This window comes from Mizuhopecten yessoensis, unplaced genomic scaffold (assembly GCF_002113885.1).
Source record: "Mizuhopecten yessoensis strain PY_sf001 unplaced genomic scaffold, ASM211388v2 scaffold716361, whole genome shotgun sequence".
Lineage (NCBI taxonomy): Eukaryota > Metazoa > Mollusca > Bivalvia > Pectinida > Pectinidae > Mizuhopecten > Mizuhopecten yessoensis.
The window spans coordinates 182,122-326,300 of NW_018480078.1; the positions used below are offsets into that span (position 1 = coordinate 182,122).

Sequence of the window (144,179 nt, forward strand, 5' to 3'; positions counted from 1 at the left end):
ACAACAACAACAGAGACACCAACAACCACAACAACAACAGAGACACCAACAACTCTCACCACAATATCGACTGAAGACTTAACCGCTTCCGGTCCAACGGATTGCTTGTGTCCATGCGATAGCAGTCAGCCAGTACAGTTCTACTCTGTAGTTAACATGACGAAGGAGCTACAAGCCAGACTAGACAATCTAAAGGAGGAAACAAAGGTTGATGAAGAGATGTTATCGTCGACAATCAGGAAGAGGACTAGTGCCAGTGACCCTCGTCCCTCCTCAACCTATGTTGGGTTCGTAGGCGTAGTACTCTTATCCGCAATATTTGTTCCACTTCTCACTGCAGACCTGTCGAGAGTGATTATAGCGTTAAAAAGCTGGTTCTGAGACAGTTTTACGTAAGAGGAGTATTAGTTGTCACTGGGTTACTTTTATTTATTTATCTTATTTACTTTTATTTCATTTTGTCAAGTTGACATCTAATCAAATAATTCTCTTTAAAGATTGCTTTTTGTGACATTCCATTTTAGTTTCCATCGATGGTGATAAACATCTGCTTTAAATTTCTTTGAGCCTATCCATATAACGTGTTTTGTCTGTGATTACTTTCAGACCTGATATTCAAAGCCTCAATGAATGATTTCTCAGAACCATCTGTAATAAAACTTGTGTCATCGGCGAACTATGAGAGTTTGTGTTCTTTGTTATTTACATTTATACCTTTTATGTTTCTATTGTTTTTACCAGAATAGCCAATATTTCAGCCACAAGTAAGAAAAAATAAGATGGAACCGGATCCCCTTGACGACAGCCTCTTTTGATAGGGAGAAAGTTTGATAGGAAGCCATTTTGTATTACTGCAGATGAAGTTTGATTATTAAAAGTTTTGATCCAATTTATAATTCTGTCTCCAAAGTTAAAAAATCTAAGTACTTCATGTATGAAAGGCCACGAAACAGAGTCAAAAGCTTTATCGAAATCAACAAGGATCAAAAGTCCAGGAATATTGTTTTCCTCTGTAAAATGCATTAAGTCATATATTAGTCTGGTGTTTTCACCTATATATCTACCACTTAGAAACCTGTTTGAGTTTCTGATATTATTAAGTCAAGCACTTTTTTCAATCTGTTGGCTATACATGCAGATGCTATCATTGTTAGTATATAAAGGCAGGTTGACAACGTTAGATATATTTTTTGATTTTGTGCAAATTTTGCATATTTTTCTTATTGAAAGTATCACCACGCTTACTTCATGTATATAAATAAGACAAATTTGGCATCAAAATAACAGTTATTTTAAACACTATACACTAGCATAGTTCATTTTCAAATTATCTTTTCCTATGACATTTGTCCGTTATTTTGTAAGAATACCCCCGTCACACAACCTGATGTTATGCAAGGAAGTTCACTTTGGTTATCAGCAGTTATAAGGAATAAACATATATGCAGTTATTGTATCTACATATGATGAAACGGTATAAGAATATGGAGGGGGCCGAATGTTGACCCCACCTTTGACATGAATGAAAGTACTGTAAATATGTACAGTGTCATTATCCAAAAAGGTAACACTTGACAACTAATGGAACTGAATGAAAGACTGAGCTAGGTCCAATACTTTGATATCGCCGACATTTTTCGAGCACTTAGTATGTTTTATAGATTTATTTTCCACGTGAAAAGGATTAAGCGTGTAAACAAAAATTGCTTTTCTTTAGTTTGCTAGCCTGACCTCGGAGACATGATAAACAATGTAACTATATACGGGTTAAGTAAAAACATTACAAAATGTTAATGGTCATAATACCAGATTGATTTTATTGCTTTGAAACAACCGCGGTCATCATATTATCTATCACTCAGCTAACAAATGAAAGGCAAAAATAATTCCAATTCTATAGTTCAATCAATATCAAACTACTTAACGGCCTTCCGGAGAATCACTCCTGTGTCATATTATCAATAATGTAAATATGTATTTATTAATGGTTCGATACTCACTTATCATGTGTTAAGTTATGACGGTCACCTGATATTTATCTATGAGAGCGCGCGAGCTGCAATGAAATTTCGCACATTATCGTGTTAGCATGTTAGAGAACCAGTAACATAAAAAGTGCCCTACATATAATGTCATCAATAGAATATACTGTACACATTAAAGTAGCAAAAGCAAAAAGTTAAAAAAAAAAATAGAACTTTTTGCAACGCTTGATAAAATAACGCTTAATATAGCATTGTCATATTCCATTTAGCTTTTAGCCTGCAACGAAAGGAATATTAGAGATATTAATTATTTAACGTGTTGCTGATATTTACTGCAATACACTTTTTTTATACAATATTCGTTGCTGTTGCAACTTCTAACTTAGTGTTTATAGTAAGCGTTGAAACTGCTTTCGTAAATTTTTATTTTTTTTATATTACCAAGTCATTTTAATGTGAATTCTGTCGTTAATTGGGAATTTATGTCTTTTTGCGTAATAGCTCAGATTGGCGCAAACGAAAAACATCCGTACTGCAAATGCCGATAGGGATTTTTGCTGTATCACCTTTACGATGCAATATTCAGTATGCCTTTTCAGCGCCTTTGTACAGAGGGTAAAGGGCAAGGCATGGAAGGAAACTCATGAAAGATGAGAATGCGATGGAGTTTAGGAATCGTCACTAATAACTTAACTCCTGTAACAATAACTTAACGTATCACAGCAACGGCAACTTAAATACACACGGGAAAAAATCGTTGCAGAAACAGAAACTTCAAACCTGCATTCACTAGGAAATGATGCTTACATTAAGATCACACTGAAGTCTGAATTTGTATGTGAGTATGCGGTTTGTATGGAGATTGAACATGTAGTTGCGTTGTTTTTAATGAAGGTTGTCTCAATTTTTGAGCGTTAAACACACACATGTGACTACACCTATAAAATGTGGTAAATACAGTATACTTAGAATGAATGACGCTGCATTAAGCAGCTTGAACATGGAAATGAGAATATAATCTTAACTACCGTTGACATGAAAAGGGGGTGGCGTAAAACATCTTGTTTATATGATTATCAATTGAAGGATCACTGGCCAATTTCAATTCAATTATGAGTAATGTTTGATTATTATAAACCGGAACAGAATTCAAAAGAGATCATTGTGGCCGTTAAGATTACGGCAAATCTCGGAGACTACAGATGTAAGAAATTCTCCAGCAGAGTCAGCCACCTTGTATCTTGAAACATGAACGTAAGACACACATGCGATTGCACCTGTAAAATATGGAAACAAACCTTATAATAATAATAATAATAATAATCTACAACATTTGATAAAGCGCCTTATCTAGCTAGAATAAGCCACTCTAAAGCGTTTTACAGTACATAGATATACAATTATTACAATTAGCACATACATTAATCAAAACAATTTTGAGGAATTCGCAGGAGCTGCCTTATCAAGCGCTAACTTCTAGTCCTATGCCACCTGGCTAATATCTCCATATGTGTGTATGCCTGCGTGTGTGTTGGAGATCTACTGTGTCATAGTGTACAAAACGACTGTGTCGTCCTGCTAGCCATCTACTCCCATATATCTTGACAGATGAACGTAACGACACACACAAGATTAAATATTTGAGTCAATATTATTCACATTTACATGAGGCTTGATTTATTGAAAAACTGTAATTTCTATCAAATTCTTTTATGTTTGGTTGAAGCTTGGTTTGTATTTTGGTTAACGTCCTATCAACAGCTAAGTTTATTTAAGGTCGTACTTCAATGTGTGTTGTATATGCGTTCATGCGTGTATGTGTACCGGAGACAGGGTATTTTGGTTTATATGCCTCCTTGTGGTAGCGCGAATCGGATGCCGACTTTATAGTGCTATCTCATTAAAATAACAGACTGAAGGTACCCAGCATAGCATTCTGCACGGTCATATTACACTGACAACGGATTAACCAGTTTAGCCATTCACCTAGATGCTGAACGTTAAGCAGGGAAATAACAAGTACCATTTTTTGGAGTTTGGAACGTCCCGGCCTGAGGACACAACTCTTTGTCTTCCTCACCTGGGCGAATGTTCAACATTAAAGCCAAAATTGAGGTGTTGCCAAACAAGGCGTAAGTAAATAAAAGGTATTTAGAGATAGAAAGAAAGAAATAGATCCAAAATATTGCAATGGTTGCGGCAGATTGTTTTTGATCGCGTTGGTGTCCCAAAGTAGAAGGCAACACAAACAAATCCCCAATTATGCAGGGAATTCCCACATTAGTCGTCTCTTACGATACATGCAGTGGGTAACAGAGGGTGTATTCTTTTCTCGATCCCTGATCTGCAGGTATGATGTTGTTTTATAAATCAACGATGTACTTTCATAAAATAATGAAATATGTTTTGACCACGTCAACTGTTTATCCCTCCTGAAATAGATATCAACATCACAGACTCATCAACGTCAGAAGCTTTCCTTGATCTTTACTATAGCAAAGTCAACACATCAAGGTTGCTCAGCATACTGTTAAGCTGTATAATAAGCGAAACGATTTCAATTTTTGATCCTTTACTTTACTTTACTATTCTTGAAAGTAACATCCTTAATTCCCCATTCCTTTGTGTTTACATGACGCAGTTGATTCGGTGTTCAGGAGCTTTCTCCGAACATCGATATCCTGATGTCTGTTATAGATGTCGACTGCTGACAGATTAAGTTGAAACATCCGGTTTCAATCAACAGAAATATAAAAAGTAAAACTTAAGTTTGATAGGATATCATAAAACAATATTAGACATAAACAAAATTATCTCAATCATTCAACCCCTATCCCACTGGAAAAGTATAAACAAATTTCATCATAGAACATTCTTGTCCCACAACCACTATAGGTTTTCCCACTCCCAGCTCATTTGATAAACCTGCTAGGACGTCAAGCAACAAAGTCTTGCGACGTCGTCTTCCATTGTGGCGTCATACTTCATGTTAATTGAATTCCAGATGGGAAACACGAATAATTTTTTCCCAGGAGAAACATATGTTTGTCTTGATATAAAATACTGAACGTTGTGGGAGAAAAAGGTCCCCAAACTCGAGAAAGTTTATTATCATGTTTATCGAACTCTCGTTAGTATATCTTCAATCTGTATAAAGACACGTGATTTACCGAGTGTCTTTTAATTTGAAAATTAACTAACGAGATTAAGATAAAAATGATAACCAGCCACCACTCATTGAGAAAACTCTATATAGCTTTTCATCGTTTTTCTCATATTTTAAAAGTACCTAGTTCAAACAATTCCAACCAAAAGAAGTAAATCAAGTCAATCTCCCAGGAAACGAATTCATAGACTTGGTGTTTATCACTTTCGTTTAAGTTTATGCTGTATACCGGGATTTTTTTGCCGGAGTATAACTTTCACCTCTTTCGCCCGAAAGAAATAGCAATTAAAGGTGAAAGTCGAAATTAACATAAAGCGCATACGGATTTTACTATTGTAGTGCAAACGTTTGACTGGGCGAAAAGTTCATAGTTACAGCAAAACTTGTATCGTTTTAAAAAGTCATAAAATGTCTCATTGTTCAAGAACGGTCGTACTAAACGAGTGTTACAGAAACGTTTGTTCGTATAAATAATATCGATAACAAAGTAAATTCATATCACCTAAAATAGACACTGTATGTGTTTATTGTACGTTATTCACATCGCGATGTCAGCATTGTAGCCATACCCATTTAAATGTTTACATTTCAAACGACAGACTGTAATAGGTTTCATCGATGTGGGATCTTTATGTATACTTGTAACTAGTTGTAAAGTTTATGGTCTCCGACTAAGACATGGACAACGTTTTGCTGGCCATACATGCAGCATTGTGTGTTATACAGGGAGTCACGTACATTTCTGGAAATAATAATGGTAAATATAACTTGTTTTTAAATAGATTTCACATACAAAATAAATATTTGAACAAAAAGAATATTAGTAATTTCATTTCTTTTAAATTCCATATCTGTCAACATATTGATACTTCGATTGAAAAATGTGTTAACATATGTCGTTGTAATTTACCATATCTAAGTTCTTTTATGTATGAATAAGCTAACTGCATCTCTATTTTGTTGTCAACTATACACAGTTAGTACCGGTGTCATATAAAATTTTCATCCCCCATAAAATACTCATCCGGATGAGTATTTAATGCATTAAATACTCATCTCCCCCATTAAATATTCATCCCCCCTAAAATTTATCAAATCTTTTTACATAAATACAAAATTTATAGAATTATTACATCATGTTACCTGTAATACATGGTTCCTATATGTCTATCCAGGTAATTATAATACACAGGGTGTCACCTGTGGGAGCTTGGGCCCTAGGGGCTACTGTTGCCTGGTGACAACATACAGGTGTGTTCAAGATCAGCTGTCAATAAGTGGTATACTGACAAATCATTGAAACAGGGATATGTTTATATAATTAAAGTGTCCATCAGGTTTAAAAAAAAAAAAGAAGACTGTCATTTACATATCATAAAACTAATTTCTTTAACTATTCTTTCAATTTTTATGAATTATTTTTTACACAGCAATCCAAATATATAATGAAAAGCAGTATACTAATTGTTATGTTTATAGATATAGAAATTGTATTTTTCAATCAACAATAATATCCATGCATGTTTGGCAGCAAAACTGCTTTTACCTGTTAATATTTTTGTATTTTTACATTTTAGGAATATTTTCTTTCTTAAGTCAGCTTAGGTGGTGCATGGAATCTCAAGTAATTAAAGTGGTGCAAATGTTTATTTAATCAAGCAATATTGGTAAACAGTTGTTTTATGAGATGAAATCATATTTTATGACTACAGTAGAGAGTAGATAGGTACATTATAGGATAAAGGTATTGTTGGGAGTAAATAAACAATTGATGGGAGTGGACAGGTGTTTATGGACAAGTAGATGGGTATTAACAAGTAGGTATAGAAAAGTATTTTATGACTACAGTATAGGGTAAATGGGTATTTTATAGGGGTTGATGAGTATTTAATGACTACAGTATCGGGTAGATGGTTATTTTATGCAGGTAGATGAGTATTTTATGGCTACAGTATAGGGTAGATGGTTATATTATAGGGGGTAAATAGGTATTTAATGGCTCCGGTATATATATAGGGTAGTTGGTTATTTTATGGCTACAGTTTAGGGTAGATGGTTATTTTATGGGGAGTAGATATGTATTTAATGGCTACGCTATAGGGTAGATGGTTATTTTTATGGTGGTAGATAGGTATTTAATAGTTACAGTATATATATAGGGTAGATGGGTATTTTATGGGGGTAGATCGGTATTTTATGGCTACAGTATATAGGGTAGATGTTTATTTTATGGGGGGTAGATAGGTAGTTAATGGCTATGCTATAGGGTAGATGGTTATTTTATGGGGGTAGATGGGTAATTAATGGTTACAGTATAGGGTAGATGGTTATTTTATGGGGGGTAGATAGGTATTTTATGACTACGCTATAGGGTAGATGTTTATTGTATGGGAGTAGATGAGTATTTAATGGCTACAGTATAGGGTAGATGAGTATTTTATGGCTACAGTATAGGTTAAATGGGTATTTTATAGGGGGTAGATAGGTATCAAATGGCTACGCTATAGAGTAGATGGGTATTTGATGGCTACAGTATAGGGTAGGTGGGTATTTTATGGGGGTAGATGAGTATTTAATGGCTACAGTATATGGTAGATGAGTAAATTATAACTACAGTATAGGGTAGATGAGTATTTGATGGCTACAGTTTAGGGTAGATTGGTATTTGATGGGGGTAGATGAGTATTTAATGGCTACAGTATATGGTAGATGAGTATATTATGGCTTCAGTATAGGGTAGATGAGTATTTGATGGCTACAGTATAGGTTAAATGGGTATTTTATAGGGGGTAGATAGGTATTTAATGGCTACGCTATAGGGTAGATGGTAAATTTTATGGGAGTAGATGAGTATTTAATGGCTACAGTATATGGTAGATGAGTATTTTATGGCTATTATTATAGGGTAGATGTTTTTTATAGGGGGTAGATAGGTATTTAATGGCTACGCTATAGGGTAGATGGTTATTTTATGGAGGTAGATAAGTATTTTAAGGCTTCAGTATAGGGTAGATGGTTATTTTATGGGGGTAGATAGGTATTTAATTGCTTCAGTATAGGGTAGATGGTTATTTTATTTTATTGTATAACTACATTATAAGGTAGATTGGTGATTGGTGTTTGAATAGAGATAAGTATTTAGATGCATCAGTTGTTATGAAGAAATATTAAAACTGTACAATTATTCTACAGTTGATTCCTTTTGTGGATGGGGAGATTGACAGACCAAAAGATAAACAATCTGGTTCCAGCACACACTCTCATTTAATTGATGAGGTCATTGTAATCATGTATCAACACGATTTACCAATAACTGTTTTTGATAGTGTTATAATTTCAATCAATATGCTTCATGTAAACGACGTATAACTTTCAACATATTTCATGGATCCAAGTCATGTATCAACAGCTTTTATATATTTATATAACATAATAAAGAAATGCTCATCATTTTAACATTTATTTCACAACAATCAACATGGATGACAATCATGATTTAACAGAAACAAATCATCATAATGAATAATAAATATATCACCAGTTTTATCACCCTTTTCATCACCTATACCCTCATAAACCCTCCTCTTCCTCAAATCATCATCAAAATCATCCAAAACATAACATAATAAAATGAATAGGTTCAAGAAAGATGTTGCATTTTTTTTTTTTTAAATTAACACCAAATTGATACATTAATGTAATTATAAAAGGTTTCAAAATGGTCTGCTTTGTATTTGATTAAATATTTGATATTTATAAAGAATGTTTTAGTGAACAATAGTAATTGTATGTAATAATTTCACATTTCAGAGTCACGTTTACCCTTGTTGAACCTGTTCTTTCCAACTTAATTCATCATCAGGAGTGTCATAATAAATGTAATTTTTATCACTTTTTTTTTACTACATTTGTTGCATAATACTGAGAGTCATCAGCAATTAAATGTTGGTGGTCCTCAGTCATATCTAGACAATCTCATCACAGGACACAATTGATCGAAAGAATTAATGTCATTACATCATATATTAGTCCTTATCTGTATATCACACTTGATTTCTCAACAATAACAACATTCATTTTAGCAACAGTAGAATATGCATGTGTTTACTAACTGATCCTTATCCAGGCCCAGACAACAATTTATGACTCCATTTTTCACATGAAGGGCACTGGACCATCTGGTGCTTCCTTTTAGATTTGACGGGGTTGGAACAAAAGGGCAGGTCACATCTTTTCATCTTCACTTCAAGAGTTGTTGATGAAGAAATCAGACGCTGAAGTGCATGTTGTCTGTATGCATGCACATGGCACTGCCTCATCAGCCGTGGTGGAACATTCTTTGTCACAGCTTCTGCATTCTTTAATTATTATGTAAAATGAATTAGTTAACATTTATTATAGCAATAGAGGAAAGGGTCGTTAAGTATGAAAACAAGTTTTAATGGTGAAATATCAATAGTTCTGAAAATTGGATTATCAACCAAATGAGTTATGCTTTTATTTTCATGGCTGGTGTATCCAACATAGGTAGGATTATTTCCCACCTCTGTATGCGTGGCCCTTAATATTGGAGAATATGAAAAAAGGAAATGCTGCTTTTAGATGTGCCATCTATTTTGGCTACAAATAAATGGAATTGGCTATTTCGTATCTATATCACTGGCAACAAAAGACATTATATATATGACATTACATTCCTTCCATTATATAAATAAAGAAGTATATAATTTTGCTCTATTTGTTGAGATGTTAAAAATGCAACAGTTGCATTCTGCCCCTAATTCATGATGCCAAAGTATTTTACACATGCTATGTTATGGTGGTATAATAACATCTAAAATTCAAAAATAAATTGCCAATACTAGCCATTAAATATCTATCTACCCCCCATAAAATACTCATCTACCCTAAACTGTTGCCATTAAATACCTATCTACCCCCCATAAAATACCCATCTACCCTATACTGTAATCATTAAATACCCATCTTCCCCCATAAAATAACCATCTACCCTATAGCATAGCCATTAAATACCTATCTACTCCCATAAAATAACCATCTACCCTATACTGTAGCCATTTAATACCTATCTATCCCCATAAAATACCCATCCACCCTATACTGTAACTATTGAATACGCATCTACCCCCATAAAATACTCGTCTGCCCTAAAGCATAGCCATTACATACCTATCTACCCTCCCCTCCCCCATAAAATAACCATCTACCCTATACTGTAACCATTAATTACCCATCTCCCCCCATAAAATAACCATCTACACTAAAGCATAGCCATTACATCCCTATCTACCCTCCCCTCCCCCATAAAATAACCATCCACCCTATATACTGTAGCCATTAAATACCTATCTCCCCCCCATAAAATACCCATCTACCCTATATACTGTAGCCATTAAATACCTATCGACCCCCCATAAAATAACCATCTTCCCTATACTGTAACCATTAATTCCCCATCTACCCCCATAAAATACCCATCTACCCTATATACTGTAGCCATTAAATACCTATCTCCCCCCCATAAAATACCCATCTACCCTATATATATACTGTAACTATTAAATACCTATCTACCCCCCATAAAATAACCATCTACCCTATATACTGTAGCCATAAAATACCGATCTACCCGCATAAAATACCCATCTACCCTATATATATACTGTAACCATTAAATACCTATCTACCACCATAAAAATAACCATCTACGGTACCCAATACTGTAAAGCCATAAAATATATTTCTTACCCTATATTGCAGTCATAAAATGCCTATCTACCCCCCATAAAATGTTTAACTACCCCATCAGTATATCTTTCTAATTGATACTGTATACCTATCTATGCTTAATACTATCAATTGAAAATTGATCGCAGATTCCTAAAATGTTATGTACTTCTCTAATGTGAAAAGATTTTACTTACAATTATTTTGTGTGATAATTAATAAATGAGATGTGATTACAAAATCAATGAAATAATGAAGCTTATTGCATTGTACTGTGAAAAAGGCTTATATCTCTATATAAAGTTTTTTTAATATGTCAATTTAAATTGATTGACCATTTTGTAACAATCAAAAATAGTTTGACATTATCCTATCAATATTAGGTAAAAAATACTGGATTTTAAACATCAATTAAAACATAAAAGAGGTGTTTTTTTTAGTACAAATCAGCAGTTGGGTTAGGGTAAATTACATAACTAGTCCTTTAAAAATAAATATTACTCACCAGTACTCTTTTAGGCCATTGTCTTGTGTTTGGGTCACTCTGCAAGAAGGTTGCAATCTCACCATAAAAAATCAACTTCCATGTTGCACCGTTGCTGGATTAAGCATGTATGGTGACGTCCAAGTGACCAAGTATTATGTACATGTATACCTGACCAGCCACATTATAAACTTCTAATTACAAAAACAACATATCTGTCAAATTCTCCATCACTGCCCATTCAGTGACCATCATCCCATTCACTAGGTGTTATCCAGTCAACTGTATCAATAATTGTCAACCATAGTTCTGGCATGGTAAGTTTAATCTAGTACACAAGCTTTAATGAGCTCATTAATAGTGAAATATTTAGGGTGTTGTTTTTAGAATGTTATTGTATATTGTGAAAATATGAATATCAGAAAAGTTGCTTTAACAATTAAAAAATGACAAAGAGAATGTAACAATTTAAAAAAAAAATGACATTTATATGTACATATAAATATGTTAGCATATATTTCCATCAGTTACATTAAAAAGATGGGCATAGAAAATTGTACAACTGATTTTGTTCATAATTTTTTGCGGGGTTAGGGGTATTGTCAGAACTCAACTATATTATCAAGAAAAATACAAAATAACATTCTCTTTTCCAATAACACTTATAATACTGTACTGTATAAATCAAGTTCCTTAGCCAATTGTATAACTGAACTGTGTTTATTTACTTCTTTTTTGTTGGGGAAGAGGTCGATATATTAAAATGTCAGAAATCAACTGTGATATCAAGAAAATTTTAACATAACACTTCTTTTCTGAATTCACTTTACAAATTCAGCATTCAGAGTACCAATGCCAGTTGCATAGTTATAACCTTTTGTGAATTATCAAGACTTTAAATGGTTTTAAAACTTCAGTGTATTTCTTTGTTTTTACTATCATTCATTATAAGGCTGTTTATTTTCCTGTGTAAAGCTGAGCCACACCTGTGTGCTGGTCACCATGCAGTGTCACCTATCTCTCACCTGTATTGGTAAGCCCCCAGGGTCCCAGTCCCCACACAGGTGACACCCTGTGTATTATAATTACCTGGATAGACATATAGGAACCTTGTATTACAGGTAACATGATGTAATAATGCTTTAAAGTTTGTATTTATGTAAAAAGTTTTGATAAATTTTAGGGGGGATAAATATTTCATGGGGGGATGAGTATTTAATGCATTAAATATTCATCCGGATGAGTATTTTATGCATAAAATATCCATCCGGATGAGTATTTTATGGGGATGGATATTTTATAGGGCACCGGTATTGTTGTTCTGTCGACTACTGCCGGACAAACTTATAACTTTTATGCACGTTAGAGTGCATTGTGGTTTTGTTGTCACTATCCGAGTTCTCGCTCGATGTGAAGACGTAAAATTATTTGAATTCGGCTTAGATTTATATGGCGGATGATATTGATGACGCTGAAGACGCTTACCCTTCTGGGACGCCTGGTCTTATTCTCCTTGTAGTATTTCAATGGCGTCGATCTAATTCTTTCCTTTCTTCATTTATTGCCCTAGTTATATTGATTTTGAGTTCAAATTATAGTTTTGTTGACACTTCGATATTCTCTTATTTTGTTTTGTTTTTGTTTACTGTTGGAGTGTAATGTACATGCAATGTATATATTGACTGCTACTCTTCACTATGAGCGCATTACACTCATTGTTGATCATTCAACAGCAGAATGTCCAGACGGAGGAATGATCTACACCGATAGCTACAACACGATATGCTACTGGATCGTGCAGAGTAAACAAAAAGCTGACCCGAGTGAACAAAAGTGTGTTTTAGATGGAGGTCACCTAGCAATTGTTCCCTATGAATCTGCATCTAACACAATTTACTCCTTTATATCCAGTACAAATGTTGGGTATGTATTCACCCATGTTATTTGTGTTATACTATATTTACATTTGCGCTGCAATACACTATATGAACATTACCAGCAGAAATGTATACCATTTGAGTATATTTATATTTGCGTTGTAGCCCACTCTATAAACATTTCATTTGAGTATCAAAGCAAAACCTCTTGATACGTACCACGTGGTTTACTTATGACGTCATGGATTAACCTTGTTCAGTGAAAGTCTTGTCGCTTCGACTCGGATAGCATAGATAATGTCCCTGCGTCAAACGTTCAAATGACTACGGTTAATTTTGGCGCAAATTCTATTTAAATAGGGCTGTTCCGCCAATGTCGTTTAAAGGGCGACGCATAAACAAAACTCAGTAAATAAATAATTAATTTAAGAGCAAATAAATAAATTTAAAAATGTATTCTATATTAAGAATGTAAATATATGGATTAAACGGCGTTGTTGTGGGTTTATTTGACGGTATGAACGCAAATCGGTTACATCCATGTTAACATGGAGTCCTAGCGGGCTTCATGCAATATGGATGTAACCGATTTGCGTTCATACAGGCATGAAAATTAAAACAAAAACGCCGTTCAATCCTTATGTGAAAGCAAAAGCTTTCGTGACGTAACACGTGGTTTACTTATGACGTCATATATTACATGTAACCTTGCTCAATGAGAGTCATGCCGTGTCGCTTCGGATAACATGGAGAATGTCCCTGCGTCAAACGCTCAAATGACTACGGTTAATTATTGGCGCCAATTTTATTTAAATAGGGATGTTCTGTCAATGTCTTTTAAAGGACGACACATATACAAAACGCAGTAAATAAATAAATTATTTAAGAACAGGGAAATAAAACGCAACAATCATTCTATTGTAAAAATGTAAATATATGGATTGAACGCCGTTTTTTAAATTTTCATACCGGTAAGAAAAGATGGTGTTGCATCCAAGTATGTATATAGGTGTACTTTGAAAATGTTGATAGTTATAAAGTCATCAGATACAAAATGTGCAAGATTTATAAATTATATTCAGCCAGTACTACAAGGATATTCTTCTTTAAATTATTGACCGTAAATGCTCGCGTTTTAGCGCAAGGTAAATAAATATAATTGCAACCGGTAGGCGGTAGGAATTAGGTATTTCTCTTTGGTATGAGGTACGCCAATAGGTGGCGCTGTTGGTGGCATTTGCACGTGCAAATGGGCTGAGTTGTTACCTATAGGTGTCATTCACGATGCAGGTTACAAGAAACACACGTTTCTTTTTAGGGGTGTTTATTATTGAGATAAATAGGTTAGGAGTTATATAATTATGTGTCATATGTACATTATTGTGTTATTATGTTTATTAATCGTGGTGATTATAAATAAACATCAGTCAGTGTCAATGTCACTGGGAAATACAGCTTTTGTATTCGTGTTGTTTATCCTATTGGATGATATAGATGAGATGAGTGAAAATATTCACACATGATAAATATAGATACATACATACATGTAAAGCATATTTATATTGTAGTGATAGATTTCAGAACCATTACCAGTGTGAAATTTCCACGCATGCGAATTTTCACTTTAAGAGTAGGCCATTTAATTAATTAATATAATAAATGATAATTGGAGATTAAATTTCTTGTAATGATCACAATATTTTTAGCTCTTCTAGCTCTTTTTCGTAAAGGCAACGATTTTGCTCGTTTGATGTTTTGGGGTAAAATGAAACATGGACACTATGCAGAAGTGTATTTTTTTTAAAACGTTTTATGATCTGTTTTGCTTCTGCATGTTAATACTTCTTCAGAGTAAAATTGATGATTATTTTTAAAATGGTTTTAGTATTAGATACCAATCGAGTATTGTAGCAAACCCCGAATACTGATATTCTTTATTATTAGCTAATAATATTATGTTTTGATCATTTTCTATAAGAAATCGCATGCCATTTTGTAGATTTTATCATTTATGAAGTATGCTTGTCAATATCCTAATTCGCGGTTAACAATGAAAGCGTGTGATTTAAATGAATTTTGTTTGTTTTTATTAGGTCAGGTTGGTTGTTTGTAGGATACACAGAAACTAAAGGGAGTATCACAGTTAGACATACAGGGGAATCACAGATGTGGGCAAATTGGGACAATGGTGAACCGAACGACTTCAAAGGGACGTCTGAAAGATGTGTCGCCATTGGAGTGAAAAACGGAAAGTGGCATGATATTCCGTGCAGCTGGAGCAAAAATGCATTGTGCTCTAAATCGTTTATACCAGGTTTGTCAGATATTTTAAAATGCATATCATTTCAGTAACGAACTGACGCAAATACTTGCTTAGTACGAGGTAAACCATATATTCTTCATTGAGGATGATACGGTATACATTGTACGTTCCTTGTAGGTATGTGTGCGTGTGTGTGTGTGTGGGGGGGGGGGGGGGGTATATTTTTGCACAATCTAAGTACATAGAGCAACCTTGAGTGCATCACCGACCTGTGGTGATAACCGCCATTAAGATTGGTATATATAGTAGGTGATATATAATTTATATATATATGTATACTACTACTATTTCATGTACTATTAAACGTGTTATTATTATATCCATTTCGTGTAATATTTTATAGCATTGCTATTAAGCTAGTTAATAAATCTAAATCGCTGCAAGGTGTCGAGTACTGTTATTAAGCGTGGTATCTTAATAATTATTTAGTGTTAGACTCTCAAGTAGTGCTATAAAGTGTAATATTTATTTCATGCGATACTTTAGACTTCTGCTATTTATTGTGGTATCATACCAAATTCGTACTGACTTTGTATTGTACTGTTCCTGTTATTTTGTGCACAACTCAGTAGTGGGTTTACCTAAGTGTCGTATTAATTATATCTATTTCTTGTGAGACTGCATAGTATTGCTATTAAGCGTGGTATCATAATGTCTGTTTTGCGTGATATCGTAAACACTAATATAGAACTTAGCATTATGATAATTACTTCATGTGATACTGTGAAAAAATGGCTATTAAGCTTGTTATTATTATATCTACACGTGGTTCGTGTAAATTGCGTCCATCATCGATTGCGATTTCATACAGCCTGCGATTTATTTAAAAGAATAATGGAGTGAACCGCAAATAATGACCTCTGGAATAAGTAAATAAATTTTGCGGAGTTATGTAATTAAGCGTAAACGAAATACAAGTTATCTAAGCTTACTGACCACCAAAACGACTCAAAATGCATGGAGGCTTATGTATGGAAATGTTAGGTGGTGATGACATACTAAGTAGATTAATGACACAGAACTAACATTACGACTATTTGTGTTGCTAAACTAGTGAGATTAAATCACGTGAATTATAGTTGATTCTGCCATTTTAATCTTAGTTCGGTTTTTTCAATAACGGAATGTGTGCTGAACTGTGACAGAACAAGTAATATGAACGTTACATGTCAGTCGGGGAGATGATATTACCTTTCTATAAAAAATAAATGATGCTCTTGTTTTTATGAATAGTTTTAAAGAGTGTCCCTATCTCTATCAAGATAACTCTTGATACATGAGTTAAATATTGTTATTTCAATAATCGTTTGTATCCATGCATCTTTAGATTATATACGTGTTGGTAGTTCTACGTATTTTTTGTTGCTATAGATACAACGACTGAGGAACAAACAACAACAACTACAACAACGACCGAGAAACCAACAACCACCACAACAACGACCGAGAAACCAACAACCACCACAACATCGACAGAGACACCAACAACCACCACAACAACGACAGAGACACCAACAACCACCACAACAACGACAGAGAAACCAACAACTACCACAACAACGACAGAGAAACCGACAACTACCACAACAACGACAGAGACACCAACCACCACCACAACATCGATAGCAGACTTACCAGTGACCACATCCGGCCCAATAGATTGCGTGTGTCTATGTGATCAGAGCGAATCCATGGAGATCAGACTGGAGAAAATGAAAATTGATAAAGAAACGTTATCGTCGACGATAAGAAAAAGGATCAGTGTCAGCGACCCCCGGCCCTCTGCGGCTTACATGGGGTACGTAAGCATAGGAATTATGAGCCTGGTGTTCGGGGGGATCTTTCTGATGGATCTACTGAAGACAATGATGTGTTGAAAGACATTCGTTTAATTAGTTAGACATTAATCTAAAAGATGTAGTTACTATCGTAGATTTGTTTTTAATTTTAGATAGTGAAATAGTTGTTTTCAGTCTTACTATACAACAATACAGCATTTGATATAGCGTATGGAGACGTATTGTGTCAATCTTTTGTTATACAGATATACAATTATTATATTAATGAGACTATATAATCAACATCTCTATCGCAGGGAACAAAATCGGAACGTGAATATTTCCGCCCTATGTCAAAGAGAATCGGTAACCTATCCAAACCCACGACATCTAGACGGTTTATTTGTGTGTATGCAGACATTTTTGTCATTATTTTGCTGTATTCTAGTGAGTCGCTCGATAGAAATAATAGTTTTTAGAACTTTTATAATAAATCATAATTTTTTTATGTTCCTTAAAAGTATTATGCTATTATTTTTAAATTTTAAACGACATCTCGTTGTTTGAGTCACTTTTTCCTGATGATATTCAATCCAATTCAAATCTTTTATTATTTGAAATTTCGGCCTTACGGCCCATCAGTCAAACAAATAGTTAAGCTTCGATATTACAAAGCTATGACATGGTATGCACACATAGATAGATAAACAGGCTCTGTTGATAAACCTGAAACAGTTGTTTAAACATTATAATTTAATCTTTTTGTTGCAAATAAGACATAATCCTATATATAGAACCCACCCGATCATAAAAGAATAAATATCGTTTGCACATTTGTAACTACAAAGTAGTCTGCAGGCAAAATAGTTAAACACAGTGAAATACATACATAGACATGTATAATGATGTAGAAAAGTCGCAAAGGGATTGCTTATATTTCTAATATATATTAACATGAACAAAATTAACATAGCTTCAAATAGAAAATTTAATTTAAAAAATTTTGGCTGCAAAGTCCATATCTTATACTGTCAGCAAGCCCACTTTCCTCAGTTCTAGAGACTGTTTAATGAATAAGCAATAGTCTAGTATAAACTGCGAGTTGTTTGTAGATAATATTGTGGTCAAATAATTGGTATCATCATTGTGATTAGGAATTCATTTTTGGAAATATTCTTTTCTGGCAGATTCATAAAGGGAACAGTGAAAAAAGAAGTGTACTTCATTTTCCAACACACCACATTTTTTACAGAGTCTCTGGTCTCTTGGTATACTTTTTGAGACGCCCCATTGCTAGCTCCAGCTTGTGTTAACATAAACGAAATGAAGTAAACATTTTCCTTAAATTACTACTGTTAATGTTAAGGTATCTTTCAGGGACATACTCCATCTTTAAGACTTTATACATGAATAATTTATTACTCCCGTTTAAATTTTTTAGATTATTGAATAATTTGATCTCATATTTCTTTTTTGCTTGGTTTAAATAATTACTGTACAATGCGTCAGGATCCTGTATAATTTGATGTAGATCATTGTCTGATGTCATATCATTAACATAACTAAACCAGGTATATGCGCCATTTTCATGTAGAGTTTTATTTAGTAGATAAGCCTCCTTAAACAAAGGGTTTAAATTGTCTGAATCTTGAAGTATTCTACTTAAATAGCCACATGCTTGAGTGCTTATTAAAGGTCTCAATAGGATAATGACTCAGCTCTGCTCTGGAGCCAGATTTACTGCTCTTTTCCCAATCCCTAGCGTATGTTTACAGAATTTCAAATGTACTTGCTCAAAATGAGATTTATCAATAAAGGAGAACTAATCAAACTGCTTATTGCTATTACCTGATCTGATTTTTCTGCTTAACGTATTTTTGTATAAATCCATGTACCATATTTCTGCATTATAAGTCAGGACAAATTTTACAAGGGATTGAAAGAGTTTACACTGGACATAATTATACTGGAAAGTTTGTGACATTTTCTGCATATTTTGTTATTGGAAAAAAGAACTTTAAAGACCTTTGTTGAACAATTCCTACAGACGGTGTACATTTACCTGCTGTATTTATCAGGTTACCAAGATATTGAAATCCTTGGTTTTGTCTATATTATAGTTACCAATATTAAATTTGTAGTTTTTAATAACATGGTTTGTTGAATTGATTATCATTGCTTTTGTTTTCTTGGTATTTATTGAAAGTTTCCATCTATTGCAATATGTATATAAGCTATTTAATGATTTTGGTAATCCCTTGGCTGTTTCAGACAATATTACCAGATCATCTGCGAACATAAGGCAACCTATTTCCGAGTCGACAAGTTTTAAAGGGTCATTTTTGAACAGATCAGGAAGATCATTTACATATAAACTGAACAGAGAGGGACTATCCCCACGCTTGAGTCCTCTAAAACTATCAAAGTAATCGGAGAAGAACGAATTAAATTTTAAGGCAGACGAAGTTTTCTTGTACATATTACTAATGAAGGGCGGATAATTTACCTGCCATAAATTCAGTGAGTCTTTTGTTTAAAATAGAGTTAAACAATTTACTGAGACAACTAATAAGGGATATACCTCTATAATTAGTTGGCAGGCTTTTATCTCCAGCTTTAAATATAGGAACCAAGTGTGATCTTCCCCACCTTTTATGGATAGTAACCACAATTTAAAATTATATTGATTAGTTTTGATAGATTATTCAGCATAAATGGAGAAGAGTGCTTTATGACCTCGCTTGTAATATTATCTGAGCCACAACTCTTGCCACATTTGAGATCTCGAATTGCCTGTTTAATCTCTTTCATACAATGTTCTAATAGCTTGGTCAGTTATAAGTTTAGTATCAAGATTTGTAATAAGTGTGTCCGATTCTTAAGAAATATAATCATCAAATTCTGGATTGAGTTTGTTTGCGACACAGGTCCTTAAAGTGATCAACCAAAGCAGACCAGTTAACAGTGTCAACATGTTCTGGTTGCTTTTTATAAATAGATTTAAGAAAGGCCCAAAACTGTTGGAATCATGCGATGAAATATTATTGAGTTAACAAAGTAGATTTTCTTTATATATTTGTTTCTTTGCCTTTGTAATTGCCTTCAATTCCTTTACCATTTAAAAGAAACTGGCATGCAATTCTTTATTAAATGGCAGTTTTTTCATCTTCTGACCTAGATTATTTACTATGCTCCGTACACTGAAGAACTCACTATCAGTCCACTGTGACCGTTTCTTCCTTTTTCTCTCTTACATTTAAATTTAATATTCATACAGGATTCTTGCATTACACTGTAGACATAACATAATTTTTCATAAGCTTTATCAATACTTTCCTCATTATCCACAATATGCATCTCTTGAATGTAAAGGATTTCATTTTGTAGGCTTGGTAAAGTAAGACTATTTACCAGTTTATCTCTAGACATGTTGTTCCACACATATTTCTTTAAAGTGTGTAACCCAGGCTTTTCAAGTCCACCAAACATGACATTACAAGATAGTGTGAGGAGAGAAGGCTAGAATTGACAATAATATAATCCACAACACTACAACCCAAACTGTTATAGCATGTGCAGTTTTCAATGGAGTCGCCAACAAACCTTCCATTTAATATTCTCAGGCTTGAAGAAATACGCAAAGCCAGAAGTTGTCTCCCCTGATGGATAGTGACTGAATCTACAGAATTTCTGCATGCAGTGTTGTCAGCTTGATAATTGTTAGGGAGAAGATGAGAAGTTTGTTCTGATAATTCATCGTTTAGTGTGAAATCTGGACAGGAGCCAGTTCTGGAGTTAAAATCTCCCGCTAGCAAAATATTTCCTTCTGTGGCTAGTGATGCCATCTCAGCCTCAATATTATGGCAGTCATCTTCTTAGTAATTTGATGATACTGGTGTGATGTAAATTGCACAAATGAAAAAATCTTTTTCAAGACCAAAACATTGTTTGTCTAGTTTGATCCACAGTCTATTAGAAGATGCTGTGGCTTTACTTAAATGTGATACACCCTTAGCAATTTTTAACATAGATAATTATACCCCCACCATCTCTTTTAGCCCTCTTATTTTTTCTTTCTACATTTAGAGAAAGTAGTAAAATTAGATTGGGCTATGTCCGAGTGATCTCCTGTCCAGGTTTCTAGAAGTATGTTAATATCACAATTTAGATTAGATTGAAATGCATCATCATTATGTTTCCCACCAAGCCTGTTAATATTCCAACATGATATGGTAAGCTGATCTCTTGTTTTGACATCGATCATATCTAGCTATAACTATCTATCATGAATTGTGTGTTGTAGTGACCCAAACAGTTTCATTGTGAATTAGTATATTTATAATTGTATAAGCATATATTACATTAACAATGTAGTCTGCTCGGCTCTCTTCTTATTACCGTTTCAATATGTACATGTGTAAAACCTGGCATCCCACATTTCCTTGCATCATATACAGTACATGTGATATGAGTCCCTATACCATACATATTTTTAATACAAACTTGTTTTGATACATTCAAAGAAACTGGATTTGGGACTACCATGAATTCAAACAAAGATAACATGCACACAATTTGCAAATCTTAATTATATAAGATGCCAGAGCAGAAAAATACAATTGGCAATATAATTTGGAGTCAAAGACAATATTGATTAAAAATAATACATGTCTGAAGAAAAGAGGTGAACATATTGCTGCTAAAATGTGTAGAGCATTAGTCAACTATATACAATCTAGTAAATAATGTATTTCAATTCTAGAGTAAACAATACATTTTCACAAATCATCTGATTATCTGTCCTGTCATCCAACACATTCCTGTGACTGGTTTAAATATCAACATACATGTATTATACCCGGATCATCCAACATCAGTAAATATATGGTATTGGAAACTTCAATACCTCTCTCAAGTACTGCTTATACACTAAGTGCATGTACATAATTAGTCTCAACATGTCAGATATCCTATGGTATGAAAATATGCTATACAATGTATATACACTTCACAATTTATGCCCACTGCTTGACTTATTAAGAAAAGCCATTATGCTGATCTTATCATGTTACTAATTACATGACGTTGACCTTGTTCAAACTTGATATGCTATAATATATGTGATATGCATACAATACTACAGGTGTTCCCAAGTTAACTGACAATCAATTAACAATGAAAAGATACAACCACTTCAGTAAAAAGGTAAATACAGGCCTTGTCTGATCCTGACCCAACTAATACTACATGTACTTACATGTATTCCTGTATAAGTAGGCCAAGACTGACCTGAATCCTGTCAATGTCAGACACACTTAATACTGTACAAGGAATTATAGGTAAGTCAATACTGACCTTGACTTTGATCAAAACATAATTATTATTGTAAGACTAAGTAAATCAATACTGATCTTGATCATACTATAGTTAATACTGATAGTAAATTGATATAATTAATACACTGTACCACCAGTGATTATATCCTCAGTAAAGAAGTAAATTATATATATAAACCATTTCTGACTATGACCTCGAACATGACACAAATAATACATTAAGTAGGCCAAGGCTGACCTGAACCCTGGCTATGTCATACCCAATACTGTACATGTAAGTAATTCATTTTTGGCATACTGTATCTATAACCAAAGTTTAAAAGTGCACTCACCTCCGTATGTGTGCTACGTTCATATTGCAAGACACACGACGGATTGTTTAGTCCACGAGGTTTACTGTAATGCTCATAATATACACACTTAACAGATGTTTCAATATGAAATTATCCAGGGCCCGCATTCATGAAACTGTTCTCATAGTTATTCAAGAATACTTTTCTTGTAACTTGTTTTAATCATGTCAACCGATCAAAGAGTCAAATGTTAACATTGAAAACAGTACTAGGCTTTTAAGTCTCTTCAGTAATTTTCCATACCATTGGCAAAACACGTTTTTTTTTATTAATTTATTACGGAACAAGTATTCGGCTTGAGCACAAAATCCATAGTTGAGCATGAAACCGACTTCATGAATACGGCCCCAGTACTCTTTCAAATGATGAAATTCATAAATTTGGGATTTTCACGCACCTGACCCTCTGTTTTACACACCTGGCCCTCTGTTTTACATACCTGTCCCTCTGTTTTACGCACCTCACCCTCTGTTTTTCACATCTGACCCTCTGTTTTACACACCTGACCCTCTGTTTTACGCACCTCACTCTCTGTTTCAACGGTAGTTTGGACAAGTTGGAGTTCCAGCGTTTTGGCACATAGCATCACCGATGAGTTTAAGGACGAAGAAGCAGGGTAATGCAGTGTAGTTTATTTTTTGCTTACTGTGTCTATTACTAAAATTTAAAGGTGCAATTATTTATAAGGTGGTATGGTAAACCAGTGGCGGATCCAGAGACCTATTTCTGGGGGGGGGGGGGGGGGGGGGGGAGTATCTGGTGACGTTGAGTTAAATCCAATGTCTACTGATCCTAAACTTGACTGGCTATGCCGATTATCCATTTTTTTTGCTACTGTAGTCCTAAACGAATTGGTGGGAGCATATCTGTTAAAAGAAAAGCAAATTAAGAATTATCTATCATTGAATGTGTGTGATTAGAAATAGTCCTTAGATCTGAGAAAATCTTAAATTGCACCTTTTATAGACAACCAAACTCTCACGTTATTACGAGGTCTCATATTTCACAATCTATTGAACTTAATGCCGGTATCTCTAATAATGTAATAACCGGTGACTTCTGTGACTACTAGTTAATACTCATTGTTGTCACTTAAGCGACATATTTATAACCTTTAATTTATCCAAACTTGTAGAAACCCCTATTTTTCATACTGAAGCTTCCATGTCATTATTGGACATAGTTTGTACCAGTGATATCAACATTATCGGGAAATGTGTTTTTGGAGAAGGATTTCTTAACCAACCAATCAGATATCACTGTTCTACCTACTGCTCTTTTAGTATTACAAGGCCAGTGCAGCATACGTTCAGTCGTAGCGTTTGGCTCTTTGATCGTGGACATTATGAGCTATTAAGAGAAAATTTACGCTGAACACCGCAAACTGGAACATGGTGATTGAAGTTGAAGATATAATTTATACCCCTGTTAAAAATGTGATAAAAATTCTCCGAGATATTGCTAAAACTTGTATTTTAACAAACTTGTAACTATCGGATCAAAAGAACGGCCCTAATTGATGTCTAACGAAAAACGGAGATTAATTCGGAAGCGTAAACGTGCACATCATGGAACCAAAGGGTACACTCAGCGATACTCACTGGTCCAAATTCCGTCAGTTCCGTAATATATGTGTGAGCACCATAAAACAGGCTAAAACCAAACATATAACAAAGATGTGAAAAAACTTGAAAAACATTTTAAAAAAATGCAAAATATTGATGGAGAACAGTACAATTATAACTACCAAACTCGGGAACATTTTGCATACCACCACTTCTTCACAATGGTACTGTTGTCTCTATTGACTTTGATAAAGCTTGCTTATTTAGTTATTTCTTCTGTGCTCAATCAACTATTGATGGTACTCAACGCTGTCCTCCTAAATATTGTGGATGAATGTAACCATATTTTATCTAATATTAACATATCTACTGCCGACGTAAACGGTGCTACATGTATATTAAACCTTGATTGTTCTAAAGCTGTTGGTCCTGATCTTGTGAATCCTCGACTACTTAAAGAAGCGGCAGACATTCTATGTTACCCCTTTTGTGTCCTTGTTATCAAGTCTCTTAACTTGGGGGTGTTTCCGTCTGAATAGAAAAATGCAATCGTCACACATGTGAACAAAAAAAAAAGAAAGAAGAAAAGTCCGTCTTAACTAACTAGCATGATATCCCTATAGTCGGTAAATTAATGGAAAAGTGCGTCTATAAATTTCTGCATGACCACTCCCTTTTTTCCTCTTACCAGTCAGCTTTTCAACATGGCGATTCATCCGTCAATCAGCTTATTTCAGATTCAGATTCTTTATTTCCTTATGTTTACAACACATCGGAGAGTAGACATACACATGTACAAGATATCACAAAAAGACCAATCGTATTTGTGAAATAGTCAGAATAACCCCCATTATGCTTTACACATGATTTCACTGAGTTATATAAAGATTGTATGATTCGTAACATTTTCCCGCGTATACCCTGATTTATCAATTTACACCACAAATGAGATCTTTCAATTAGGTCGAAGGCCTTCTTATAATCTACAAAGCAACAATATAGTCTGCCACCTCTTTTGCTTAAATACTTATTAATTAATGTCTGAAGGACAAATATTGCATCAACAGTCGAGTATCCAGGCCTAAAACCAAATTGGGCATCCGTTATAATATTATTTTCGGTGTCCCATTTCACTAATCGCCAATTCAATATTGATGTAAACAACTTTCCCATACAACTAACTAAAGTAATACCTCTATAATTATTCGTGTTTTCAATATCACCTTTTTTATATACTGGCGTGATACACCCAGTTGACCAAGATTCTGGGAAAAGTCCTGCTTGAAAAACTGAGTTAAAAAATTTAGTTATGTATGGTACTAGTATCTCTTTGCAATCAATGAATAATTCGTTTAATATTTTATCCTCACCACAACTTTTATTTCTTTTCAACTTATGTATTGCAGAAGTCACTTCATGTTCGGTAATTTCTTCATCCAATTCATCAAATATACAAGATTCATTACTTTCAATATCTACATCAGCATTTGAGTTATTTGTGTCATCTATTATATTTACTTGATTACTTAGGTGTTTAAAATGGTTAAAAAATTTGTCAAGAGAAATTCTGTTGGATACTTTAGATTTTCGTCTTGCAAAGTATTTATGGAAATGTTTCGGATTGTGTCTACGCAGATAATCCATCATATCACCTTCCTGTCTCCGATATTCCCTCTTGAGTCTCGATTCAATTTTTTTGTAATTAGTTTTTTTCTCTGTTAATATTTGATGATTTTCGACAGTTTTATTAATATTGAATGAGTGTAAAGCAGCTTTGTAAGCATTGTACCTATGTCTACATGTGAGATTAAACCAAGGTTTATCCTCATCCGCAATAGCTTTGCTGTTATGACGTTTTGTATCATGAGATTGTTTAGAACTATGTACATCGCACATTGGCAAAATCATTTCATTCATAAATGAACTGAGTTTGTGAATGCATACCTCTACATCTGAATTAGTCAATAAAGGCGAGCAGAATATTTCACTCAGTACTTCGTTATTATCATTCAAATTCTGTTTGATAGAATTTACATTACCATCATTCCATTTTACATTTTCACATGCACACCTAACATGACATTCATTTTCACACAAATCATCATCCAAGCTTAAAGAAAGCTTACATTTAAAAATTACAGGCGAGTGATCAGACATAGTTTCAAATGTACCTGTATTAAATTGTATTATGTTACGAAAGTTCTCACCCTCCACTAAAAGATAGTCAATAAGACTGGTACCATTAGCACTGAAAAATGTAAAACTTCCATCGGGATCATCAGAGTGACGTCCATTCATGATTCTAAATCCAGTTGATTTACAGAGTGATAACAATTTTCTACCGAAAGAATTTACATATTTGTCCATATTTGTGCGTTCTTTTATATCATATACATCATCGTATTGGTAATCAAAAGCATCAAATAAATCGTTAACTTCGTTACTTAAAGCGTCATTAATTACCGTGTCAGATCTGGTACCAGTTCTAGCATTGAGGTCTCCTGTTATGTACACTTTTCCATTTGATTTATATTTTATAATTGAATCTTGCAACGACTGGAATAAATCTATTTCATCTAAATTGTTTTCATAAAAAACACTATTTTCTGGAGGAAAATAACAGAAAACAATATATGTATCAGAATCTCTGGAGCTATTTTCCAATTTTAACCATATTATACTATCATACATATTTTCAACAACAGATATCTTGTCTTTAAAACAGTTCTTGAAGAAGATAACTATTCCGCCACCTATCCCAGTTTTCCTAGGAAATACATGCTTACAATACCCGTCAAGCTCAATTTCATCGTTGACAGTTATCCAGCATTCGCATAAACATACAATGTCATACTTTTGGATAATGGACAAAAATTCTCTATCACTAAGCTTGTTAACCAGGCCTTTGCCAATGTTCCACGAAAGTACAGAGAGTTCAAACGTACTACTGAAAGTGTCTCTCTCCGCGCGTTCCTATGTACGAGTACCATTGCCTACGGTCGCTTTACCGCCGGCAGCAGTACTGGCATACGTCGGGGCTGCTGGAGCCTCCTGTTGGTCCATACCTAGCACAGTCTCATCCGTGTACAGCTTGCCGTCAACGTAAAGCTTGTCTCTAACAAGTCTAATAGTTGGTTTGTTCGGTGATCTTTTGAGGCGCTTAATAACCGGATATAGTTTTTTTCGACGTTCCTCGATTACCGCATTGTAGGTCCAACACTGTTTCAGACAGGTTGTCCCGTACGTCCATGGATCTAGCCTCCATAACTTCAGATATTTTTACATTTGCGGCTTTTATTTGTTTTTGCTGATCATTCATATGCCGAGAAAGTTTGTCAATGTCACTGCACTTTTTGTTGAGTTCGTCACATTTGCTTGTAAGTTTATCTAGGTCACTACACTTTTTGCTGAATTCGTCACATTTGCTTGATACAAACCCTACAGACTTTTCAAACTCAACTATTTTTTTTTCAAATTCATTGACTCGTCTGATGGTGTGCGATAGTGAGACCTCAATATTTTTCATCTGGTGTTCAATAAGATCTAGCTTTTGGACTTTTGTAATTAAAAAATCAAGTTTTCTATGTACTGCACTAAGATCTGTGACACCGGGCATTACGGCTGCTGGCGTGGATGCACAGGGTCCCGCAGACTTGCCGGAACTTTCCTCCTCGATGGTTCTGAAAGCTGTAGATTCAGCAGTATTGTTGACACTACTGGTACTACTGTCATAATGAGTAGATTTACTCTTACGCTTCTTGGACCTGTTCCCCATAACGAATGTTGTCTATTATCACTGTGTGTACAGTCCGCCAATGATTATTCGATAGAGCGTGACGAATCATCGACCGTGAGTTCGATTAGTTCAGATCTCACAGGTAAATATGTGAGGTGCGTATATATATATATATAATATACGGTAAGAGACAAAATCAAATATCAAAACATGATGTCAAATACAGCACAATCCCATCACAATTTTCACCTTTTGTAACCCCTTCCTTTCCTGCTCGAATCCGTCTTAATATTCCATTTCTGATAGTTTGTCCAAAGAAGGATAACACACGATATTTAATCACTGATCACGACACACTAAATGTACCGTGTGTCGATAACGACGCCATCTTAGACTTGTTCTTGTTATTTCGATCATTCATGATGTGTATTCTGCACTAGATAACGATAAAGAAATAAGAATGGTTTTCTGTGACATTAGCAAAGCTTTCGGCTGTGTTTGGTTCTTCTTTGTTAACTATCTGGTTTTGGAATTTGGGGTTCACTAGTATATTAGTTTGAAAAATAATCTTAGAAATCGTAAACACAGAGTTGTAATTAATGGTAAAAGTTAGAATTGGTCAAACATCAAGGCTGGGGTTCCCCAAGGTTCCATATTAGGCCCTCTTCTCTTTCTTAATTGTAAAATGTATACATACTACCTTTAAGTTATTTGCAGATGACACTTCCTAGTGCGCCATCATCGCGTCTTCATGAATCAGTGCCGTGAGTCTAAATAATGACTTAAGAAAATCCATGAATAGTCCAAGAGATGGTTGATTAAGTTTAATTCTGCTTAAACAGAAACCGTACTAATATATATAGGAAAACTATCACCCCTTCTTCATCCTCATCTTGCCATGAATAATAGAGTAATTACTGAAGTTTCATCACATAAACATTTCGGTTACGATCACATCAGTAATAATCTGCAAAACTTGGCCGTCGTTGCCTATAACTTATCAACACAGTTATAGGTTTAAGCCAATGTGATGCCATTGGTTCCTCTCCTTTTAAACTTGTAAGAGCATAAATGGGTACGCACATTCTTTTCAATGTATCATTCAATTTGCGATTTGCGACTACATGGACACTAGGAATTTTTAATTTCTTATTAATTTTATTTTTTTTCCGCCAATAGGTTCCAGGTTGTTTCTCTCTTAGAAACCGGATACTTATGAAACTTCACACGAGTGTTAGTATATGTACTATATGTAGATGTGCGTAACGCGTTCCATTTTCTGATCGGTCATCAAATATGACCGAAACATTTATGGGTGTGCGCCAAGGTGTCCCTGTGTCTATTACATTACCTATTACATGCTTAATTTGCCCTAAAGCACATAAAAATAGAATAATCATTAATTAAAAAAATCCGAAATCCTAACTCTATGTATTGTGAGTCAGATATCAATCGACGATATTTTAAACATTTTTCTTTGGTCGACAGAACGAATCGTAATCTCCGGATTTAATATGACCTTTTTAAGTTATTAGAAACTTATGTACTTCCGGTTTGCAGATGGCGGATTTTTCAACTTCCAAACAGGCCTATTTCTGTCATCATGATGTATGGAAGTTCAAATATGTCTCTTTTACTTGCGCATGTTAATGTCATACATATTTGCCTTTTGCCATTTTAAACTATGTTATAACCGACCAGAATTTATATTCAACTGTTTTGTTGCTGTGAGTCCGAGTCGTAACTTGACGTAAGTTTGAATGTCGAAATGTGTTTCAGCCTGTCATCGTTGATGTTTTATGCACATGTGTTTGGATCACTTTACTCTCAGATGATGATGCTGTTACAAAAAAACCCACACCAATTCAACTTGATAAAACTTAGCTTGGATTACGTATATTTGTGTGACCCACTAGTACTAGAAACTTATAATTATTGGGTGGGGTTTGCTTGTCAGTGCCATTTTAACATGTACTGGGGCAGATGTACTGTCACTGGCGCATATCTGGCCAAATATAGCTATATATATATATATATATATAGCCAGATGTGCCGGTGCTCCAGTAGCTGTTAAGTTACATACATATATATATATATATACACCGTATATGTAAATGTATTATATATATCTCTTTCTATGAAAGCCATCTTCCTTTTCTAAGAATGTACTCTTCCGTAGAATGTAATCACTACAATTTGATCACTACAATTCACTACATAATGATGACACATATTTTAATCAATGGCAAGAATAGTCCAAAATGTCTTTGACTACATAATTATAATGTATCTCGATCATGATCATTGTAAAATGTTTCTGATAGGGCAATAATAAACTTTTCATTCATTTTAATGCATTCTTCATTATTGTAGATATACCAATGATTGCTGTTTGAAAAAAAGGAACTCGTCAAAGAAGAAATGAACAATTCTATTGGCTTCTATATTCATTGAAAGAGAAAATTTGATATCATGACTTCAAACCGACGTGATGATGTTGATTTGGCTGTGATGTTACACAAATGGGCCATGGAAGAGATGCGTTACCGCCCACAGGGTGTTGGTGTACGACAGCCTAATGTAGATGAATTCAAGGAGTAAGAAAGTTGTATACTGTACAGTAGTTCCCTTATTATACAATTTACTTCTTCAAATGAATGTGAACAAGCTAAGCTTAAGGAACAAACTAATGATCACTCGATGAAATGTTGGGTAATTATTATAAGACATTGGCAGATACAGTAGAATATGAGACATGGCTCATTAATATATACAGGCAATGAAAAGTGCTGAAATTGTGAAAAGTGCTTCAAAAGGCCTAGAAACTTGCTGGAATTTGTTTAATATTTTTTAAAATAATATTTGGATCCTTTCTATTTTAGACTGTTCCAAAGTATTGTGTTGATTAAAATTCTAATTTGAATTTGTTCTGATTCATTTTAGTTTGGGAAAAATAATTATATCCAAAGTGAAACAAACAGAAAATCTCTGACTCATTCTTCTGAAAATTGTACCCAGAAACATGTTTGAAGTTTATCCTGCCGGAAAACCTGTACCATGTCTGACTAATTTAACATTGGGTCTGTTGGGCCCCTAAAAAGCCCTGCATATGTTGTTTTTTTAATCTTTTTTTCAAAATTCATATTCTTAGATTTAGATCATTCTTTCTAGTATTGTTACAGTTAATAAAAAATCTATTCATTGTAGTACCATTATTGCATTATATTTTTCATGTAGGTTTCGTGGTTAGGATTGATAAAACAAATAGCTGGTATTACTACATATCAAATATATAATGATTTGTTTAATTTTCTTTCAGCATATGTCGTGGTCAGATGAAAGATATATGGAAGTTTGTTACATCTCATGTCTACAGTGCACAGTAAGTCTCTAAGTTGTTCAAATTAGCTGCACATGCATATCTAATGGGATAATTACAGTCCTAAAAAAAGTAAAAGTTATCTCCCTTCACCAGTCTTGTAAATTGACTAAGTGACGTGTCATTCTGTGACAGCACAGTTTAAAGCACTAGTATACAAACCTGATGTAAATTTATGTTTTTGTACATGTAAGTTAGTTAAGCATTGACTGAGACAGAATTTCGAAAAGAAAACACTTATTTCTTTTGTTTTAGTTTAATCTGATAAATCTGTCATCTCAAATACATTTAATTTCTAAGCATGGTTGATTTGAGGAAATAGGACCCATACTTGGGTATTATATACTTGGGGATCTAAGTTCAACACGTTCCTGGTTTGATGTTATCATTATCTGCAGGCAGCCTGGTGGTAATTTTGAATCTATCAAACTTGAAATTATTACATGTGCCATAATATAATTGATGCATTTGATATATACAATTCAGTATGTACCAGGTGTCCAAGACAAAACTCAACATACATGATGAGGTACTTTCAGTAAGGAAAATGTTATGAAATATTTGTACCGTAAAACAGTCATACCTCATAACAATTTGGCGTAAATACTAATTTTATTGTAAGACGGAATTTTACATTGGGCATTGCGAATGTAATATATAATTATAAAGGTAAACTTTCCATTATCTGAAGGAAAATTAGATTTAAACAGTGTTAGCTATTGACTATTTGACTACAGTATGTTTGATCACAAACATTTATACTGGTTATTTGCATTAATGCTGCATTTGGGCATCTTATATAATAAAACTTGCATTCCTCATTTCCTTTTTTTTCAGAACTGTTAAAGAAGTACAAGGCAATTTAACTTTGTATCCTTGGAAATGCAAACACAGGCTAGTATTTACTGTAGTACATTTTTAGTTCGATTTTTTTAGCATCAAGTAACATTTTACATTTATAAAAGATAATTTTCAAGTAAACAGTGAAGAAAATGTAAAAGTGAGAATATACATCATAGAAATAAAACTATACAGTCATCAGTGTACATTATAGGAGAGATATTTAAGTTCAAATATTAAACTATTACATGATTTGATATAAAAATTAATTATTAGTACTAATTATAAGCCAGACTGTTCATTGGTAACGTTTCCAAAGAGATTTCCCTATATTTGCAGGAATTCCATTAATTTGTACAATCGCAAAGAACGTATTGCAGTGTAATACTCGTTCGTATATTGTTGAGTTACAAACAGAAATGATGTGTGTATCTGGAACACAGAATTCAGCTTTTCAGAAATCAATAAAAATGCTGTCAAGTTATAGCTAGATAATACAATTTCAGTGTGGTTATAGAATTTTAAGAAAAAAAACTTGTTTGTGTTACCTAGACTACATGTTTGTATAATAAAATTTGTAAAATTGGTGACATTATTCGCCATGGGAATAGTAAAGATGCAGTAAGCGTTGAAATTACTGGGTTTCCTTTACTGAACATCAGAAAAGGAAGAAAAAAGAGGACATATAAAGTCCGTTTCAAATCTGATGAGAAATATGATAGCCAGAGGCAGACCTTATTGGATAGAAGGGCTCGACTAGCAGGGGAGGCCACTAACATCATCACAGATCTAAGTCACTTAGAGAATGACTTAAGAAGACAACAACAAGAACTCGCAGACACACGTAAGTGTACTGTTATATACCTAATAACAATTTCGTGTCTATTCTGCTTATTCTTATGGGATTTGGAAATGTACTCTATGACAAATATAGGGAAATCACATTGTGGCATATGGCGGGGCATATGATGTCACAATCAGATTACAGGATTATATTATAACATCACGATCAGAAGCCTGCGTAGCTGGGAAAACATTGACATCGTCCGATAATACCTGAGTGGGTTGCAAGCATCTGATCATTTCAAGAAACTGTCTTATAGTCAAACGTAAATGGGGATCGAGATCAAGTCCGTTTGGACTGGTTGGAACATGGCGATCGCTGAAATCTGCATCCGCACCTTTATCTGTGATAGCCAGCTGATGCGGTACGTGACAGTCAGGTGACAAAACAATGCAGAGCACAACGGTGGTGTCCTGTCGGTATCATCTAATCTATTTCGATTTGTTAGTCCAATTATCATCCACAGTCCGACATTTAATTGTAAAATGAATTGAATATCTTCACAACCTGTTTCCTTTTTTTGAGAAGCCATGTAAGAAGCCATAATTATGATATGAATGAATGAATAAATAACCGACAGAGGTGATAAATGGTAAATTGTATTCAGATGTTAATTAATAAATTGATTAGACACACATACTATACGTAATTACAACATCTAAGACTGACCCCCAGGGCTGAGTCAACTGTGAAATCAACGATATATAGGTAACTTTCTTCGATGGAGCGAGGTGGTGTTGTTGGGGGCAAACAAAGGGGTATTTGAACGACTGTTCTCAAAACATTGTGGCATATGGCGGTTGCATTTAAATGTGTGGAAATCGGTTCTGACAAAATTGATGACGGTATGCAAGTTTGGCGGTACAATGGGTGGCGATACATCAAGGTTATACTGTACATGTATATATATACCTTTTAACAGTGGAGATCCAGGGTTTCTGGTGCAGTCTGCCAAGCTGGAAATTATATATTTATTTTAGATGCTGAATCTACTGTTGATTTGATCACGTCTTTATGTTAATTTCCAAAACAGAGAGAACCTATGTCCTGGCTTGTTCAGCATTAACTGGTCTACAAAGGAAGTCGGCTCTCCTTCAGACCTTCAACCAACAGGGCCAGAATACCAGTCACATGTACGAGGAGTATTGTCGCAGAATCAACAGCCGCATACAGCACGTCACCAGCAGAGCAAAGTAGGAAATCATTTTCTCTCATTTCCGCGTGTGTAAGATAGAGCTGTCCATGGTAAGAAAGGGGTGTAGGAAATTTCTGTCTCACCACATTTCTTGTGACATGAGGTCAGAATGACGTGACGTCTCGAATTTAGAAAACACTGATGCCGCAATGCGTTAAAGGCAACGTGGTGAAATTAAAAACTTTTCTGCACAAATTCTGTTTGCAAATATAGGGTATGCTAAATCTCGTTTTTGTTAAAAAAGCTGAGGGGAAAAATTGAAATTTTCAAAATGGTAGCCAGTCAAAATGCATTTTCATGGTTTCTTAGCTGATTCTGGTGGTTAAAATGAGAGAAAAATGCTCTTCTATGCCCAAGGGTATAAGATAGGTAGATTCCTCACTTCTAATGTCAGCATTTATCACAGTACAAATGATGCTCAACGACTACCAACTGATTACAAAAAAAAAGAAGGCTGCCTTTCACGACGCAATCCATTCCCTTCATCACAACAACAACAACTGTACAGACAAAGAGATAGAGTTAGTTCTCAAAACGTGTGCAAGTCTGACAGGAAAAGCTTTAGTCAAGAACTCCAATTTCTGTGTCCCAAAATTCACTGCTAAATGTTTTCATTGACAGAAAAGCTTCAGAGTCAGATGAATACTATAGCCGAAAGCATAGCTCTACTGATGAGGACCACTACAGCAACATGCCAGCATTGGAGACAAGATGCAGTGTAAGTCAGTTAAGCTTTTACAGGTGATCTATATGATTTAAGTTATATTGTTTTCTATGGTCTTGTTGATAAAAAGATTGCTCTATTTGAAGTTTCTGTCTTACTGTAGATGGCATCAGCTAGACCACAATTAATCCTACTATATGTCGTCACTACCAAAAAAAATAAAAATAAAAATATTTAGAACTTTGGGCAGGGTCTGGCTCCTATTTCCTATTGTATATCTATTCGATCTGAACCTACAGTGAGCTGGAAAGTATCTCATGACTGGCATTTAAGAGAGATAATTTCATTTAAATGATACGACCCTGTATGTATAGGTGAAAATACCAAAATTCACAAAACATCAATGTGCAAGCCTCATCACTCATTGTGTCCTGCTGCGAATACAAACTTGAAAACTGTGTCAAAACCTTTAATCACTCGAATAGATATTGTTGAACAATTCTATGTAAAAAAAAAAAATATCTTTCATAGATCAGACAGGAAAAAATATTTAGTAACTGACATGAAATGCCTTTATGCACTACATTCATGTACAACGACCTGGAAGTGTATTTGTTGTCTGAGGCCTAGATATGCTTTTACCCTGTTAAATTACTGAAAACACAGGAATCGACACATTTAAGTGAACGAGGTGGCATGGGGTGGCTGGGGTTCATCAAGGTTCTTTTTAGGTCTGTTGATAGGACCCATTCCTAATTGCCCAATTAGCGTCTTTAAAATTCACAATTTGGAAATCTAAACAAATAATATAAATGCATATATATAGGATCTTAAATGTGTTTTCATTTCATATGAGATTTTATGAAACGAGTCTGAGGAGTTTTTATTTTTGCGATCCTTGGCGAGCAAAAATTATAACTTCGAGACACGTTTCATGAAAGCTCATATGAAATGAAAACAAATTTAAGATACTTTTTATCACACAACTCAGAAAACTTACATTTTGACAGGTTTTAAAGCCAAAACGTAGAGGGCATAATCAAACGGAGACAGCCATTTTGTTGCGCCATTCACAATTTATGACGTCACGTTATTGTCCATATTATGGCATCACAATCAATTTCTGACCGGCACAGTCAATGAAAAGCGCTCCAGGCTATATTACACTAGTGACATATGTAAAAATATTACAGGGGCAAATTCACTGGATAACAGGCCGATTATGTGATAAATTTAAATAAATTCCTACAGATTGACTGAGTTCTCAAAATGCCGCTTACCAGGTATGTACGTGTAGGAAAGACAGAATGATCACTTTGTCATAAAGACAGGCTTTGATAAAAGTTAAGACAATCTAATTCCATGTATTCAGAGTTGTTATAATGTTAATACAAAATTTCCAAAATGGCTATTAATTATCTAAATGATGTTTTCCCAATTTCATCCCAGGGTCCGTTTCCCAAAATCACTGATAATAAACCCTGAAGTGGGGGCAACATTTGACAAAAAGGCAAGGTTTTCTCATTTTATCCATCTAAAAATATCAAGAAATACTGTCCTTTTTTGTTGTTGTTGTTTTTTGTTATACTGAAAAATTTCTGTTTGTATAATCAATTTAAAGTTCAAGACAAGTAAATAAAGATTATCAGACTGGTTCGTGATGACCACCATGTTAATTATTGTTTTCCAGAAAAAGGTGCGGGAAACGTGTGATTCCGTAGGATTGTTTCTGAACACACTTCTGCAGGGTGCTTTTGATACAGAAAAAACGGCCATGTAAGTTATTTTATATATCTATTCCGTCTTTGCGTATTGCATAGTTATCTTCTCTTGTGAGCAGGTGACAGTAACGTCGCCAATTTTTGAGAAAACAACGTAATTTTCTGACACACAAACCAATGACGTAACAATCAATACCTGCTCACAAGAGAAGATAACTCTGCAATACGCAAAGACGGAATAGAGCATATCAACTTTTATTTCAGAGCTGCAATACATGTCAAACATATCCAAAATGTAGATATAATTGCCTCTTAGTAAGTCTTAAAGAAAATTCCGTTATATTTAAGAGCATTCTATTGCATATATATTGATATTTTTTTTTCTTTTTTCTTCTATTTTTTAGAAAGATTTTGACATGTTGAGCACATCCCAGTGTCAAAAAAAGTCGTCTTTTTGAAAGAAAAACACAAACAATAAAAAAATCCTTTTAACCAAAAGAAAAATCTTAAGCTAAAACGTTTTAAAGGCATTTGTATCACTCTGAAATCTTTTATAAAATATGTTGATTGTTTAATTTCTAGACAGCGCAAGAAGGAATTGTTATGGAGCGAAGTGGAGACCGTTCTACGGGAGTTCTCTGTACAACAGACCTTCTCCTCCTTACTGGTGAACACACAGGAGTCTAGCTTCTCTCTCCGTGACAAGACCAGCTCTATTGATCTCCGTAAGGATGCAGAGCGCTTACGGTAAGACTTCTCAGGAAAGGAATTTAAACCAATGGGATTTATTGCACAGGTTTGGCATAGAGCCTTTTATTTTTTCTAGTCTACATGTATGAATGCCAACTGAAATTTATTTTGTATATTATATCTACACTGTATTTTCATTGATATAACATAGACTTAGTCATCAAATATTAAAAAGAAATGTTCAAAATACATTAGTAGCAATGTTTTGAACTGTGTATGGGAAATAGAATATTAATCACGTATAGCCCTTCGGATTGATTTTCATTATTGCAAGTTTTTAGTATAGAACCTTGTTGATGTCAGAAATATTTGCATATTTGTTCTCAAAAAAAGTCTATGAAAATAACAATCTGAACAATTTTTCAGTTTCAAATATGAGAAGCCAGGAGAAATGACCAACCTTTCCTCTCCACCATCCTTGTTACAAAGTGTCCACCAACTGTTAGAGGTAAGTGATCACCGTTGTTACAGAGCGTCCACCAAGTGTTAGAGGTAAGTGATCAACCCTGTTACAGAGCGTCCACCATCTGTTAGAGGTAAGTGATCAACCCTGTTACAGAGCGTCCACCGACTGTTAGAGGTAAGTGATCAACCCTGTTACAGAGCGTCCAACTGTTAGTCGGAAGTGATCACCCCTGTTACAGAGCATACACCAGCTGTTAGAGGTAAGTGATCTCCCCTGTTACAAAGCGTCCACCAACTTTTAGAGGTAAGTGATCATCCCTGTTACAGAGCGTCCAACTGTTAGAGGTAATTTATCAGCCCTGTTACAGAGCGTCCCCCAACTGTTAGAGGTAAGTTACAGAGCGTCCAACTGTTAGTCGGAAGTGATCACCCCTGTTACAGATCGTCCACCGACTGTTAGAGGTAAGTGATTTCCCCTGTAACAGAGCGTCCGCCAACTGTTAGAGGTAAGTTACAGAGCGTCCAACTGTTAGAGGTAATTTATCAGCCCTGTTACAGAGCGTCCCCCAACTGTTAGAGGTAAGTTACAGAGCGTCCAACTGTTAGTCGGAAGTGATCACCCCTGTTACAGAGCGTCAACCAACTGTTAGAGGTAAGTCATCACCCTTGTTACAGAGCATACACCAGCTGTTAGAGGTAAGTGATCTCCCCTGTTACAAAGCGTCCACCAACTTTTAGAGGTAAGTGATCATCCCTGTTATAGATAGTTCACCAACTGTTAGAGATAAGTGATCACCCCTGTTACAAAGCAAACACCAACTGTTAGAGGTAATTTATCAGCCCTGTTACAGAGCGTCTACCAACTGTTAGAGGTAAGTCATCACCCATGTTACAAAGCGTCCACCAACTGTTAGGGGTAAGTGATCACCCCTGTAACAGAGCGTCCACCAACTATTAGAGGCAAGTGATCACCCCTGTAACAGATCGTCCACCAACTGCTAGAGGTAAGTGATCACCCATGTTACAGAGCGTCCACCACCTGTTAGAGGTAAGTGATCCCCCTTGTTACAGAGCGGCCCCCAACTGGTAGAGGTAAGTGATCACCCATGTTACAGAGCGTCCACCACCTGTTAGAGGTAAGTGATCCCCCCTGTTAGAGCGTCCACCAACTGTTTGAGGTAAGTGATCACCCCTGGTACAGATCGTCCACCAACTGTTAGAGTTAAGTGATCACCCCTGTTACGTAGCGTCCACCAACTGTTAGGGGTAAGTGATCACCCCTGTCACAAAGCGTCCACCAACTGTTAGAAGTAAGTGATCACCCCTGTTGCAGAGCGTCCACTAACTGTTAGAGGTAAGTGATCGCCCCTGTTACAGAGCGTCCACCGACTGTTAGAGGTAAGTGATCCCCCTTGTTACAGAGCGGCCACCAACTGTTAGAGGTAAGCGATCACCCCTGTTACAGAGCATACACCAACTGTTAGAGGCAAGTGATCACCCCTGTAACAGAGCGTCCGCCAACTGTTAGAGGTAAGTAATCACCCCTCTTACAAAGCACCCACCAACTGCTAGAGGTAAGTGATCACCCATGTTACAGAGCGTCCACCAAGTGTTAGAGGTAAGTGATCACGCCTGTAACAGAGCGTCCCCCAACTGTTAGAGGTAAGTTATCCCCCTTGTTACAGAGCGTCCCCCAACTGTTAGAGGTAAGTTATCCCCCTTGTTACAGAGCGGCCCCCAACTGGTAGAGGTAAGTGATCACCCCTTCATTATTGCAAGTTTTTAGTATAGAACCTTGTTGATGTCAGAAATATTTGCATATTTGTTCTCAAAAAAAGTCTATGAAAATAACAATCTGAACAATTTTTCAGTTTCAAATACGAGAAGCCAGGAGAAATGACCAGCCTTTCCTCTCCACCATCCTTGTTACAAAGTGTCCAACAAATGTTAGAGGTAAGTGATCATCCCTGTTATAGATAGTTCACCAACTGTTAGAGGTAAATGATCACCCCTGTTACAAAGCGCCCACCAACTGTTAGAGGTAAATGATCACCCCTGTTACAAAACACCCACCAACTGTTAGAGGTAAATGATCACCCCTGTTACAAAGCGCCCACCAACTGTTAGAGGTAATTTATCAGCCCTGTTACAGAGCGTCCACCAACTGTTAGAGGTAAGTGATCATCCCTGTTACAGATAGTTCACCAACTGTTAGAGGTAAGTGATCACCCCTGTTACAAAGCGTCCACCAACTGTTAGAGGTAAGTGATCACCCCTGTTACAGAGCGTCCACCAACTGTTAGAGATAAGTGATCACCCCTGCTACAAATTGTTACTATACATCAAGGAATTATATACAACAAAATGCTCAATTCAGTATTATATAGACTTTTACAGAATATGCTTCTATCATGATAGGATGCATATATATGTATGTGGTTGGTAGCACTAAAGTATCTTACCAGTCTTTAAAAAAATGCAATTATTCAGATGTCTAAATTGATGTCTTAAGCAAATAAATATGATTACATTGTTATGTACTTGATATTTATGTCTTGGTTTTGCCCCTGTTCTAGTGATTTTCTTATGTTGAACCTAAATCCTAGGCAGGTTCAGGGAATACGATAGACCTGCTGTATCACACTGCATAACCCCCTAATGGGGTTTTATGAGGGCCCGCGACCCTGTAGAATAGGGGATACATTTTTTCTTCATCCTTTGTACATTGAAGAAACTAAGAACAAACCTGCTTTATCCCATTGCATGCAAATCGTTGGCGGCAACTAATGTAGGTTTCTGTGTAGAATCTGAGGGTTTTCTTTATGTGTCTTTAGATTTACTAATTAGGGGACATCGAAAAGACCAAAATTGACCGGTTGTCCCCACTGCAATACTTTGGATCTTTTTCTTTTCCTACCTTTTTGCACTTTTTCTTTATTTTTCATCTAGTGTTTTTCTGGTGGAGTAGCAACCAGCCTTCATAGGATCGTGGCTGTTGCCAGGTTGTTAAACCCTGATCAAAAGCAAAAAAAGAAAATATGTTCATTTGTAAATGACTGTTTATGAAAAAGAAATGAGTCTATATGTGTTCAAAGACTGATTTAATGGCTTTCATAACAAGAAATTAACACAAGATTTTATAATCATGCACTTTCACAAAAATATTGCAATTGATACCTAAAATGTAGAAGAAGTCAGGATCAGGGGTATATGATTTCAAATCTAAAAAACAAGCCCACAGGCAGATTTTGAAAAGTTCTAGTTCTCCAAGCGACATTTTCCTACAAAATATTAAAAACTTTCAGAAGTCCCAGCGTAAAATTTGTTTTGCCCAAGGCATTGGGGTAGTAGAATTTGACCTAGGGTGACTCTCTGAAGACATAGATGATAAAGGCAAAAAAAATATGAATTTCAAAAATTGATTGAACTTTTTGAAAATTTTTGTTAATGACACACTAAGCTTATTAATTAGAATATGAACATCTGAGGTATTATAAACATTTAAATGTTAAATGTCATTGTATGTCTTTTATAGGAAAGTCAGCTGAAACAAATCCAGAGGTTCATAGAAACTCAGAAACATGAAAATGAGACTTGGAGTTTGGACGACCAGCTAAATAATGTGAGACAGAAGATTGAAAATCAGCTACAGAAAAACTTCAAACAAACAGAAAGTCTGAAGAAGGCTAGGTAATGATAGAAATGCTTTTGCCCGACAATCAGAGTTCAGACTTAAGCTTGCTGTAATACCATCTACTGATAATACACTTTGGGAACACACAGAATATGAAACCTTCGGGAACATTTGCAGAAAAATGTATTAGTAACCCTTGACTTATATGGGTCTTGGTGCAGAGCGCTGTTGGCAACCAAAAAACTGTACCAAAACATTTTTCATTCTGAATGTATCCCTGCTGGCTCTTGCAAAACAGTGCATTGCAAATTACTTCCCTTAACCCATCCTCAAAATGGTCAATATCTGAACAAAATAAACAATGTGGACATTTGGGAACATTTATACAGACTAATAGTAAAATATCCACCCATTTTAGATGAGGGCAGATTCAACACCAAAGCAACAATTGTGATATGTAAGATATGTAAGAATTAAACAAAATGGTAGAGCAAAATTTAGCACCAGACTAATTGAAGGGTGACAATGTTAAAGGTCACTGTCGTCTGCTGTAGTGACAATGTTAAAGGTCACTGTTGTCTGCTGTAGTGACAATGTTAAAGGTCACTGTCGTCTGCTGTAGTGACCATGTTTTAGGGTCACTGTCGTCTGCTGTAGTGACAATGTTAAAGGTCACAGTCGTCTGCTGTTGTGACAATGTTAAAGGTCACAGTCGTCTGCTGTAGTGACAATGTTAACGGTCACTGTTGTCTGCTGTAGTGACAATGTTAAAGGTCACTGTTGTCTGCTGTAGTGACAATGTTAAAGGTCACAGTCGTCTGCTGTAGTGACAATGTTAAAGGTCACAGTCGTCTGCTGTAGTGACAATGTTAAAGGTCACTGTCGTCTGCTGTTGTGACAATGTTAAAGGTCACAGTGGTCTGCTGTAGTGACAATGTTAACGGTCACTGTCGTTTGCTGTAGTGACAATGTTTTAGGGTCACTGTCGTCTGCTGTAGTGACAATGTTAAAGGTCACAGTCGTCTGCTGTAGTGACAATGTTAACGGTCACTGTCGTCTTCTGTAGTGACAATGTTTAAGGGTCACTGTCGTCTGCCGTAGTGACAATGTTTAAGGTCACTGTCGTCTGCTTTAGTGACAATGTTAACGGTCACTGTTGTCTGCTGTAGTGACAATGCTTTAGGTCACTGTCGTCTGCTTTAGTGACAATGTTTTAGGGTCCCTGTCGTCTGCTGTACTGACAATGTTTTAGGTCCCTGTCGTCTGCTGTAGTGGCAATGTTTTAGGGTCACTGTCGTCTGCTGTAGTGACAATGTTAAAGGTCACTGTCGTCTGCTGTATTATTATTTTTTATATCAAAATATTGATGTGAAAGATTATAAATCAGAAACAAGTTATAATGATTAAAGTTGAAAGTGAAAAAATATTTTTACAACTTATATGTTATAAGGTTTAGTGAGATTTTCTTGTATTTTGTACTGATTAGGTTGCTGGTTGAGTACGAGTTAGAGCTGTCAGGTAAGCGAGCTGCCCTGACCTGTTGTATAGACGAGGACGAGACACTCAAGGAGAGGATTGTCAAGTCACTACGAGACAAGGACATGCTGGTAGCTAAATACCAGAAAATACAGGACTTCAGGCAGATTGCTGTGAGTCTGGGTGGTGTTGACTGAAGTTTGGGATGCAATGGCGCTTCAAAATGTGGAAAAAACCCGATTTGAATCCATTCAACCTCAAGGTTTTTTACAAGTAGGAGTAAGGGAGGGGGGGGGGGGGGGTTACTATAAACTATTAAGTTTAATGTATTTTTGACTATAATTTTCGGCTGGACCTCTGATCCTCATGCGGCACTAGTTTCAATGCTTCATGTTTGATGTGTGTACATTTGTCCCAGAAGTTTTGCTTTATAAATTATTGTCTGTGAACGTGTACCAAATTGCTACCAATACTAATTAGCATATCTCTATATTTAATCCAAAATAAACAGCCATGAGATTATATGAAATTTGTATTTTTAGGACAAGAAACAGAATTTAATCCGTGTCCTCATTAAACAGAATGCCAATGCTAAATCCAGATTGGATGAGCAACAAAGGGAGGTAAGTCTACTAGCATGCAGGATTTTTCTGCAAATTAAACAAAATCTTGAGTGACAGTCGGAGCGAAAACAGCTGTCTTATAAATATGTCTATTGTTGGATTGTAAATATTACAAAAAATTAACTACATGTATAGCTATTACCAGTCTAAGAACAGATATTTAATGCATGAAACCTTTTCATTTGAATAAGGTAGGATTTCTGCTGAGAGATATATATAGGGACACACATTCCATAACTCAACTGTATCATTTCATGCTTGAGATATTGAGTGTATTTCTATGTGTATGTGATTTGACAAACATTGTATAACAACACACAAAAACACTTACTCCCTGTATAGTAAAACGTATCTGTAATCAATATATGCCTATTAAAAGTTTTGATGAGACATGATGGTGGTAAGTGTCCTTAGATCCACACTATGATTTCTGCTTCGTAACTTGTTTTTTTATCTTGTGATTTTGATGAAAATTGGTAAAAGCATGTACAATATACAAAGTTCAAGGTTAAGATCAAAGTTGAGCAGACGTTGAATAATTGACATTTACTGCACTTTGATTGGTTGACAGCTGTTTGGCAGGGAGGGATGTATAATTAGCATTTACTGCCCTGTGATTGGTTGACAGCTGTTTGGCAGGGAGCGATGAATAATTAACATTTACTGCCCTTTGATTGGTTGACAGCTTGATTGGTTGACAGCTGCTTGGCAGGGAGGGATGTATAATTACCATTACTGCCCTGTGATTGGTTGACAGCTGTTTGGCAGGGGGGGATGTATAATTGACATTTACTGCCCTGTGATTGGTTGACAGCTGTTTGGGAGGGAGGGATGAATAATTAGCATTTACTGCCCTTTGATTGGTTGGCAGCTTGATTGGTTGACAGCTGTTTGGGAGGGAGGGATGAATAATTAGCATTTACTGCCCTTTGATTGGTTGGCAGCTTGATTGGTTGACAGCTGTTTGGTAGGGAGGGATGAATAATTAGCATTTACTGCCCTTTGATTGGTTGACAGCTGTTTGACAGGGAGGGATGTATAATTAGCATTTACTCCCCTGTGATTGGTTGACAGCTGTTTGGCAGGGGGGGATGTATAATTAGCATTTACTGCCCTGTTATTGGTTGACAGCTGTTTGGCAGGGAGCGATGAATAATTAACATTTACTGCCCATTGATTGGTTGACAGCTGTTTGGGAGGGAGGGATGAATAATTAACATTTACGGCCCTGTGATTGGTTGACAGCTGTTTGGCAGGGAGCGATGAATAATTAACATTTACTGCCCATTGATTGGTTGACAGCTGTTTGGTAGGGAGGGATGAATAATTAGCATTTACTGCCCTTTGATTGGTTGACAGCTTGATTGGTTAACAGCTGTTTGGCAGGGAGGGATGTATCATTAACATTTACTGCCCTGTGATTGATTGACAGCTGTTTGGCAGGGAGGTATGAATAATTAACATTTACTGCCCATTGATTGGTTGACAGCTGTTTGGCAGGGAGGTATGAATAATTAACATTTACTGCCCATTGATTGGTTGACAGCTGTTTGGCAGGGGGGGATGTATAATTGACATTTACTGCCCTGTGATTGGTTGACAGCTGTTTGGGAGGGAGGGATGAATAATTAGCATTTACTGCCCTTTGATTGGTTGACGGCTTGATTGGTTGACAGCTGTTTGGCAGGGGGGGATGTATAATTAGCATTTACTGCCCTGTGATTGGTTGCCAGCTGTTTGGGAGGGAGGGATGAATAATTAGCATTTACTGCCCTTTGATTGGTTGACAGCTGTTTGACAGGGAGGGATGTATAATTAGCATTTACTTCCCTGTGATTGGTTGACAGCTGTTTGGGAGGGAGGGATGAATAATTAACATTTACGGCCCTGTGATTGGTTGACAGCTGTTTGGCAGGGAGCGATGAATAATTAACATTTACTGCCCTGTGATTGGTTGACAGCTGTTTGGCAGGGAGGGATGTATATTGTTGCACCTCTGTACTCTTGTTGAATTTATTGCTACAGATTCAGCAGTACATTCAAAGATCACTTCTCTCACATCAAATTGAAACAAAGTCCTTAACTAACGGCCTTCATGGATGTATGATCAGTGAAATGGACAAGTTTGTTGGACTGACCCTTCCTTGTTTGCTCTTCTCCAAGCAGACTGACAGGTAAGTGTCTGTTTCAAATCTGTTTGTTACTGTACAATAATAGCGGTGTCACGATTCACCGTGATTGATGCACTTGTACTGCGATTATTTATGTTCGATTCGATTCACGGTATATTTTTCAAGATTTTCGATGCATCACGATCTGAATATTAGTGTATGCGGCTTCAGCCGAAACATCTGTGAGACGTTCAATTTCATTGGCTGATCTCTAAACCCTCAACCAATTGGCTGCGAGGATGCAATTTTCACTAAGCATTCATAACAAAATGGCGGACCGTCATAAGGAAATGAAAAATTGTGATGCTCCGGCAAGCGTCAAATCAAAAGTGTGGAAACACTGCAGGTTTCCGTGTATTGACTGGTTTTATATCTCATTTTGTTTATATTTTAAAATAAAGGTGTATTGAATCGAAATAATCGAATTGTGGAACAAATATCGAGATACGTATCGAATCGTAGGTAAAGTGTATCGTGACAGCTCTACTGTACATTATTTAAATTGTAGAAATAAATAAAGGTATTCGTACACCAATACAATTATTGGGTGAGGAGATCCAACGCCTGTGGGTTTGGGTCAGTCAATGTACCAGTGGGGTAATCCAAGGTGGTTCTGATGACAGTTTGCCTGAGCTAGCCACCTAAAACATGTAAACTATAACATAAGTTACATTTATGGAATCCTTGGTGTTGACACTCCATCCCTTACCTACTTGTATTATACATTGTTCTTCTTCACAGTTCTTTACAATGATTTTAATTTGTTAACATTGATAAGTGGCACTTAAAATGATTCCAAATCATTTGCATGGTCAGACTTCAATCTTTTGCATCACAGCTTTTGACATGTTAAAAACATATTAGAAATTTTAGAATTTTCACAAATGTTGAATTTTTGACTGTGCAAGCAAGATTTTTTTCTCTCCATAATTTGTGATGATTTCCTGAAAACCCACACTTTTGAAATTAATGTTTCAACAGTAGTTTAAGCACATTTGATATTCCTTAATGTGTTCAGGATGCAAATGTAGTGTGTTCCATACTCCACTAAACAAAGCTTGTGTAAACTCCACAGAGATGTACGTTCACCAAGGGATGAACATTTCTTGTTCATACTTGGAATAGAGCCCTCGTGCTACCAATATCAACGGCTGTAAGATTAACGCCGGAATCAACATGTCTAGCCCAATCAGCTTGTAAAATGATATCTCTGTGCAGTTATGTTTTGTCTTTTAATGCTTCAGTCCTTTCAAAGTTGCTGTGATGGACATGTCAATAAATCAGACAACAAACCTTGTTGCCATAGCATCCCGCCAGGCATTACACGATGTCTTCAGCTGTCTACAGTTTCCTGCCTATCTGGTACGTAATTAATGTTCGTGACTGTTTGTTTGAAAACTGTTGCACTTTTTATAGTCAAAATGTTTTCCCATTCACCTACGTATATGGGTAAATTAAGAAAACAGATAAGTTAACTTTCTGGTAGTGAAAACCATGAACTATCAGTCCAGTTCTCAAAGAAGGTCAATTTTGTTTGTAGTCAAGAGATTATTTTCATGTTTGTGTCCAGTTTGGTGGGATGTCGTGTTAGACAAGGGTTTGTTAATACTGTTGAGTAGATTGGTACACAACTGCCTTCATACTTTGATAAGAATTGTAGAACTTGTCTATCATTATTCCGTCTTTTCGTATTGCAGAGCTATTTGCTCTTGTGAGCAGGTTAACTAGATTGTTACGTCATTTGCTTGTGAGAGTAACATCACACATTTTTGAGAAAATGACGTAATTTACTCACACAAACTAATGACGTAACAATCAATACCTGCTCACAAGAGCAGATAACTCTGCAATACGAAAAGACGGAATACGTCTGTCAAAATGTTTTGATAAGACATTACGGTATGGGGAGCATCACTCACTTCATCCACTCTGGTTTCTGCAATTAACAAACTAAACAGGTAAATATCATTTAATTTTGATGAAATTTGGTACGCATGTACAATCTACTATAGTATTAGAGTTGATATAAACTCTTCGTTGTATAGCTAGGCAGTGGAGTTGCTAATATTAATGTTAGTTACTTTTTGTTGTAGGCACCAGAGTTGATAATGTCGCACTGTCTGGAGGAAAAGTTAAAATCAAAGAATATCTCGGCACAGTTGGATCACCATGACAAAATGCTCCACCATTTTGGAAGGAGGACAGGAGACAAAGATGTTGTAGAAGTCATTATAGGTAGGTGATTTTTGTCCTGCAGCACTTGTACAATCATCGAAATGTAATAAAATTAGAAAACTCTTGGTTGTGTCAAATTAACCCTTTGACAAAATGATGTATACCAGGTACATTGTTTGTTATCTGTGGTAAAATTACTGGAGAAGTAGAAATATCCAAAAGAACGCAAAGGAACCATAGCATAGACTACAAATATAACTGTAATAATATATCGATACTAAGATCAACATCTTGTTAGAGCGTGTTTATCCGGCAATAAGCCTACCAATATTTATTACAGTTAGGAAGAAATGCCAACAAAATCTTTTTCATCGTCCTGTAATAAGCCCATCCGCCTAGATGTTATTGTTGCAGATTTTAATCCTACATTGGATTATGGTCGCCTTCTAGCTTTGTGCTAGTGGGAATTTCCCTCTTGCTCAGTGGTAGATTGTCCAACTAGGAAGTACGGGATCGCGGGTTCGATCCACAGTGGAAGCACACTATTCTCTTTCCTGTTTTAATACATTACTATATACTATAATATTTTTAAAGTTTGTATAAGTAATAAGTAAACATTTTTTTTCTGTACAAGTATATAAATACCATGAGATACATACTGTATGTAAATAAAAAACCAGAGTCATTATGACATAACAAAGTTGATACATACCGGTATGTGTATTTCAATTCTTTATTATTCTTCAGTTCATTCTTGTATGTCTTGCACATGCTTACCATTTAATCTGGATATATATGAGATGTTTGTGTGTGTAGAAGAATTGCCGTGATATTTTTTTTTCTTTGAACTTAGACCTCTGTAAAGATATCAGTGAGCATGACAGGAAGCAGCTGGATAAGTTACTTCCTGTTCTTCAAGACCGAATAGAAAAATCACAGAAGTGCCTAGCTGGGGCAAGTTCTACCAAACAGACTGTTCAGGACTGGTGAGTAAATAGCTTCTTGATTTGAGCTGCATACATTGTATGCATAGCTTTTAAACTTCCCTTATTAGGAGGGAGACTCCCTCAATTTGACAAAAAATTAACCATCTCCCTCGAAACTTCCTCAAAGTCCAAACTCACACAAACTCAAAATCTACATCCTATGGTCTAATGATCTCCTTATTACTGCAGGGTGTGTGTAATGATTGTAACAGGTGTGTCTGAATCAAATGAACGCTTTTTGGAGTTATTTTGATACTTAAAAAGGGAAAGATAAAATAAATAAACCGTTTCAGTCGCATTTCACAGATTTTCTCCCTCATTCGAATTGTGGAATGAGGGAGATATCCCTCATTGGAGGTTACAGAGGTTGACACCTATGTTTATGAAAACTGCAATTATTCATTTACCATAAGTTACCATTTTATATTGTTTTAGACAGCAGTTTGTGGGTTGATATAGAATACCTTTTCTTCTGTTGGCATTGTCATGTGTGTGGTGATGTCATGGTGTAAGACAAGCTAATGACATTCAAGCAGTGGGGTTGGTAATAATAAAGGGCAATGTTTTATCACTTGCCAAAAAAAATTGTCATTTTCAGACAACATATGGGAGAAATAATTTCAAAATCATGTAGTTGTTGATTAGGAGTTCTTTAACTGGTCAAGGCTATAGAATGAAGTGTTCTAATGATAATTTTAGCAACCTTTGGATCTTGCCCCTAATTCTGCAAACTTGTAAAGAATTTATGCCCACATCTACAAATGATGAATGTGTTGGTATATAGCTTCTTCATGACAGAAAAACCTTAAAACAATCATCTGACATGTGTCTCTTCTCTAATTATGTTCCACGAAAATTTTCAGGGGAGCATATAGTTGCTGCTTTGTCCATCCATCCGTCCGTCTTTCCATCTTTCCTTTCCTGTCCGCAGCATAACTTTACCCACATTTAGGCTAGGATCACGAAACCTGGTTTGTACATCTGTCATACTAGGGCAATGTGCACGTTACTAAATTCAGGGCCAAAAGCCACTTAATTACAGAGTTATTGCCCTTTCCTAAAATGTTGTGTCCTGAGCACAACTTAAGCTAGGATCATGAATCTTGGTGTGTACATCAGTCACACTAAGTTGATGTGCACTATACCCTATTTAGGGTCTGCAGCCCCTGAATAATAGAGTTATTGCCCTTTGCTAAAATATTGTATCCAGAGCATAACTTTGCCTGCATTTAAACTAGGATCATGATCATGTTAAAATATTATTTTTCTGCTTCCAAACTCCCCATATCTTCCAAACTCCGCATTTCGTCCAAACTCCCCATTTCTTCATATGTTTACCAATACGTGTCAAATCTAACCAAATGCATACATAAGTTCTACTGATACTCTTGTTTTTTTCAGCCTCCATCCTATAAAATGGAGGTGGTTGGGGGGAATATAGTGTATATATATCTGTCCTATCTCATCGCATTTCCACGACTCTACTGACTTTATTTCTTAAAAACGTTTATACAGATGTCAAGCACAAAAATACCTCGGATGAGTTCCTATTTCAGGGTCTGAAGGTCAATACCAAGGTCACTGTTGCTATTTATGGGTCAACCATTGCTATGTGGTCAACAGATTCGTTGTCACCAGTTTACTGACTTCAGGGGGAAGGGGCATCATGTCTGACCGACATTTTATACATTTTGTAGTTTTATATGAGAACACAGATATCAGCTTGTGGCTTACAGTTTTAAGTAGCAACATGTCTTGCAAATATTCTGTGGTAATTTTAAAACTTTTTAAGCAATAACTTTCTTAATTGTATGTTTTTTCAGCTTTTAAAGTCTTAACTGGAGACATCTGTTTGAACTGATCAATCAAGAATAAATTTTAACTGAAATGATTGAGATCCATCTGCATTTTGTCAAAACTGATGCATTTAATTTGTAATTCCTTGAACTTTGTTTGAACTGCTCAACTTTAAAAGGATTGTTTCATTCTGGCTAATGATGTTTGATTCTTCTGTATGAAAGGTGGGAGCAGCCAGCCCAGTCTACTGTACCCTGGGTACTTGTGGACCAACACAACCTGCAACAGTGGCGGAATCGCTGGAATGTAGTCGTCACCAAGCTGCGACAAGCCATGCTGCAGAATATGGACCAAAGTAAAAAGTGACAAAAGTGTTCACTGTTAACGTGTTCACCCCTGAAATTTTATGATGGACTATTCAAACCTTTGAATTGGAAGAGTTCAAATGTGTCCTCGGTGAATGAGGTAATAGTGGTGCTGTTTCTGTTGGGAGACCTCTCTAACATTTTTATCATACTATCAGCTAATAGTACCCTGTTCAAATTGCTGTTTGTCCATACTCTGTCTATCCATCAGTTGTCATTAAACAATACCTGCTAATGTTATTTGTCAAGAAATACAAAACAGACATTTTTAAAATTTTGTATGTAAGTTTCTCTGATTAAAAGAACAAGATGGCCACCAGATCACCATCTTGAATTTTAAAAGGATGACATGTATCAAAACGAAGCATTCGTAACTTCACTGTAGAATGACATGTATCAAAACGAAGCATTCGTAACTTCACTGTAAATAGACATGTATCAAAACGAAGCATTCGTAACCTCACTGTAAATAGACATGTATCAAAACGAAGCATTCTAAACTTCACTGTAGAATGACGGGTATCAAAAGCAAGCATTCGTAACTTCACTGTAGAATATCATTGGGGCAAACCTTTACAAATATAATTCTTTCATAGTGTTAAATTGGTGACAGCAGGTTGATGCTGTACTACCAGCCAGAAAGGAGCATATATATTCAGTTATCAAATGTAACAATATGCCTATCGCTAAAGCTAAAATGAACATATAAATATATGAGAGCTTTGATTTCTATTTTGTTTTTACTTTTAAGATTCTTATTATGTCAAGTGCCAGTGTTACGCATGTAACTAGCACTGGGAATTGTGCTTGTTTAGCTGTCACATGTGATTACAAAAGAGAAAAAAAAAATGATGTGTGTGCTTTGGTTGTCAATGTTATCCTCATTTCTGATGTCATTTGTTATGGATCGAAACATTAAATGAATAGATAAAGGTCATTGCGTGTTGGGCTATTTATTCTGCCTGGATTTTCCGATCGTAGGGAGATGAAGAGAAATAAGTAAAATTTACATGTATCATATTGCTGTATAGGTTATCTTGGCTGAAAGATAGAGTGAAATTTCACCGCAGTGAAATAGCCACACTTCTTGATCAAACCTGCTGCATTTTTAAGAGAATTTAAATGAATAAACAAGAGGCCCAGAGGGCCTGTATCGCTCACCTGAATATGTTTAAAATAATTGATATGAAGTAAAGATATAGCACTCCGTGGTAGGTGCTGTAAGTACATATGAAATTTCAGAAAGATCCATCCAGCACTTGAGATAGAGCGAGAACAAACTTCAAACAGAGTCCAATCCCTATGGCCCTAGGGGGTCATACCCACCAATTATACAAAATTGAGTCCCCTTGACCCAAGGATGCTACAGACTAAATAAGGATAAAATCCCTTAATCCTGATGGTCGGAGAAGAATTTTAAAGGTTTTACCTCTATTTCTTCTATAATGCCCCGCTCTTCTGCCCCCTGGGAGACCACACCCACTGCTTATACGAAATTGAGTCCCTTTTGCCTAAGGATGCTCCGGACTAAATTAGGATAATATCCCTTAATCCCTATGGTAGCAGAAGGGTTATAAAGGTTTTACCTATTTTTTCACCTATTAGGCCCGCCCCTCAGGTCCCGGGGGGGGGGGGGGGGGGGGCACACCCACCGTTTATACAAAATTATATTTCCCCTGTTGGGCCCCGCCCCTCAGCCCACAGGGGGACTAGACCCACGGTTTATACACAATTGGTTCCCTTTCACCCAAGAATGCTTCAGACTAAAATCATCTATGCCCAAAATAACCATCAAATCATTGAGAACATTACTCGTCAATTTTCAAAGTATTAGATCCAAACGCAACGATATCTCACTCTTTATTGAATCAGCTAAACGTGACGTCTTCATAGGTACAGAACCTGGTTAAAACCAGAGGTCAGTGATAGCGAAGTGTTTACCTCTGATTTCGAATTGTTCAGAAATGATAGGATAGGACCTCGTCACGTAGCGGCGTAGTCCTCGATCGTTGCTACTAAGTCAAATCTCAATGCCACATTAGCCTACAAAAATGACAAAGTAGAACTTGTAGACGCTAGAATCCATCTTGCAAAGCAAAACCCCATAATAATAGCCTCATACTACAGGCCACCAAATAAAACTCAGTAATGGAAATCACCAACCTATACAACACTTTCCCAAACCATACCCTTTGGCTCGGGGGTGATTTCAACTTGAGTGACATCAGCTGGCCCGATAGTGTCATCACAAGTAGCAACAATCCAAACATTCTGAGTGAACAGTTCATTGCTCTCTTCCATGATCTCGGCTTGAATCAAGTACTGGACTTCCCCACTCGTTATAACAACACACTTGGTCTCTTTCTAACCAACATGCCGTCAGTTGTCAATAAGTGCAAGGCTATCCCAGGTGTGTCAGACCATGACATCGTCCTAATTGACAATGAAATCTCAACTCCTCCCATAAAACAGCCAAGAGGAACCATATTCTTATGGAGCAAGGCTAAAATCACCCTTTTGAAAGAGGAGGGGAAAGAAAAGCTGAAATGTATAATAGACCAAACTATGTCTGATGACCAGGCCTGGTCACATTTCAAAAATGTCCTTAATTCAGTTGTTAAAATCCACGTACCCCAAAAACTAACAAGGTCAAAATTCACCAATCCCTGAGCTAATAACAACATAAATAGGCTAGCCCGACAAAAACGAAGATCCTATAACAAAGCCAAGAAAACATACAAGACAAAAGACTGGGACAGGTACAAGAAAATAAAATCCAAAATGCAAAAAGAGACCAGAAGAGCCTATAGTAGTTATTAGTCATCATTAGACATCATTAGTCCTCAGCTCATAGAGAAACCAAAACGATTTTGGAGTTTTATTAAAAGTAAAAAAAATGGATACAAACAACATCCCACCAATAAGGAATCCTGAAGACGGCCTTACATATTCTGATGCAAAAAGCAAAGCATACATAATAAACCAACAATTTCAGTCCGTCTTCACCAAAGAAAAACTCTGAACTACCCGACTTAGGTCCGTCACCATTCAGACCAATGTCACGCATCACCATCAGCGAACCAGGTGTATATAAGCTCCTTCAGAATATCAAAATCCATAAAGTCACTGGTCCCGATTCCATTCCAGCCAGAATCCTCCATGAATTGCCAACAGAAATCACCCGAGCACTTTCAAAATTCTCTCGACTCTGGCACCGTACCACACGATTGGCGTGAAGCACACATCGTGCCAGTCGTCAAAAAAGGGGATAAACAAGCTGCTGAAAATTATAGACCTGTCTCAATTACCTGTATCACATGCAAATTATTAGAACATATCATCCATATTAACGTAATGTCCCACCTTGAGCAAAATAACATCCTAACAAATGTACAACATGGTTTCCGTGCAAAATTCTCTACTGAAACTCAACTAATTCTGACAATTGACGACATAGCAAGGAACCTTGATGAAAATAAACAAATTGATGTCGCCCTTGTGGATTTCTCGAAAGCATTCGACAAAGTCCCTCATGCAAGATTATTTTCCAAACTAGAATATGATGGGGTAGATCCAGATACTGTTGGTTGGTTTTCCTCTTTTCTGAACAACAGACAAAAGAAAGTAATAATTAACAGTACCAGCTCTGATAGCACCCCCTATCCGGGGTACCTCAGGGAACGGTTGTTGGCCCACTCCTCTTTTTGGTCTACATTAATGACATCATCGACTTAGTTTCCTGCGACATCAAACTCTTTGCTGACGACTGCTTATTATATTCAGAAATTAATTCATTAGAAGACTGTCAGAAACGACCTCAAATTCTTGGAAATCTGGGAGGGTAAATGGCAAATGAATTTTAACGCCAAAAAATGTTCTATCATCAACATATCTAAAAAGAAAAATCTAATTAAGTTTAGCTACTCCCTGCACAATCAAGTTTTGGAAAATTTAGACTCTACCAAATACCTAGGGGTCACTTTCACCTCAGACCTTAATTGGGATAAACACGTACAATCCATCACCAACAAGGCAAATAGGACACTGGGATTTCTGCGTCGCAACATGTCATCATGCACCAGAAAAGTCAAAACCCAGACATTCACCACACTAGTAAGACCATCACCAGAATATGCAGCCACTTGCTGGGACCATTTTATTTCAGATCAGGTCCTAGCAATTGAAAATGTACAGCGTAGGGCTGCCATATACGTATTTATTGATCATAGATCTAGAGAGCCTGGATGTGTCATCAACATGATAAATATACTTAACTGGGAGCCCCTATCCCAGCGAGGAACAAAAGCCAGGCTCATGATGTTATATAAAATAATAAACGGACATGTGGCTATTGATCCATCCCAATTCATAACATCAGGCGACAGGAGAACCAGAGGGGCCCACAGAATTCATCAAATATCAACCCACACAAAGGGCCTGTTTCCAGTAATGTTAATTCTCCATAGGAGCCTGCCCCCGTATAATTTCTTATCTAGCTCAACTACTGTTTTTTTCTTTTCCGAAGAATAATTTTACACCTTTCCGACACCCAGATTTCATAATTTCAGTGAAAATGTATTTTTATAAAGTTGTCAATTTCAGCATCAAAGACATAAGTTCGTAAATAAAAGAAGGTTATCTCGAAATTGTAATTCGCAACATAGTATAAATTTCTTTTGATAAATATTTCCAAAACATCGTGTTTATTCATAAAACATNTCCAAAGATCAGTTCCTCGAAATCCACTCGCACTGTTCCCCATATCTTTCATCTGGTATATATACCAAGACTACACACGATGCTCTATTACTGTTCTGGGTAAAACTGAAAACCGACATTTCCTGGAGTCAGTGTTCTTCTCTTTTTGGAATTTCCAAGTCAAGTGTGTCCAAAACTTTCCACTCCATAGTACAGGCATTAGACACATCGATAGTCCCACAATTTCTAGGTCCGGATCACTTGACAAGAGAACAGTTGCTCGGGCACAATACTGTCTTTTCAGAAGCATTTTTTGGAGATAAAGCCACTGCCATATTAGATGGCACCTATATTTATATCCAGAAAAGCTCCGACCACAAGCTCCAGAGAATGTCCTACTGTGGCCAGAAGAAGAGAAACTATCTCAAATTCATGAGCATCGCCTTACCAGATGGCTACATTCTGGACACAGTAGGACCATTCACTGGCAGCGAAAATGATGCTACAATTACAAAAAAAGTCATGGACAAGCTAGTTACTTGGCTACAACCAGACGACAACGTTGTCGTTGACCGAGGTTTTAGAGATGTCCTACCAGTTCTCGAAGCCTCTGGCCTCAATGCTAGCATGCCGTCATACCTGAAACCCGGTCAAAGTCAACATTCTGACGTCCAAGCAAATCTTGACAGAACTATCACCAAATCGAGGTGGATTGTGGAATCCTATCATGGTCGTCTGAAACACTGGACGTTCTTCCGAACGCAATTGGTGTCTAACAGCTTTATCAATGTCATCGAGGCTTTGCTTCGAACCGTCACAGCCTGTCTGAATGGTATTAGAGGACCGATCTACCAGAGATCTCCAGAGAGAGATGCCAAAGATAGGCTAATGGCTGAACGTATGAAGGACCGTTTGACAACACCGAATGGTTTAGCTCAGAGAGTCAAGACAGATCCGGATCTATCTAGACGGGCAAGGTCCGAGTTTGTCAAGATGGATGCATCTTCCGTACTGTTTCCCCGTCTCGATCTTGATTACTTGAGAACCATTACGTGTGGAACGTATCAGATATCTCTGGCTCCTGGTTACATCGCCGAACATTTAAGTGATGACGGAGACTATGAGGTGTGGCTTTACCAGCACTCCCCAGACCTTCTCCGATGTCAAATACATTCTCGACACAAAAGCCAAACGAAATATAACGTTTGGATACGGTTCACCGTTTCACCCGATGTTGAGGCCCCAATAAAGGACTACTACTGCCAGTGCCCAGTTGGAGAGAGAACGATGGGAATGTGCAAATGTATCTCCAGTATCTTGTACTACCTTGGGTATTACAGGACGCTGGAAAACCCTCGACCATTACAACCACAGGTAAAGAAATTCCGACAAAACTTGAAATAGTTTTCCATGCGGCAACGGAGTGCATATGTCGAAAGTATGTTTGGGGCTCGATATGAAAGATCCCCGTTACCATGTGACTAACCAAACTTATAAATATAGGTATTATACAATCGCCCGTAGCTATGAACACTCCCGTAAATGCGAAAACCAACCAAAATCATAAGGAACACGTTTTGTTTGTTGTTCTGTCTATTTGTCAGCCAATGTCTTCAACCACGGGGACTTGTGAAGTAGCCATCTTGGATTTTTTTTATGAAAAAGTGTTTCTCTCACTTTTTTTCATATCTGTGTACATATTCTCAACATACCGAGCAAATACTCTCGTTTTTTTGTTAATTATCTAAAGAAAGTCGAAAATCGGCAATTCAACCATAGGCTAATTCAACCCAACATTTGAAAATGTTCCACCACTTACATTTTGATGATTTTTCCTCTCATCAATAGCATATTACGTACTGTTTAATAGGATAAAAATTGGTTTGCATCCAACGCCCATAAAAGGGTGTATTCTCTAAAAAACACAGTTTTTGTGTCTAAAATGTTATCATCGAAAATGGCATTTTTGAGATTGTTTCTTCCATAAAACAGCCAAATGGCGCGATGGAAACATGATTTTTTGTCACAATCATGCCATGAATGTATTCTTTACGGTGACCATCATTTGATTAGATTTTCATTAATATTTTACATAACATGCACATTTTATCAACACTTAGACAGCTTCTGAAAGGTACAACTTTGAGGAGCCATAAAAAACAAACCAAGTGACCTAAATCTTTATACTTTATAGATTTGTGCCCACAACGGCATGGACAATCACCACCAACAGGAAATTTGAATCAGAGAAGAGGCCGTTTTGGAAACCGGCCCTTTGTAAAAATATTCATTCTTCCCTCGAACTATTGTTAACCATCATCCCTAGCACAGGAGCCAAACCTGAACTCGTTCAGGTCTGCCCTGGCTAGTTTCAACCTTCCGTAAAGTGTTTTCTGCTGTTATCTTATAGTACAAATCAACAAAAATAATTGTTTATAACATTTTTAATGCCACCTCCCAGGATCAAGTGCACTCAAACCTTTGAGTCTGATCCTTGTAAAGGAAGAAGAAGAAGAGGAAGAAGAAGAAGAAGAAGAAGAAGAAGAAGAAGAAGAAGAAGAAGAAGAAGAAGAAGAAGAAGAAGAAGAAGGATGCTTCTGACAAAATTTGGTCAAAATGTGCTCAGTCGTTCAGGACTAGAAGCGTTTTAAAGGAAAAATTGACGGACGGACGACGGACGGGCGGACGACGGACGCTGCGGTATGGCATAAGCTCACCGTGGTCCTTCGGACCAGGTGAGCTAAACAATGGACTATATAAAGATTTAAGCTCATTCAACCTTTTGGTCTTTGAATAAAAGTAAATTCTTTCGAAGATTCAAACATATTTGACATCTGTGACATGGAAATAGAGGATTTTTTTTCTCCTACTATACAAGTGAAGGGATTTAAACCAAATGCAGTCTGAAGCATGATTAGGGACAAGAGTATCAATTCTGTATAAACTGAGGTGTGTGGGCCCCCTTCTTTGGGGCAGATGGGTGGGGCCCTTTAGGGGAAATAGAGGAAAACATCAATGATCCTTCTTTTGTACCGATGAAGGGATTTTGACCAAATATGATCTAGAGCATCATGGCCAAAGGGTTCTCAGTTTTATATAAACGGAGGGTATGGTCCCCCTGGGGGCATAGGGGCGGGGCCAAATAGGGGGAAAATAGGTAAATCTTAAAAAAAATCTTCTTCTTATCAACCAATAGAAGGATTTTGACCAAATTTGTTCTAGCGCATCTTTGGGCAAAGGAGCCTCAAGTTTGTATACACGGAGGGTGTGGCCCCTCTGGAGGCATAGGGGCGTGGCCCAATAGGGGATATAGAGGATTTTTCCTCTCTTACTATGCAAGTGAAGGGATTTAAACCAAATGCAGTCTGAAGCATACTTACGGACAAAAGAATCAATTTTGTTCAAACTGAGGTGTGTGAACCCCCTTCTGTGGGGCAGATGAGTGGGGCCCATAAGGGGAAATAGAGGAAAATATTAAAGATCCTCTCCTTCTGTACCGTTCAAGGGATTTTAACCAAACTTGTTCTAGAGAATCTTTGGGCAAAGGGTATTGCTACAAACCGGACTGCACAGAGATATTTAAGTCAAACCGCGATGTAGTTTGATTAATTTTCTTCAGCGCTGTCCGGGATTTGATGATTATTTATCCATGGAGACGCCGCGTGACCAAGTGATTTGTTTACGAAGCTATTTTTTGCATTTCTTCATAAAACGTATCTGGTTTAAGGAAATGTATTGTATGTATCTCATCTAATCAAGAGTGATGGATTCATATGTTATTTTCACCATAATATCACCGGAAGGTTCATTTACTTTTAGTTATACAAAGCGGAAAAGAATGCTTATCTAGACCAAAATTATTCACGAAACAGGACTCATGTATATAAGCATAACTACCATTGATTCGGAAACAATTTACAAGTTACTTTCTGTACCTGAATCAAGTTGCAACCTGCTTCAGAAGCTAAAGGGGCCATGTTTTTATGTGCTCGTATCATTATTTCAATCAATGGGCCATGGTTGTTTTCATCATCTAAATAAATGGGCCATGGGGTATTCCCCCCTTGTATCATTAGCTAAATCAATGGCCCCTGGAATTTATTTCACGTTCGTATCTTTAGCTTTATCAATGGGACATTGACTTTTTATCCGCCCGTCATCCGACGATTCGTATTATTTTATGGGCTGCGTTGTCCGATGTCCGTTGTCCGTCCGTCCATTAACTTTTCCTTGTCATTGCTCTCCTGCCTTCATTCATGAACATAATATTATCTTGATGAAACTTGGTTCACATATAGCATACCTATATAGCTCGAACGAGTTCGCATTTCAGAAGAAGTTTACGTGCATTTTTGGTGGAGTTATGCTCCTTTTATTGCCAAACAAGGGCACTGTGTAGTAAATGCAAGATTTTTGTTATTTTTTCAATAAATTCCTTTCAAATCTTGTACGATAACGCTAGAAGCAATAATGTTCGGTGGCGTCAACATTAAGTTTTTGTGTTTAAGTTGGTTTTCTGAAAGTATAAGTGCTACACCAACCAAACTTGGACCATTGATGCATCTTAGGTAGTACAACTCTGCCCATTCATCAAAAGCTGGATGCTGTCTTCCTTTTATGGTCCATTGGCTTTGTCAGCATCTCCATCAACTTTAAGTTTTGCGTTTAAGTTAGTTTCTCTGAAAGTATAAGTGCTACACCAACCAAACTTGGACCATATATGCATCATAGGTAGTACATCTCAGTCAACCTTTTATGGTCCATTGACTATGTCAGCATCTCTATCAACATGAAGTTTTTGCATTTAAGTTAGTTTCTTTGATATGTGCATTGCTGGTCAAAGCGGGGCATGGGCGAGACATATCAATCCGAATGGCTTGTTTTTCAAACTTGGTAGGATGTTTCATTACTTGAATGCATTTGATGTGTTCTTAAATCGTGATATTTAAATGCTACTCAGCAGAGTTTTGTCCCATTTTCATTGCTGGGCGCTATTCTCCTTTCATTGCCAAATAAGGGCATTATGTAGTAAATGCAAGAAAATTTAAGCTCACCTGGCCAAGTGAGCTTATGCTATGGTGCGACGTCCGTCGTCATTAGTTTTAGCCCTCCATCATCTGATGGTGGGCTATTCAAATCACCCTGCGTCCGTCGTCGTCCGCCCTTAAACAATTCTTGTTACCGCTATTTCTCAAGGAGTACCAGAGGGATCATTCTCAAATTTTATATGTAGGTTCCCCTTGGTCCTTAGTTGTGCAGTGCAACTTTTAAGATTGATCGGATAAACAAAATGGCCGATAGGCAGCCATCTTGGATTTTGATAGTGTATGTTTGTTATCGCTATTGCTCATGCAGTACCAGAGGACTCTTTCTCAACTTTATATGTAGGTTTCCATTGGTCCCTAGTTGTGCAGGGCAACTTTTGAGACTGATCGGATAATTAGCTTGGCCGACAGACAGCCATCTTGAATTTTGATAGTGAAGGATTGTTATCACTATTTCTTAGGAAGGACTGGGGAGGTCCATCTTAAATTATACATGTAGGTTCCCCTTTGTTCTGAAGTTGTGCATGTTAAATTTTTTGACTGATCGGATAAACAAAATGGCCGACAGGCAGTCATCTTCGATTTTGAAAGTGAATGTTTGTTATTGATGTTTCTCAATAAGTATTGGAGAGATCTTTCTCAAAGTTGCATATTGAGATAAAGGGCTTTAAAATTTGTTCAACGTAATGACCTGTTCCACTTTCAAGGTCACAGGGGCGCAATGTTTTTAAATCTTTTAACAGGTTCTTTTGAATGACTTATTGTCATAAATACGGATATTTTGCCTGTAGCTTTATTTTAGATCGTTTTTTAGGTTATGCGTGTGAGATTTATACCAGGTGAGCGATGCAGGCCAATTGGACTCTTGTTTTACTTTTTATTAATTCCTTTTTTATTAATTCCTTTCAAATTTAGAATGGTCATGCTAGAAGCAATAATGTCTAACATATATTACAGGTATTTCTGTCGAGTTTCAACTTTCCGCGTTTTGGCATATCACACTTGACATAGCAACACTGTATTTCATTATTGCAGTTAACTTTTGCTTGGTTACAAGATAACTCAAACAATTGTTCTCTGATTTTTATTAAACTACTTAGATGTTTCATTATCTGAATGCTTTGAATGAGTTCCTAAATCGTGACATTTTAAATGCTATTAGGCAGAGTTATGTCCCTTTTTCTTTGCCAAATAAGGGAATTTTGTCGAAAATGCAAGATTTTTTTTTATTGAATGGCAAGGTCAAAGTCACCAACAAAATAAAGGCATTAAACACATTTATATCATATGTCACTACCTGCTTCGAATATATCAATACCCTTCCGAGGGTCTGACGGGCGTATCATGCTTCTGCTCGCGGTGCTCTTGCTCATGTACTAAAGTGTTTGCAAAATTCTTGAAGGCATAAACTAAAGGAAAGTCTATCTCTGAGGGGGATAGGATACTTGCAACAACATGAGAATGGGGTATTAGGGCATATATTCACCACAATATGGGTTTCCCAACAGAGGAGGCTCCTGCCACTGTGGCCCGGAACTGCAAGCAAATCCTGATGGTAGAAATAACGGTAGCAAGAGAGGCCATGATAGAGGAGGCACATTATAAGGAAGAGGTACAGGCAACTGGTGGACGACTGCTGATAGCGAGGTTGGGGCTAATCTATTACTGTGGATGATTTAGGGGTTGCTGGACCTGGTAGTAATCTCCAACAATGTTTTACACGGCGAGAAACTTTTAACAGGCGCCGCGTAACCTCTAACTGTCCATAGCTGATTTTCCCGACGCTGACGATCAAATTTTCAAAGTTCAGATTTAGAAAAAGTATAGCGTGTATCCATACATTTAAATGTTCAATAGGGTGTAATAAATATTCCTTTCCATAAATCTATGATTAAGTAAGAAGATGTTCGTGTCCAAGACATAAAAAAAATTCAAGCCGATTTTGTTCCGCTCGGATTTCGGGCGGAATATGCATCAAAGAATTAGTGCTTCGGAAATAAGAGGTCGCAGTCGGCAAAATCATATCCGATAGAAAAAAGGCCGACCAGCGGCCTCTTATGTTATAGGAGTAGACCTGGTAGGAGCAGAACGAAATAGGCTGATAGGGTCAGGAAGCGAACAACTGAATTAGGAAAAATAGGGAAGAGGCATTGGGAGGTCATCTGCAACATTGCTAGATACAAACGTATGTATTATTCCTGACAAAAATCGTTTCTTTTCAATTTTACGTTTTTAGAGATACAGTTACCCGCCTTGCCTGATTTATACAGTATCTATCTATTAAAGGGTATATAATGTTTCAATCTCAGGAAAACAGTCATTATGGAATTAAATACTTTTTCATAATCAAATAACATCATGATGCAGCTATGAGACATGCTTACATGCTTCATAATCAACATGTACGTATCGAGTTACTCTATACAAGATTTAAGCTGTGTATCGGTTGAATTCGTGTCTGTTTGACGAGAAGTGTTAATATGTGCTCCGTATCCCAAAACAAGTTGCCTGACCTAGCGAACTAACCATATAGATCATTTTAAATCTTAATGAGGCTCAAAACGCTCAAATCTGTATTGAGACCAATATATCAATACACGTTGTAATTATTGACTCATGTAGAGATTTATCTTGCAGTTATGACAGAAATAACGCATTGAAGTCCATTTGTATTAACTTGCAAAATTTTGATGTGATTAAAAGACGTTATTTCAAGATACCGCTGTATAAAGCAATACTCTCTATGATGAAAAATACTTTCTCAGAAAAAATATGTCATCATTTATGGGAATAAAGAAGCAGATTTTTACATGTTTTATCCTGATGCTACTGATTTATGTTATGTTTTAAGTGAACTACATCCATGTACTTTACCCTTTTCTTTTTCAAAACCGTCTTTTCATATGTGATTTAACTTTGTCAAGAAAGCCATCGATTTCTATTTTTAAGGACTTTTTCCCTACATTGGTTCCTCTCGGTGGCTTAGGTGATGAAGGGGTTCCTTCCATCTCTTCTTTATTTCCTTGTTTTCCACGTTTATCTACTTTTTCCTCAGGCGCGTCGTCACTCGGCGATGGACTGGTTCCTCGAGGTGGCTTAGGTGAAGTAGATTTACCTTCTATCTCTCCCTTCTTCCCTCCTTTCTTCCACGTATTTTTGCTACCACGGAGAACATTTAAAATGCGTAATAACATACCTCTTTCTTCATCGTCCTCATCTTCTATGTCACTCTGCGATGGACTGCTTCCTCGAGGTGGCTTAGGTGAAGTAAATTTACCTTCCATCTCTCCTTTCCTCCCTCCTTTTTTCCACGCATTTTTGCTTCCACGTTTGTTTAATTTTTCTTCAGGCGCTTCCCCGCTTGCTCTTGTAACTTCATCGTTCTCATCTTCTATGTCACTCTTCGATGGACTGCTTCCTCGAGGTGGCTTAGGTGAAGTAAATTTACCTTCCATCTCTCCCTCCCTCCCTCCTTTCTTCCACGCATTTTTGCTTCCACGTTTGTTTAATTTTTCCTCAGGCGCTTCCCCACTTGCTCTTGTAACTTCATCGTTCTCATCTTCTATGTCACTCTGCGATGGACTGCTTCCTCGAGGTGGCTTAGGTGAAGTAAATTTACCTTCCATCTCTCCTTTCCTCCCTCCTTTTTTCCACGCATTTTTGCTTCCACGTTTGTTTAATTTTTCCTCAGGCGCTTCCCCACTTGCTCTTGTAACTTCATCGTTCTAATCTTCTATGTCACTCGGCGATGGACTGCTTCCTCCACGTGGCTTAGATGAAGTAAATTTACCTTCCATCTCTCCTTTCCTCCCTCCTTTTTTCCACGCATTTTTGCTTCCACGTTTGTTTATTTTTTTCTCAGGCGCTTCCCCGCTTGCTCTTGTAACTTTATCGTTCTCATCTTCAATGTCACTCGGCGATGGACTGCTTCCTCCACGTGGCTTAGGCGAGGTAGGTTTACCTTCCCCTCTTCCTTTCTTTACAACTGAGCCATTAGGTGGGTTTGATGGGGATTGTGACGGAGCTGGCCCGAGTCCTATCAAACCATGTACCAATTCGTTGTGAGTACTTGTGCCGTAGTCTGAAGATACAGCAAAATAAAAGAAAATCCAGAAATGAGTATGTATTTCATAGGAGACATTATGAGAACCAATTATCAACAATCACCTTTCACAATTTGGGAAGTTGTCAGAATTATTCCCGTATGGATCTGTTACTGTACGGAAGCAATGCCATTTGAAAAGTATTATGACAAATATTAACGCAGAATCACCTTAAATTCGAGGAAAAGTGAGTTTGAACATTATAATCAGTTAAAAGACCTAACTGTACGCGAATAAAATGAAAAAAACTACAGACATGAATTATATAAAGGTATACGTATGACGGATGTGTATGAGAATATTAAAAAAAAACTACTTTCTAAAATCAGTTTAGACCGTATTCTATAAGCTTCTAAAAGTATAAATATGCCGACAGTTATTGTGGAGTCGATATACCAATAGGAAACATTGGGCTAAGAAATTGGGAAGATTTGAAAATGTTGACGTTTGAACGAATATTTTTCCTTTTATATTATGTTTCAAACCTTTTTGAATTTTTCTTGATGAAAGTATGCATCTTAATGACTGATTCCACTTCATTTACGGCTCTAATAAATTGTTTGATTGAGATATTCAATACTAAAATTCAAAAATATCCGACATACCTTTTAAAACACCGACCACAAAATTGTCTTGAAATTTAAGAAGATGAGCCATCTCGACTACGGCGGCTTCCAGGAAAACCAGCGTCTGTCCAGCCAATTGCTTCGTCACTTTTTCATCTGCAATGGACAATTGTAAAATTTGATCGTAATCATCTTTTGGCTTAGTGAGCTAGAAAATTTGTGGAATTGCTACAGATTATTGCAGAGTAGAAAACTATTTGTAAACATATTTTTTATGGTACAGTGAATAAATTAATATTGTTTTTAAAATCAACATTAACATAAACCTGTGCGAGTAATATTATTACATGACATGGACATACCGGGAAGGCTCTTAAAGTCGGTGAGGTCGACGGCAAACTGCAGTCCGGATACTTGGCAAACGTAGATCTGGCGGAAAACCTCGTTAAGAAACTCCCTTGTGTCTGTGATCTCGTTGAAGTCTGTTTTATAGGCATCTGTGTCGAAGATAATATTCACATTTCTAAGAAACATATTTACATTCATAAACATCTCCTGATATTTTAGTATATGCCGGTTTTGACCACAGGCACTAGAGTTTAGCCATTGGAAACATGAAGATATTTAAAATTTAATGAATAATTAAAAAAGGGCTAATTCAAACGGACTGGTCAGGGGGAAAAAGCAGATTGGATTTCGCACCGGCTAGTCCTTTTTCCCTAAAAGCTTGTGCCTTCTAATGCGTCATCAATATTTGTGTACATGTCTTTTTCAAACGTGTCATTGATACTTGTGTGTTTATTTTTCCAATGCGACATCAAAGTAAATCCTAACAGTATTGTGAATAACGAAATTAAAAATCGTTTAACGAAATTTCCGAATACGATCACGCTCAATTGAAGCTCAGATTGTTCATAAGAATTACCTTGATATTGAATGAAAAAATTACTTTGTCGACATATTCGCTTGGATATGACGCGGATGTGTTATCCTTGCGCGCTTCAAGCTGAGAGTTGCACCATGTGGTATTTTGAGAGCAAGCAGTATCATTTGGTAAAACGAAGTAGATATAACAGATAATAGACAATACCGAACTGAATTGGTTTCATTCCCATTTATATTCATAATTTGCTGATAATGTACTGATTTTATACTTATACTGTTCTGATTATAAACTGATAATGTACTGATTTTATACTTATACTATTCATATTATATACTGATAATGTACTGATTATGTACTGATAATTCACATGAATATAACGGTAATATACTAGTGTAATGGAATGTGTTGATAATGCATTAATAATGCAAGTATATTATTCTGATAATGATACTGAAATGCAAGTAATATACTGATAATGTACTGATAATTAACTGGTTATATACTAATAATATACTGGTAATATACTGATAATATACTGGTATGTACTGATAATATACTAGTACATTTACTGATAATATACTAGTAATGTAGTGATAATATAATGATAATGTATTGATAGTATACTCATAATGTACTGATGATATACTGAAAGTGTACTGATGATATACTGGTAATGTACTGAGAATATACTGATAATGATAATATACTGATGATATACTGGTAATGTACTGATAATATACTGGTTATGTGCTGATAATATACTGGTAATGAACTGATAATTTACTAGTTATGTACTGATAATATACTGGTTATGTACTGATAATATCATGTTAATGTCTTGACGATAAACTGGTAGTATGCGGGTACTGTACTGCTAATATACTGTTAATGTACTTAAAATAATTAACCTTAATATACTTATTACATACTGATACCATACTGATTTCATATTGATATTGTACTGATTATCTGTTTTGATAATATACTGATTGTATACTGATGATGTACTGATTTTGTACTAATACTGGTCAGATTATATACTTATAATGTACTGATGATATACTGATAATCCACTTCCATATGATAATAATGTACTTGTGCGCTGGAATGTATTGATAATGCATAAATAATGCAAGTTTGTTATACTGATATTTTACCGAAATGTAAGTAGTCCTGATAATGTGCTGATAATCTATTGATGAGATGCCAGTAATGTACTGATAATATACTGGTACAATACTGGTAATGTACTGATAATATACTGTTAATGTACTAATATTATGCTGGTACTGTACTGATAATATACAGGTGATATACTGATAAGTTACAGGTTTTGTACTGATGATAAACTGATAATGAACTGATGATATACTGGTTATGTACTGATTATATAATGTTAACATACTGATAATATACTGACAATATGCTGGTACTGTACTGATAATGTACTATTAATGTACTGATAATATACTGTTATATACTGATAACCTACTGATAACCTACTGCTTTTATATTGATATTGTACTGATTATCTGTTTTGATAATATACTGATTATCTGTTTTGATATTGTACTGATTATATACTGATGATGTACTGATTATGTACTTATATTGGTAGATTATATACTGAAAATGAACTGATGACATACTGATAACGCACTTTCACGTAATTATAATATACTTGTGTACTAGAATGTATTGATAATGCATCAATATTGCAAGTTTGTTATACTGATAATTTACCGAAATGTAAGTAGTCCTGATAATGTGCCGATAATGCATTAATAAGATGACAGTAATGTTCTGATATTATCATATCATATCTTATCATAAGGTACTGATAATATGCTCCTAATATCCTGGTTATATACTGATATTATTCTGGTACTGATAATATACTGGTTATGTACTGAGAATGTACTGATAATATACTGGTAATGTACTGATTATATACTGCTTATGTACTTATATTGTAATAAACTGGTAATGTACTGATACTGTAATATACTGGTTATGTACTGACAAGAAACTGGTAATGTACTGAAAATATACTGATAATGATAATATACTGATGATATACTGGTTAAGTACTGATATTATACTGGTACTGTACTGATGATATACTGGTAATGTACTGATTATATACTGGTAATATACCGGTAATGTACTGATAATATACTGGTTATGTTCTGATAATATACTGGTTATGTACTGATACTGTAATAAACTGGTTATGTACTTAAACTGTAATATACTGGTTATGTACTGATAATATACTGGTTGTGTACTGATAATATACTGGTTAAATACTGATAATATACGGGTTATGTACTGATAATATACTGGTTATATACTGATAATATACTGGTTATGTTCTGATACTGTAATAAACTGATTATGTACTGATAATATACTGGTTATGTACGGTTAATATACTGGTTATGTACTGATAATATACTGGTTATGTACTGATAATATACCTATTATGTACTGATACTATACAGGTTATGTACTGATACTGTAATACACTGGTTATGTACTGATAATATACTGGTTATTTACTAATAATATACTGGTTATGTACTGATAATATACTGATACATATGTTGTAGAAATCGCACGACATAACGACACATAAGATTAAGTGAATGAACAAACCTTCTACACACTGATCAAGGATTTCCAGTCATCTATGTCGTCGGCGATATCTAAAATATAAAAACGTTAATAAATTAATGACGTGATAATCTGATCGTTGTTCTTTTCCCTTATACCTATTATTCTAAATTAAAATGCACTTTGCACATCGATTCCTTGTTGCCTCTATTTACCTTTGCATGAATGAACATGATTATGCAAACGGCCTTGAACAATTTGATAAATACAATGCTGAGATAGGTCTAACTGTTTAAATAAACTGTTTCAACAGATGTTCAAGTTGAAATATTACCATTAATATTCAGATTGAAAACCAATCTGTAGAACGATCGTCAGAAAATATCCTGAGAGCACTTAACTTATATTTTATGTTTTTTAAAAACATTTTTTTAGTTTGCGTGGCCTTGGAAAACGTATATTTAAGTTTTAGTGATATCACAGGTACACGAATTTCAATTTCATATAAAGTTATTTTTTCAGGATATTTTAACATGCTTCTTACGAACTACGACTAAACATCGTGACGACTTTCAATATCTTATGTGTCATGAAAACGGATTGTTGATTTCATCATATAACCATTATATTTCAAACCTTCATGCTGGTTTGAAATCTAAAAATACGTTTTGACTCCAAACGCTCTTTTATGCATCTTCAGAGTCCCGGATTCTCCGCTATCGATATTTAGAATTCTTTCCACCCTTGCTCGCGGTAAGCGATTTGATAGGTAGCAGATATGATGAAAACATACCTATTGTTAGGCTGATTCCTGTTCATTAAAGATTGCAAAAAGGAGCGACACCAGACTGCAAGGCCGTTCCATTTTACCGTTACGCGTCCTCGAGATTCTTTTAGTGTACATTAAAGGATCAGACAAGTCTACTTGTATCATCTTCATGATGGCGTGTACAATTTCTTTTTTGTTATCATGTCATATTCTAAGAGTGTTAGAGAAGATATGTATATCAAGAACAATGATGTTTTTTGACGACGTCACAATGCAACTTGAAGTTTATAAAACCATTAAGTATTAGCGTACTTATGAATGTGTCGACAGTTATTGATGTGTCAATATAGAAATCGGGATACATTGCAACTCACTTATTGTAGAGTAAATGCAATCGATAAGGAGGCACGGTAGTCTAGTGGTAGGACGCCAGGATCGTGACCGAAGGGTTGCGGGTTCGAGTCACGGCACGGCGCTGTGTTGTATCTTTGAGCAAGACACTTTACTCCACTTATTCCAGTCTACTCAGCTGTTAATGAGTACGTGGTTAAGACGTGCTAAAATTGTTGAATGCTAGCTGTTAGCGCCGAAATGGCAGCTCCGGCTGTATGCTCCCCAGAGAGTTGAGAAAGTAACCACGGATAATAATTTGTGAACCGCTTTGAGACGACCTACGAACAAGGTTGTGATAAAACGGTATATAAGAACCTCGAATTATTATTATTATCATTATCATATTCCTGGAACCGCATTGAGTCGCCTAAATGGTTGATTCATACGAAGGTCACATGCTATTTGAGACGGGAGAAACGCGTCAAATTGATGCTTTTTCAATTGCGTTCATAGTATTTTGAACTCAATTTCATCTAGAAGTGTTCGTTTACGGATTTGCAGCGGAAATGTAGATATTGCGACATCAGGATGTACTTGAGTGTACATGTCTAACATTAACATGGTATGCATCTTACCTGGCAGTTTGTTAACATCCATCTCGACATCAAAAAATATTGATTCGATTTGTGCTGATAATGATTCAAACTCTGGTTTGAGATTCATCAATTCATCCAGGATACCTGTAAAAAAAAATACGTAAACCTTTAAATTTTCCTTTAACAAACTTTATCGTTATACGTGTTAGTTATTGACTTAAGGTAATAGGATTGTGGCACCATTTCTCAGTAGAATTTCTTCCAATTTTGTAGTTATATAGCGTTGAAGTAAAGAAAATGTTCTGCCACAAAAAAATATAGGTTGTCATAATTTAAAGGATTTGAAATGAAAATTTATGTAAAAAGGAGTGAGTTTTGAAAAAAAAATGAAAGACACAATTTTAGGCAAAATAATGTCAATAAAAATGATACTGACATAGATTAGTATTGAATTAATGTATATCAATTTAATAAGTGCTGAAATTGTGTAAAATTAGTTATCTATAAACGTTTAAAAATTGACATTTTATAATAAAACCATGTACATATAGTAATTGCATGTAAAGAGTTATCTTTCTTGAAAAACTTCACAGTAGTGAAATAGGTAGCCGGGTTCCTGAAGTACATAAAAATGGACACATGTGACTCATTGATAAAAAAAAAATAAAAAAAAATAATGCCTGGATTGCTTTGAAATACTTTAATATTGAGAGAACACACTGTTCTGTCAATAATAAACATGCAATATTTATCAGTTTAATATCAAACATCAGAATATGCGGAAATTGTGATACTGTCTCCCTACATTGGATTTTCAACTAGGGATGCACTTCCTATTTCCGTTTATCAATACACTCCTATGACCTTAAGAAGCAGCATGATCTTTTGTTTCAGAATCATGATCTGTTTGAAATCTGTCAATGTTGCAGTGTTGCAAGTATAATTATGATGTATATATAAATTAAAAAATGAACAATATGCATTTTAGAAACATTACTTATATATGTAAGACCTTATACTATGCTAAAAGAATGTTTAAGAATATATACACTAACACTTACCGTTAAGTTCCGCAATTTGTTTGGCCAGACCCAAAGCATCGGTAAAGTCATCATTCAGTCGCTCAGTTTTGTCACGGATTTCCTGCACTGTTACACCTTGCAGCTCTGCAATGTGGAGAGTATATGAAAACGGTATCGGGTATACATATATTCTAGGGTAATCAGTGAAAATACGGGCACCCTGTAAGCTAGTTTACTATTTATGTATAACGGGATATCAAGGAATGACCAAGACAACTTAACATTTGTTTGCAATTTAACTTGATGAGTGTATGACAACTCACCACTAGCATGCTATTTAACTTGATGAGAGTAAAACAACTCACCACTAGCATGCTATTTAACTTGATGAGAGTATGACAACTCACCACTAGCTTGCTATTTTACTTAATGAGAGTAAAACAACTCACCACTCGCTTGCAATTTAACTTGTTGAAGGAATGACAACTCACCACTAGCTTGCTATTTTACTTAATGAGAGTATAACAACTCACCACTCGCTTGCAATTTAACTTGTTGAGAGTATGACAACTCACCACTAGCTTGCTATTTAACTCGATGAGAGTAAAACAACTCACCACTAGCTTGCAATTTAACTTGATGAGAGTATGACAACTGACCACTAACATGCTATTTAACTTGATGAGAGTATGACAACTCACCACTAGCTTGCTATTTTACTTAATGAGAGTAAAACAACTCACCACTCGCTTGCAATTTAACTTGTTGAAGGAATGACAAATCACCACTAGCTTGCAATTTAACTTGATGAGAGTATGACAACTCACCATTAGCTTGCTATTTAACTTGATGAGAGTATGACAACTAAACACTAGCTTGCTGTTTAACCTGATCAGAGAATGACAACTAAACACTAGCTTGTTGTTTAACGTGATGAGAGAATGACAACTTAACACTAGCTTGTTGTTTAACGTGATGAGAGAATGACAAATAAACACTAGCTTGTTGTTTAACGCGATGAGAGAAAGACAACTTAACACTAGCTAGTTGTTTAACTTGATCAGAGAATGACAACTAAACACTAGCTAGTTGTTTAACTTGATCAGAGAATGACAACTAAACACTAGCTTGTTGTTTAACTTGATGAGAGTATGACAACTTAACACTAGCTAGTTGTTTAACTTGATCAGAGAATAACAACTAAACACTAGCTTGTTTTTTAACTTCATGAGAGAATGAAAACTAAACACTAGCTTTTTGTTTAACTTGATGAGAGAATGACAACTAAACAGCTTGATATTTAACTTGATGAGAGAATGGCAACTTAACACTAGCTTGTTGTTTAACGTGATGAGAGTATGACAACTCACCACTAGCTTGTTGTTTAACGTGATGAGAGTATGACAACTGACCACTAGCTTGCTATTTTACTTAATGAGAGTAAAACAACTCACCACTCGCTTGCAATTTAACTTGTTGAAGGAATGACAACTCACCACTAGCTTGCAATTTAACTTGATGAGAGTATGACAACTCACCATTAGCTTGCTATTTAACTTGATAAGAGTATGACAACTAAACACTAGCTTGCTGTTTAACGTGATGAGAGAATGACAAATAAACACTAGCTTGTTGTTTAACGCGATGAGAGAAAGACAACTTAACACTAGCTAGTTGTTTAACTTGATCAGAGAATGACAACTAAACACTAGCTTGTTGTTTCACTTGATAAGAGAATGACAACTAAACACTAGCTTGTTGTTTAACTTCATGAGAGAATGAAAGCTAAACACTAGCTTGTTGTTTAACTTGATGAGAGTATGACAACTTAACACTAGCTTGTTGTTTAACTTGATGAGATAATGACAACTAAACAGCTTGATATTTAACTTGATGAGGAAATGACAACTTAACACTAGCCTACTGTTTAACTTGATGAGAGAATGACAACTAAACACTAGCTTGTTGTTTAACGTGATGAGAGAATGACAACTTAACACTAGCTTGTTTTTTAACTTCATGAGAGAATGAGAACTAAACACTAGCTTTTTGTTTAACTTGATGAGAGAATGACAACTAAACAGCTTGATATTTAACTTGATGAGAGAATGGCAACTTAACACTAGCTTGATATTTAACGTGGTGAGAGAATGACAGCTTAACACTAGCTTGTTGTTTAACTTGATGAGAGAATGACAACTAAACAGCTTGATATTTAACGTGATGAGAGAATGACAGGTTAACACTAGCTTGCTAATTAATAGTTACAGTTTTTGGCAGTGGTACGGGTATCCTTAAAACATGTTTAATAACCGGAAGACACAAAAATTGAATATTACCTTTTTCTAATCTAGCTTTATCTGCAACTAGTTCCAAAGCGTGTTTCAGTTGCTGGAATAGAAAAAAAAGACGTCTATCGTTGCTGCGATATAATGAAAACCAATTATTATAGAAATAGAGGTTTCCCAAAGAGCATTGTTTGATTATCACATTTATCTCTCTCTCGAGTTAGTTAATATTCAAATTGTATAAAGACACGAGGTTTACACCATGGAAGATGACGTCACAAAGCAATGATACTTACACGTCATAATTAGAATACTGACTAACGAAATCACGTCGAGACTATTACCCACTAGAGGGTAACCAAAAATGCTTTTTTAACTCCTAGCAGGTTTATCAAATGAGGAACACCTTTAAATTGTTGTGGACGGCTACTCTAACATGTAGGTAGACATGTACCTAAGGTATGCTGTCCATTGTAATTTAAAAGCTGTTCGTTCCTCGTCAAAAGTAGAAATGTTCCATGGCGGAATCGACATTTTCCGGTACTGTAGTGCCTGATGGTATAGGAGCTTAAACATGATAATAGCTATCATAACTACAATCCTCCTTCTTGTGTTATTTACAATCCGAACATGAATTTGAAAGTCACATTTTAGCGCTACTAATTCTATCACCGAAAGATTCTTGGGCTTTAAGAAGGGTTAAACTAATTTAATATAGCTTGCAGGTAACCGTTGAATACTTTAATTTATGCTATTCTGACATTGCTGACGTCATAAAACCGCAATGTTTCCGACTGTATTTGTAATTCTAATTTCTGAATAGTTTGCGTTGCTCAGCGATGAAATTACGGCGCAAAGTTATTTTGCTTTTATCAGAAACTAATAAAAAATCTTTAGATCAATGTTTAGTCTTTCTTTCGGATTAAATCATGAGGAAAGATCATGTTTTTGTTTTTTTAGCGTTATACGGTACATACCGAAAACTGTGTGCACTTTGCACACTGTGTGCAGTACACATTTGTTTTTGTGCAAACCGTTTTTTGAGGTCACAAACGTGCAGGTTTGTTTCGGTCTCAATAGAGCACACAGTTCTTCCGGTATATGCCGTTAACCCCTAAAATAATACTGCTTATTCCTGAAATATATGAGTTTCTGACGACACGCTTTGAATAACAGTCACATGGGGCAGCTTAATCTTCACTGCACCTCGTTGCAGAATACTTTAATATATATGGCTTCTATGGTTTCCAAATCATGTTGGAAATCGAAGAAGCGATTTGGTCGACAAAGCTGCAAAAAACAGCACTTAACCTGCAAATAAACAATATTTTATCCTGATTCTAAACCTGATGTTACCAGTTGAATCAAACGTAACTGGCAGTGAAGACTGTCGGATAATATTAGCAATATTTCTATTGCATTTCAACCCCTATCAGAGAAGACCGTAGGAAGGGGGTTGTCCTTTTACGCATGTGTACTTAATTCAGCGAGAGGATCAGCCCTTATGCCATTCGTGCAACGAACATATGACTGTTGATAGAATATGCCAATTATAGCCAAATTCGAGACAAAGCATTCGACGTTCCTGTATAGTGTTGCATACAATTAATTTGACAAAGAGTTTCGAATATCTGTGTGAAATTGGCCTATACCATCAAATTTAAAATTTGGAAAACACTTGTTATAATAAAATCTGACCTTTTTGCAGTGTACTAATGTATAAAAAAAATAAGTTTTTACCATTCAAGTCCCTTTATTAGTGTATCAAATTTTGTAACCATCGGGAACCGTCGGCATTTCCGCTCGTTCACGGAAAATGCCGATGGTTCCCGATTGGATTAGAGTTGCCCCTAATTATGAACTACCAGGCCCGCTATGACTTCGGCATTGCTGGACCGTTTAACAATTAAAATGCTAACTGACGTCATGCGTTTTCATTTTAGTGTCAGTTTTTCATTGAAATAAGATCTCGGAATATAACATATTTTTGTATAATCAATTGAATACAATTATGAACATAGTAAAAGACATTTAACACATTAAAAAGTCTATCGTAAACTTGAACAGTGTTTGTTCATCGATGATAAATTTTAGGCAGCTATATCGATATTTGTGAAAAATGGAGGCTGATTTTTTTTTCAAATTTTGAAAAAGAAAATCTTATACTCCAAATTTCGACTCCCGTTATTATGAAAGTATGTGTGAACATAAGTATTACATAATACATTGTAGTACATGACTAGTTACACATGAAATAACTTGTGTACACGGAATGGTTAGATTGCAGACGTCATGAAGACAAAATTCAAATCATGAATATTTTAATAACTATTGATATCAAAAAGTAAAACGTACATGTCACAAAATTAAAAAAAAAATCCCTGTAAGCTAAAAGCAATGAAAATATTTGACTGGGTTTATTAAAATAAATTAAATAATTAATTAGATACTGCACTGAATGAAATATACCCGATAAAAACGTGTCCAGCGCATTTTCCTTTCTTCAATTCAAAACATTTTATTTAAAAGGGACATGTTTTTTCTCATACATTTCCGAAAAAAAGTTTTAAAACAGCATTGGCTGCGCAGCTTTGCAACTAAAATCGATGGCATTTGATAACTGAATATCACGTTGTGCACAATTATTCAAACCATGTGTCCGAAAGTCAAATATGATATACATTTGTGTACTTACACTTTTACTATCGGCCAGACTCCCGATGACCAGCCCGAAAAGGAGAAGAGATGTACACACACCCTTCATGATGATAGAATAGGATCCGATGGTCAGTTTTGGACGATGGTCAAGCTTTTATACCGGCCACTGCGACCAGCGTGACTCTAAACATCTTTATTTAGATATATCTCAAAATGTTTTTGTGTACTGGATAGTTAGACTACGTAACACATTGCTAAGACGGATTTCTATAAGACGACTTTTATTATTGGACTATTGGTCACGACAATGGTAGCCATGACAATACACTGTGACTTTTAACACAGCCTGCCGGTCAAGGTTGGTAGCCACACGTAATTTGCAAAAGAATGGTCAACTGTTACTTTCACCTGTGCACATATAAAAGTTGTGTCCACACATAAAATTGAACGATATTCTAAGTTACTCTTGTGCCGTTTAAATAGAAATCGTGTTTTTGAAATATTGTTGATCACAACAGAAACGTTTACGTATTCAAGGTGTCTTTTAATTTATTGGTTTGTAAACTGTTGTTATTTTCTCACCGATTTGCCCAGCGTCAACGCGCTAGTATCGTTTAGATTCAATATTAGTTTAACCTGACACAACATTCACCGTTTTCTATGTCTTTATAGGCGTTAAGGTACTACCTTATTTAGAAATACTTAATAATAGCATTCTCTTTCTATTGAATCCGTTAAACGAACAAACCGTATTACGCTGGTGTCACGTCGACCGGGCGTGATGTTTGGGCTGCAACGATACATTAACATACAATACGTATCACGGTACTGTGGTCACGATACAATACGTACAACGATACTGTGGTCACGATACAATATGTACAGCGATACATTAACATACGATACGTACCACGATGCTGTGGTCACGGTACAATACGTACCACGATAATGTGGTCACGATAAAATACGTACAACCATACTGTGGTTACGATATAATACGTATCACGCTAATGTGGTTACGATACAATACGTATCACGATAATGTGGTCACGATACAATACGTATCACGATACTGTGGTCACGATACAATAAGTACCACGATACTGTGGTCACGATACAATACGTACTACGATACTGTGGTCACGATACAATACGTACCACGATACTGTGGTCACGATACAATACGTACCACGATACTGTGGTCACGATACAATACGTATCACGATAATGTGGTCACGATGAAATACGTATCACGATAATGTGGTCACGATACAATATGTATCACGATACATATACTAATAGTAGAAGCAAAGCAAAAAAATATTTTGCAAACTTTTAATGGCAATATGACAACAGGATAAAGATTTGGTCCAACATGAGCATGAGTTGAAAGTTTCACACAATTCACATTTTTCGACATGCATGCCGATTTGGAGCTTTCAATCGTCATGTGGGAACGTATATGAGAAGACAAAATTAAAAAACAAGAAAATCTGGAAAATATCGTAGGTATATCATGATCTCCCCAACGCTATTGTGCATCGTACCGTATTCAAAATATCGCGATATATCGTCACACGAAATATCAATGCAACCCTAATATATCTATATATTGTATGATGTACATTTAAGTTAAAGCTAGTTTAACTTTTCCTCGTGTTCGTGCATAAAATAACATAAAAGTGAAGTTCGAAAATGTTCGAACTTCTGACTTTTGATATTTCACAAACAAGCGCACAAACTTATAAAGGCCATACACAGAAAATTACAAAACAACAAAGACAAAAGAATACGATATTTTCGGGCAGGTCCTGAGGGCTTTCACCGTCGAATTACGTCTGTGGATGCAAATTCCGCAGGTAATATTTAACTGTGACTTGTATCATGTATATATTTAGTTGAACTTAAACGGTATTTTCTTTCAAAAATTTTCCCGTCTACGAAATCGATGTGGAGTATCGTAATACCTAAAGAGGAGCTTGTATGCTTTTTCTGTATTGTATGGGATTAATGAATAAAGATTTTTTATGGCGAGCTAAAATTTAAAAAAAACCTTCTTCCATAAATATCATATAAATTGAAACGAGTGTATAGTGCTGTTCACTTCGTATACATAACCAGGATTTACAACAAATATTCGTGAAAATATTTCCTTGGGCTGACTGAAAATATATTAAATCCACATTTGTACATGCGCTTCCAAGTTAGTATTAATTATTTATTTGGAAACCCATGCGAAAGCATTATACTGACAAAACTGATTTCAAATCACAGAAACTCAAAAATATCGATATCTATATAGCTACCTTTCAGTGAAGTGTACAAAGTTCACGTGTTCGAAAGTTACAGCCGGACCGGCAATCTTGGGAGAACCTATTTAAAAAAAGGAGGACACTCACTGTTTTGCAAATGACCGCTTGTTAGATATTAAATATAAGTTCAATATCAGTGAACAGTTATTAAAATAAGAATAAATACTAGAGAGAATAAAAAAATAATTCCAAAGTTAAAACCATTTGAGTAAAAACTTTTGAAACCATAACTCGTCATTAACTTGATAAGATGGACGTGTATCGCTTCTTTACAACATAGAAAAGCCCCAAAAGAGTTAGTTTCACAATTCTGTACCATTGGAATGAACACTTTTGAAATCCCTTACTCGCCTTTAACAGAGTATCGCGTTATTATGTACTTCCCGGTACGTTGTTCATACCGATTCGCACTAAAGACCTTGTCGATGCAATAGAACTGGGACGGACACGTCAAGTCATATAGGTACATTCAGCTTAATCCGATTTATAAAAACTTTATAAACTTTATCTATTTTACAACAATTAGGAAACAAGCTAATTCAACTTGTATTTATCACTCTTGTGTGCCATGAGTGTTGGCCTGGATGTTAGCGATTCGTGTGAGAGGAAACTGGAGTACCAGGAAAACATTCACGTGGTCGGGCAGGTGACTTAATACCTTTGCACGTCCAATCAGGGAATCGAACCCCGGTCGACTTAATGAAAGGCAAGTGCGCTATTCAATGTGCCACGCGAACACCCTACGTACACTTCGTACTTAGTATCGTTCTAAAGTCTTGTATCGTTTAACATTTTAGAAACTTTAATATAGACAACTTTATAACAAAGCTAATTGCATCCTTTTACTTATAAACCCTGATGGTTAAAACATCAGGGGTCCTGTCATTTGTACTATTGAATTTTGTTTGATACATGTCAGTATTCAGTTTAAGTGGATTTTGAATAAAACTGTTTTGAAACACAAACGTTTCCCTTGAACTCTATTTGAGTGTCAGCTGATTTGGTTTACCTATGGTCATCGGGGATAATAGAACATGGTCTCGTTGTTCACTGTTCATAAGTAAGTTCATACGTTTATTGGCCTTTAGCCTTTCGGCTAATCAGCATAAACATTACAACACATTTTATAAAATTGAGTGAGTGATACACAGCAAAACAGATATATTATGGAGGATGGACAATATACATGTAATTATTCATTTGATCTCAGTTGTGAAGCAGCAATAAAAAATTTGAAAAAGATTTTTTTTCAATTTCTTCTTATTTCTAACAGAAAGTAAGCTAATTAATTTAAACATAGACGGTCTAATTCTGTAATATCTATCAATGTGTTGTGTTCTTACTTCGTTGTAAAACGGACAAACATGAATAAAATGCAATTCGTCTTCTATATTGCCTAAATTACACTTTAAACATAGTCTTTCATTTCGAGGTATTCTCTCATATCTGCCCCTTTCTATACGAAGGTCGTGTGAAGATAATCTTAATTTCGTAATGGTTAAAATACAAGATTTACAAAGATAATACTGACGACAATTAACCTCGGGCAGATATCTATATAAAAAACATTTCGTAGAGTTTTCAAAAAAAATGTTCATATTTTGTATGAAAACATCACGTAGACGTAGTTTAACGTCCATTAATTACATTTGCGTGGCATTGTCACTATATAGCCTCTTTGAAAGCTGTGTCGTTGATGGGACTTTAATAACCATGCAGCACGAGACACAATTCTTAGCGTATTTATACACCACTGACCGGAACTACAATATCCAATGTAAATAAACATGACGGCTGCTGAAATATCGATGGGCATTGTAAGACATGTCATTGTAAATTTATGTGCAAAATAAAAAAAAATAAAAAAATACTTTTATTACAACAAAAACAAGACCAAGCTCTGCAATATAGTACAAAATGCACATCGGTTGAAATCACCAACGCCGACAATGGAAACAACATTAACACTCATGCAATTTATCAGAAATATCGTCTGTTACACTGCACTGATCAACAGGGGTTCGTTACAAATGTCTGAAATACACATATTCTATAGACATACTGACACATAATGATACACATACACATTTTAGACATTTATAACGAACCCCTGTGTTCCGCCGCAATATCACTCACTTTGTGTGTCATTCAAATAGATCATAAATATCATACAAAAACAGTTCAATGCTTAAGTATAAGTTGATTCTTACATACAACTTTCTGATCATACCAAACATATCCAAAACCTATAGACATTAACATTGATTTAACATTACTAAGCCAGTTAGCCTTTGTATTTACTTCAGACAATATATCATTATACAAGGCTTTCAAAATACAGTTCTCTGTTTCAAGTAATTTCAACCAATACTTAATTATTCTCATTTTCCGTATTATACAAAGTGTTAATCTACCAAGTTCAGAGTACAACATATTGTTTGGAGTACACCTTCTAACAAAAATCTATGTGCACTTTCTCTACGTCAGTGGCAGCATCCCATGGAATCCCCACACTTCCCAGCCGTAGTTTAATACACTTGAAACATAAATATCGAATACGTATATTTTAGTTTCAATGTAAAAAAAAATGTTATTACAAATATTCATTATGCGTTATACACATTTTCGACCTTGCTGACTAATAATATTCTGAGTTTGGGTAAACTTTCCATTATAAAACAATGTAACACCCAGCTAATTGAAGGATTCAGAAAAAAAAGACAGTATCCTCCGCATACATAATCAAAATCAGCGATGTATCTCTTAATTCCACACATTCAGTGGTTTTCATGATCAACTCATTTTCCAAATCATTGATGTAAAGAGAAAAAGGAAAGGGAGATAACCCTTCCCCTTGCCCGTTTTTGACATTGAAAAGGGTAGATAACTCCGACTCATATTTTACACAAGATCTAACCATTTCATAAAAGGATTAAACGATAGTGTATATTTTTCCAGTGACCATATTCCTGGCTAACTTATAAAACTATTTCTTACGATAAATAGTGTCAAACGCTTTTTCATAGTCTATGAAACAGCAATGAAGTTTTTTTCTTTTAGGAATTGTAACAAAAATCTATTAATTACGCCGTGAAGTGTAAAAAGAGCGGCAGTTGTCCCAAAAATAGGGCGAAAACCAAACTGAGCGTATGATATAATTTTATTACTATCTGACCACTATAACAATATGTTATTAAGAATACAAGTAAACGGTTTCGACAGACAACTTACTAAAGTTATGCCTCTATAGTTATCGGTATCACTAACATTACCTTTTTTTATGTAGTGGAATAATAATACCACGTGATCAATACTCTGGAAATATACCTCCGGTGAAAATCAAATTAGATAATTGTTTTAACAATGGCACAAAAATGTCTTTAAAATTCACAAAATATTCATTTAGTAGGTTGTCTAACCCTGGAGACTTATTCGGTTTGGATTTGTTTATGACATTTAAAATTGCAGTCTCTGTGATTTCATTGTTTAATTCATGAAATATACATTCATCAGAATTGTATTCTATATCATCAGAATTATTCTCATCAGCATCAAAAAATCTTTTTGAAATGATCATAAAATTCTTTTATAGTTTAAACGATAAAACTGTTTCGGGTTTGCTTTACGCAAGTAATTCATTCTATTACCTTCATGCGTCTTAAATCTTTTTTTCGTCTTGCACTCACCAAAACACTTCTATTTTAGGGAGTACGCGAAAATTTAAAGTCAGCAAGCGCTTTCATATATCTTTTGTATACAAACTTAAAATGATTGTCAAATCAAGGTTTGTCATTAGAGACACATCTACCAGTTCTGTCGGTCCTGGATTTGTACGAAAAAGTCTTGCCACAAAATGGCGTGCATACATCACACAACAAGGAAGACAAGTTTACTACACACTGGTTTACATGTACAGAATTGTTCTCTAGTGACGTAACCATTTCGTTTAACTCATTTTGTTTGGTAACTAATTCATCATGCATTCTTTCTATATCAGCGTCGTTCCATCTATACACAGTATGCGTTTCGATCCCGAAATGCTACTTACCCCGTGGAGTCTAACTTACACGTACGTTTGTATTATAGAGGTAACGAGGTTCAGGTGGGGAGGCTGTGTGAAAATCGTGAGAATGTCATTAAAGAATAAATCCTTCATGATCTGATCGATTGCCTTAACTCATTCACCCCTGAAGACACATTTGAATTCTCCCAATTTAGAGGATGGAATAGTTCATTATGAAACGTCAGGGGTGATTGAGTTAATATTCAGTTGGTCTATACGTTTGTTTTGTTGTGATACATTCGCAACCAATTTTATTCTTACTTTGTAAGTTGTTACGTATCAACTTGGATTCATACGGCAAGGAGGAGACAATAAAAGTCAGCAATGCTTTATTTTAGAACTGCTTGAACACATGTGTGCAAATGCACGAGTGAAAACAACATCAAGACTTGTTTCCTTACATTATCGCACTTGTCACCAACCAGTGCAGACGTGTACTGAAAGGGAGATCTTCGTTTTCAGTTTAACAAATACGGTTTAAAGAATTTTGTTAATAAAAAATCGTTTTTATCTTTGTTACAATCGTTCACCTATGAAGTATTATATTCATTTTATGTATCACTAGCTCCAATGCTATCGACATTTCAAAGTACACAACGGCTATTAAATTGGTGTATCTCATCTTTCAAAATCAGTTTCATTTTACATCCTAAAAAACACTAAGTATTGTTAGTTTTCATCTCACAAGTAAAACTTCACGTAACGTTGATCCTGAATCTGTTTGGTATCAGTTATAAGTATAAAACATGACGTATAGTTGTTTCGATAGGTTCAGTGTTGTTTAAATGGGTTAAGCGTTATTTACAGCCAGGATCATTTAAGGACGTACCCCCATGAGTGTAAATCATGCTGGAGGCGGTACGTTGGTGCATTTGTTTCCCTGCGAAACACGGATCTGATGCCGACATAAGAGTGCTATCTCACTGCAATGCAATGCCGAAGGCACCAAGCACAATATTCAACACGGCCACAATATTCTGACAAAATGTGAATCGTTTTTAGCAATTTTCCTAAATGCTGAACGTTTAGCACGGAATAACAACTTCCATTTTCAAGGTCTTTGGTATGGCCTGGCTTGGTGACCGTGAGAACCAATTTCCTTCCTCACTTGGGCGAATTTTAAACACTGATATCAAAAGTGAGGCATTCTCGTGCAAGGTGCGAGGAAACATAAAGGATATCATGGAATATCAAAATATATAAATATCTCAAATGCTGCAATGAGTAGAACAAATGTAAATCTCTACATGGGTTGGATGGTTTGTTAATAGGGTTTAACGTCCTATCAACAGCTAAAGTCAATAAAAAGGACGTACCTCCATGTGTGTTGTGTATGCGTACGCGTGTGTATGTGTGCTGGAGACAGAGTATGTTGATGTATTTGCCTCCTTGTGATAATGCGGACCTGATGACGACTTTATAGGGCTATCTCACTGACATACCATGCCGAAGACACCCAGCATAGCAATCCGCCCGGTCTGGAGCTTTACAGGGGTTCATACATCGGTAGACTCTTACCACATGCAGTTTGTGACATCAACTATATTTCATACCTATGACACAATATACCATCTGGTATATCATCAGCATAAGAAACACACAAAGCTAAACTAAACATTTTAATACGTTAACGCCGTCAAACGCTTTTGAAGTGGTTGATTCTTTGTTAATTATATACTTGCTTTAGTTATTTTCTTTGGGGTTAGGAAGTTGGAGTAGTTTTGATTGGTCAAATATTAATGTGCTCTGGGGGGGGNGGGGGGTGTTACTTATATTTCTTAAAATATTTACTATATCTTTACTTTTCAAGGCAAAACACTGCTGATTCGATATACATAATACAAACAAACAAAGTCTACCATTTTGCGAACAATAAATTTTAAAAAGAACGAGCACAATGAAATATGGATCCCCATTACACATGTGTACAATTTCATAGACCAACTATTTAATTGCAGGTCGTGGAGATTTGCAGTTTTGCGCCTATTGACTTTTAGCATCAACGATGAACATTAAGTACCATTATTTTACAAATCAGCTCTAGAAAGACTCAATTGATTAATACCAAATTATTTGAGGTATTATCAAACTAACATGTTGGTATAGAGCTGTAAATAAAGCTGTTCGATTTTCGCATATCAGTTGTTTAATACATCTCAAACAATATTTTACGCGGCTTACTTAGGCCTGTCGTTTGTGAATCAGGATGTGGATCACTCGACCGTGTCTTTAAATTTTTTGGAAGAAAAATGTACAAAAACATTGGTTATTGCATTTGAATTGATCATATTTTTTAAATGTTACAGGGATATCTCATATTATCAAGATCACACGGAAAATTTCTATTGATTATATTTATGAACTTAATGTGCAGGCATTATGGTAAAATATCCCGAGGTGAGAACATTAAAAAAAGGTAACAATGGCCGCTTCGGCTTGGGTTGATTATTTACCCAACATATTCGAATCCCGAGTTCATCATTCTAAACATGACATACAGACACTTGTTGATTATATTGAATAGATACCATCTACCTGCAATGTAATGAAAATGTGTTTGTCTCAGTAACCATACGCCTTGATTTTATGTATGAAATGGGCTCTTCTTAAGCGCTTGCAGACAAGCTGTGCGATTTTGATAATTCAAACGTTGTGGTAAGTTGTCGTATTTTACATGTTTAACCTAGACACATTTCGAAAGGATTATATATGTGTATCTTAAATATACGAAACATGCTCAGAACTAAAGAATATGTATCGCTTCCGCTACCTGAGGGTGACCCGCCACTATCAGCAAGTTTTAATCAATTGTATGGGTATTGAAAGTCAACTCACCCCATTTAAAGATCTCCAATATAGGAGTCTGAAAACAACCTTTATTTACAGTCAACATTTGGTGTCTCTTTTCGGCAGACGATACAGAATTAACAATGACGTCAGGCCTAGTACAAGGTGTTTATTTCATATGAAATCAACATACAAATGAAATCAACATACAAATGAAATAATGAAATCAACATACAAATGAAATCAACATACAAATGAAATAATGAAATCAACATACAAATGAAATCAACATACAAATGAAATTAACATACAAATGAAATCAACATACAAATGAAATTAACATTCAAATGAAATCAACATACAAATGAAATCAACATACAAATGAAATCAACATAATACAAATGAAATCAGCATACAAATGAAATCAACATACACATGAAATCAACATACAAATGAAATCAGCATACAAATAAAATCAACATACAAATGAAATCAACATTTGACAGAGTTGCAAGCACCTTTTTTCAAGTCACAGTCACCGTAAGTTCAGCGGAACATTTTGATCGTGAGCTTCATACATGTAGGTTTAAGTAGAACAAGAGGTTAAATAAAAACATCCTTTTTGCTTGTTATCTATGTAATAAAACCTTCTGTTAATTCCTTATATCTATACATCTGTAATCAAGTGTATGAAATATTTTTTATTTACATGTACAATAGCATCGTGAACACCCTTTCAGGCAGGGATTATATTGTATTCATATATCTGAATGTCTTTGTTCGGAACTTATCGAATCTATATTTATGTTACATATCACGATTTTTGTAAAGTAAACGCGCAGTAAATACTTTGCCCTCTAAGTCTAAAAGTACCACCCCCGCTGTTTAAACTGGTTCAACGGGGTTTAAAGAGATCGTGTGTTTTATATAGGAATTGAACGCATTTGTAAACATATGTAATCCCTTGTGGAAACTAAGGTTTAAATTCATGAGTTGGTATATTCCGTGACGGTATTACGTATCACGGACAATGCTGTCGTAACACTCTGTAACAACGTCTGTCTGTCACATTAATGTCCATCTCTCTAGCACGAAAAACAGCAAACTAGAATACTTAAACTAAGTCTCTATAGCAGTTAAGATGTACTCTATAGCAGTTAAGATGTACTCTTCTGAGGTTCAAATTACCTTCAGGTCTGGTTTTTATCTTGCGTAACAGGTTTTTGTAACATTTAGAAAATCATAATCAACTGTTACAAACTTTATCAAGCGTTAGATCTGCAAAAGTTGGTAAACAAAAATGAAAAATTTTCATAAAAAAAATATGGGATAGGGGTAAATTAAATCGCTTTACAGCGTCATAAGAATAAGTTTAGGAAAGTTTACTTCCAGAATTTAAAAGAAACCACTATTTTTATCACTTCTGCAAACATTCATACATATCTGGTAACAGACTTTGCAGATGTTGTATGATTTCGTTCTGCAAATGGTCAAAACCAAACATGATAATATGTTTTTAATTTTGAAAATGTAATTACACAAAGTTAAGAACTAAAGAGTCGGGAAATGCTACATAACATATTGTAATAAGCTCGTTACTATTTAAGCTGTAGTTAGTATTCATATGCAACATATATACCCTTTACAAAATATGGCAAAGACTAATGCATTTTTATTTGATCGCCAATTGAAAGTAATGACATTTCAACGTATCAAAATGATGTCAAATATATTTTTTATCTACGATTTAACTGTGACGTCAATTATTAATCCGTTATGATCTTGTCACTCAAAATGATCTCAACTTGTCTATTTTACTGGCCAGCGTCCTTTAATTGAACGGTAGTGATAAGTAGTAGTTATTGCATTGAAAATTGTTACTAAATTACTTAAACCATTGAGTTAGTTTGTGAACAAGTAACAAAGTGGGCGTGGCTCCTTTATTTTAATCTATACACTGTATAATAAAAATTAATGTGTTTGCGCTTGCGTGCGTACGTGCATATGAAAATAGGATAATAAATATGAACCAAAATGTTCTGACAGGAACCGCGTCACATTCTCCTAATTAAGATTCCAAACTGTCAACTGTATTGTGGCCATTAGCTGCATAAAATAGACATAACAATCGAATTGCATACCGTCATAAGTAACAACTGAACATTTGATGGAACAGAACTAGAAAATAATATAATGTGTTGTCAAGTTAGCAACGCGGTCCACTTAAGTACAGAAAAACACAGCAAGTTTCATAAGACTTTCACAGTGACATACAAATGCATTTCCTAAATATCCAACTAGCGGTCCTTTTTGATAATTAATTTCCCTGGAAGATAAAATCTGTTGTTTTTTAAATCGTTATTATATATTTATTTCCGTCTTGGAGCAATTGTATTGGAGGCAATCCTATATTGATGGGATTGTATTTCTGTATCGTCGGCGAAAGATGTACATTGTGAATTTTAAAAAGTGACGGCCAAAGAGCACTACCCTGAGGGCTTCCACTGGTTACCGCCAAATTTAAACAGTCGAAAACCATTGTTCAAAAGAAATACCAATGGATTGACTTTTCGTCAGGATCTTGGATAATCATATATCAATACAAAAGAAATTTCAAAAGCTGAACCGGAAACCATTTAAAGGTACCGTAAAATATATTTATAAATTGACCGAGACTGTTTTTGTAAAGTCGAGTGTAACGGAAAATGAAACCAAACAATTCGAATTGACTAGTCGTGAAAAATCTGATTCGCTATGTAAATAGAAAATATGCATTAAGGTACTGAACAGCCCTGGGATATAATGGGACCACTATGTTCTGATTGCTCTAATTGTTCCACCAAATGCGCAGATGTTTATGATAACAAAAGATAATGTTGGCCTTTTATAAACGAAAGTGTTCATTGAAGAAGCGTTTATTGATTTTTGTTCTATCTATTTTTTAAATGTAAATGAAGCTTATGAATACCGTTAATTATCCGAATATTGGATTGTATTAATAAACTAATGCGTCAAGTTGTAATTTTTATACGCGACTAATTCCAACCGAACGTAAATCAACGATTCGTGATTGAAGTCCTAGTTTAAATGTCAGAAACTAACTCTTGTTTAAACTAAAAACTTTGCTGTCTTTTTATTGTACTAAAATGTCAGTGGTAGCATTTGAGTCGGCATTCATAAGTAGAATTAATTTGTCGTCCTTACCCAGGTTCTATTCACGTTGCCAATGCATGCTGACTTAACCATTACAGTGCGGTCGATGAAATTTACAATTTTGTTAAAGCACATTTCATGAAGACCATTTCCATCCACGAAGAGGATCTGATTCGAACATATTTGGAAGATTTTTGGATGTTAAACCATTTGACCCTTTGGCTCCACCACCCAGGTCCTAATGGAGAGCCCTATCTGTTAAACTCTATCCCCATCTAAGGTAAGTGATTACAACAAAGTTTCATCAAAATCTGACATATAATTTTTGAAGTAAAGTCAAAAATATGATTGCAAAGATTTTGCATTAAGTGGCCCCTATGAGCTCCAACACCCACACAAACCCCTGACATGGTCAGCCCTTCCTGGGTTATAAATTCTGATTCTCTCATATAGGCATCATGTTATGAAAAATTGGTTAAAATCCGCTTGTGAGTTTCAGGGGAGACATTTTTTGAAGGTTTTGCCCTCTGTGCCTCCATATGGCCCCGCCTCTCAGCTTCCTCAGGGGTCAGACCTATCTTGAGTATAGATTATGATTTCTGATATGGGCTTATAGTAACCACAAAGCTTCGTGCAAATCTGACGAACGGGTTTTGAGAAGAATCGACAGAGTTTTTGTTTACGCACGACGATAACTGATCGCAATACGACTACTATTGGGTCATCTGAGTGACTCGGGTAACCTATTAAAACTACTGGTCTGAAGGCTAAGAACACTTTAACTCGAACGAGTTGTTCGTCTCTTTAAGATGTAACCGGGACCTATATTAGGTAAATAGTACCACTCAGACCTTATCTATTTGATGATTGCCTACAGATGATGGTAATTCTGCATCTTGTGACATCCTTGACTTGTAGTCCATCACTGCTGTCATTCTTGTCGCGAAGCCTCATTTGACGTCATCAGGTGATGGCCATCCCTCTTCAGATGTTTCGACTCTTAATAACTACATACTCCGGCTGGTGTGTCAGTAGTGGTGGTCAAACCACTACTCGTCTATGTCGGCTTCCACATAGGCTCTTCTCGTTTGTGCCATAGCCAGCACGATGCTCTCTCTGCAGCTTGTCACAATCGTCTGATGGCGGTAGCTCTTGCCCTCCCAGTGAGTCCTGTCGACTGTAGTGTCCTCCACACTGACTGTGCGGGGAAACCTCTACAGCCAACCTCCACTGGAAAGAGCCATACTGTCCATCCTCTGCTCCTGTACTTTTCCATCAGCTCATCATACTTGGCTTTCTTCCTCTCATGAGCTTCCTCGCAGCCTTCCTCCCATGGTTCGGTGAGCTCTATGGCGATGAGGTTTCTGGATTGCTCTGTCCATATTACCATGCCAGGCCTCAGTGTTGTTTCCACTACTCCTGGAAACACAAGCTTCCTTTCAAGGTAACCTTCATCTCCCATGTTGGCGCCCGTTCCAAGATGGATGAGGTGCTTCGAGGCTTCACTGTGGCTTTCTCCCCTGGTTTCACAAACTTGTTACCAGCCTGGTTTGTTCTTACACCAGTTCTTTTCTTCATTCTCTCCACTTCAAGGATATCTGCTAGGACCCGCAAGACGTTGTCGTGCCTCCATCGGTATCTACCCTGTCTTAGTGCTTCTTTGTAACCAGACAAGATATGAGCCATTGTTCCCCTTCCTCCGCATAGCTTGCAGCAAGGATCCTCCGTCAATCCCCACTGATGCAGGTTACATGTAACGGGAGATGGTAGCGTGTCATACACGGATCGTAGCAGAAATGATATCCGGAAGGGTTCCATTCTCCATATTTCAACCCACGTCATCTCCTCTCTGGGAGATTCCATCTGATCCACACTCCCTGTTTGCTGAGTTCCACAGATTTCCCTCTCCTCTTTTCTCCTCAATCCTTCTGATTTCTCTCTGCACCATTTGCCGTCCTTCTTGGGTATTTGCATTGTCCCACTGCTGGAAATGAGGAAAGCCAACTCCTTGTCTTCTGACGCAGGTGTTCCCGATGGTATCCTTTAATTCGAGCATACTCTCTGCTTCACCAACTGCAGTGCTTGCTGACCACTTTCTCCCTGTTCTTGTCTGTATCCCTGCCTCGCTGATTTTCACGTCTTTGGAGTCCCTCAGAGTCATCACCAGCGTGCATTTTGCTACCTTGAACTCTTCAACGACCGATATGAATGGTAGTTGTAGTTCTGACGAACAACTGTACAGCCCAACTGATGTGAAACTTGGTGGGACCCCAAGCCACTTCCGCAGTTACCCATACACTATTTGTATTGTTCTAATTGTCGTAAAACATTTCGATTGTTTCCTATTGCATAACATACATATTGGAAAAGATGAATGCATTTTTCCATTGTCTTTTTTATATAATTGAGGGAATAGCTTTTAAATGATAGAAACAATTGAATCTATGGCACAATTACCGCACATTTGATTAAAGTCTAACGCCATTGACTAACCTTTCTGCTTCCTCGACTATCAATTAACATGTATAGAAGTTTACAACTTCTACAAAATTCCCAATGTTCATGAATTGTATAGATTGTATAGAGTCACGTTCTTTCCAGTACAAGTACCTACACACACACCTTCGGTTTTCGAGATATTTCGTGATTTGTAATTCAAAAGAATGATTATTTATATATTTAACAATGAAACGTATGCAGTGGATATGTCGCCGAAACGAAACTTGTTATTTTTTAATTCTTGGAAGTGTTGACTAAAGCCTTGATACGTGATGTGCAACATCCTGGCACAGTATTTGTGAAATGTGTTTGAAACTTGTCGATAAAATGATGTGTATATGCCGACAATTATTGAAATATTTAATAGTCAACATTCTATACTCTATCGTTTGTATAAAGGAGGGGGAAGGAACTCTTACTTAGAGTGAAAATAGAACGTCAAGACGCTAAGATTCGAAGGACTCACAAAACTAAATTATTTAGCTTTTGAGCTAATAGCTTTTATATATTAATTTCAACACTAGTGACAACTTTTTAGATTCATAATAGGCTACATTTCCACCTCTGGGATTCCTTGTGTGTGCATGCTCTCATACATACTTGTTATCCTGTCTGGAAAGATAAAATGTTGCTATGCTACATATTTCAAATGAATAACAAATTGGACGTGTTGTAAAGTCGTTATTTTACTGAAGCAAATTTCCATGAGCTGGCTGATTCTTGTAACGTCACCTCTGCAATGTAAACAGGAGCGGCATTAACCTCCATTGGATAATAGCAGCAAATATATATGTATTCAACAGCATGCGCGCTCAAATATGTACAACGCGAAAACCTGGAGTTGGTGTTGTTTTGTTATCTAGAGATTTAAAGATAACACTCGTTTCGCATTTTTATTGTTTTATTCACAGAAAATTAAACATGTACAAATATGTTTTACAAAATTAATTAAGCACAAATAACTGTAACCTGGCAAGTTGACCAAAAAGAATATCTTATTTACCTTCAGTATGACAAAAGCTGTTTTTTAATTTATGTTACCTAATTTATGTACTTAAACATGCATGGTATGAAATGAAGTCCCGTTAATAACTTATGTATGAATAGGAAAGAATGACAAGTGAAACATTATTACTATAAATATGTATATCGTTAATTATTGTGTGTTTTCGATAAAATAAGCTACAGAACACTGTTAAATGTTACTTGACCTCAGATAAGTCCACAACTTAGTGGCCTATCAAAACTCTGATAGTGACCAAAATCGTTATCAAATTTAGTCATTTCTTGATACAAACGAAGGCATGGTTCCATATACTACAATGTAACACGTGATGACTTTGTACACGCAGCCCGCAGTCACTTAAGAAGTTCTCGGTGTTTTCTACCAGATACTCGCTCCTAGGAACACTCGGCAGCCCGCTTGGTAAACAGTACCAATACGACACGGCAAGGTCGTACGCAGACTCAGGAAACCTTTTGTCAGATGGGTTGATACTAACTTCCGGTTCGATGTAGATGATTAAACCATCATCTTGTAATATTCTCCTTGCCTCCAAAATAACTTCTCTGGTATTTGTGCCGCCGTGAGGGACTGGTTGGAATAAGGTAGCTACGTCATACACCGTGCTCCAGCTCGGTGGTAAGTCGGCAATATTCGGAACAGTAAAGAATGCAGTGTTATGTACATCAAACGATTTATCGATACAGCGTTGTGTGTTGATTGGGGATACATCACAACCGTGTATTGATTTTGTTGCAAATTCCTCTGCCAATCTGATGGTAAAATCTCCCTGGCCGCACCCAATGTCTAATACTCTCCTGAAGCTTCCTAGTAAAATATGATAAAATAACAATGGTAAGTGTTTTGCACCCAAGACAGATAACTATTATAACAAATTCTGTACCGATATAGTCCATAGTTGTAAACATGAATCACTATCACGAACACTTGTATTTTCTCAAAGTTATTATTTATATTGTCTATTCTGCTTGCACCGAGTTATTCCTGCATTCATACGTAATTACATTTTATTCACACATAACGTAAAACTACTGTAAAGTTGAGTAACTGCCTCATGCCATTATGTGAGATAAGGATATTTTTAAACATGATAAAACATTTTTACTTTAGAGTCAAACTGATGAACTGACAAAATGATACAAAGAAATCAGCATTCATTTGATTTTTTTGTAATAATGAATGAAAATAATATGCAACATATATATAGCGCCCTATACTTAGCTTTACAAGGGCTCCATCAATGGTGATGTTTATGCCCTTTGGACCCTGTGCAGAGGCGTGAACAAAGGGGATTTCTTTTGGCAGGGTATACGATAAAATGTTAAAAGCTGGTGTATGTACTAGCGTGTGATGAGGGCTTCAAGGGCTGTATATGGTATGTGTGCCTTGAAATCCTCGAGTGTGGTGGATTGAACTGCTGCTATGGGAAGGACATTCTATTGTGTTATTGTGTGTGGGAAGAATGAATATTTGTAGGTGTCCTTTGTAGCAGATATGTGTTTGTATGCGTAAGGATGTGCATGTCTGGTTCGAGGGTCTATATTCGAGGGTCTATAGGTGTGAGTATATATGTTTGGTTTAATGCTACGAGTTGGTAAACTATTTCATAAAAAAGGATTATTATTGTGTGAAGGCGTCGTGTTTGTAGTGTTGGCCATTGTAGTTTGTGGATCATGTCTGTTACTGAGCTGGTGTTGTTTTTATCTGTAGTGTTGACCATTGTAGTTTGTGGATCATGTCTGTTACTGAGCTGGTGTTGTTGTATCTGTAGTGTTGGCCATTGTAGTTTGTGGATCATGTATCCGTTACTGAGCTGGCGTTGTTGTATCTGTAGTGTTGGCCATTGTAGTTTGTGGATCATGTCTGTTACTGAGCCTGTGTTGTTGTATCTGTAGTGTTGGCTATTGTAGTTTGTGGATCATGTATCCGTTACTGAGCTGGTGTTGTGATATTTGTTGTTTACGTTGCTCTCCGTTATGTTTTTATTATTTTTTGAATTTGGTTTGTGTTGTGTGGGTCCCAAATAGAAGAGCAATATTCAGGTTTTGGTCTGACTAGTGTTTTGTATGCATCTTCTTTTATATGTGCACTTGCACATTAAACTCAGAGAACTTTGTAAGGACACAGGGCACTTCATTCATCAACTTATCATCATTCACATCTGCAGTTTTTTTTTTATTTAACTTCAAATGAGCTCTATGCCTACTGCTGACGGGTGCTCGACTAACGAGTGTCTTTGATGGTTACTATGGTTACTAATAATTTGAAACAGTGCGGACATAAACTTTTTGAAACATATAATGTGTTGATTATTATTAGATTCTAAATATATATTTTCGTTACAACAAAATCAGCTGATCGGCGGAGGTCGAAAATTTGAAGTTTGTGTGGGCTGGAGTTCTGGCTGTTCTTTTTTTATGGTTTTCTGTCCGATACTAATATGTAAAAATATTAGATTTACAGAAGAAAGTGTGGTAACTTTTTTTTATTGTAGTTCATCGTAACGTGAATATTTGAATTGAATGGATTTTTTCATGTACATTGCGGCAATGAATAGCAGTAGCTGATCGTGACGGCTTATACAGGGTAACAAGCTCCTGTAGGTACTGGGAAGCTGTTCCATTCAGTGCCTTGTATGTGTACAGCAACATTTTGTACCTCTACCTGTATCGTACAGGTAGCTAGCTGCAATATATATAGCACAGGTGTGATGTGCTCTCTCTTTCGAGTATAACCTATAAATAAACTGCTTCTGAATGGCTGCTAAACCATCTTTAAAAAACATTATTGAAATTTGACTTAAAAACGCTTTAACTTTAGCAAAATAAAAAAAGAATTTCATATTTGTATATTGTAGCATAACAATTTCTGAGTAAGTATGTGAAAACGTTTTCCTAACCTTCACTCTGTTCAATCGTAGCCTTTACAAATTCCAGTACCTCGTCTAAAATGACAGCCCGCCAGACTAGGTATCGCTGTTCCGGTGTATAACCTAGTTAATTACAATATTGTGGCATTAACAATGGTCTGTTGTCGTTAGCAGAATAGTCTACCTAAACAAATTGAAATGATATTGTAAAATTATATTGGCGTCACATCGACATGGAGAAATGTATACATGTATTGACAAAAGGTAAAAAATCAAGTGACAACTTTTACTGTCGTGATGAAGAAGACATGTGTTGGCTTTTATATCATATTGTTTCCATTTTCTTTTTCATTTTTTTTCTGACGTCTAATTGGTACATAAGATGGAAAATGGAAGTAAACAAAATGCATTTACTGAAACCTAAGGTCGATATTTATTTTAATTATCTGTCGTATCGCGTCGATACGACCAACCAGTTGTTGTCAATAAAATCATATGAACAAAATCCGTCTTCTCGTTCTTAATGTTCTAATGTTATGGAGACTATTTTTTATCATCAAATATTCTATGATTCTATAATATGTATCATTGACCGCAGTTTCGATATGTTTCGTATACTATAGTAATGTAAAAACGTATATTTATAGTATATACAGATTAATAAGACATGTAAGGGTACATAAAAAAAATCTAAATTTACAGTCATCAATGTTTGCTACTTTGCAGCCATATGTATATATCACCATTGTTTTAAAGGAGAAGACGGATTTTAAGTTTTTCAACTTGTACGTCTTTTCCCGTTTGTATTTTTGTAAATGAAATATGTTTGAATCAAATCAAATATTCAGCTCAGCCGAATATTATTTACATAAGATGAATTTTGTATATACATGTACCTTCTTGACCGCCAATCTTTGCGCATGCGTGCATAACGTCGACAACATCTTCAAGTTCAGGGGCTATCATACACTCACTAATGATGTCATTCAGGTCCTCGACGCATTCCCCTGGTATATAAACCTCTCCTTCGTCTCCAAGCTCGAGAACATGCGACACAACAAGAGATCGTACCATTGCGGAAACGTAACTGTATATCAAACAGATATTGTATAAACACAAAGTGCGTATATTATTTCATGCTCGACGTTTCTAGGGTCATGAGTCCTTACTCTTTAATTTCAATAGTTTGTTATTCCAATCAATCAATAGACACTGACTATCAAATGAGATTTTAATGCTTCAATATACCAATACATATTCAGGTACGTTAACAAATATCTATGCATAGAAAGAATGAGTTAGGTGATTAAAAGAAATATATATATACATATAAACTTTATTTATCTTAAAAAAATTAAGAAACAAGTTATTTAAACTTATATTAATCACTCTTGCTGGCCTGGATGTTAGCGGGCTGAGGGTATGTGGGAGGAAACCAGAGTACCCAGAGAAAACCCTTGTGGTTGGGCAGGTGACCCCATGCCTTTTCACGTCAGATCGAGGAATCAAACCCCGGCCGCCTTGATGAAAGGCAAGTGCGCTATCCACTGCACCAGCCAATTGACTGTTGGGCGATTCACAGTTCGAAGTTTGTATAAGCATCGGTTCATCCCTTTTACCTTAAAATTCCTTATTTCTCATACCATAAATTTCAGAAGCGTGATGTTCTTATATGAAGATGTGTTTAGTGCTTGTGTTGAAAAGAACATTTAAATAATATCTACGAATCAAAGATCAAAAATGTCAATTTGACAATTTTGCCCCATTTTTCAAATTTTGGCATAACTGTAACGGATATTTGTTAGACCATGAATATAGAAACAATGAGAAGTTGTCCTTATTTGAATACGTGGTAGTTTCTCATTTTCTATCAGTGATTTTGCGTACGTTACGACATAGGACTAAATTCTTACCTTTCTTTTAATCCACTGTTAAGTGCAAATTCCTGGGTTTTGATGCTGTATTCACCATTTCTAATGCCATCGAAAAGTCCGAGATTATCATACCATTTTAAGCTGGATTCCAGTAGCTTGTCTGTCTTCACAAATCGCAGATATCGCCTGTACAGATCTCTGCCTCTCAATTCCATTTCTTTTCATCAAATTGCTGACGAGTGATAAATATGCATATACTAAAACGTGAACAAATTCTACGTTTGCGAGCTTTCGAAAACGCCTGTTTCCTTTGTCAAGCAAAGAGTGTCAAATCAAAATCTGTAGAACATTAACAATCAACATCTTAGTTAAGCATTTAGTATGTTAATTAGGAAATGTAAATCCCGTCTTGTATGAACAGTATTTTATATAAAACATCTGTTTCTATTATTATGTAAACTTATTTATAACAATACAACGTACAAAATCCTGCCCCAAGCTACATATATTTCCCATTACAATAATAACTTAGAAACTTAACATGCTGTTACTTTCGAAAGCCAACTTCTCCACTACAATACTTGTGTGTATTTAATGGCAATGAGGAGCCCAACTGACCATATAGACCACTACACAGGAAGGAAACCCCGGGGGCTTCACGGAAATGCAGATGTTAAATTGTATACGTTTAAATGATTGTACAGTACACGATTCTGCATATCTATACATATCTAGTAAATAGAATAATCGAGTTAAATAAATTATTGCCTCTTTCTCCAGGATTTTAAATGAACAACATCAGGATGAAAGATAATAACCTTGTCAAGTGGAGTTACTCTAAGCCGGAAAAAGGACTCGCTATTGTTACTTCCGATAATCTATGTAAGCAATGAATGTTTTAGCAAGTGTTGTTAGGGTCATATTACACACAATGCTATTGATGACAAACTTAATAAAGCCCGGCAGAGCTTTATGTAAGTTTGTCAGCAATAGAAATATTCATTATTTATATTAATATTTCGATGGAATAGTTATGCTTTATTAAGTTGAAATAAATATTGATATATATATATATATATTGAAATGATATTGTCGAATATTGAAAGATGTCAAGTATCCTTCAGATACAACAATATTACAAGCAAACTTGTCTTTGTTCGACATTATTTTTTAGTCTATGACTTGATGTTTTCAAGGCAGTTACACGGCGGCTTGGGTTAAATGGGACAATGTTTAAATACATGTATATCGAATGAATAAATAAATAAGACATGCTGTGATAAACAGCAGCTATCTCTTTATCAATATATTCTTTCGGTGTACGCGTTAATTTCGAGGAATAATTCTATTTAGATCGATACTGAAATAGGACAATATTATGTAAATACCCTAGATACAAAATCAGGGTAAACTCGGCGCTTAAGTGTTCATCTGAGTCTTTATCGATATGTTCCCGTCCTTATGAAGACCATGCGTTAAAATCTCAGCTTTTGTTAGTCGCATACTGTCAAAGCTGTAAATTCGATATCCTTTGTTTAAATTATCGTCTAGGACACTTCTTTAGTTTGAAATATCCAGTATCGAACAGACCTAAATCATATATGAACTTTTAAGGTGCTCAAATGCAAACAGTTTGATTGAAAATTAGTGCAAATTTTAATCATTTAAATGTCTTTTACAAAAAATTACTACCCAGACATCATATTACGAAACTTGTGTAGCTCAAAAAGTGTGATTTCTAGAAAGCACTGTAAATAGACGGGAAGCAAACTCTATGAAACAATACCCTATGTACACATGTATAGTTATCTCTATTGGTGATTTGTTCTACTTTATCGACAATCTTCTGTCATTAAGAAACAGAACATTTATTAAACACGTCAATGGTATAAGGGTCTTGAATTTGAAATCAAGAACCCTGAACACTTTTATATGTCAGCAGCTTACCCCGAACATTAATTTAATCTCCGGCGATCGACCCACTCCAGTTCCGTTACTTACCTTCCTGCTTTCAAACCCGAAGGCACACCTGATCCTTTACCACCCTCCATGTGTACATTTCGTTGGGCACCAAATATGACAGGAGAAGAAAAATGCACGGCCAGACCTAGTCTAATACACTATGATGAGTGTGTTAAATTCATATTGTTGAATTGCATAGTTACAGCTATATTTGGACCTTAGCTAATGTGTATAGAGTAATTTTACATGTTTTAGGGGTTCAGATCGACTTTCGCTGGGGTCGACATCGAGAGCTTTCATCCCTTCTCGTACATGTGATCATTGTGGTTGTCAGTTTTACCGAAAGTCGATCTAAACCCCTAAACCTGTAAAATTACCTTGGACACATTAGCTAAGGTCCAAATATAGCTGTAACAAATTATCAGGTCCCTGTGGTAACCACTTCCCATAACATTGTCAGTCCACCATTTGGTAAACCAGTTGGTTAAAGACGGGGCCCTTACTGACCTGTTAGTGTTCTAGTTATATACTATAATGTTTTTAAAGTTTGTATAAGTAATTAGTAAAAATGTTTTTTTTCTGTACAAGTAAATAAATACCATGGGATACTGTATGTAGATAAAAAAAAAACGACTGATCATGACATAACAGAGTTAATACTTAAGGAATGATTTTTATTTTTTCAACATTTATGAGGTCATAACAACAATGGGTTTATGGACATATTGAATGAATCGCGTTAGCGATTCATGTAAAATATGTCCAAAAACCCATTGTTGTTATGACCTCATTAATGTTGAAAAAATAAATATCATTCCTTATATTTACATTGACGAATCCTTTCAGTGGATCGATATAACAACGAATAAAACAAATAAACAGGGTTTGTTCCTGCTTATACACGGGTGCAACGCAGTGGCGAGAACAGTGTTTTTCGCGGGGAAATGTGACACTATCGTGAGAGATCTTAGCAACCGTCAACAACAATAACACAACAAAATGTAGTTCCATATTCAATGTTTATTTGTAGAACAGGACACGTGAATATGTGGATATTTCACAAAGCACAGTTCAATAATATTTTAAGATGTAAGAATTAAGCATCTAGTTCGGTCGTTCCGAGTGAGTAGTTTTTGTAGTGTATAACTACGCAGTGTGATCAGGTTACTATCAGTTCCCACGTGCTGAGATTCTATGAACACCTGTGTTATGCATTTATGAATGTAATTTTTGTCAATGGGTCTAAGCATACAGAATGTAAATATATATATGTATTTTAATTCTTTATTACTCTTCGGTTCATTCTTGTATGTTTTGCACATGCTTACCATTTGATCCGAATACATATGAGATGTTTGTATGTGTAGAAGAATTGTCTTTATTTTTTTTTTGAATTTATTCCTTAAACTAAGACCTCTGTGAAGATATCAGTGAGGATGACAAGTAGAAGTGGATAAATTACAACCTGTTCTTCAAGACCGAATAGAAAAATCACAGAAGTGCCTAGCTTGGGTAAGTTCTACCAAACAGACTGTTCAGGACTGGTGGGTAAATAGCATTTGATTTGAAGCTGCATACATTGTATGCATAGCTTTTAGACCCCCCTTATTAGGAGGGAGACTCCCTCAATTTGACAAAAAATTACCAATCTCCCTCGAAACTCCCTCCTCAAGTCCAAACTCACACAAACTCATAATCTACATCCTATGTGTTATTTTGATACTAAAAAAGGGAAAGATAAATTAAGTTAAGCCGTTTCAGTCTCTTTTCACGGATTTTCTCCCTCATTGAAAATGTGGAATGAGGGAATTTCCCTCATTGGAGGTTTCAGAGTTTGACACCTATATGTGTTTGAAAACTGCAATAAATCATAAGTTGCCATTTTATATTGTTTTAGACAGCAGTTTGATAGCAGTTGATAGAATAACTTGTCTTCTGTTGGCATTGGCATATATGTGATGCCATGGTGAAAGACAAGCTAATGACATTCAAGCAGTGGGGTTGGTAATAAAGAGCAATGTTTTTTTCTATTGCAAACAAAATATAGTAATTTTTCAGACAACATATGCGAGATAATTATAATTTCAAAATCATGTAGTTGTTGATTAGGAGTTCTTTAACTGGTCAAGAATATAGAACGTTGTGTTCTAATGATAATTTTAGCAACCTTTGGATCTTGCCCCTTATTCTGAAAACTTGTTAAGAATGTATGCCCACATCTACAAATGATGAATGTGTTGGTATATAGCTTCTTCATGACAGAAAAAACTTAAAATAACCATCTGACATGTGCCTTTTCTTTATCTATGTTCCCCGAAAATTTTCAGGGGAGCATATAGTTGCCGCTTTGTCCATCCGTCCGTCTTTCCATCTGTCCTTTCCTGTCCGCAGCATAACTTTACCCACATTTAAGCTAGGATCACGAAACTTGGTTTGTACATCAGTCATACTAAGGCAATGTGCACCATACTAAATTCAGGGCTCACATCCTCTTAATTACAGAGTTATTGCCCTTTCCTAAAATGTCGTGTCCTGAGCACACATTTGCCTGCAGTTAAGCCAGGATCATGAATCTTGGTGTGTACATCAGTCACACTAAGTTGATGTGCACTGTAAGGTATTTAGGGTCTGCAGTCCCTGAATAATAGAGTTATTGCCCTTTTCTAAAATATTGTGTCCAGTGCATAACTGCCTGCATTTAAACTAGGATCATGATCATGTTAAAACATAATTTTTCTGCTTCCAAACTCCCCATTTCTTCCAAACTCCCAAACTCCCCATTTCTTCCAAACTCCCAAACTCCCCATTTCTTCCAAACTCCCCATTTCTTCCAAACTCCCAATTTCTTCCAAACTCCCCATTTCATCATATGTTTACCAATATGTGTCATAAATCTAACCAAATGCAAAATTCACAAACAGGAAAAGCCTCCAATAAAGTTGTTTTCGGGGAGCATACATCAGTTCCTCTGATACTCTTGGTTTTTTTACAGCCTCCATCCTATAAAGTGGAGTTGGTTGGGGGGAATATAGTGTATATGTTTCCGTCCTATCTCATCTCATTTCCGCGACTCTACTGACTTCATTTCTTAACAATGTTTATACAGATGTCAAGTACAAAAATACCTCGGATGAGTTCCTATTTCAGGGTCTGAAGGTCACTACCAAGGTCACTGTTGCTATGTATGGGTCAACCATTGCTATGTGGTCAACAGATTCGTTGTCACCAGTTTATTGACTTCAGTGGGAAGGGGCATTCATGTCTGACAGACATTTTATACATTTTGTAGTTTTATATGAGAACACATATATTAGCTTGTGGCTTACAGTTTTAGGTTTAAATAGCAACATGTCTTGCAAATAGTCTGTGGTAATTTTAAAACATTTAAAGCAATAACTTTCTTGATTGTATGTTTTTTCAGCTTTTAAAGTCTTAACTGAAGATATCTGTTTGAACTGATCAATCAAGAATAAGTTTTAACTGAATGATGAGAATATGATCCATGTACATTTAATAAAATGATCAGCATTTTGTCAAAACTGATGCATTTGATTTGTAACTCCATGAATTTTGTTTGAACTGCTCAACTTTAAAAGGATTGTTTCATTCTGGCTAATGATATGTTTGATTCTTCTGTATGAAAGGTGGGAGCAGCCAGACCAGTCTACTGTACCCTGGGTACTTGTGGACCAACACAACCTGCAACAGTGGCGGAATCGCTGGAATGTAGTCGTCACCAAGCTGCGACAGGCTATGCTGAAGATCATGTACAAAAGTAAAAGGTGACAAAGTGTTCATTGTTAACTGGTTCACTCCTGAAATTTGATGATGGACTATTCAAACCGTTGAATTGGAAGAGTTTAAATGTGTCTTCAGGGGTGAATGAGTTAATACTAGTGCTGTTTCTATTGTGAGACCCCTCAAACATTTTTATCACAATATTAGCTAATGGAACTCTGTTCCAATTGCTGTTTTTCCATGGTCTGCCTATCCATCAGTTGACATTAAACAATACCTGCACTCATATTTATGAGATCTGCCGCAGTAAAAAGAAGAAGAAGATGAAGAATGTTATTTATCATTAAATACAAAACACACATTTTTAATATTTCGTATGTAAGTTTCTCTGATCAAAAGAACAAGATGGCCACCAGATCACCATCTTGAATTTTAAAAGAGTTTGCTGTCACCATTTCAAAATTAGTGCTGGCAGGATCGTTCTCAAATTTCACATGTAGGTTTCCTATAATCCTGAGTTGCGTCTGTTTGGTTTGGAATTGATCAGAAGATAAAGATGGTTGTTAGATTTTTTAAGCTTTTTTTTGTTTATAGCTGTCAATATTTGGTCGGGAAAAGTTGGCAACCAGGCAGATTTTTGAATTCGACCATTGAACTTTGTTGTCAATAGTTCTAATAAATTGAAGTACAGAACTTTCTAAAATTTCATTGATAAAGTAGAATCTTCTTGTTCACTAGTGTTTGCATATCATTTTAAGCTTTAGGTTCCCAGATCAGGAAGCTTTGATCAAAAGTTATCGCAAGATGCATTTACAGTTGACATGACTATCAATCCAACAGATATGTGAAATTAGAAAAAAATTTATCAAACTTACATTAAACTAAACCAGATCTTGGGGGCGCAAAAATGCCTATTGGATCTCTTGTTTAAGATTTCAAATGTGAATATTTTTCTCGCATTTCATGTAAATTGACATTAATATTTTTCCTGTGACTAAATGTATATATTTGCAATATATGTTGTATCTGAACTATTAACCAGAATTTAAACATTTACTTCCAATAAAAAAAAAGTTACTACGAATATTTCTACAGCATTCTTTAATAATTATAGCATTAAACACACGTTTTAGCAACAGGGACATTTTCAACTTGTTTCATTATATAGTAATTACATACTCCGTTTTTGAGAATATTATATAAGTTGCAATGAATACGATGTCATTATTTCATTTGTGCAATATTCTTTCAACTTAATTGTAATCTTTACATTTTGCAAATATGTAATGCATTACTTTAATACCATTTAACTATTATGTGTTTGGAAAATGTATAGATTTCAGTAATAAGGATCCTTATCCCGATGTACAGTGGTTTTTCCTACACACAGTAACCTCCCCTTAACTTCCGTTTGGATATCATATAGCACAGTTTGAACAAGACATGTTTGTTGACCAGGTAGCACATTCGAATAGAGTGATAGTGTATCGATCTGAAGTTTGGGAGTTAAAATCAGGGTATATAGTTTTTTATTCTCTTAAAAGTCCTCATGCATCGCTATCTTTCTTCATAGAAGTTTGCTGGTGTGAATTATTGCACTGAAATGAAATTGGACACCCTGAAAGAGATTGAGAAAAAGAAAAGAGTTGTTCTCGAAATAAAATTTCACTTCCGTTATTTTGCAAGACCGAACAAAATGGCATTGTAAAATCTATGTCATCTGGATAACTGTCATACCTCGAAAACTTGTCAATACAATTGTATGAACAGATTCTCAGATTATTATATAGAAATGTACCTGTCGTTATATGGATTTTTGTTTCGATAGTACTTCAATTAGCCCCAGCAGAAATGCATGAAATTCAGAACAAATTTCGGGAAACCACAAATACTTATGACATGATGCTGTATATACATATAGTATGGTTGTAGACGCATGTATTGACTTTTCATTTCCAGGCAAGGTAAAATCTGTGACCCTTAATATGAATAATTTTATACCAAACCAAGAAAGCAAAACTTGAAATAGGAAATAGTTTTAGTTTTGGCTTCCTTACAGCTTGTCCAGAAGGCATTTTTGTAGTGTATCAAAAGGGAGCATTCGTAACTTCACTGAAGAAAGACATGTATAAAACGAAGCATTCGTAACTTCACTGTAGAAGGACATGTATCAAAACAAGGCATTCGTAACTTCACTGTAGAATGACATGTATCGAAAGGGAGCATTCGTAACTTCACTGTAAAATGAAATGTATCAAAAAGAAGCATTCGTAACTTCACTGTAGAATGACAGGTATCAAAAGGAAGCATTGACATTGAGGCGAACTTGTCCAAATATAATTCTGTCATAGTGTTTAATTGGTGACAGAAGTTTGATGTTGTACCACCAGCCAGAAAGATGCGTATTCGGTTTATCAAATGTTACAATATGCAGTTTGTGTAAAGGATTCGCTAAAGCTAAAATTGAAAATATAAGTATATAAGAGCTTTGATTTCTATTTTGTTTTTACTTTTAAGATTCTTATTATGTCAAGTGCCAGTGTAACGCATGTAACTAGCACGGGGAATTGTGCTTGTTTAGCTGTCACGTGTGATTACAGAAGAGAAAACAAATATTGTGTGTGCTTTGGTTGTCAATGTTATCCTGCTTTCTGATGTCATTTGTTATGGATCGAAACCTTAAATGACTAGATAAAGGTCATTGCGTGTAAGGCTATATATTCTGCCTGGATTTTCCGGTCGCAGGGGGATGAAGAGAAATAAGTAATATTTACATTATCCTATTGCAGTATAGGTTACCTTGGCTGAAAGATAGAGTGAATTTTCACCGCAGTGAAATCTCGCACTATCCATCCCTTGGTTGTCAATCATATATTATATTTTTTAATACCATTTTGATTCATAGCCACACTTCTTGATCAAACCTGCTGCATTTTTCAGAGAATTTAAATGATTAAAACATTTAGTTAAATAAAGATTTAAGCTCATTCAACCTTTTGGTCTTTGAAAAAAAGTAAATTACTTAACGATATCTCTCTATCCTAGTCTATACTGGCCAAATAAAATGACCCATGGTCTTCAGGAACGGAGGAGAAATCTTTTGAAGATTCAAACATATTTGACCTCTGTGACATGGAATGAAAGTCAACATCATTTATTGAAACGATTTTGATAGCCATCTTATCCCTGCTATAGTAGATGCATAACCATTATGTGAATGTTACAACGAATCCCGCTGATTAATGGCGGAAGGGTGGAGCTTCCTTAAAGCCAAGGAAATACTCATCCTGTGTAATTAAACGTTTTCTCTCTATTTATTATCAACATTTACATATGTCGATCCTCACAGCATACCAACTAAATGATATTTCTTACAGATTAAAGAATACATTTTCCCCATATATGTTTATTGAAATAATGACTATTGCTTCAAGCCGGACTGCACAGAGATATTTAAGCCAAACCTAGACAGCGCGATTTAGTTTGATTAATTTTCTACAGTGCTGTCCGTGATTTAATGATTATTTATCCAGGGAGACGCACCAAGTGATTTGTTTACGAAGCTATCATTTCTTCATAAAACGTATCTTGTTTAAGGAAATATATTGTATGTATCTAATCTAATCAAGAGTGATGAATGAATATGTTATTTTTACCATAATATCACCGGAAGGTTCATGTACTTTTAGTTATACCAAGGGGGAAAAGAATGTTTAACTAGACCAAACTTATTCACGAAACAGGACCCATGCATATAAGCATAGCTACCATTCATTCGGAAACAATTTACAAGTTATTTTCTGTACCTGAATCAAGTTGCAACCTGCTTCAGTAGCTAAAAGGGGCCATGTATTTATGTGCTCGTATCATTATTTCAATAAATTGGCCATGGTTTTTTTCATATTCTAAATAAATGGGCCATGGGTCCAACCCCCCACCCCCTAGTATCATTAGCTAAATCAAGGGCCCCTGGGATTTATTTCATGTTCGTATCATTAGCCAGTCAATAAAGCATCGGTTTTTCACGTTCTTATCACTGGCTTTATCAATGGGACATTGACTTTTTATACGTGCGTCGTCCGACGGGTCGTATTATTTTATGGGCTGCGTTGTCCGATGACGGTTGTCCGTCCGTCCGTTAACTTCTCCTGCCTTCATTCATGAACATATCTTGATGAAACTTGGTTCACAAATATCATACCAATATAGCTCAAACAAGTTCGCATCTCGTGCATGTTTGGTGGAGTTATGCTCCTTTTATTGCCAAACAATGGCACTGTGTAGTAAATGCAAGATTTTTGTGACCAAGGTTTTTCTGTGGAGTTTCAACTTTCTGCGTTTTGACATATCACACTTGACATAGCAACGCTGTTTGCTTGTTTACGCGATAACTCAAACAATTATTCTTTCCGACGACGACGGCGGCGACAACATTCAGTTTTAGTGTTTAAGTTAGTTTCTCTGAAAGCATAAGTGCTACACCAACCAAACTTGGACCATTAATGCATCTTAGGAAGTACATCTCAGCCCATGCATCAAATGCTGGATGCGACCTACCTTTCATGGTCCATTGACTATGTCAGCATCTCCATCAACATTAAGTGTTTGCGTTTACGTTAGTGTCTCTGAAAGTATAAGTGCTACACCATCCAAACTTGGACCATAGATGCACCTTAGGTAGTACAACCCAGCCCATGCATCAAAAGTTGGATGTTGTCTTCCTTTTATTGTCCATTGACTTTGTCAGCATCTCCATCAACATTAAGTTTTTGCATTTATGTTGTCAAAGCGGGGCATAGGCGAGACATATCAATCCGAATGGCTTGTTTTTCAAACTTGGTAGTAGGATGTTTCATTACCTGAATGCATGGTATTTGTTCTTAAATCGTGATATTTAGATGCTATTCAACAGATTTTTGTCCCTTTTTCATTGCTAGGCTATGCACCTTTCATTGCCAAATAAGGGCATTGTGTGGTGAATGCAAGAACTTTTAAGCTCACCTGGCCCAAAGAGCCAAGTGAGCTTATGACGTGATGCGTCGTCCGGCGTCAATGATTTAATTAAAACAACTTCTTCTTAATAACCAAAATCTCCAGGGTGATGATATTTAGCCAGTAACATGCTGGGATGATTGTTCAAGTGAATGAACTTCACTCATATTCAAGGTCACAGGGGTCAATTGTCTTAAAAAAACCTTGAAACAACGTATTCTGAATAACCAAAAGGATCAGAATGGTGATATTTGGTCAGTAGCATGCTGGGATGACGGGCTTCCAAGTTTGTTCAAATGAATGACCTTCACCCATTTTCAAGCTCACATGGGTCAAATATGTTAAACAAATATTTAAACATCTACTTCTGAATAACCAAAATGCACAGGGCTATAATATTTGGCCAGTAGTATGCTGTGGTGAAGCGCTAGCATGAATAACCTTGAATTATATTCAAGATCACAGGGGTCAATTGTTTTCTAGAATCACCTATTAGTTGTTTCATTATCTGAATGCTTTGAATGAGTTCTTAAATCGTGACATTTTAAACGCTATTAGGCAGAGGTATGCCCCTTTTTTTCTTTGCCAAATAAGGGCATTCCGTCAAAAATGCAAGAATTTTTTATTGAATGGCAAGGTCACAGTCACCAACAAAACGATGGCATTAAACACATTTATATCATATGTCACTACCTGCTGTCAATATATCAATACCATTCCGAGGGTCTGACGGGCGTATCATGCTTCCGCTCGCGGTGCTCTTGCTCAATTTACATGTGCGTGATGAGAATGGGGTATTAGGGCATATATTCACCACAATATGGGTTTCCCAACAGAGAAGGCTTCTGCCGCTGCCACTGTGGCCCGGAACTGCAAGCAACTCCTGATGGTAGAAATAACGGTAGCAAGAGAGGACATGATAGAGGAGGCACATAATATGAAGAGGTACAAGCAACTGGTGGACGACTGTTGACATCAAGGTTGGGGCTAATCTATTATTGTGGAGGATGTAGGGGTTACTGGACCTGGTAGGAGCAGAACGAAATAGGCTGATATGGTCAGGAAGCGAACAAGTAGAGTTGATATCCAACTGAATAATGAAAAATAGGGAAGAGACATTGGGAGGTCATCTGCAACAGTGCTAGATACACACGGGGATATCTCTTGACACCACTGTCTAATAGTACTGAAACAGGAAGGCTTCAATTACATCAAGGCAGCACATATATATTATTCCTGACAAAAATCGTTTCTTTTCAATTTTACGTTTTTAGAGATACAGCTACCCGCCTCACCTGATTTATACAGTATCTATCTATTAAAGGGTATATAATGTTTCAATCTCAGGAAAACAGTCATTATGGAATTAAATACTTTTTCATAATCAAATAACATCATGATGCAGATATGAGACATGCTTACATGCTTCATAATCAACATGTACGTATCGAGTTACTCTATACAAGATTTAAGCTGTGTATCGGTTGTATTCGTGTCTGTTTGACGAGAAGTGTTTATATGTGGTCCGTATCCCAAAACAAGTTGCCTGACCTAGCGAACTAACCATCTAGATCATTTTAAATCTTAATGAGGCTCAAAACGCTCAAATCTGTATTGATTCCAATATATCAATAAACATTGTAATTATCGACCCATGTAGAAAATTATCTTGCAGTTATGACAGAAATGACACATTGAAGTCCATTTGTATTAACTTGCAATATTTTAATGAGAATAAGAGAAGAAATTTCAAGATACCTCTGTATAAAGCAACATTCTATGTCTATGATGAAAAATACTCAGAAAAAATATATCATGATATATGAGAATAAAGAAACAGATTTTTGCATGGTTTTTCCTGATGCTACTGATTTATGTTATGTTTTAAGTGAACTACATCCATGTACTTTACCCTTTGTTTTTTCCGAACCGTCTTTTCATATGTGATTTTACTTTGTCAAGAAAGCCATCGATTTCTATTTTTAACGACTTTCCCGCCCTTTTGCTTCCACGTTTGTCTTCCTCGTCCTCATCTTCTATGTCACTCGGCGATGGACTAGTTCCTCGAGGTGGCTTAGGAGAAGTAGGTTTACCTTTCATATCTCCTTTCTTCCCTCCTTTCTTCCCTGCCTTTTTGCTTCCAAGTTTATCGTCCTCATCTTTTATGTCACTCGGGGATGGACTAGTTCCTCGAGGTGGCTTAGGTGAAGCTGGTTTACCTTCCATATCTCCTTTCTTCCCTCCTTTCTTCCCTGCCTTTTTGCTACCACGGAGGACATTTAAAATGCGTAATAACAAACCTCTTTCTTCATGGTCCTCATCTTCTATGTCACTCGGCGATTGACTGGTTCCTCGAGGTGGCTTAGGTGAAGTTGGTTTACCTTCCATATCTCCTTTCTTCCCTCCTTTCTTCCCTGCCTTTTTGCTTCCAAGTTTATCGTCCTCATCTTCTATGTCACTCGGGGATGGACTAGTTCCTCGAGGTGGCTTAGGTGAAGCTGGTTTACCTTCCATATCTCCTTTCCTCCCTCCTTTCTTCCCTGCCTTTCTGCTTCCACGTTTATCGTCCTCATCATCTACGTCACTCGGCGATGGACTAGTTCCTCCACGTGGCTTAGGTGAAGCTGGTTTACCTTCCATATCTCCTTTCCTCCCTCCTTTCTTCCCTGCCTTTCTGCTTCCACGTTTATCGTCCTCATCATCTACGTCACTCGGCGATGGACTAGTTCCTCGAGGTGGCTTAGGTGAAGTTGGTTTACCTTCCGTATCTCCTTTCTTCCCTCCTTTCTTCCCTGCCTTTTTGGTACCACGGAGAATATTTAAAATGCGGAATAACAGACCTCTTTCTTCATTGTCCTCTTCTTCTATGTCGTTCGGCGATTGACTGGTTCCTCGAGGTGGCTTAGGTGAAATTGGTTTACCTTCCGTGTCTCCTTTCTTCCCTCCGTTCTTCCCTACCTTTTTGCTACCACGTTTATCGTTCTTATCTTCTATGTCACTCGGCGATGGACTGGTTCCTCCACGTGGCTTAGGCGAAGTAGATTTACCTTCCCCTCTTCCTTTCTTTACAACTGAGCCATTAGGTGGGTTTGATGGGGATGGTGACGGAGATGGCTCGAGTCCTATCAAATCATGTACCAATTCGTTGTGAGTACTTGTGCCGTAGTCTGAAGATACAGCAAAATAAAAGAAAATCGAGAAATGAGTATGTATTTCATAGGAGACAATATGAGAACTAATTATCAACAATCATCTTTCAAAATTTGGAAAGTTGTCAGAATTATTCCCGAATGGATCAGTTAATCTACGAAAGCAATGCCATTTTAAAAGTATCATCTCAAATATTAACGCAGAATCACTTTAAAATCGAGGAAAAGTGAGTTTGAACATTATAATCAGTTAAAAGACCTAACTGTTCGCGAATAAAATGAAGAAAACTACAGACATGAATTATATGTATACGTATGACGGATGTGTATGGGAATACTAAAAACAAATACTTTCTAAAATCAGTTTGGACCGTACTCTATAAGCTTCTACCAGTATAAATATGTCGACAATTATTGAGGAGTCGATACAACAAACGGAAACATTGGGCTAAGAAATTGGGAAGATTTAAAGATGTTGACGTCTGAACGAATATTTTTCCTTTTTTATTTTGTATTTCAAACCTATTTGAATTTTTCTTGATGAAAATATTCATCTTAATGACTGAATCCACTTCATTTACGACTCTAATAAATTGTTTGATTGAGATATTCGATATTAAAATTCAAAAATATCCGACATACCTTTTAAAACACCGACCACAAAATTGTCTTGAAATTTAAGAAGATGAGCCATCTCGACTACGGCGGCTTCCAGGAGAACCAGCGTCTGTCCAGCCAATTGCTTCGTCACTTTTTCGTCTGCAATGGACAATTGTAGAATTTGATCGTAACATCTTTTGGCTTAGTGAGCTAGAAAATGTGTGGGTTTGCTACAGATTATTGCAGAGTTGAAAACTATTTGTAAACAGAACATTTATGGTACAGTGAATGAATTAATATTGTTTTTAAAATCATCATAAACATAAACCTGTGCGAGTAATATCATTAGATAACATGGACATACCGGGAAGGCTCTTGAAGTCGGTGAGGTCGACGGCAAACTGCAGTCCGGATACTTGGCAAACGTAGATCTGGCGGAAAACCTCGTTAAGAAACTCCCTTGTGTCTGTGATCTCGTTGAAGTCTGTTTTATAGGCATCTGTGTCGAAGATAATATTCACATTTCTAAGAAACATATTTACATTCATAATCCTCTACTGTTATTTTAGTATATGCCGGTTTTGACCACAGGCACTAGAGTTTAGCCATTAGAAACATGAAGATATTTAAAATTTAATGAATACTGAAATAAGCGCTAATTCAAACCGACTGGTCTGGGGAAAAAAGCAGATCGGGTTTCGGACCGACCAGTCCTTTTTCCTAAAAGCTTGTGCCCTCAAATGTGTCATCATTATTTGTGTACAAGTCTTTTTCAAACGTGTCACCAATACTTGTGTATTTTTTCCAATGCGTCATCAAAGTAAATCCTACAGTATTGTGAATGACGATATTAAAAATCGTTTAACGAAACTTCTGAATACGATTATTTTTTGTCAATAGAAATATTTAATCAAAATCCAAACTTTGTCGATATATTCGCTTGGATATGACGCGGATGTGTTATCCTTGCGCGCTTCAAGCTGAGAGTTGTACCATGTGGTATTTTGAGAGCAAACAGTCTCATTTCATTAAACATAGTAGATATAACACAATAGACAATACTGAACTAAATTCTTTTCATTCCAATTTATATTCATTATTTGCTGATAATGTACTGATTATATACGTATACGTTTCTGATTATAAACTGATAACGTACTGATTTTTTAATAATGTGCTGATTAATTACCGATAATGTACTGATTATTAACTGACATATACTGGTTAAATAATAATACTGTTCAGATTAGATACTGATGATGTACTTATGTACTGATAATGTACTGATTATGTACTGATAATGCACATAAATATAACGATAATATACTAGTGTAATGGAATTCATATATAATGCAAGCATATTATTCTGATAATGATACTAAAATGCACGTAATTTACTGATTATGTACTGGTAATGTACTGATAATATACTGATAATGTACTGAGAATATACTGGTTATGTACTGATTATATACTGGTTATGTACTTAAATATTTATTGATAATGATAATGTACTGATAATTTACTAGTAATGAACTGATAATATACTGATAATGTACTGAGAATATACTGGTTATGTACTGATAATATACTGGTTATGTACTGAAATATTTATTGATAATGATAATGTACTGATAATTTACTGGTAATGAACTGATAATATACTGATAATGTACTGATGATATACTGAAAGTGTACTGATGATATACTAGTAATGTACTGAAAATATACTGATAATGATAATATACTGATACAATACTGATTTTATATTGATATTATACTGATTGTTTGTTCTGATAATATACTGATTATGATGTACAGATTATGTACTAATACTGGTTAGATTAAATACTGATAATGTACTGATTTTATATTGATATTGTACTGATTATCTGTTCTGATAATATACTGATTATATACTGATGATGTACTGATTATGTACTAATACTGGTTAGATTATATACTGATAATGTACTGATGATATAGTGATAATGCACTTTCATATGATAATAATGTACTTGTTTGCTGGAATGTATTGATAATGCATAAATAATGCAAGTTTGTTATACTGATAATTTACCGAAATGTAAGTAGTCCTGATAATGTGCCGATAATGCATTGATGAGATGCCAGTAATGTACTTGTTATATACTATATTATACTGGTACTATATTGATAACATACTGGTAAGGAACTGATAATATACTGGTAAGGAACTGATAATATACTGGTAATATTCCGGTAATGCACTGATGCTATACTGGTAATATTCCGGTAATGTACTGATGCTATACTGGTAACATTCCGGTAATGTACTGATGCTATACTGGTAATGTACTGCTATTATACTGGTACCGACTGATAATATACTGGTAATGTACTCATAATTTGCTGGTTATGTACTGATAATATACTGGTAATGTACTAATGATATACTGAACGTGTAATGATAATGTACTGATAATATACTGGTAATGAACTGATAATATGCTGGTAATATTCCGGTAATGTACTGATGCTATACTGGTAATGTACTGATACTATACTGGTTATATACTGATGATATACTGGTAATGTACTGCTATTATACTGGTACCGACTGATAATATACTGGTAATGTACTCATAATTTACTGGTTATGTACTGATGATATACTCGTACTGTACTGATAATAAACTGGTTATGTACTGATAATTTACTGGTAATGTACCGGTAATGTATTGCTATTATTCTGGTAATGTACTGATGATATACTGGTAATGTACTGATAATAAACTGGTTATGTACTGATACTGTAATAAACTGGTTATGTACTAATACTGTATGTAATACTCGTTATTTACTAATAGTATACTGGTTATGTACTGATAATATACTGGTTATTTACTAATAATATACTGGTGATGTACTGATAATATACAGATACAAGTGTTGTATACATCGCACGATATAACGGCACATAAGGTTAAGTGAATGAACAGAAAGGAATGCTACATTAAGAATATGTATGAAACGAACCTTCTACACACTGGTCAAGGAATGTCCAGTCATCTATGTCGTCGACGATGTCTAAAATGTAAAAACGTTAATAAATTAATGACGTGAAATACCTTTTATTCTAAATTAAAATGCACTTTGCATATCGATTCCTTGTTGCCTCTATTTACTTTTCTTGCATGAATGAACATGATTCCGCAAACTTCCCTGAACAATTTGATAAATGCAATGCTGAGATAGGTCTAACTGTTTAAATAAACTGTTCCAACAGATGTTCAAGTTGAAATATTACCATTAATATTCAGATTGAAAACCTATGTGTAGAACGATCATCAGAAAATATCCTGAGAGCACTCAACTTATGTTTTATGGAGGTTTAAAAAAAAAAAAATAGTTTGCGTGGCCTTGCAAAACGTCTTTCATATTTAAGTATTAGTGATATCAAAGTTACACGAATTTCGATTTCATATAAAGTTAATCTTTTAAGATATTTTAACAAGCTTCTTACAAACTACGATTACACATCGTGACGACTTTCAATATATCATGTGACATGAAAACGAATGTTTGGTTACATCCTTTAACCAAGATATTTTTCAAACCTTCTTGCTGGCTTGAAATCTAACATTTTAAGTTTTTGACTCCAAACACTCTTTTATGCATCTTCAGAATCCCGGATTCTCCGCTATAGATTTTCATAACTTCTTTACACCCTTTAAACATACAATGATAAAACTGAAAGCTCGTGGTAAGCGATTTGATAGGTAGCAGATATGATAAAAACATGCCTATCGTTAGGCTGATTACTGTTCATTAAAGATTGCAAAAAGGAGCGACACCAGACTGCAAGGCCGTTCCATTTTACTGTTACGCGTCCTCGAGATTCTGTTAGTGTACATCAAAGGATCAGACAAGTCTACTTGTTTCATGTACAAGATGGCGCGTACAAAGTCTGCAATGCAATGGTGTCATGGCATATTCTAAGAGAGTTAGAGAAGATCGAAAACAAGGATGTTTTTTCACGACGTCACAATGCAACTTGAAGGTTATAACGCCATAAAGTATTAGCGTTATTATGAATGTGTCGACAGTTATTGATGTGTCAATAGAGAAATCGGGATACATTGCAATTCACTTATTGTATAGTTAATGCAATCGATACGGTAGTCTAGTAGTAGGACGCCGGGCTCGTGACCGAAGGGTTGCGGGTTCGAGTCACGGCACGGCACTGTGTTCCAGTCTACTCAGCTGTAAATGAGTACGTGGTTGGGCAGTGCTAGAATGTTGAATGCTAGCTGTTAGCTCCGAAATGGCAGCTCCGGCTATATGCTCCCCAGAGAGTTGATAAAGTAACCACGGATAATAATTTGTGAACCGCTTTGAGACGACCTTCGAACTAGGTTGTGATGAAGCGGTATATAGGAACCTCGAATTACTATTGCTATCATTATTATATTCCCGTAACAGCATTGAGTCACCTAAATGGTTGCCACATCCTATTTGAGACGGGAGAAACGCGCCAAATTGATGCTGGTTCAATTGCGTTCATAGTACTTTGAACTCAATTTCATCTAGAAGTGTTCGTATACGGATTTGCAGCGGAAATGTAGATACTGCGACACTGATAACTTGGTACCTATTGATAAATACATGAAAATACTTAACTAATCTTACACTATATAAGATATGAGTACATCAGAATGTACTTGAGTGTACACGTTTACTATTTACATGGTATGCATCTTACCTGGCAGTTTGTTAACATCCATCTCGACATCAAAAAATATTGATTCGATTTGTGCTGATAATGATTCAAACTCTGGTTTGAGGATCATCGATTCATCCAGGATACCTATAAAAAAAGTACGTAAACCTTTAATTTTTTCTTTACTAAACTTTATTGTTATACGTGTTAGTTATTGACTCAAGAAGCAGCATGATCTTTTTTTCCAGAATCCTGATCTGTTTGAAATCTGTCAATGTTGCAGTGTTGCAAGTATATGTAAATTAAAAAATGAACAATATTCATTCGAGAAACATTACTTATATATATAAGAACTTATACTTTGCTAACAGAATGTATAATAATATATACACGAACACGTACCGTTAAGTTCAGCAATTTGTTTGGCCAGACCCAAAGCATCGGTAAAGTCATCATTCAGTCGCTTAGTTTTGTCACGGATTTCCTGCACTGTTACACCTTGCAGCTCTGCAATGTGGAGAGTATATGAAAACGGTATCGGGTATACATGTATTATAGGGTAATCAGTGAAAAAACGGGCACCCTGTAAGCTAGTTTACTATCTATATATAACGGGATAACGTTATACGTCTTTGAATACGATACTGAAACGAGAATGACCCAGACAACTTAACATTTGCTTGCTATTTAACTTGATGGGCGAATGGCAACTACAAAAACTAGCTTGATATTTACCTTGATGAGAGAATGACACCTAAACACTAACCAACTGTTGAACTTGATGAAAGAATGACAACTAAACCCTAGCCAACTGTTTGACTTGATGAGAGAATGTCAACAAAACAATAGCCAACTGTTTAACTTGATGAGAGAATGACAACTAAACAGCTTGTTGTTTAACCTGATGAGAGAATGACAACTAAACACTAGCTAGTTGTTTAACTTAATGATAGAATGACAACTGAACAGCTTGTTGTTTAACTTGATGAGAGAATGGCAACTAAACAATAGCCAACTGTTTAACTTGATGAGAGAATGACAACTAAACACTAGCTTGTTGTTTAACTTAATGATAGAATGACAACTGAACAGCTTGTTGTTTAACCTGATGAGAGAATGACAACTAAACACTAGCTTGTTGTTTAACTTGATGATAGAATGGCAACTGAACAGCTTGTTGTTTAACCTGATGAGAGAATGACAACTAAACACTTGCTTGTTGTTTAACTTGATGATAGAATGACAACTGAACAGCTTGTTGTTTAACCTGATGAGAGAATGACAACTAAACACTAGCATGTTGTTTAACTTGATGAGAGAATGGCAACTAAACAATAGCCAACTGTTTAACTTGATGAGAGAATTGCAACTAAACAATAGCCAGCTGTTTAACTTGGTGAGAGAAAGGCAACTAAACAGCTTGTTTTTTAACGTGATGAGAGAATGGCAACTAAACACTAGCTTGCTGTTTGACTTGATGAAAGAATGACAACTAAAAAGCTTGTTGTTTAACTTGATGAGAGAATGACAACTAAACAGCTTGTTGTTTAACGTGTTGAGAGAATGACAACTAAACAGCTTGTTGTTTAACGTGTTGAGAGAATGACAACTAAACAGCTTGTTGTTTAACTTGATGAGAGAACGACAACTAAACAGCTTGTTGTTTAACGTGACGAGAGAATGGCAACTAAACACTAGCCAACTGTTTAACTAGGTGAGAGAATGGTAATTAAACAGTTTGTTGATTAACGTGATGAGAGAATGACATCTAAACAGCTTGATATTTAACGTGATGAGAGAATGGCAACTAAACACTAGCTTGCTGTTTAACTTGATGAGAGAATGACAACTAAACAGCTTGATATTTAACGTGATGAGAGAATGTCAACTTAACACTAGCTTGCTCATTAATAGTTAGAGTTTTTGGCAGTGATACGGGTATCCTTCAAATATGTTGAATTTCCAGAGGTCACAAAAATTGAATATTACCTTTTTCTAATCTTGCTTTATCTGCAACTAGTTCCAAAGCGTGTTTCAGTTGCTGCAATATAAAAAACCAAAAGACGTCTAAAGTTGTTGATGCGATATAATGAAAACCAATCATAGAAATAGAGGTTTTCGAAAGGACAATGTTTGATTATCATGTTCATCTATCTCGAGTTAGTTAATAAAGACACGAGGTTTACACCATGGAAGATGACGTCACAAAGCAATGATACTTAAACGTCATAATAAGAATACTGACTAACGAAATCGCGTCGAGAGTATTACCCACTAGTGGGTAACCAAAATGTTATCTTACGCCTAGAAGGTTTATCCAATGAGTCGGGAGTGAGAAAACCTGTGGTGGTTGTGGGAGAAAATGTAATCAGGGCGTCACAAGATATGTTTATTCGTGCAATATATATGTGTATCATTAACACGCGATTAGACGGTATCATATGCGAACGTTACAAGGAGCACAGGCAGCTGCATTTCTGTCAATGTGGTCGGGAGCTCGGTAGAAGTATATATATATATATATAAATAAAAGACAAGAGTTTCTTCGACTTCCCTAGCGCTTTCTCCTCTTTCTCCTCTGTAGATGCTCACCAGGGGAATTCCCCTTGGTACAGGCTCTAAATTGGTACGCAGCTACTAAATTCACATTCTTATTCATTTGAGATGTAACACAGCATTTGATTGGTCAATCGAAATAATTTGCGATGGCACCACCACAATGTATCGTCCGCAAATTTCTCATTTGCATATGACGTCATTGACACCGAGAGACCCCGCGTCGATAGTAAAACTCAATTTGCGACAGTAATCGCGATAAACCGCCGAAAATTTCAAAGTATGTAATTAATGGTTATTCCCTTGTTATATTGATAGAAATTTGAACTCCTGTTCTAGAAGCTAACATATAACTATGCGTCATTTTAACGACGGTGTCTTACAAATAACATCCTATAATATATCAAGCTTTTCATGAATGGACTTCATCGTCAAAAAATATTATTATGGAAAACAGAGCATAACGGCTGTAAGGAAACTTGCAAGTGAATTTTGGGAGAGTTATCTCCCTTAGACTGCTGACCGAGCCGATAACATTGATGTGACATCTGGGCACGGTCTCTTTACATCAAGATCTCAACAAGATAACACGTGCGTGCTTTTCCTCCACATTGTACCTGATTTTGGGAACTGAGAGTAGCTCCATACTCCATGTAGTGACGGTGAGTACACACCAAAATTACAACACCTTTATGAAAGTACGCTTATGCCTCGATCTGACAGCGAAACGTTTCGACGGAATATTAATCCTCAAAATAAGCTAAAATTTAACAAAGGCGTGTTTTGCTTTCTGAAAAGAATAATCACTGTTTAAGTAATTTGAATTATTTATATAATCCGTGTAGAAGTACGCATTTCCGGATTCAAAATCGATTATAACATAAGATGTTCATTGTTTTACTTGGCTGCTATTTGGAAGCATTCCAGAATGTTCTTTCTTAACGCAGCCCAGACCAGGTAACACGGTCAATTTTCGTAAAGGAAAGTCAATCTTGCTACTTGACCAGGCCAAACAATTAGATACAATGCATCATAATAATCTTTTACCTGTACAGTACAAATTGTCCTTTTAACTGTATTTATTCAACGAATTTGATGTCATTTAGTCGTTGCTTCGTGTGTATATATTGCTATTTCAACGTGAATCAACGATAACAATGTGCTAACTGTTCCCGTTATTACACCAAATCAGTCAGTTGGCCTTACTTACTGTAACCTGAGGGCTTATAAACTCACGACATTGTTATTACCTGCTAAAAGCCGTTCCATTCTCAAATCAATTCAAAAGGGATATACTTTAATTCCACCGTTCAATCACAGTGACTGAAACGGCCAATTTGCAGTGTAAATAGTTTCAGTTGAAGGATAATAAACTGGTTTTTCTACCTTTCTTTTTGTTTGCTAATAATAGCAATGGACATATGTAACAGGTTTGAAATCGCCACTACACAGGACCACAAGGTAACACCCGCTCAAGAACTAATTATATACCATTTACAGGAGAGTATACACACCGGGTACTACCGGGTACGTCGATTCCGTCGGGGAACATAATTATGTACATACGACGGAGAACACCTTTAAATTCCTGTGGACAGCTACTCTTACATTTAGGTAGACATGTACCTACGGTATATGCTGTCCATTGTAATTTAAAAGCTGTTCCTCGTCAAATGTACATATGTTCCATGGCGGAATCGACATTTCCGGTACTGTAGTGCCTGATGGATAGAGCTTAAACATGATAATAGCTATATATCATAACTACAATCCTCCTTCTTGTGTTATTTACAATCCGAACATGAATGTGAAAGTCACATTTTAGCGCTACTTATGCTATCACCGAAAGATTAACAAGGGTTAAACCAATTTAATATAGCTTGCAGGTAACCGTTGAATACTTTAATTTATGCTATTCTGACATTGCTGACGTCATATAACCGCAATGTTTCTGGCTGTATTTGTAATTCTAACTTCTGAATAGTTAACGTTGCTCGGCGATGAAATTACTGCGCAGTTTTGTGTTTCGTGCAAAGTTATTTTGCTTTTATCAGAAGCTAATAAATAATCTTTAGATCAATGTTTAGTCTTTCTTTCGGATTAAATCATGAGGGATGTTCATGTTTTTGTTTTATATGGTTATACGGTATATACCGAAAACTGTGTGCACTTTGCACACTGTGTGCAGTACACATTTTTTGTGCAAACCGTTTTTTGAGGTCACAAAAGTGCAGGTTTTTTTCGGTCACAATAGAGCACACAGTTCTTTCGGTATATGCCGTGAAACCCCTAAAATAATACTGCTTATTCCTGAAATATATGATTTTCTGACGACACGCTTTGAATAACAGTCACATGGGGCAGCTTAATCTTCATTGCACATCGTTGCAGAATACTTTAATATATATGGCGTCTATGGGTTCCAAGTCATGTTGGAAATCGAAGAAGCGATTTGGTCGACAAAGCTGCAAAAAACCAGCACTAAACCTGCAAATAAACAACATCTTATCCTGATTCTAAACCTGATGTTACCAGTTGAATCAAACGTAACTGGCAGTGAAGACTGTCGGATAATATTAGCAATATTTCTATTGCATTTCAACCCCTATCAGAGAAGACCGTAGCAAGGGGGTCGTCCTTTTACGCATGCGTACTTACTTCGGCGAGAGGATCAGCCCTTTTGCCATTCGTGTAACGAACATATGACTGTTGGTCGAATATGCCAATTATAGCCAAATTCGAGACAAAGCATTCGACGATCCTGTATATTGTTGCATACACTTAATTTGTCAAAGAGTTTCAAATATCTGTGTAAAATTGGCCTATACCATCAATTTGGAAATTTGGAAAACACTTGTTATAATAAAATCTGACCATTTTGCTGCGTACTAATGTATACAAATTTTAAATTTTACCATTCAAGTCACTTTGTTAGTGTATCAAGTTTTGTAACCATCGGGAACCGTCGGCATTTCCGTTCGTTCACGGAAAATGCCGATGGTTCCCGATAGGTTTGGAGTTGTCCCTAGTTATGAACTACCAGGCCCGCTATGACTTCGGCGTTGCTGGACCGTTAAACAATTAAATTGCTAACTGACGTCATGCATTTTATTTTAGAGTCAGTTTTTCATTGAAATAAGATCTCAGAATATGATATATTTTCGTACATAGTAAAAGACATTTAACACATTAATAGTCTATCGTAAACTTTGTGTTTGTTCATCGATGATAAATTTTAGGCAGCTGTACCGATATTTGTGAAAAATGGAGGCTGATTTTATTTTTTTATTTTAAAAAAGAAAATCTTATACTCAAAATTTCGGCTCCCGTTATTATGAAAGTATATGTGAACATTAGTACTACATAATAAAGGGTAGTACATGACCAGTTACACAGGAAATAACTTGTGTACACGGAATGGTTAGATTGCAGACGTCATGAAGACAAAATTCAAATCATGAATATTATGATAAGTCAAATATAATATACATTTGTGTACTTACACTTTTACTGTTGGCCAGACTCCCGATGACCAGCCCGAAAAGGAGAAGAAATGTACACACACCCTTCATGATGATAGCATGGGATCCGATGGTCAGTTTTGGAGGACGGTCAAGCTTTTATACCGGTCACTGCGACAAGCGTGACTCTAAAAAGATTTATTTAGATATATCTCAAAGTGTATTTGTGTACTGGATAGTTAGATTGCTTAACACATTGCGAGACGGATTTCTATAAGACGGCTTTTACTATTAGACCATTGGTCAATACAACGGACTATTAACAAACCCTGCCGGTCAAGGTTGGTAGCCACAGGTAATTGGTAAAAGAATTGTCAACTATTACTTTCACCTGTGCACATATAAAAGTTGTGTCCACAAATAAAATTAAGCGATATATTCAAAGTCACTCTTTTGCCGTTTAAATAGAAATCGTGTTTTTGAAATATTGTTGATGACAACAGAAACGTTTACCTATTCAGGGTGTCTTTTATTGGTATGTAAACTGTTGTTATTTTCGCACCGATTTGCCCAGCGTCAACGCGCTAGTATGGGTTAGATTCAATATTAGTTTTACATATTCCAGGGGTGTAGAGAGCGAAAGTGAGCGTAACCCCTGGATATCGAGGATGACGAGCTAACGGCTATACAATGAATGCTCATCTTGTTAAATCTGTATGTTTGTCATATTTGTGTATGGCTGTTATTTTTTTGCGTTGTATTGGTGTTTATCTATCATAGTTTTCTCGTGTTTTCTATTATGATTGGATCAACATATTGTGTTGGACTGTATCGTGATATACTCACAGGGCTGACTTATATCATCTATCAATTTCTAATTTTATTCCACTTAAGCTAACTTACCCTTTTTCATTTTTCAATGAAGATTGTATCCTTTGTGCTGTAATACACAAAACATTCTAAAACTTACAGTATTTACTTATTAAAGCTATAACTAAACTTTACAAAATCCTCCATATAGTCATTATGAAGCAGACTTCTTAATGCATTTATGTGTATGAAGATTCTATCGTACCATAGCCATTGTGCTGTGATGAGTATGGTATCGTGGAATGTATAATAACATGGCACAGGGTACGGGGTACGGGGTACAAGGTAAACTGAAACAGTCATCTTTGTGAATCTTTGTTGTGTATCATAGCAAACTAGTTTGTCTGCATAGGGACACACTTTCACATATAGTATCCATCAATGCTTCAATACTCTGCAGTGATACAAAATACGTAAAACAGTTCGAACAAAGTTATATTTGAACAGTATTTACTATTTACATCGTAAAGCTATGACATCTGTATAAAATCCGGAAACATATACTGTGTTTACTTTTAAAGTAGATATGTGTATCAAGATAAATATCGTATCGAATGTACAGGTAACGGGGTACAGGGTACAGATACTGGGTACAGGCTACAGGCTACAGGCTACAGGGTACATGAACAGAGTACGAGGTACAGGGTACAGGGTAAAGCGTAGACTGAAATAATTTATTGAATCGTTCAAGACTTTGTTGTGTATTGTAGCAAACCATTTTGTTTGTCTGCAAAGGGAAATACCTTCACAATTCGGGTATTATCAATCAATTCTTAAATAAATTCGATTTGTGAGTTCACTTATTCCTTTTTATACACCAGAAATAATGTTATCCACTTTGCAGTGATACAAAATACGTACAACAGCTCGAACATAGATATATTTGAACTGTAATTACTTTTGACATCGTAAAGTTATAACATCTCTGTAAAATATCTGAACACGTGTATTGCGAAACTTAATTTTAAAACAGATATGTGTATCGAAATACACATCGTATTGAATGTATTGTGCTGTGAAAGTACAGGGAACGGGATACAGGGTACGGGGTACAGGATACGGGGTACAAGGTACAGGGTACGGGGTACAGGATACGGGGTACAAGATACAGGGTACGGGGTACAGGATACGGGGTACAAGGTACAGGGTACGGGGTACAGGATACGGGGTACAAGGTACAGGGTACGGGGTACGGGGTACATGGTACCGGGTACAAAGTACAGGGTACAGTATTTTCTGAACCGCTCTCGTACAGCACCTGGCAGGGTCTGTGGAGATTGTGTGTGATAAGGGGAGATAACTCTTAGCTATGGTATTGGAAAAGGACGACAACTCAGGATCTGGTAATAAGGCACAACAACACCAAATATCTTTGTACTCTGATAAACAGATTTATTCATTATCAAATTAATCCCATTATCAGAGATAACAAACAATCAAAAATTCAGTTCACATTGTTTTAATATTCTTTCAACAATTATGAATAACCCTATACAAAAGCAAATAAACTGTGATAAATATGTTGTCTTTATGCTATGTTTGGCGATTGTGGACATGGCTTCATCATCAAAATTGGGCTTGGGGACACCTCAAATAAATTAGATAAATGTGTGACAAGATCTGTCAATAAGCTTTTTAAAGAAATGACTCTGTGGGCAGCCGTCATTTTGAAAAGCTGTAATTTAAAGAAAAATAAACACTACATACTTGTTATTCCTGGTGGCAACCTCTAACCCGCCACATGACAAGGACCGCAAATAGAAGTAAAATGCATGCTGTCGCTCCTACAGTTCTGTCTCGGTACTTGGCACCGCCACCAGAAATTATCTCATTCAATTTTTTTGCAAAACTGCAAATTGACTTGTAACACTAAACCAATTTCAATAAATGTGAAAAACATTTTAATGGGCAAAGTTTGGCCAGAAAGTAACCCCCATTTAATGTCAAATTAGCAAGGAATAATTGCTCATAGCCACAAAACTTAGCAAACAAATTCTCAAAATTGCAGGAAAATCACTGCATAACAAACACATTTTCAGGAAAATCCCTGCCGTGAACGAGTCCAAAATACCCCCTTTCTCTAAGCAGAGATGGAAGCAGCCAATGCCACAATTACCAATGCACTGTAGTCTGTCAACCACTGAATTGGTATTTACTGCAAATATTAACCACATTTTAAACCCTGATAATGCAAGACACCTGTGGAAAACCGAATTAAACTGGTATCTAGTGAACGGTTTGCCCCCGAAATGACAAAACAATGGACCCCAACTTCTGGGCGGACTGACAAGTAGTCTTCGACTCGTTTAACCGGACAGGGTGATGCGCCCGATGGAAACCACCACTTTACTAACCTTCTTGGTCTGTCTTAGAATTGGGTAACCCAAACTGCAGCAATGAATCATTGCACAACAGCCTAACATTATCGCTGAAAAAAGTTTGGTATCGTACACTGAAAAACATATTGCAGGGAAGGAGTGAAGAATGTTAACCAGAATATCTGGTGTGATTGGTAAACGAGAGTCTGATTTCTTATTCAAACGAGAATGCCCCGCAATATTTTCTTAACCACAAAATTGCCTGTGGGAACACTCAAAGATAAAAGTTTTGCTTTGAACTCAACCAGTTTGGCTTGGGGAATTCTGACTGTCATATCCAATGTATTAACTTCCAAACCCCAAAATACCCGTATTTGCACAGGCCCCTCAGTTTTCTCATTCTCAATTATTGTGTATGCTCTTCATTAAACAATTGACACTCGGATGGTTTCCTGAACACTTCAAACAACAATGACTGTAAAAGCAGTTTGGTTCGTTACACACCTTCTGAAAATTGTAACCATAACATTTCAAGTTTTGAACCTGTCCAACACCAGTAGGTTTATGCGAATTACCAAGCCTCTAAGGCACCTTGTGCATGTAAATAAGCCAGAATCTTGATCAACAACCCCCCAGGAAATATTCTGATCCCTGGTTTTCCGCAAACGAAACTGCTCATTTTCTTGCCCTTTTCTTTTTCTTTATCGGTTATTTTTTGATAACTACAAATAAAGTAGTCTGACTCAAGAAAATGGATAACATTAACAAATACTTCAGCATTTTTTTCCCAATAATATAATAAATGAATATATATGTCTGAAAATAAATAAATCATAATAACATTCCAACCAAAGGTATTTATTTTGACAGATTATAAATTAATTTCAAAATCAATGATTTATTTTTAAATTTAATCTTTAGAAAATCCCTTAGTTATGAAATGTATTATAACCAGGCGTAGCTACCTGTTATCATTAAGTTAACAAAAAAACGATTTCTTTCACAACAATGCTGTTCTCAATGTAAACTTAAATAGTGTTATAGTTATCAAATTGAATTATTGTAATTATCCAGTAAAAATAATATTTTATTGTTACTGTAAAACTGGGCAAACGACCTGTGCTATTTATAATTTTTGGCGCCAAAATGATTAACGCTCATCGCGGATTACGTAAGGTTATTCAGGTTCCAAAACAACATGGCCGCCACGTGCAGTCTGCTGTTATCTAAAAGTTATATCGACAGTTTTATTGTTGAAAAAAGCTTCTCATATGGCTTACTTATTTCAAGCATTAAAAAATGATGGCCGAAAACAATGCAGCAAAGGTAGGTCAGCAGATGTTTGGCATTTCACTGAATACAAAGCTACTGTCTGTACTTCTGTGTATGTATTTCAGTGTAAATGTCGGTCATCTATGGCAATCAAAACGTAGATTGAAGCCATCATAATTAACAGACATCATTAATTATGATTAGACGAATTACACGCTGGTAATTGTGGTCTTTTGTTCACGTTTCACACCTATGAAAGGTACACTAAGGTAGTTTTCATCCCCACAGGTAAATCTACCCGCAGGGCAGAGTTCGTTTGTCAGGGTGTCGATCGTAGGGAACAATAAAAAGCTAGTCTAATCATCATATCGTTCATCGTATCTTTATTTCCTCCAAAATAATGACTAGTACAACGTGGATGAGAACGGTGAGTGCAAGTGACATGTGAACAAAAAATGGTGCAGACAAAAATTGAGATACAATTGATATTAATATCATTTCATAATCACATCTTGAAAAAAGGTAAAGACTCGTTATAAGTCAATGAAAAGTGGTTAAATGGAGACTTATTGCAATGAATGCTACAAAATTAGCTAGATTTATTGGAAGGTCATATAGAACGCTTTTTTCGCAAATATTAGGCAATCTTCGATAGAAGACGTGAGCGATTTAACATCGTCATTAAGAGCATCACAAATAACATAGCTTGGAGCACCCAGCAGAGTAGCCATCTGGACTACTCTGTCTGACTGGTTAAAAGACACATAAACATACACAGGATATTTATTTACAAAATTCGTCAAAAGTGTATCCCGCAAATTTGCTAATTCTAATTCGCGACAGAATAACAAACAATGGGCGACTACGTCTTCAACAGTACCCTTGCAATTAGCGCAAAAACGTTCGCAATTAGGTGGAGCAATCCACATTTTGGAAACAGTTGTGCAAGTTCCAATAAAAGAAGGATGACATTTTGAAAAATACCAGATCACTGAAGGTTTCATTTCAGGATGAAGATTTTTGAATCTCGAAAAATAAGACGAATGATTTTAACGAGTTTTCCAGTCATCTGATTCTTTACAAAGAAAAACATTTTTAACTAAATGTTTCCAACGTAACTTTGAAGGAAAATTAACCGACTTAAAGAATTCATTTAAAAATTCATGGTAGTTGTACTTATACAGTATATCAATTGCATCAACATTAAAACCCTTTATAGCTTTATTTACACCAAGGCGATTTTGATACAATCGCAAAAAAAACCGTTATAAAGATGTACAATTAGTTTCGGTTCTACATAATGCCGCTAAAAAAACGAAGCTTTCATTGATCTACATATAAATGAAGCGATGATAACCAAACATGCCTAATGCGATGTCAGATCTGGTTCTCGGGGGGAATTAGTTTGGCACACAAGTGATGTACTGATTCCAGACGACGCCAATATGAGTTTTAAGTGAGTATCACAACTCACAGCCAAACATGCTTCGAGGGAGAACAATAGAGAGGTATAGTTTCACTCCTGTTAAAGGGTTGATGCGTGGGCCGAATACATTAAAATTCAAAAGAGCAAAACATTGATCACGTAGTTTGTGGACAACTCCATCGACATCAGGGCGACCTGGTTTAAACTTATTGTACTAATCCCAACATGTTTAACATTTGTACATTCAGTGACGTCACTGTCACCTAAGTGCCACCTACGGTTCGACTGTGAGTGGTTACTAGTTCGTTCGTTAAAAACAATAATTACTGATTTGGAGGGGTTGTATCTAAACCTCCATTTACAGCTATATGTATAACATAATATATGCACTAGCAAATCTAAATTGTGTTTCGAAAAAGTAAGAAGACATATATCGTCTGCCTGTGTTGGGCTAGTAATGTTGATATCACAAATACTTAAGGAATATTGAGAATAACAAAGATCATTCAAAAGATCATTAATATAAACAGAGTATAACCATGGGGATATAATACTACCGTAACGGGTTCCCTGGAATATCTTGAACATTTTCGATACAAAGTTTTGACGAATAACAACACTAAACATATCTTTATACAAGGACATAATTACACATACATATTTCCGACTGAAACCCAAACGTGCGAGTTTGAGAAGCAGACCGTCATGCCACACACAGTCAAAAGCTTTTGAAGCGTCTAAGACACATGTAAACAACTTGCTATCATGCTCACTGGTATACTCAATGGCTTCATGCACAATGTATGAAGTCATGGTACTACGTGCTTGTTTTTGGAATCCATGTTGGAATGGATTCATGCAAAAAAAGTTCTGAATTTTCTGATCTTGTCAGTAGCAGTTTTTCATAAACTTTTAATATGACTGATAAAAGCGAGATTGCTCTATAGCTATTTGGGTCATTCTTTAGTTTGTTATGACCTTTATATAATGTGACTATCAAGTTTAAGAAAAGTTGGTACATATTCTAATTTTGCAAAAGCATTAAACAATGTACATAAGCATTTATACATAATTTCCTCAACCGTAAAAACTATCGCAGCTGAATCTTCCAATGGTCTTTAACCTTGCAGAAAATCGGAAAGTTCAGATTTCACCATTTTAGCTCCGGCAGATCCAGTCGACACTCTTTTAGACCGGGATTTAATTAAGGACCAAAATGAATTTAAATTCAAATCTGCTGCGTCCTCAATATCTGAGTTCAGTTTCAAAAGGTGTTACTCTGATAATTGACGGTGCTAAAGACGAAACTCACGTTTTGCGTCCTTATACATCCGAAAAGAAGGAGCATCGGGATCACGTGGCTGACCTTCGTAATCCCAAATACACATTAACCTCCACATCTTATGGTGTAGCTTTTTTAGTTCACCCTTCCAATAAAGCTTTAGGAATTTCCGGAACTTACGCTTTTGAAGGGAAGCTAAAGAGACGTCTTGTAAGCATTTGATCAAGCGATCATTAAAAATGTCAATGTCGGAGGATGATTTAAAATCGAGAGAGGTTTGACTTCACAATAAAACGATGAAGGTTCTCGTTATAAAGTGCCGTACCTGCGTCACAATAATACCTCACCTTCCTCACCCTCCTTTATCTATCATTACTATAATGCCTCAACATCCTCGCCCTACTTCATCTATCATTACTATAATGCCCCACCATCCTCACCATCCTTCAACTATCATTACTATAATGCCTCACCATCCTCACCCTCCTTGATCTATCATTACTATAATGCATCACCATCCTCACCCTAACCTCACAAAAGAATGTGAGGCTGAAGATAACCATTGTACATCTATTTTTAGCTTAACATGGGTTCCAACATCAGTAGCTTCTGACAACATACAGTTCGTAACATCTAGTATATTTCATACCTGACACAATACACCACCTGGTTTTTCAACATTAGTAGAATTTTGGTCTTCCATTCACTTCATTATAAACGAAAATAGCCTTCCTCATGTGTAGTCTTTTTACTTGTAGGTGGTCCGGAGTGTTCAGGGCTTTGTAGTGGATTTCGAGTCAGGTAAGTTATAATATTCAAAATATTAACCTGTATATGTCATGAAATAAGTTATAGCTTTAGACGGTGTCAATGTAAATAGAAATCGCGTTTAAGATTGATCTTAACAACGGAAAACGGCCAACGTACGACCCGCGACAGGGTAAATCTATATTCATTTGTATTCTTTATATAAATTTCATGAAATGAATCGTCATTTTTCTCAGAACAAAACGTAAAAAACAATCGTCACCATCTACTATCATCTACTATCCGATAGTCGATCTACTGTTCTACTGTAATACCAGAAAACTCATATTCTTATATTTTATCACATTGAATGGCTGGCATCATCTATTGAATGGCAAAGCGGGACGGGCCGATTTGCCGTTTTACATCATGGTTTCCCTGCTCCTGAAGGAAGGCTCCCTGGTCAGCATCCAGATAAGACTGGTGTCCGAGTCATCCCTACAGAGGCACCAGAGGACGTCCTACCGCCGAATCCAGGGGAAGGTGGCGGAGCGGTGGGACCAGTATGCCCAGGATGCCATCTCCACCTCGGAAGAGGGTGGGGCACGTGTATGCACCCAGAGCGACGGCTGACCAGCAGTAGGATATATACAGTGGTTGATTCTTTGTTAAATACATCTATAGTATAGACTTGCTTTAGTTATTTTCTTTAGGGTTCGGAAGTGAGAGTAGTTTTGATTAATTAATTAAAGATATTAGACCAGTCATTTCATTAGCTTATATTAATGTGCGCTGATTTGATGGATATTTGTGTAAATAGAAGTTCCATCAGATGAAAACTTGAATGATCAATTAGTACATATGGGATAGACGTCTCCTTCTCCCCTATCTAGTACTTTTCCTTCTTTTTATCGTCTGCTAAGTAACCGAACTACTCGGCCGTGAAGCGGGTGATAAACCACTCAAACAAACAAACAAACACAATGAAAAGCTTTCTCTTACTCGGGCAGTCGAAGTGGAAATATCACTAAAAAGAAAGGTAAACAGCGGCCAAGCTAAAGAGGTTTGGGCCTAGCTATATAAGTTAATGCAACCCCAATGTTGTTATGTTGAAATGAATTACATGCCTGAAGTAATGTCACGAGTTTGAGCCATGATGTGTATCAGTTTTAACAGACCCAATAAACAGGGGGGGGGGGGGGGGGGGGCTTATATTTCTTAAAATATTTACTACTTTTTTACTTGCAAAGGAAAACATTGCTGATTCGATATACATAATACAAAAAATGATCACTCATTTTGCGAACAATAAACTTTAAAAAGACCGAGCAAAATGAAACATGTATCACCATTGACCATGTGTATAATTTCAGAGACCAACTATTTAGTTGCAGATCGTGGAAATTTGTAGTTTTGCGCCTTTTGACTTTTAGCTCTAAACGCATCAACGATGAACATTAAGTACCCTAATTTTACAAACCAGCTCTAGAAAGACTCATAATTGATTAATACCAAATTATTTGAGGTATTATCAAACTTACATGTTGGTACAGAAATGTAAATAAAGCTGTTCAAAGAAGAACAAACAATTTGTAAAAATTGGTTATTGCATTTGAATTAATCATATCTTTTAAATGTTACGGAGTTATCTCATATTATTAAGATCATATGGAAAATTTCTATTGATTATATTTAAGAACTAAATGTGAAGGCATTATGGTAAAATATCGCGAGGGTGAGAAAATAAAGATAAAAAGTTAACAAAGGCCGCTTCGGCTTGGGTTAATTATTTCCCCAACATATTCGAATCCTGAGTTCATCATTCCAAACATGACATACAAACACATGTTGATTATATTGAATAGATACCATCTACCTGCAATGTAATGAAAATGTGTTTGTCTCAGTAGCCATACGCCTTGATTATATGTATGGAATTGGCTCTTCTTAAGCGCTTGCAGACAAGCTGTGCGATTTTGATAATAACGTTGTGGTAAGTTGTCCTATTTTACATGTTTAACCCCGACACATTTCGAAAGGATTATATATGTATGTATCTTAAATATACGAAACATGCTCAGAACTAAAGAATATGCATCGCTCCCGCAACCTGAGGGTGACCCGCCACTATCAGCAAGTTTTAATTAATTGTATGGATAGTGAAAGTCAACTCACCTCATTTAAAGACCCTATCTCCAATTTAGGAGTCTGAAAACAACCTTTATTTACAGTCACCATTTGGTGTCTCTATTCGGCAGACGATAAAGAATTAACACTGACGTCAGGCCTAGTACAAGGTGTTTATTTCAAATGAAATCAACATACAAATGAAATTAACATACAAATGAAATCAACATACACATGAAATCAACATACAAATGAAATTAACATTTCACAGAACTGCAAACACTTTTTTCAAGTCACATTCATCGTAAGTTCAGCGTTATATTTTCATCGTGAGCTTCATACATGTAGGTTTAAGTAGAACAAGAGGTTAAATAAAAACATCCCTTTTTGCTTGTTATCTATGTGATAAAACAACCTGTTAATTCCTTATATTTATACATCTGTAATCAAGGCAACAGTGTATAAAATATTTTGTGTTTACATGTACAATTAAATCGTAAACACCCTTTCATGCAGTGATTATATTGTATTCTTGTATCTGAATGTCTTTGTTCGGAACTTATCGAATCTATATTTATATTACCCATCACGATTCTTTTGAAAGTAAAAGCGCAGTGAATACTTTGCCCTCTAAGTCTAAAAGTACCGCCCCCGCTGTTTAAACTGGTTCAACGGGGTTTAAAGGGATCGTGTGTTTTATTTAGGTATTAAACGCATTTGTAAACATATGTATTCCTTTGTTGAAAATGGGATTTAAATTCATGCGTTGGCCTATTCCGTGACGGTTTTACGTGTCACGAACAATGCTGTCGTAACACTCTGTTACAATGTCTGTCTGTCTTAGGTTGTAGCGCTTACAAGTATGTTCACATAACAACATCTATTTGTCTCTCTAGCACTAAAGAATGTACTTTTCTGAGGTTCAAATCACGATTAAGTCTGGAGTCCACCTTGTGTAATAGTGTGTTTTTTTGTAATATTTAACAAATCATGATCAATTTTAAAAGCAAACACGCATCTGAAAAATGTGCAAAAAATACTTGATGCCTGTTGTGTGTAAATATATGTTTTACAAGAATTTGACCATTTTAGCGGCCAATGCCGAAATTACACCTTTTATGACCCTATATCGACCACTTAAATCGTCATTGTGTCGCAATATTTAATTTTAGTAATTTAAAAGTTCATTCCAGCTGTACAATTTTATAATGTTCAATATAATGAAAATAACATGCGACAAAGACGATGATAACACATTATTGGTATACATGTATATAATTGTTTTTTTTTTACACATTAAGTGTAACTGAAGCACTTTTGATTTTTGACCCCGAAAAGAGTGAACAATAATACAAATATTAATTGGACACAGGCCCCCCTATTGCTTTGGCTGTTTTAGAAAAAAAGAAAAAACCCTTTTGATCCATCAAATATAAATAAAAGTTAACTTAAATCGCTTTTCTGAGTTCAAAGAATAAGTTTAGGAAATTTTACTTCTATGATTAAAACAAAAAACTATTTTTATAAATTCTGCAAATATTCATTCATTTCTGATAACACACTAGGAAGTTATTGTTTGAATTTGTTCTGCAAATGGTCAAAACCAAAAATATCATCCAAAATCACATATTATATTAAATTGATATCTTTGACTGAACATAGCACAAACACGAACACACGGATAAATATAAATCTTTTTGCATTATCTACTATGCCATTAACCTCTTTTTCCAAAAATGCATATAATAAACAAAGTTTAATACGGATTTATTTTGTCTTCTCAGATGAGGACGTCCTTAAGATGACTTTCTATAACGATTATATAATGGCCATCTCTGTCTAGCAGTACGGATCGGATAACCTACATGACTATTTAAACATTTATACAATTAAGGAAACCGTTAAATATTACTATTCTATCACGTTTGGGATGTAATGACACTTTTCATTAGTTAATAACAACGTATTATTAAACGCGTACATGTACTATTTTCCAACAGACCATCGTTTTTCCAAAAAACTCCCCTGGTTTCTGGTACCCGCGGGTATTTATTTTTATGTTTTTGAAGGTTTTTTATGTTCTGCCAAAATTTGGGATTCGAAAATGTTGGGAAAATAATCAACTCAGGCTACAGACAAAAAAATTCTCAACCTTGTTATATATTCCACCATATATGTACATGTAGTACACGCATATATTTATTGAGTATGTCATAACTAGAACATATTTACGACATCTATGTCTCCATGGCAACAAGTTAGGATATGAATACAATTTGTATCTCTCTATATAAAAGTTAAATTGACAATACAATCAATGTGTATGTGTGTGTTTGCGTGCGTACTTGCGTATTAATTTCAAAATAAATTCAAATGGTATTCCATTTGAATTTATTTTGAAATTAATACGCAGGTACGCACGCAAAAAAGGAGGATAATAAATATGAACAAAAATGTTCTGACACGAACCGCGTCAAGTTTTTGATTCCGGACTGGAAGATAAAAAAATATATATGTTTATTTCCGTCTTGGAGCAATTGTATTGGAGGCAATCCTATATTGCTGGGACTGTATTTCTGTATCGTCGGCAAAAGATGTACATTTTAAATTTTAAAAAGTGGCGGCCAAAGAGCACTACCCTGAGGGCTTCCACTGGTTACCGCCAAATTAAACAGTCGAAAACCATAGTTCTAAAGAAAAACAACAGATTGCCTTTTCGTCAGGATCTTGGATAAACATACATTAATACGAAAGAAAATTCAAAAGCTGAAACGAAAACCATTTGAAAGTACCGGAAAATATCATTATAAATTGACCGAGACTGTTTTTGTCAAGTCGAGTGTAACGGAAAACGAAACCAAACAATCCGAATTGACCAGTCGTGAAAAATCTGATTCGCTATGTAAATAGAAAATAGGCATTATGGTACTGTACACCCCTGGGATATAATGGGAACTTTTATGGGACCACTATGTACTTATGTTGAACTTTTGACAAAATTGTGTGTCTTTGTATTGAACTAAAATGTCAGTTTAAGCATTTAACTGCTTTTAAACGGCATTCATACGTAGAATTCATTTGTCCTTCACCTTGCCAAGAAATGCTGACTTAACCATTACAATCCGGGACTAGTGCTGTTAGATCATTAAAACGATAGCATTTTAAATGGCAATCCTCGCTTTTCTGAATAACACTGTAATCCTCCCAGAACATAAATATTACGTAATCTGTTTTTATAATATATTTTATTTCAAACCAAATAAGGCAAAGTGTCGCATACAAACCGTGTCTATGGACGGCATCGTAACATGAGTTTAGCTGTTTCAAAGATTGTGTCTTTCAACAAAAGGTTTATGGGCCTTAAACAGTCATCTGAGTTAAATTACAGTTGCTGCCTGTCGGAAGAATACAACTATATATAACCCAAACAATGTCTGTTTGACTGTGGATTGGCTTTTACAAAACAATGTTAGGTAGTGACTAACATTTATACATGTATAAAGCCAGCAAAAATTGAATATCAATAAAAAATGACATAGCATAATGAGGTTATAAAGAAAAAGAAAATAGCCCCTAAATTCTAAATAAGTTTGAATTATTCTACACTGAAACTCAATTAAATATACCCAACTCTGCCATTTCCATATATAAATCATAGTAAATATTTACTCCCTGCTAACGTTGGGTGGGAGAGAGGTGGGGGAAGCTCGATGAAATCCACAATTTTGATAAAACATATTTCATGTAGGACATTTCCATCCACAAAGAGGATCTTATTCGAGAATATTTGGAAGAAGATTTTTGAAAGTTAAACCATTTGACCCTTTGGCTCCACCACCCAGGTCCTAATGGACAGCCATATCTTATAATTTTTTATCCCCATCTAAGGTAAGTGATTAACACAAAGTTTCATAAAATCTGACATACAATTTTTGAAGTGAAGTCAAAAATATGATTGTTAAGGTTTTGCATTAAGTGGCCCCTATGAGCCCCAACTACCACACAAACCCATGATATGGTCAGCCCTTCCTGGGGTATAAATTCTGATTCTATCATCTAAGCATCATGTTATGAAAAAATTGTTAAAATCCGCTTGTGAGTTTCAGAGGAGAAATATTTTGAAGGTTTTGCACTATGTGCCTCCATATGGCCCCGCCTCTCAGCCTCCTCAGGGGTCAGCCCTATCCTGAGTATAGATTATAGTTTCCACCATTGGCTTATAACTACCAGAAAGCTCCATCAAAATCTGACAAACGGTTTTTGAGAAGAAGTCGACAGTGTTATTGTTTACGCACGACGCACGACGATAACTGATCGCAATACGACTACTATTGAGTCATCTGAGTGACTCGGGTAACCTATAAAACTACTGGTCTGAAGGCTAAGAACACTATAACTCGAACTAGTAGTATACGTCTCTTTAAGATGTAACAAGCACCTATATTAGGTAGATAATAGTACCACTTGGACCTTATCTATTTAATATAATTATGTATTGTCCTATTCGTCATAAAACATTTCGATTGTTTCTTATTGCATAACACACATATTGGAAACGATATATGCACTTTTCCATTGTCTTTTTAATATCATTGACGGAATAGCTTTTAATGATAGAAACAAATAAATCTATGACGCAATTACCGCAGATTTGATTTTCTGCTTCCTCGACTATCAATTTACATGTATATAAGTTTTTCTACCACACGCTGTGTTATTCCACTCACAGACATTGCATTGTATAAACATGCAGACTGTTAAAAAAATGAGTTATACACCTCATGTGGTATAAGACCTTCCAGAGTTTTGAGTGGTCGAGAAGATGAACTTTGACCGGGACTACTTTTTCCATGTGCTTTTTCACATGCTGTTTATTTAAAATTTATTTTATTTAAAGATCTGTCACAGTGTCGGGAAATATTTCGTTCTCCCAACGTCCCGTTATCGCTATTTGGAGGGTCTGACTATAGCTGAACTTTCACTATAAACGTAACCATAGAACCGTCACGAATAAACGTCCCAGGCCTATGGTTTTGGACATTGACAGCGATTAGTTTGTCTTCATCAGTTTGCGGGAGGCAGACTTCGTACGATATGCGTCAATTTATATATATTAATGCAATACTGCATATTCTGAATACTTAAAGACGATCACCTATTATATTTATTTTGACAATTATTAAATTTGTAAAAAAAACAAGTAATTTTTGAATATTAATGAGTGACTTTTTACATATGGGTCATAACACTACGCAAGCCTTGTCAACAAAATGTGTGTATGCTATTCAAATCAGGAAATACTCCAGATGTTTCCGACTGAGATTGTGGTAGAAACAGATCACACGACTCGTGGTTGTTGAGTATGGTATTTATTTCACTCTCGTTAGTTTATTTTCAAAATCGAGCGAAAGAGGGAGAGGGCCATGAGTTTCTATTGAGAATAGATTCTGTCAGTAAAGGAGGATCATTAAAAATTAAGAAAAGAAATAGGATAGAAATTTAACCACAACAGGATTGTCGCAATTAGGGATTGGGAGTTTGTTATGCACAAGTAGGATTGAAATTTAAAGTCGGGGGTGTTTTTTCAGGGGGTTATCGGGTTCGAGTTATTGTCTTATACTTTTCGATCCTACCTGGGCCAAATTCTGTGTCAAAAACATGTTTTCGCTATATATATGATTTACAAGGCCGTGATAGATGACATGTGCGCTTTTGTTAGCGGGGTTTTGATTGGTAATATGTCAAAACTAGTGGGTTTTTTCTATAAGCGGAATCGAGTGAATTTCGATCCTAGCTGAGCCAAATTGTGTGTCCAAAATGCTGATTACCAGATTTGTATAGATTGTATAGTCACGTTCTTTCCAGAACAAAAACCTACCCACACACAGTTCGGTTTTTGAGATATTTCGTGATTTGTAATTCAAAAGAATGGTTATTTATATATTTAACAATGAAAAGTGTAACGTACAGTGGATATGTCGCCGAAACGTAAATGTATTTGTTATAGTACAGGTATTACAGGTGTACTAGTGTCCGGATATGAGGCCAAGGTGACACAGGTAGCCGCGTGATGCGGGACGGGTAACGTGTAACCGCACGTGTTACAGGTGCGACACTGGTGTCTATAGAGTAATAAATGTAGTTTGAGGGTAACATAGTCATTCGAGTCTTGACGGTTCAACGGTTCACTTCAAGAAATTATGTTTTCTTTTGTTAAATCATAGAATTAGAAATCATAGAAATTTCCCCGTTTTCCTTGAGACAGGTACGAAATCCAGGGAAGATTCTGGAAAGGGAATTCCTAGCGTCGGGCAGGACCGGATTCAGGACGAAGAGAAGGGAGAAGGAGGAAGGGAAGAAGGATCGGGCACGTGCCCTTTGTATTTCATGTACTTGTCCTTTAATAAAATGGTTGACCGTCGAAGGCCACTCCAACACATAGGTGTTGAGTTTTATATGACAAACGCTTCATGTTCGGTTGAATGTAGTGAATTAGAATCATAACTTGTTTTATAATGCTTGGCAATGTTTACTAAAGCATTGATACGTTATGTGTCACTTCCTGGCACAATACTTGTGAAACGTGTTTGAAACTTGTCGATAAAACGATGTTTATTTGTCGACTATTATTGAAATATTTAATAGTCAACATTCCTTACTTTATCGTTTGTATTGGGGAGGGGAGGGAACTCTTAATACGAGTGACAATAGAACGTCAAGACGCTAAAACACTAGTGCCAACTTTCTAGACTCATAATAGGCTACATTCTCACCTGTGGGATCCCTTTGTGTGCATGCTCTCATAAATACTTATTATCCTGTCTGGAAAGATAAAATGTTGCTATGCTACAGATTTCATATGAATAACAAATTGGGCATGTTGTAAAGTCGTTATTTTTCTGAAACAAATGTTCATGAGCTGACTGGTTTTTGTAACGTCATCTCTGCAATGTAAACAGGATAATAGCAGCAAATATATATATATTTATGTATTCAACAACATGTGCGCTCAAATATATGCAACGAGAAAACCTGAAGTTGGTGTTGTTTTGTTATCTAGAAATTTAAAGATAACACTCGTTTCGCATTGTTATTGTTTTATTCACAGAAAGGTAAACATGAACAAATATGTTTCACAAAATTAATCAAGCACAAATAACTGCAACCTGGCAAGTTGACCAAAACGAATATCTTATTTACCTTCAGTATGACAAAAGCTGTTTTTTAATTTATGTTACCTGATTTATGTATGAATAGGAAAGAACGACCAATAAAACATTATTACTATAAATATGTTTATCGTTAATGATGTGTTTTTGATAAAATAAGCTAAAGAACACTGTTAAATGTTACTTGACCTCAGATAAGTCCACAGCTTAGTGACCTATCAAAACTCTGATATTGACCAAAATCGTTATCAAATTTAGTCATTTCTTGATACAAACGAAGGCATGGTTCCATATGCTACAATGTAACACGTGATGACTTTGTACACGCAGCCCGCAGTCACTTAAGAAGTTCTCGGTGTTTTCTACCAGATACTCGTTCTTAGGAACACTCGGCAGCCCGCTTGGTAAACAGTACCAATACGACACGGCAAGGTCGTACGCAGACTCAGGAAACCTTTTGTCAGATGGGTTGATACTAACTTCCTGTTCGATGTAGATGATGAAACCGTCATCTTGTAATATTCTCGCTGCTTCCAAAATAACTTCTCTGGTATTTGTGCTGCCGTGAGGGACTGGTTGGAATACGGCAACTACGTCATACACCGTGCTCCAGCTCGGTGGCAATTCGGCAATATTCGGAACAGTAAAGAATGCAGTGTTATGTACATCAAACGATTTATCGATACAGCGTTGTGTGTTGATTGGGGATACATCACAACCGTGCACAGATTTTGTTGCAAATTCCTCTGCCAATCTGATGGTAAAATCTCCTTGGCCACACCCAATGTCTAATATTCTTCTGTAGCTTCCTAGTAAAATATAAAATTATAACAATGGTAAGCGTTTTGCACCTAAAGTAGATAGCTACTATTATAAATCCTGTAACGCGCTCCACAGGATATGTAGATCAATTGTCGCAATGTACATGTAAAAAATCCATTCAATCCCTATGTGCACATATGCATGTAGTCTGTGCAAATAGTCTAAAATATAGACGTGACGAGGTAAGTTTTGATGTCCCGCTTAGCCAGGGTATTCTAATAGCAGACCGTATGCTATTCCACAACGTGGCCGAAACCCTCTTAAAGCATCGGTTTCCATAGGTCACAGTACGAGATTTTGGGACACACAACAATGATTCTTTCTCCTACTGCAGTGATCGTAGCGGCTTAACAAGGTAACAAACTCCTGTAGGTAATGGGGAGCTGTTCCATTTAGTGCCTTGTATGTGTCCAGCAAAATTTTGTACTGCGACCTGTATCGTACAGCTAGCTAGTGCAATGGATATATCACAGGTGTGATATGCTCTCTCTTTCGAGTATAACCTATAAATAAACTGCTTCTGAATGGCTGCTTAACATTTCTTAGTGTCCGGTAAATTATCAAATTATTGATATAAAGATAGGAAAAGCATGTTTATCCTAAATTTAAGAATTTGAAAACAATGTTGACTTTGAAAAATAAAGGACAGAGGACCGGTGTAAAATGCAAACCATGACGTTCAGCACGTTGTCTTAATCCATGAGAGCTACCAATGACAACAGTCAATGCCAACACATGTATGCAATATAGTTATTAAGAACATTATGTACAAAAAGAAAAAAACATGTCCTGAACGTTTTTTGTATGTAATTTCCTCTTTAAAATCATTATTGAAATTTGACTTAATGAACTTGCTGTAATTTTAGCAAAATAAAAAAAGAAGTTCATATTTGTATATTGTGGCATAACTATTTCGGAGTAATTATGTTAAACCGTTTCCTAACCTTCACTATGTTCAATCGTAGCCTTTACAAATTCCAGTGCCTCGTCTAAAATGACAGCCCGCCAGACTAGGTATCGCTGTTCCGGTGTATAACCTAGTTAATTACAATATTGTGGCATTAACAATGGTCAGTTGTCGTTAGCAGAACAATCTACCTCAAACAAACATGCTATTCAGTTATCAAATTGAAATGATATTGTAAAATTACATTGGCGTCACATCGACCTGGAGAAATGTATACTTGTATTGACAAAAGGAAAAAGATCAAGTGACACCTTTTACTGTCGTGTTGAAGAAAACATGTATTGGCTTTTATATTATATTGTTTCAATTTTTTTTTCTTTTCGTTTGTATTTTTGCAAATGAAATATGTTTGAATCAAATCAAATATTTAGCTCAGCCGAATATTTACATAAGATGAATTTTGTATATACATGTACCTTCTTGACCGCCAATCTTTGCGCATGCGTGCATAACGTCGACAACATCTTCAAGTTCAGGGGCTATCATACACTCACTAATGATGTCGTTCAGGTCCTCGACGCATTCCCCTTGTATATAAGTTTCTCCTTCGTCTCCAAGCTCGAGAACATGGGACACAACAAGAGACCGTACCATTGCGGAAACGTAACTGTATATCAAACAGATATTGTATAAACACAAAGTGCGTTTATTATTTCATTCTAGAGTCATCAGTCCTTACTCTTTAACTTCAATAGTTTGTTATTCAAATCAATAGATAGACATTGACTATCAATTGATCCTTTTCAACTGTATTGTGTTTTTTCACAGATTTAGTAACATGCCCTTAATTTCGTGTTTGATGCAAGTGTAACACAGCTGTGCCGGAACCCTTCCGTTGCCTAGGTATCTCTTTTAGTAAGAGCGATATAATATCAATCTGAATAATCCACAGTTCGAATCCCGGTGTAGCTCCGCTGATGTTTTTTTACATTTCGATAACTGTTGTTGATTATCTATATTTTTTTCATCAATCGTTTTTCAAAAATGCCGCAAGGTATCCGTTTTTTCAGAATTGTTTTATCAAAGCTTTTGCCATGCTGGAAAAGATCATTTCCAATGCTTAGTTACAGTTTTTGGCAGAGGTATGGGGATTTTTAATTTTCACTAAAAGAGCCAACGGTCATTTTAATGAATTTTTATAGATATAATACATTTTCTCATCAGATTAAAAATGCTTCAATATACCAATACATATTCAGGTACATTAACAACTATATATGCATAGAAAGAATGAGTTGGGTGGTTAAAAGAAATATATATATATATAAACTTTATTTATCTTACAACAATTATGAAGTTAGTTATTTCAACTCATATTAATCATTTTTGCTTGCCCAAATGTGAGCGCATTGAGATTCTAAATGTTGGAGGAAACCAGAGTACCCGGAGAAACCCCTCTAGGTTGGGCAGGTGACCCCATACCTTTTCACGTCCGATCGGGAATTCGAACCCCGGCCGCCTTGATGAAAGGCAAGTGCGTTATCCATTGCACCAGCAAATTGGGCTGTTGGGTAATTCACAGTTCGAAGTTTGTAATAGTATCAGTTAATCCCTTTTACCTTGACATTCCTTCTTTATCATATCATCAATTTCAGAAGCGTGATGAATTTATATGAAGATGTGTTTAGTGCTTGTGTTGAAAAGAACATTTGAATAATATCTACGAATCAAAGATCAAAGATGTCAATTTGACAATTTTGCCACGTTTTTTAGTTTTGACATAACTGTAAACGATATTTGTTAGACCATGAATATAGTAACAATGAGAAGTTGTCCTGATTGAAATACGTGATAGTTTCTCATTTTCTATCAGTGTTTTTGCGTACGTTACGACATAGGACTAAATTCTTACCTTTCTTTTAATCCACTGTTAAGTGCAGATTCCTGGGTTTTGATTCTGTATTCACCATTTCTAATGCCATCGAAAAGTCCGAGATTATCATACCATTTCAAGCTGGATTCCAGTAGCTTGTCTGTCTTCACAAATCGCAGATATCGCCTGTACAGATCTCTGCCTCTCAATTCCATTTCTTTTCATCGAATTGCTGACGAGTGATAATTATGCATAGACTAAAACATGAACAAATTCTACGTTTGCGAGCTTTCGAAAACGCCTGTTTCATTTGTCAAGCAAAGAGTGTAAAATCAAAATTTGTAGAATATTAACAATCAACATCTTAGTTAAACATTTAGTATGTTAATTATATAAAATAATCTGTTATTATGTAAACTTATTCATAACTATACAAGGTACGGAATCCTGCCCCAAGCTACATATATTTCCCATTAGAATAATAACTTAGAAACTAAACATGCTGTTACCTTCGAAAGCCAATTTCTCCACTACATTACGTGTGTGTATTTAATGTCAATAAGTAGCCCAACTGACCATATAGACCAATACACGGGAAGGAAGCCCCGGGGGCTTCACGGAAATGCAGATGTTAAATTGTATACGTTTAAATGAATGTACAGTACACGA

The 144,179-nt window shown here is 35.8% G+C and overlaps 7 protein-coding genes across 10 annotated transcripts; 1 reads left to right on the plus strand and 6 right to left on the minus strand.

The window, feature by feature from the left end:
• Window positions 1–29,899: 29,899 nt before the first annotated feature.
• On the plus strand, window positions 29,900–52,313 carry LOC110443902 (AUGMIN subunit 5-like). 2 transcript variants are annotated; one of them, XM_021488359.1, is made up of 18 exons: window positions 29,900–30,101; window positions 30,725–30,948; window positions 31,671–31,733; window positions 32,568–32,600; window positions 33,233–33,414; window positions 34,448–34,607; window positions 35,231–35,327; window positions 36,964–37,049; window positions 37,577–37,741; window positions 38,111–38,192; window positions 41,685–41,839; window positions 43,270–43,432; window positions 43,802–43,882; window positions 45,908–46,056; window positions 47,298–47,415; window positions 48,147–48,288; window positions 49,082–49,214; window positions 51,236–52,313. In XM_021488359.1, exons 2-18 carry the CDS (start codon window positions 30,824–30,826, stop codon window positions 51,375–51,377), a joined length of 2,076 nt encoding a protein of 691 aa, XP_021344034.1. In that variant the 5' UTR covers window positions 29,900–30,101; window positions 30,725–30,823; the 3' UTR covers window positions 51,378–52,313. The 2 variants fall into 2 exon arrangements, with proteins under 2 accessions (XP_021344034.1, XP_021344035.1); XM_021488360.1 differs by having other exon boundaries at window positions 29,905–29,959.
• An 11,596-nt stretch (window positions 52,314–63,909) lies between these two features.
• LOC110443832 lies at window positions 63,910–66,748 on the minus strand. The gene is made up of 4 exons (XM_021488254.1): window positions 66,738–66,748; window positions 66,151–66,311; window positions 65,828–65,944; window positions 63,910–65,200 (listed from the first exon to the last, which is right to left on the minus strand). Exons 1-4 carry the CDS (start codon window positions 66,746–66,748, stop codon window positions 64,845–64,847), a joined length of 645 nt encoding a protein of 214 aa, XP_021343929.1. The 3' UTR covers window positions 63,910–64,844.
• LOC110443831 (cylicin-2-like) lies at window positions 64,005–64,745 on the minus strand. The gene has a single exon (XM_021488253.1). It carries the CDS (start codon window positions 64,743–64,745, stop codon window positions 64,005–64,007), a length of 741 nt encoding a protein of 246 aa, XP_021343928.1.
• Window positions 66,749–69,335: 2,587 nt separating the features above from the next.
• LOC110443833 lies at window positions 69,336–77,062 on the minus strand. The gene is made up of 5 exons (XM_021488255.1): window positions 76,994–77,062; window positions 74,350–74,401; window positions 72,050–72,154; window positions 71,028–71,132; window positions 69,336–69,382 (listed from the first exon to the last, which is right to left on the minus strand). Exons 1-5 carry the CDS (start codon window positions 77,060–77,062, stop codon window positions 69,336–69,338), a joined length of 378 nt encoding a protein of 125 aa, XP_021343930.1.
• Window positions 77,063–92,678: 15,616 nt separating this feature from the next.
• Window positions 92,679–98,116, minus strand: LOC110443826. The gene is made up of 5 exons (XM_021488249.1): window positions 98,089–98,116; window positions 97,577–97,769; window positions 96,560–96,750; window positions 95,694–95,786; window positions 92,679–93,601 (listed from the first exon to the last, which is right to left on the minus strand). The coding sequence occupies exons 2-5, from the start codon at window positions 97,750–97,752 to the stop codon at window positions 93,051–93,053; spliced, it is 1,011 nt and encodes a 336-aa protein (XP_021343924.1). The 5' UTR covers window positions 97,753–97,769; window positions 98,089–98,116; the 3' UTR covers window positions 92,679–93,050.
• Window positions 98,117–109,937: 11,821 nt separating this feature from the next.
• LOC110443837 (ABC transporter F family member 4-like) lies at window positions 109,938–122,844 on the minus strand. Of its 3 annotated transcripts, none has more exons than XM_021488262.1 (9): window positions 122,740–122,844; window positions 118,670–118,721; window positions 117,083–117,187; window positions 116,723–116,827; window positions 114,997–115,047; window positions 112,343–112,477; window positions 112,021–112,137; window positions 110,900–111,396; window positions 109,938–110,485 (listed from the first exon to the last, which is right to left on the minus strand). In XM_021488262.1, exons 1-9 carry the CDS (start codon window positions 122,806–122,808, stop codon window positions 110,138–110,140), a joined length of 1,479 nt encoding a protein of 492 aa, XP_021343937.1. In that variant the 5' UTR covers window positions 122,809–122,844; the 3' UTR covers window positions 109,938–110,137. The 3 variants fall into 3 exon arrangements, with proteins under 3 accessions (XP_021343937.1, XP_021343936.1, XP_021343935.1); XM_021488261.1 differs by having other exon boundaries at window positions 110,648–111,396; XM_021488260.1 differs by having other exon boundaries at window positions 109,938–111,396; window positions 122,740–122,843.
• A 17,052-nt stretch (window positions 122,845–139,896) lies between these two features.
• On the minus strand, window positions 139,897–142,199 carry LOC110443853. The gene is made up of 3 exons (XM_021488281.1): window positions 142,114–142,199; window positions 141,675–141,767; window positions 139,897–140,717 (listed from the first exon to the last, which is right to left on the minus strand). Exons 1-3 carry the CDS (start codon window positions 142,181–142,183, stop codon window positions 140,167–140,169), a joined length of 714 nt encoding a protein of 237 aa, XP_021343956.1. The 5' UTR covers window positions 142,184–142,199; the 3' UTR covers window positions 139,897–140,166.
• Between the last annotated feature and the right edge of the window lie 1,980 nt (window positions 142,200–144,179).

Coding starts and splice junctions, on each gene's coding strand:
- LOC110443902 (XM_021488359.1), top strand. CDS start 30,824: ATGACTTCAAACCGACGTGATGATGTTGATTTGGCTGTGATGTTACAC. Junction 37,050..37,576: donor GATACAGAAAAAACGGCCAT/GTAAGTTATTTT, acceptor TTTAATTTCTAG/ACAGCGCAAGAAGGAATTGT. Junction 37,742..38,110: donor AAGGATGCAGAGCGCTTACG/GTAAGACTTCTC, acceptor ACAATTTTTCAG/TTTCAAATATGAGAAGCCAG.
- LOC110443831 (XM_021488253.1), bottom strand. CDS start 64,745: ATGGAAGGTAAATTTACTTCACCTAAGCCACCTCGAGGAAGCAGTCCA.
- LOC110443832 (XM_021488254.1), bottom strand. Junction 65,945..66,150: donor CGACTTTAAGAGCCTTCCCG/GTATGTCCATGT, acceptor TGTCCATTGCAG/ATGAAAAAGTGACGAAGCAA. Junction 65,201..65,827: donor TGTGGTCGGTGTTTTAAAAG/GTATGTCGGATA, acceptor CTGTATCTTCAG/ACTACGGCACAAGTACTCAC.
- LOC110443833 (XM_021488255.1), bottom strand. CDS start 77,062: ATGAAGGGTGTGTGTACATCTCTTCTCCTTTTCGGGCTGGTCATCGGG. Junction 74,402..76,993: donor GTCTGGCCGATAGTAAAAGT/GTAAGTACACAA, acceptor TTTCTATTCCAG/CAACTGAAACACGCTTTGGA. Junction 72,155..74,349: donor TAAAGCTAGATTAGAAAAAG/GTAATATTCAAT, acceptor TCCACATTGCAG/AGCTGCAAGGTGTAACAGTG.
- LOC110443826 (XM_021488249.1), bottom strand. CDS start 97,752: ATGGAATTGAGAGGCAGAGATCTGTACAGGCGATATCTGCGATTTGTG. Junction 96,751..97,576: donor AACAGTGGATTAAAAGAAAG/GTAAGAATTTAG, acceptor TTTGATATACAG/TTACGTTTCCGCAATGGTAC. Junction 93,602..95,693: donor TACGATTGAACAGAGTGAAG/GTTAGGAAAACG, acceptor ATATTTTACTAG/GAAGCTTCAGGAGAGTATTA.
- LOC110443837 (XM_021488260.1), bottom strand. CDS start 122,808: ATGAAGGGTGTGTGTACATTTCTTCTCCTTTTCGGGCTGGTCATCGGG. Junction 117,188..118,669: donor TAAAGCAAGATTAGAAAAAG/GTAATATTCAAT, acceptor TCCACATTGCAG/AGCTGCAAGGTGTAACAGTG. Junction 112,478..114,996: donor CCTTGACCAGTGTGTAGAAG/GTTCGTTTCATA, acceptor TCTTCGACACAG/ATGCCTATAAAACAGACTTC.
- LOC110443853 (XM_021488281.1), bottom strand. CDS start 142,183: ATGATAGCCCCTGAACTTGAAGATGTTGTCGACGTTATGCACGCATGC. Junction 141,768..142,113: donor AAAGATTGGCGGTCAAGAAG/GTACATGTATAT, acceptor GTAATTAACTAG/GTTATACACCGGAACAGCGA. Junction 140,718..141,674: donor TACGATTGAACATAGTGAAG/GTTAGGAAACGG, acceptor ATATTTTACTAG/GAAGCTACAGAAGAATATTA.